Below are 144,179 nucleotides of genomic sequence, written 5' to 3'. Positions count from 1 at the left end.
CATGCCGTTATGGTGTGTATTCTCGGCTCACTCAGATAAAGAAAAATAAAGTCCTTCGCCCCCCCTCCTCTCAACCCCACCCCCACCCTAGTTGTCCTACCAGTTCCACTGTTCACATCCATGTTTCCCTGTCATGAGCACATCTTCCCCAGCCAACGATGGGCCATTATAGACTCCACCCTTCCTGGGGTCATCTGTTTTGCCGGCCCTGTTTTGTTCTGACCTTCTCTACCTTTCAGTCTGAAGAAGGGTTCCGATCCAAAACATCTCTATCCACTTCCTCCGGAGATGCCGCCTGACACATTGAGTTACTCCAGCGTTTTGTGTCCATCTTTGGTGTAAACCAGCATCTGCAGTTCCTTCCTACACAGTAAAAAAGAAGTGGTGGATGTCCAAATCATGCCCCTGAACTTAGCCAAAATTATGCAAGTCCCTTAATATCTTTTCAATAGGTGCTGGTCTGTTATGGAGTTTGTACGTTCTCCACGTGGGTTTTCTCCGAGAGCTTTAGTTTCCACCCATGCTCCAAAGACGTACAGGTTTGTAGGTTAATTGGCTTGTTATAAATGTGAAAATTGGCCCTGGTGTCTATGTGCCACCCATAGTCTGGATCGAACCCGGATCTCTGGCACTGTAAGGCAGTAGATCCATCGCTGCGCCACAGTTCTACACTACTACTTACTCAACATGCACTTTAGCTTTCTGGAACCAAGGATTCCCAGATCTCCCCAACAATTACAGCCGTTACAATTCAAAGATGTACTTTGTTTCCATTCTTCCTATTAAAGTGAACCTTGCTTTTCTTACACCATACACTATTTGCCACCCATGGTCAGAGGGAATCACTACCCTCTGGAAGGCGGCTCCGGACTGTCAAAGCTGCCACAGCCAGACATAAAAACACGAAACAATAAAGTAAACTAAACTGAGCACCATTAAGATTAACGAGATTTTCTAGATTAGAATGGAGAGTTTGTCACTAGGGTCTGGAATTCCTCTTCCTTGGTTCCAGATAAATCTTCAAACGCTACAAGGAAAATAATAAGATGGTTTTAGCTGGAAAACCATCCAAGGGCACACCAGTGTTTTATATCTGTACATCGCAGAGTTGTAGGGTGTTAAATCTGCAATGCCAAATTATGTTTTAATGCGTTAAGCAATAAGACCACTGTCTCCACTTCCTGAGATTTTATTTTATAGTACATTCATTCATTTTGTGTGTGTGTGTGTGAGTGTGCGTTGTGTGTATGTATGCATGACCATCCACATATATATGTGTGCAGGTATGCATGTATGTTCAAGAGTCAAGAGTGTTTTATTGTCATATGTCCCAGATAGGACAATGAAATTCTTACTTGCTGCAGCAGAACAGAATATGTAAACATAGTACATAACGGGAGAAATAAAGTTCAGTGTGTATATATACACATGCACACATACTCAATAAATAACCAAATATAGTGCAATAATAATAATAGTCTGTTGTAGTCCACAGCTTATTTGTTGTCATGTTTAATAGCCTGATGGCTGTAGGGAAGAAGCTGTTCCTGAACCTGCACGTTACAGTTTTCAGGCTCCTGTACCTTCTTCCCGATGGCAGTGGTGAGATGAGCGTGTGTCCAGGATGGTGTGGGTCTCTGATGATGTTGGCTGCCTTTTTGAGGCAGTGACTTTGATAGATCCCTTTGATGGTGGGGAGGTCAGAGCCGGTAATGGTGGGGAGGTTTGCCGCACGCGTATGTATATGTGAGCTTGCACACATGTGTGTATGTCTGTGCATACACGTGTGTTTTGTGTATGTGTGTGTTTGAGAGAGAGAGAGAGAGAGAGAGAGAGAGCGATGAGAGAGACACTGGTGTGTGTGTGTGTGTGTGTGTTTGGGGGCAGTCTTCATATTGACAATACTACCCAGGGTTTCAGGGTTAAAAGAAATTTGGAAAAATAGCTTTCAGGTTTTAGTTATTTCCCATCTGATGAAGAAGGCGTTAAGGGGTTAGACTGTACCACTGAAAAAGAAACCTTTGGCCTTCCCAACACTGTGATTTTATCCCTGTTACAACTCTACTGCAAACAACTTGACATCATCCCTGACCAGAAAGGTTGGGAATTCAAGCAATTGCTCTTAACTGAAGCTTGGGAATTAAAATACTCCCCGCATTTGTTTGTGATGCAGCAGTCTAGTTTTGAGCTAACATCAAAGCTTTTCTGGTGAAAACCAGTTGGAATTGAATTCAAGGCCCAGAAATCCCCACGACTGTTACATAATCTCAAAGAATTATAGTTATTGAGCAAAATAGCACAAACCATATTAATAGTGGTCTAATTTGCCTAATTTGTCAGCTCACAGCAACCAACATGAAAACTAAGCCAGGTCGATATTCCTTTAAACCATTCCTACCCGTGTATCTGTCCGAATGTCTTTTAAGTTAAGTTGAGTTTAGTTTATTGTCACGTGTACAGCTTTTGTCGCATGCTAACCAGTCAGCGGAAAGACAATGCATGATTACAATCAAACCACCCACAGTGTGCAGATACATGATAAAGGGAATAATGTGAATAACGGTTAGTGCAAGATAAAGTCCAATAAATGCCCAACAAAGATTGTCCGAGGGTCTCCAAAGAGGCAGATATTTTTAAGGCGGAGATTGACAGGTTCTGATTAGTATGGGTGTCAGAGGCTATGGGGAGAAGCAGGACAATGGGGTTGAGAGGGAAAGATAGGTCAGCCATTACTGAATTGTGAAGTGGACTTGATGGGCCGAATGGCCTAATTCTGCTGCTATCTTATGACATTATGACCTTTATTGCCATGGATCCTATTGATAGAGTTCAATCCCACTATTAATATGGTTGTGCAATTCATCATCTTTATACTAAACCAGGAGACATATAGGGGTTTGGCAATTCCAATCTCATTCTTGCTATTTATTAAAATTGCTGAAATTAAACTAAGCTTTGCACATGTTCAAACTGCTCCTGCCAGATCCTTCTGGCTCATTCACCCCTTCCACATTTCCATTTATCCACTGTAAAAACTAAGCTAAAAGTACACAAATGAAATCGTCCGACTTGCCGCATCATGTACAGACACTTATATTGTAACTTCCGTGTGACTATTTTAGAGATTTACTTCATTGAAAGAGTATCAGTGACAGGAAATTCAATTCAGAATGATTCGGGCGGGTGTGGTTGGTGTGTGCCACGCCTGCTAGTTGACCTCAGTTAGTTGGATTTTGCAGCGTTTCAGAATTGTTCATGAATTAAAATCAGGACCGAGTTCAGATGAATGAAAACTCTCGAAACTCTCCAGATTAAACCACAAGGATTGGCCAGCCTTGTCCTCATTTTCCCATACTGTACATTTTACACCTGAAACAAGTTATGATTGCTAAGCTTGCAATTATGTTCATAATCAGAGAGCGACATGGTGGCACAGCAGTAGAATTGCTGCTTTACAGCGCTTAAAACGCCAGGGTCCCGGGTTCAATCCCGACTACTGGGGCTGTCTGTACGGAGTTTGCACTATACGCTCTCCCCTTGACCGTGTGGGTTTTCTCCGTGATCTTCGGTTTCCTCCCACGCTCCAAAGACCTGCAGGTTTGTAGGTTAATTGGCTTGGTACAAATGTAAATTTGTCCTTCATGTGTGTAGTACAGTGTCAGTGTGCGGGGATCGCTGGTCGGTGTAGACTAAGGGGCCCGAAGGATCCCTAAACTAAACTAAAACCAATATAAGTTATTACTAAATATAATTATATTTGTAAATGTAAAACTAATATAAATTATTCACCATTGATTCAAAATCTTTCACCTAATGAGACTTAACTATGTTACTAATTTTTACAGCTATTAAGCTTTAATACAATGGATTAATTATAAGATTGGATTAGTTTGAAATTGTAAATTGGTCCTAGAGTGAGTGTAAGATAGGGTTCGAGTGCGGGGATCGCTGGTCGGTGCAGACTCGTTGGGCCAAAGGGCCTTCTTTCGCGCTGTATCTCTAAACTAAATTAATTGATAAGTGTCCTGTGACCATTTAGAATTTAGATTTCCATAAATCCACTAAACGTTCATTCAATAAATTGCCTTTATTCTACAAGATACAAATAATGTTCAGAATCAATGTTTCATATTGATGATTTTTTAAATTTCTATTCTGTTATTGGTTTATGAAACCACTGTTATTTATGTTTTGTTTAGTTTAGTTTAGAGACACAACGCCCACCGAGTCCGCGCAGACCAATGATCACCCCGTACACTAGCACTATCCGAGGGTCAATTTACAATTTTACTGAAGCCAATTGACCTACAAACCTCTATGTCTTTGGAGTGTGGGAGGAAACCGGAAGACAAGGAGAAAACCCACGCGGTCACGGGGAGAACGTGCAAACTCTGTTCAGACAGCACCCATAGTCAGGATCAAACCCGGGTCTCTGGCGCTGTAAGGCAGCAACTCTACCTTCATTTCCACCTTTTCCACTGCCTCATTGTCACAGTACAAAATGGAGACATCGTGTAATACAAGGCTAGAGCCACCAATTAGGTTCTTCATTGTGGTAATACTTCATTCATCCTAGTTCTGTCGAGAGTCAAGAGCGTTTAATTGTCATATATACCGAAACATCAAAACTTTCCCTTGTGAAGAGTAACCTGATGTTGATTTTACTGTATATTCAATGGTTCATCTGTAGAAATGGTATTCGTGTCATTTTACAATTGCAGATCTTACACGTGTTAAAATTCAGAGACACACTACTTATGGGAAGTGTATAAAGGATGTAGAGAGAGCATCCAGAAAAGGTTTATGTGAAGGCTTGGGAGATGGGGGAGAAGACAGTGCTGGCTCTGAAAGGTAGGACAGACTTAGACTGTGTTCCATGGAATGATGAGGCAGAGGGGTGAACTGATAGAAGTCAGTACAACTATGAGAGGCATAGATAGGGTAGACAATCAGAACCTTTTTCCAAGTGTGGCAATGCCAAAGAATAGAGGACACAGCTTTCAGGTGAGAGGGGGACCATTTAAAGGAGATGTGCGGGGCAGGTTTTTTACACAGAGGGTGATGTGGGCCTGGAATGCAATGCACGGTGGTGGAGGCAGATATGATAGTGTTGTTAAAGAGGCATTTGGATAGGCACACCGATAAACATGGAATGGAGCGATATGGATCACGTACAGGCAGAAGAGATTAGTTTATCTTGGCATGATGCTTGGCACAGATATTGTGGGCCAAAGGGCCAGTTCTTGTGCCATACTGTTTTATCTTGGGGGGGGGGGGGGGGGGAGGGAGCTGGATGAGCAAGGGAGTGGCATGGTTGTAAAGGTGGAGGAAACTGGTGAAGTTAAGGGGTAAGCCATTTAGAATGGAGATGAGGAAACACTTTTCACAGAGAGTTATGAGTCTGTGGAATTCGTTGCTTCGGAGGGCGGTGGAGGCCGGTTTTCTGGATACTTTCAAGGGAGAGCTAGATAGGGCTTTTGAAGATAGCGGAGTCAGGAGATATGGGGAGAAATGGGGTACTGATTGGGGATGATCAGCCATGATCGCATTGAATGGTGGTGCTGGCTCGAAGGGCCGAATGGCCTACTCCTGCACCTATTGTCTATTGTCTATTGTCTATCTTCAATGTTCTACTCAGGCAAGAAAGACCTTTCTTGCTTTTAGCAACCTATAATTTGCATTTTGAATAAAGCCTCTTAATAATATAAACACGGTTAAAATGATCACCTGGCATCCAAAGATATAGTTGTCTGGGAGAAGAACAAAAATTAACGTTTTGTTCTGTATTTTCTTCTTCATAAATATTACTTATATCCAACTAACGTAGCATAATTCTTGGCTGGCACAAATGACTTTTTCAACCCTCAATAACAAAAGGAAAAATAAATGTTAGTCGAGGAAAGGACTACATGGGCAGAGGCCTTGCAGAAATGTAAATATAAAGGTACTTAAAATGGAATACTGGAAAAACTGTTGTCAGAGTTAATTACTGCTCTGGCTTCTGTGCATTAAATGGTTCTTAGATGTACTTATTTGTTGACTCATTAAACAAGCCCCATGTGTTAAAAAATTGTAATAGGTTAGATAGCATCTGTAAACAGTGGCAGTGAACATACCTCTGTGTGTTCCTCTGTCTGAAGAAGGGTCTTGACCCGAAAAGTCACCCATTCCTATCCAGAGATGCTGCCTGTCCTGCTGAGTTACTCCAGCATTTGTGTCTATCTTCAGTGTAAACCAGCATCTGCAGTTCCTTCCTACACATACCTTCGGTATGCATTAGCATCCAACATGCCTGCCAGCATTTCTGGATATTGTTACTGATTTATCAAAAAAGATTGTCAGACTTTAGAGATATGGCATGGAAACAGACCCTTCGGTCCACCACATGCGTACCGACCACCAATAACCTCATACACTAGTACTATCCTACACACACCAGGGGCAATTTATAATTATTTTTTACAGAAGCCAATAAACCTACAAACTTGTACGTCTTTGGAGTGTGGGAGGAAACTGCAGCACCTGGAGAAAACCCACATGGTCACAGGGAGAACGTACAAACTCTTTTGTGTGGGGGGTGGGGGGGGGGGGGAAGGGGGAAACTGCCTTTCAGGGTCCCTACCTGGTCGGAGAGGCAGCTTTTCTCCGGGCTGCAGCTTCGACCCGTCCTCGCGCCCTACCAGCGGGCCTGGAGCGGCGTTTCCTGTCGCGGACCGCCCAGAACCTCAGCTTCGGCGGCGGCACAGCGCTGGAGCGCTATCGTGGAGCGGGCGATGCCTTGCCTGGGTCACCGCGCTGGAGCTCCAGTGAGCTGAGACCGCTGGGTAAAACATCGCGGAGCTGCGGGACTGTGGAGCAGCCAGCTGCGGGCGGCGGCGCCGAGCTTTACACCAGGAGCCTGGGATCCCGCGGCGGAGGCGGCCGTTCCAGGGTTCCCATGCCGCTGTGAGGACTTTCCCGGCGCCGGAGCACCACCACCCGGCGAGAACGGCCAGGAACATCGGGCCTCCGTAGAGGCAACTGTGGAGGCCTCAATAGGCCCGACTATGGGTGAACTGGGGTTGGGGACTGGACTTTGTGCCTTCCCTCATGGTGGGAGCCATTGTGGGGGGATGTTCTTTGTGTTTAAGACTCTCATTGGTGTTATGTCTGTATTCTTTCTTTGTGTGCTGCAAAATGGCAAAAAGCATTTCACTTCATTACACCTCGGTGTATGTGAATGTGACCAATAAAATACCTTTGATACCTTTGATACTCTGTACAGACAGCACCCGTCGTCAGAGTCAAACCCGGGTCTCGGGCGCTGTAAGGCAGCAACTCTACCGCTGCGCCACTATGCCGTCCACTGGGGGAATCTTAGTAAGCACCCTTTATATGCCAACTTTGTAAGCACCCTTTATATGCTACCCTTGTAAGCACCCTTTATATGCAACTATTTGCATACCTTGACAAGGTATACAAGCAAAGAATTTCACTGTGACTTGTCACATGTGACAATAAAGTATTCTATTCTATTCTACACTACAAGTTACCTAATGTCTACCAACTGTATAACTGTGGCGTTTTCTCCAATCTTATCTCTAGGCAAAGCCAATGACAAGGATCCTCCTTCCAGCCAATGGTCCTGCTTCCTGTGCCAGAGATGGCAATATCTGTGGACTTCAATGTGGCTTCTCAAAGACTGGAAGGAAAGAATTGCAAGCACAGCCATCTACCTGCCTCAACTACCTCCTCTGGCAGTGTGTTTCCATATATCCACCACCCTCTGTGATTAATATCCAAGAAGGAATTAGTGAAGGGAAGAGTCAGAGATGGATCATGTGGAAGTGAGAGCACGGTGAAAGTAATGCCCCTGTCCCACTTAGGAAACCTGAACGGAAACCTCTGGAGACTCCAGAGGTTTCTTTTCAGGTTTCCTAAGTGGGACAGGGGCATTAGTAACAAATACGATAAAACCTTTACGTTTTTCATTGATATTATTTCCATCCCAATCTCTTCTCTGCATGATCCAACGTGTCTATTTTTACATTTTTCCCATTTCTGAAGAAAGGTCATCTACCCGAAACATGAACTCGTTTTGCTACCCTGCAGGGTTTTTTTCCAACCTCTCCAGTTTTATGCTTTCATTGTAGGTAAAGTAGAATTCAACGACTGAAGAGCTTCTTGCCTCCCAGTGCCTCCCTTGCCCAACAAACTCTCACCCGCACATTTCTAAATTAACCACTTCAAAGAGTCTTGAAGAATGAAAATTTCCACCCCCCCCCCCCCTTGTTCACTGCACATATGCTTTGTGTACCTGCAAACAGATGCAATACAATACAATAATACTTTATAAGCCAAGTATGTTTTGCAACATACGAGGAATTTCATTATTTCATTTGCCAGGTCTGTCGTACAAATAAAAAGCAACGCAACACACAAAATACATTTTAACATAAACATCCACCACAGTGACCCCTCCACATTCCTCACTGTGATGGAAGGTGAAAAAAAAAAGTTAAATCTCTTCCCTTCTCCCGCGGTCAGGGGCCTCGAGCCTTCCGTTGACGGGACAATCTTACTCCCAAAACCGGCGGTCGAACATTGCCCCGCATCGGGGCAATGCAACACAGAAAGGCTCTTGATATTGGAAGAACAATACTTCATATGAAGTATTTCTCATTCCTTCTTGTAAGGCGCCACACCAATAATGTTGGGAGACAAAATCAAGTCGTCTCTTGCACACATCCTTATGTAAACTTGTTATATTTTAAGAATATGGAATACAGCGCAAGAACGGGCCGTTCGGCCCGAGATGTTTTGTGCTGAACATGATGCCCAACTGAACTGATCTCATCTGCCTGTACATGATCCATATACAGCACTCTATTTAATGCACTTCCGTGAGCCTATCTAAATGCCTCTTAAACGACTCCATCGTATCTGCTTCCACCACCACCCCTGGCAGTGCGTTCCAGGCCCCCACCACTCTCTGTGTAAAACACTTTCCCCAGCAAATCTCAATTAAACATTTCCCCCTCTCACTTAATAACTATGCCCTCTAGTGTTGGACATTTCCACCCTGGGAGCAAGGTTCGGACTTTCTACCCTATCTGCACCTCTCATAATGTTGTCGACTTCCCTCTTCAGCCTCCAGAGTTCCAGGGAAAGCAATATTTTACCCCACGTCTCCCTGAGGCTGAAACCTTCTAATCCAGGCAGCATTCTGACAAAGTAGTGTCTCGTCTTCTGTATGAAGAAAAGTCTCGACCCGAAACATCACCTATCCATGTTCTCCAGAGATGATGTCTGACCTGCTGAGTTCCTCCTGCACTTCATGCCCTTTTGAGCATTCTGGTACAATGTCACAATGGTACAGAGGTACGATGGTGCTTTGTTGTCATGTGTGCAGGCACGCAGTGAAATCATTCTCATACAAAACAGTCCAGTAGCGTATTGCCAGACCTAAGCACATTCCCGTGATTAGCCAAGTGTAGAGAAGCGTTCGTCCGCTGAGCCCGCATGCAAGAGACGCCATGTTTTGGTGCCGTTTTCAAAGTCCAGTCCACTGTCTAGTTGTTATGAGCAGTGCCCGATCCAGGCGAGCCCCAGGCTGCTGCACGGCCTCCAGCAGTCTCCATCCTTGAATGGGTGTCCCGCTTCTCGCCCGGCCACCTTTGTGCCTCGGGGGCACCTCCAGCAGCCGACCTTGAGAGCACGGGAGGCCAGAATCCGGTTCCCGTCTCCGAGTGGCCTCCTCTCCTAAATCTCCACATCTTCCCTGCAATGGGGAGACCAGAACTGCACGCCATACTCTGACTGCAACCTAACCAAAGTACCTATTCTTGGGACTTAGACATCGCTGCAAGGTCAGAATTGATCGCCCATTGCTTTTGAAGACGGGTAGAGAGTTGGTGATAGAAACGTAGAAACATAGAAAATAGGTGCAGGAGTAGGCCATTCGGCCCTTCGAGCCTGCACCGCCATTCAATATCATCATGGCTGATCATCCAACTCCGTGATGGTACAGGAGGCGGAGGAAAGAAACAAAAATGGCCAGGAGAGGAAGGGGACGTCGGTTCGTGGGCCGAGCCGGTCGAGGGCGAAGGAGGATGGCCCTGCCAGAGCCTAGGGCTTGCCTGGATCGGGAGGGGCTCCAGTAGACCAAGTGCACAGGCGCACCGGACTTTGGACTTTGAAAATGGCGCCAAAACATGACAAATAAAACATTATTGAATAAAGTCACGGTGGCGCAGCGGTAGAGTTGCTGTCTTACAGCGAATGCAGCGCCGGAAACCCGGGTTCGGTCCCGACTACGGGTGCAGTCTGTATGGAGTTTGTACGTTCCCTCCGGGACCTGCGTGGGTTTTCTCCGAGATCATCGGTTTCCTTCCACATTCCAAAGACGTACAGTTTTGTAGGTTAATTGGCTTGGTAAATTTAAAAATCGTCCCTAGTGGGTGTAGGATAGTGTTAATGTGCGGGGATCGCTGGCTGGTCCTGTTTCCGTGCTGTATCTCTAAACTAAACTAACGCATCATTGAAGATCCAGGATTGAGATGACAAATGAAGGAATGGCATGACACTTCCAAGGCAAGGCCAGCAGCATAATCAAGGACCAGTCGCACCCTGGCTACTCCCTCTTCTCCCCTCTCCCATCGGGCAAAATGTATAGAAGTGTGAAAACACACACCTCCAGATCCAGGAACAGTTTCTTCCCAGCTGTTATCAGGCAACTGAACCATCCTACCAACAACTAGAGAGCAGTCCTGAGCTACTAACTACCTCATTGGAGACCCTCGGACTATCTTTGATCGGACTTTACTGGCTTTATCTTACGCCAAATGTTATTCACGTTATCCCCTTTATCGGGGTGGGAGATTGCAACCTCCACGTGGTCCACCCTGTTTCGACGAATGCAATCAACCTGCCGTGCACAAACAGAAGATCAAACAGAACAAGTTGTCTTACAACTTTAGGCTGTGCACGCCATACGCAAGAAGAAGAAGATCCCCTTCATCATGTATCTGTACACTGTGGACGGGTTAGCACTCAACAAAAGCTTTACACTGTACCTCGCTACACGTGACAATACACTAAACTCAAACTCAAGTCTGGATGGCATGCACTTGAAGGAGAACCTGTAAATCATAAATATTAGAATGAATCAGTATGAATCTAATTCAGAAATTGAAGCATGCTCAAAGGGTATAGGGTTGATCTGCGTGCTACAATAAAAACAGTTTCCAATGCCACTCACAATGTACCTCCTGCAGCAAAATCAACAAGTATCTGCACGTTTTTCAGCTGAAAGGCTTCCCGAGAACTTAAGAGAGCAGCTGCCATTTTCGTGAACTTAGTTCCACATCTCCCAGTGTCGGGGAGAAAGTGAGCCCCTTGACTCCATTTTAGATTTACATAGAAACATAGAAACATAGAAAATAGGTGCAGGAGTAGGCCATTCGGCCCTTCGAGCCTACACCGCCATTCAATATGATCATGGCTGATCATCCAATTCAGTATCCTGTACCTGCCTTCTCTCCATACCCCCTGATACCTTTAGCCACAAGGGCCACATCTAACTCCCTCTTAAATATAGCCAATGAACTGGCCTCAACTACCTTCTGTGGCAGAGAATTCCAGAGATTCACCACTCTCTGTGTGAAAAATGTTTTTCTCATCTCGGTCCTAAAAGATTTCCCCCTTATCATTAAACTGTGACCCCTTGTTCTGGACTTCCCCAACATCGGGAACAATCTTCCTGCATCTAGCCTGTCCAACCCCTTAAGAAGTTTGTAAGTTTCTATAAGATCCCCCCTCAATCTTCTAAATTCTAGCGAGTACAAGCCGAGTCTATCCAGTCTCTAAACAAAAATTAGTTTTAATTTTAGAGATCGCAGCGCGGAAACAGGCCCTTTCACCCACTGAGTCCACGGCAACCAGCGATCAACTGCGCACTAAATCTATCTCACACACATAGGGACAATCTCCAGAAGGCAATTGGCCTGCAAAGCTGCACGACTTTGGAGTGTGGGAGGAAGCCGGAACACCCGGATAAAACCCTCGGGGTCACAGGGAGAACGTGCAAACCCCGTACACTACACAGCACCAGTAGTCAGGATCGAACCCGGGTCTCTGGAGTTGTAAGGCAGCAGCTCTACCGCTGCGCCACTGTGCCACCCTTATTTTGCGATGCTAATACTGACATTTCTTTATCTCCGAAGCGACGGGTAATGAGTGAGTTTGCAGCTTCTGTGGGGAGAGATACGGAGATATAATTTCAAGTCGATGACATTTCCTAAGATGATTGAAACACTTTAATATGATTATCAGTCTTTAATTCCACTGCCTGGGGATGAATACAAATGAATAAAAGTGCAGTTTCTACACAGACCAGGTATAACGAGTGCAGCTTCTGCTGAGGTATTGTAGGAAGTTCATATTTCACTCTGGACAGTACATTCTCCAAAACACAACCATAGCCCGCCCTCCCCCCTCCCTCACCCCCACTATGCTCCTTGCCGCTCTCTGGAAAGGCCAGATCCACATTCGTGTATACAATTTGGAATATTGTGAGTAAATCTGGGCACCATATCTGAGGAAGGAATTGCTGGCTCTGGAGAGGGTCCAGAGGAGGTTTACAAGAATGATCTCAGGAATGAGTAGGTTAGACAATAGACAATAGACAATAGGTGCAGGAGTAGGCCATTTGGCCCTTCGAGCCAGCACCACCATTCAATGTGATCATGGCTGATCATCCCCAATCAGTACCCCGTTCCTGCCTTCTCCCCATATCCCCTGACTCCGCTATTTTTAAGAGCCCTATCTAGCTGTCTCTTGAAAGCATCCAGAGAACCTGCCTCCACCGCCCTCTGAGGCAGAGAATTCCACAGACTAACCACTCTCTGTGAGAAAAAGTGTTTCCTCGTCTCCGTTCTAAATGGCTTACTCCTTATTCTTAAAACTTCTGATGAGCGTTAACCACTGATGAGCGTTTGTTAGCACTGGGCCTGTACTCGCTGGAGTTTAGAAGAATGAGGGGGGACCTCATTGAAACATACAGAATGGTGAAAGGCTTGGTCAGAGTGGATGTGGAGAGGATGTTTCCACTAGTGGGAGAGTCTAGGACTAGAGGTCATAGCCTCAGAAGTAAAGGATTTCGTTGAGGAAGGAGATGAGAAGTAATTTATTTAGTCAGAGGGTGGTGAATCGGTGGAATTCTTTGCCACAGAAGGCTGTGGAGGCCAAGTCAGTGGATATTTTTAAGGCAGAGATAGATAGATTCTTGATTATTACAGGTGTCAGAGTTGAGAGAAGGCAGGAGAATGTGGTTAGGAGGGAGTGATAGATCAGCCACGATTGAATGGAGGAGTAGACTTGTTGTGTCGAATGGCCTAATTCTACTCCTATTCCTTATGACCTTATGACAAGTCCCAACTTACTAACACAGAACAGTGCAGGAAGATGAGGGGTGATCTTGGAGCGCAGGAGGATGAGCGGTGATCTTATAAAGGTGTATAAAATCATGAGAGGAATAGCTCATGTAACTGCACAGAGTCTCTTGCCCAGAGTTGGGGAATCAAGAACCAGAAGACATAGTTTAAGGTGAGGGGGGAAATATTTACCAGGAACCTGAGGGTTAACTCTTTCACACAAAGGTTGGTGGGTGTGTGGAATGAGCTGCTGGAGGAGGGTGCTGAGGCAGGTACTAGTTCAAGTTCAAGTTCAAGTTCAATTGTCATGTGTCCCTGATAGGACAATGAAATTCTTGCTTTGCTTCTGTAAAAGGACTTACTTGACACACAAAGTCTTTTACTACATAACTTTATTATAGGCACTACACACACTATGCCCTAGCTGTCCGTGGTCATCACTGGAGCTAGAGAGCGAGCTGGAGGTGGGGAAGCTACAATTATACAAGAGACAATGGGGAGTGGTTAGTAGTGGCGAGGTCACTATGTTAAAGGAGCATGCACTGATCTACATCCTTCCTCTTGGAAACAAAAGCGACCACGGCTCATACGCTAGAATCAGACCATAAGCAGGGAACAGTTAGAATATATCATGATACAGACTACTCGCACACTCCGTACCGGACAGGCGGCTTGACCAACCGCCCAGAGCGGGTGCGCAACCCGCCTTCCCCTTCAACCGCAGGAGCTGCAGGTACGGGGGCAGGGACAGAGACGGGAGATCCGGGTGACGAGCGCCCAGGGGAAGGAGGAGAACGGGGGGGCGAAACAGGTACACCTGCAGGCGAGGCAGGAGAAGGAGGCTGGCGTGAGCGGGCACAGAGAGCTGAGAGGGCAGTGTCCGGGGCATGCGAGGAGTGACAGGGGCAGGAGGAGTTTCAGGCAGTGGGGAAGGGACAGGCGGCGAAAACGGGTCTGCGGGAGGCGGAGCAGGCTCGTTGACAAGCAGCAGGTGCTGGCGGGACCGACGGTACACGGTGCCCTCGTAGTCAACCAGGTATGACCGGGGAGAGTCAGCATTGCCAACGACAACGGCCAGCCAGTGATGACCGGAGGTGGACTTCATCCGGACAACCTGGCCTGGGAACAGACGGGGAAGGAGACGGGATGATTTGTCAAGGGAGCGCTTCTGGATGACCTGCTTCTCGATGATGCGCTCCTTGACAGCGGCAGGGCTGCGGACCGCGGGCTTTAGGGATTGCTGAGAGACCGGGAGAGGGGGTCGAGTGGTGCGGGACATGAGGCGCTGGGCAGGCGAACCGAGTGCGGGGTCCCGGGAAATGTTGCGGAGGTTGGGGAGGGCAAGGTAGAAGTCCGAATGAGCAAGCCGACAATGTTCCAGCAGCTCCTTGGCGCTGCGGACAGCGCGCTCCGCAAGGCCTCTCGGCCCCTCACTTTTCTCCTGCTGGAATCTGAAAACGTCGCCCTGTTGGGCGCCCGTGCATGCCAGGACTTTGGTTTGGTCTCTTTCCACCGCGACATCCACCTGGTGCAGGCTCCCATAGACCCCCTGAACGAGTATCTCGACCGTTTTGATGACGTTCTGGGCAAACTGCCCTGTGCTTACAAAATCGTTGTTGACCCGGGGGTCAACCCGGTAATTAGACCGGCCCACCGTGTGTCTTTTGCCATGAAGGGCCGCGTGGAGTCCACACTGCGTGACATGGTGGCCACGGGCATCCTCAAGGAGGTGAGCGCTCCCACCCTGTGGGTCTCCACCATGGTCGTCGCTGCCAAGAAGGACGCGAGCGAAATCAGGATCTGCATCAACCCGAAAGACCTGAACCTTGCTATCAAACGCCCGCACTACCCCATGCGGACGGTGGAGGACGTCGCTGCACAGGTCGGTCCGGCCACTGTCTTCTCGGTCCTAGATGCCAAGAGCTCCTTTTGGCAGATCCCTCTGGATGAACGTTCCTCCTTCCTGACTACCTTTAGCACACCTTTCGGCAGGTTCCGTTTTCTCCGCATGCCTTTTGGGATCAACTCAGCAAGCGAGGTTTTCCAGCGCACCATGGAACAGCTGTTTGCCGGGTTGCCGTGCGCTATCATTGTGGATGACATCCTGGTGTACGGGAGGGACGTCGCTGAGCACGACCTGCACCTCCGCCAAGTCCTGGACAGGGCTCGTGAGATCAATCTCAAACTCAACCCGAAGAAGTGTCGGTTCCGCGTTCAGGAAGTCACTTACGTAGGCCACGTTTTCACGGCCGGGGGTCTAAAGCCAGACCCCCAGAAGACGGCAGCGGTCACCGAAATGCCCGCTCCCACCGACGTGCCCGGCCTGCAGCGCTTTCTGGGCATGGTCAACTACCTGGGGAAGTTCATACCCGACCTCAGCGAACTGAGTGCCCCCCTGAGGGAGCTGACCAAGAAGGACAATGCCTGGGTCTGGCTCCCGCACCACCAGTCGGCCTTCGTGGCCCTGAAGTCCAAGCTCGCACGCACCCCAACTCTAAAGTTCTTTGACCTAAACAGGCCAATCGTCCTCACCTGCGATGCATCTCGGTTCGGCCTCGGTGCCGCCTGCCTGCAGCTCTATGACAATCGGCAGCTGCCTGTTTCCTATGCCTCTCGCACCATGACCCCTGCTGAGCAGCGCTACGCTCAGATCGAAAAGGAGCTCCTTGCCGTGGTGTTCGCATGCTCCAAATTCAAGGACTACATTCTGGGCAACTCCTTCACCATTGAAACTGACCACCAGCCGCTGGTCTCTATCTTGAACAAGCCTATCCATGCGGCCTCTTCACGTTTGCAGCGAATGATGCTGCAGCTCCAACTGGAGGCGTGGGTTCAAATCCCACTTCTGACACCATGTAAAAGGTTTACTTGACACACAAAGTCTTTTACTACATAACTTTATTATAGGCACTACACACACTATGCCCTAGCTGTCCGTGGTCATCACTGGAGCTAGAGAGCGAGCTGGAGGTGGGGAAGCTACAATTATACAAGAGACAATGGAGAGTGGTTAGTAGTGGTGAGGTCACTATGTTAAATGAGCATGCACTGATCTACAGCTTCAGCACAACAGAACATAGTAGGCATTGACTACAAAACACATGAATAAATAAACTGATAAAGTGCAAATAACAGATAATGGGTTATTAATGAAGGTCAGAGCCGATGATGGACTGGGCAGTGTTCATTACTTTTTGTAGTCTATTGTACTATTGCAACATTTAAGAAGCATTTAAACAGGTACATGGATAGGACAGGTTTCGATGGATATGGGCTAAACACAGACAGGTGGGACTAGTGTGGATGGGGCATGTTTGGTCGGATTGGGTAAGTTGGGCCGAAGGGCCAGTTTCCACGCTGTAAGACTATGATTCTATGGCTCTATGAATGCCAAAATACCAGAATTTCTTAGCAAATCCCAAAGCAAAGTTCTTTTCCTTTCTCTCTGCTGTGCCTCTGAAAATTGCTGCTTACATTAACCAGATCCCAAGCTCAGAGCTGACAGAATGGACCCACCCATCCAAAGTAAACGTTCAACAGAGGCCCTGGCTGGTGATGTTTGGTCGAGGAATTAAAGAATTAAGAATCAAAGCAATACCACGCACAACTGAAAAATCAATATATCTGTCTCTTTAAACATTTCACTCTTATAAAGTAGAATTATGCTGCTTTCGTAAAATCAGTTTTATTTGTTTTACTTAGAACACAATAAGTGCTGGAGTAACACAGTGGGCCAGGCAGCATTTCTGGAGGATATGGGTAGACGGCCTTTTGCGTTGGGCCCTTACTTAGAGATACCTAGAGATACAGCATGGAAACAGGTCCTTCAGCCCTCCGAGTCCATGCCGGCCATTGATCACCCATTCACACTGGTTCTATGTTATCCCACTTTCTCATCAGCCCCCAACACACCAGAGGAAATTTGTAGCAGCCAATTAGCATAAAAATGGTTGGGATGTGGGAGGAAACCGGAGCACCCGGAGGAAACCCTCGTGGGGAAAGGGACAACATGCAAACTCCACACCGAGACATTACCTGAGGTTCGGATTGAACGTAGGTGTCTGGCACTGTGAGTCAGCAGCTCTTCCACCCGCGCCACCGTGCCACCTTTCTTCAGACCCGATCTGTTACTCCAGCACTTTGTGTTCTACGCAAAATTCCAGCGCCTGCAGTTCCTCGTGTCTTCACACTTTACTGGATTGTCCAACCCTCAACATTATTGAAAACATTCAATTAGATTTTTTTTTAATCAACCTTGACAGAAGGAGTTTCTATAATAGTGTGAAAGTATGTTTGGGAGCGGCATGGAGTTGCTGCCTCACAGCGCCAGTGACACAGGTTCGATCCTGACCATGGATGCTGTCTGTACGGAGTTTGTGCGTTCTTCCTGTGGACCGGGTTGGCTTTCTCCGGGTACGCTGGTTTCCTCCCACACTCCAAAGGCGAACAGGTTCATAGTAAATTGTCCCTAGTGTGTAGGATAGTGCTAGTATACGAGGTGATCGCAGGTCGGTGCTGGTCCATAGGGCCCGTTTCTACGCTGTATTATCCCTTAGTCTCTGAAGTATGGTATTATAATATTGAAAAAATCTTTAAAAAGCTTTAAAAAGAGCGGCGAATCTGTGGAATTCATTGCCACTGAAGGCTGTGGAGGCCATGCCAATGGATATTTTTGAGGCAGAAATTGATAGATTCTTGATTAGTATGGGTGTCAGGGGTTTCTGGGGAGAAGGCAGGAGAATGGGGTTGAGATAGATCCACCATGATTGAATGGTGGAGAAGACATGATGGGCCAAATGGCCTCATTCTGTTCCTATCACACAGGAAATAGGTGCAGGAGGAGGCCATTCGGCCCTTCGAGCCAGCACCGCCATTCATTGTGATCATGGCTGATCGTCCCCTATATAGAAACATAGAAAATAGGTGCAGGAGGCGGCCATTCGGGCCGTTCACTTATGAACATGAAGCTACATCAAAATTAGAACACAGCGCATGAAATAAATGTTTTAAAGTACCGTGTGAAATGAAACAAAGAAGCATAGAAAATAGGTGCAGGGGTAGACCCTTCGAGCAAGCACTCATGGCTGGTCATCGAAAATCATTACCCCTTCTTTCTCCCCATATCCCCTGATTCTGTGAGCCCTCAGAGCTATATCTAATTATTTCTTGAATACATCCAGTGAATTGGCCTCCACTGCCTTCTGCGGCAGAGAATTCCACAGATTCACAACTCCCTGGGTGAAAAATGTCAGTCCTAAATGGCGTACCACTTATTCTTAAACTGCGACCCCTGGTTCTGGATTCCCCCAACATCTGGGTCATTTTTCCTGCACCTAGCCTGTCCAATCCCATAAGAATTGTATATGTTTCTGTAAGATCCGCTGTGCAGTCTATAGTTTTCAACCTAGGTATGGCTTTTCATCATCTTGTTTGGTAACTCTGGCATTTTCGGCTTTGAAAGCACTCAAATGATCGACAGTTGACAAGTCACTTGCACAATAAGTGGTTAGATCATCTATCCCTGGCTATTCAGTCAGTCACGCAGTCAAAGTCAACTTTCCAAAACTGCAATGAACTATATTCTAAGTGATAGTCACTCCTTCCCTGTACAAATGTTTAAATCAGGTGTGGCTCAGTGCAAGGTTGTTATGTGTCAGTATATGTGAATGGAATGTCTATTTACTTGCGGGAAGAATGTTAATGAGACTAAGATGCATTATTTTTAACAAGAAAGGCTGAGAAAACAAAACATTTGAATGCTTTCACGTGATTACCCATGAAAAATGCCTGCAGAAGATAATGTATTACAAGAATATATCAGTGTTAGTCATTGGAGGTTGCTGTTAAATATCTTGTCAAAACAACTTTAAAATGCCATCAATGAGACAAAATGACTCCAGAAGTTTGTAGCCATAGTCCCAGCATGAAGGCCAGCACCTATAACCATTGCACAACTCGCTATAATCCCGCAGCTGAAGGACTAGCTCACGTACTTTTCCTTTAAAACATAAAGTGAAATGCGTCTTTGCCGTGTGAAGAGCCACTCAAAAGCACTAATGCTGAATTTGTCTGTCTTCACTGCCTTGGAGATCGTTCCAGCACAAAGATGGGTTGATGTAAATCAGCAGCATTCATTCAAGAGGGACAAAGGCTTGAAAACACATACCTCAACATTCATGGACAATGTTCCTCCCACCTGTACCCAACTGAACGATCCACTCACTTGCCAGAGTACCTGGTGCCCCAGTTTCCTCCCAAACCCCCAAGACGAGCAGGTTTGTAGCTTCTGTTAAAAACTGTCCTTAGTGTGTACAATCTAGAACTAGTGATCACTAGTCAGCGTGATCCTGGTGGGCCGAAGGGCCTGTTTCTATGCTGTATCTCTAAAGTAAACTTAAACATGCCATTAAATCCCAATCATAGAAACATGGAGACATGGAAAATAGGTGCAGGAGAAGGCCATTTGGCCCTTCGAGCCAGCACCGCCATTCAATATGATCATGGCTGATCATCGTAAATCAGTTCCCCATTCTTGTTTTCTTCCCATATCCCTTAATTCCATTAGCCCTAAGAACTATATCTAACTCTCTCTTGAAAACATCCAGTGAATTGGCCTCCACTGCCTTCTGTGGCAGAGAATTCTGCAGATTCCGGAGGTTGAAGGTGGTTGACGGAGGTTGCAGGTGGTTGCCGGAGATTGCAGGTACCTGCAACCTCCGGCAACCACCTTCAACTAGCATCGCAACCGGCTTCGACTAAACCGGTTTTTAAAAACGGCAACCTATTTTTAGTCGCGTCCGGTTTTGAATGTTTTGAAATAATCGTCGGAACATAGAAGAAGCGGAAACCACTTTCGACCATTAGGGAGACTGACAAAAACCTCCGGGAACCGCACGGAAACCTTGGATGGGGCGCAAAGTCTCCAGAGGATTCCGTTCAGGTTTCCGAAGTGGGACAGGGGCATAACAGTGCTTGCAGCGCCAGAGACCCGGGTTCGATCCTGACTACGGGTGATGTCTGCACAGAGTTTGTACGATCTCCCCGTTACCACGGGGGCGTTCTCAGAGATCTTCAGTTTCCACCCACACTCCAGAGATGTACAAGTTTGCAGGTTAATTGGCTTGGGTTTGTATACTTGGTTTAAGTGTAAATGATCCCTGGTGTGTGTAGGGTAGTGTTGGTGTGCGGGGATCGCTGGTCGTTGTGGACTCAGTGGGCCGAAGGGCCTGTTTCCGCGCTGTATCTCTAAACTAAACTACAAAGTTAATTGGCCTCGGTAAAAATTGTAAATTGTCCCTTGTGTGTTGGATAGTGCTGGCGTACAGGTGATCGTTGGTCAGCGCAGACTCGGTGGGCCGAAGGGCCTGTTTCCGTGCTGTATCTCTAAAACTACTAAATTAAAACTGAAATAATATATAGTGTACATTTAGTCAAAAAGGCAAAATAAAAATAACATCCACAAGACTTAGGAAGCTGAGGTTGATTGGGGCTTCTGAGCAGCATAAATGAGGCAGGAAAGAACTTAAACAAGAAATTACAATGGCTAGCGGAGCTCATGAATTGCCGGTGGCAAATAGAATTAAGAAGAATCCAAAGTCATTTCCTATGTTTATTAAGAGCAAGAAGATGGCTCGGGAAAGAGTAAATTCACTCAGGGACAAACAAGGACATTTTATTCACGGGGCCAGGGATGCTGAATGAGGCCAGTATTATACACAGAGACCAATTCACCGCCAAACCCGCACATCCTTGGTATAAGGCCATAAGGGACAGGTGTAGAATTAGGCCATTCGGCCCATCAAGTCTACTCCGCCATTCAATCATGGCTGATCTATCTCTCCCAACCCCCTTCACCTGCCTTCTCCCCATAACCTCTGACACCCACATGTGGGAGGAAACCGGAGCACCCAGAGAAAACCCACGCGGTCACGGGGAGAGCGTGCAACCTCCACGCAGATAGCACCTGAGATCAGGTGGGACTAGTGTAGTTGGGACATGTTGGCCGGTGTGGGCAAGTTGGGCCGAAGGGCCTATTTCCACACTGTATCACTCCATTACTCTATCCCATTTGAACCCAGCTCCCTGGCGCTGTGAGCAAGCGGCACTACCAGCTGTGCAACTGTGGAGCAAATATGCATGCTGTTTGAAAATCTATTCATTAAAATGTGATAAATCTGCCTCACTGATTATACCTTCAGCATATGCTTCACAGGTATGATTAGGATTATGTTTGCTGGTCTTTGTTAGGGTCTGATTGAGGTATCAGATTAGTTGATTATGATATCTGAGTAACAGATTGGACTCAAAAGTTCCAATATCAGTAACGTTAACCTGTAAACGAATGATAACCTATTTATATTCTTTCCAGGAAACCCAGATAATAGTTAGTCATACGATATATGGGAGTGCAGTGTAGATTTACAAGGTTAATTCCCGGGATGGCGGGACTGTCATATGCTGAGAGAATGGAGCGGCTGGGCTTGTATACTCTGGAGTTTAGAAGGATGAGAGGAGATCTTATTGAAACAGAAAGATTATTAAGGGTTAAAGACATGCTAGAGGCAGGAAACAATTTCCCGATATTGGGAGAGTCCAAAACCAGGGGCCACAGTTTAAGAATAAGGAGGAAGCCATTTAGAACAGAGACCCGAAGAAACACTTTTTCACACAGAGAGCTGTGAGTCTGAGGAATTCTCTGCCTCAGAGGGCGGTGGAGGCCGGTTCTCTGGATACTTTCAAGAGAGAGCTAGATAGGGCTCTTAAAGGGCTTTCTCACGGTGCGACCTGACGCAAGACTTAACAAGAGTTTAACATCGTGGGAACCTCCTGCGATAGCAGTACGGCATTCGTGGACCACCGAGGACCTCCGTGGCGCTAACGGCAGGTAGTCGTGTAACTTTGTAAGGTCGGGAGAAAATTCAAACATTTTTGAATTTCTCCAAGAGTGACTTGAGCACTTTTTGGTGAGCGTTGCAACATTGTATGAACGCAGATGCCAGTGCGATATCCGTGCGATATCCGTAATGACTCTTGCGGGTACCGTGGGAACTCCTGCGAACGGTAAACCCGGAAGCTTGACAGAGGGGACATAAGGTGAGTAAAAAAGGTGGTCTCAATATCGCCAATGGACCATGTGTCCATCGAGGACGTCCCACCTAATTGTCATTGTTTGAGAATCTTTTTCACAGTAAGACTTGCAGAGATGGCTCTCAGAAAAGCGCAAGGAAAGGGGTCAAAGAAAGTCAGAAAGTTTTTAGCCATGCAGGTAAATGAGGAGGAGACTCAGCAAGAGAGACAGGTGGAGAGGCAAGAGGAGATGCCAGAGATACCACTGCCTGTGGGCTCCTTGGAGCAGGGAGAGGGTGATCAAGGTGGATTTGAGATTGCCTCCCCAGTAGCTGTTGCCTCCCCAATAGCCTCAGCAGACGATAACATAAAGGGAAGATGGCAGAAGGTAAGGCCATATAACTTCAACAGGGAACAAGAGGGGGAACTGGTGGAGTGGTACCAATGCAATGAGATTCTCTATGACAAATCCAGAGAGGATTATAGAAATAGGGAGAGAAAGCGCAACCTGCTGGAGACGAAGGCTGCGGAGTATCCCGGGTGCTCATGTGAGTATCTGTAACAATATATTAGTTTATGTACAGGAGAACAATTTAATGTTATCCATGATTTAAAAACATACAATGCTACAGATGTAAAAGTGCTGTTTTTGCAGTTACCTTTAATGCATACAGCGCGTCAATGAAAATAACAACCAGCCTATACTCGAACCAACTTTGTATAGGCATGTCTGCAAATGAGCCAATTCTACGAACAGAGGATATTTATATAGTGTGTGAAAAAAAGTGACATCATTTGTGCCACGTGATTAACTACACTACAGTCCACGATGTTCATTCACGATTAACGGGAAAGTTCGGGAGACGGACAAGTCACTCGCACAAATGACAGAATTGCCGAGTACCGTGAGAACTCTTTATCTACCCCCCGTTATATCATGCAGAACTCGTGCTGGACCACGACCACTTCATTCACACAGAGAGTGGTGAATCTCTGGAACTCCCTGCCACAGAGGGTAGTCGAGGCCAGTTCATTGGCTATATTTAAGAGGGAGTTAGATGTGGCCCTTGTGGCTAAGGGGGTCAGAGGGTATGGAGAGAAGGCAGGTACGGGATACTGAGTTGGATGATCAGCCATGATCATATTGAATGGCGGTGCAGGCTCGAAGGGCCGAATGGCCTACTCCTGCACCTAATTTCTATGTTTCTATGTTTCTATGTTTCTGGTGACATCTTGTGTCAGGTCGCACCATGAGAACCGGCCATTAAAGATAGCGGAGTCAGGGGATATGGGGAGAAGGCAGGAACGGGGTACTGATTGGGGATGATCAGCCATGATCACATTGAATGGCGGTGCTGGCTCGAAGGGACGAATTGCCTACTCCTGCACCTATTGCCTATTGTCTATTGTCTATATGTGTAGGGCAGAATGATCAATACGCAATCTAGAGATGATGACCATTTAAACACATCATACAAGATTAAAAAGAGGATTATTAATATTGATATGGGAGATTTTGTTACTGTGGGCAGGGCTGCCCATTTCTTTGATTGCCTGCAAAAATTATCCGTTGAATGACTGCCCCACTTAAAACATAGAACATAGAAGAATGCAGCACAGCTACAGGCCCTTCATCCCACAATGTCTGTGCCGAACATGATGCCAAGTTAAATTCATCTCCAAGTATCTGGCTGCAACCAACTACATTGCCTGAATTGTTTGTACTATTAACGTGACAAGACTATTAAAAGGTGCAAAGAGTTCCAATGTTTATTTTCAAAAATATGAATTCCAACCTGCCTTCGTTGACAATAGGCATCAGACAATAGGTGCAGGAGTAGGCCATTCGGCCCTTCGAGCCAGCACAACCATTCACTGTGATCATGGCCGATCATCCACAATCAGTACCCCATTCCTGCCTTCTCCCCATATCCCCGACTCCACTATCTTTAAGCGCTCCATCTAACTCCCTCTTGAAAGCATCTAGAGGATTGGCCTCCACTGCCTTCTGAGGCAGAGAATCTCACAGATTCACAACCCTCTGTGTGAAAATTATTTTCCTCATCTCCGTTCTAAATGGCTTACCCCTTATTCTTAAAAGCTGTTCCTTTTCTATTTCCTCCAAGCAGTAATCGCTTCCTGATGCTCTCTTTGTAATTACGTATTTTGAACAAGGAACTGCAGATGCTTGATCCGAATCGTCACCTATCCGTGTTCTCCAGGGATGCTGCCTGACCCACTTAGTTTCTTTTAGACTTTTCAGAGATACAGCATGGAAGTTGGCCCTTTGGCCCACCGGGTCAGCACCGACCAGCGATCACCCCTTAAATTAGCTCTGCCCTACACACCAAAGACAATTTATAATTTCCAGAAGCAAATTAACATAGAAACATAGAAAATAGGTTCAGGAGTAGGCCATTCGGCCCTTCGAGCCAGCACCGCCATTCAATACGATCATGGCTGATCATCCAACTCAAGCCTGCATGTCTTTGGAGTGTGGGAGGAAACTGGAGCACCCGGAGAAATCCCACGTGGTCACAGGGAGAACGTGCAAACTCCGTACAGACAGCACCCATAGTCAGGATCGAACCCGGGTCTCTGGCGCTGTAAGACAGCAACTCTACCACTGCGCCACCGTGCTGCCAGTTAGGAATTGTGTTGGTCTTATTTTAGCACGTTTCCAATTGTACACTAACCCAATGCTATTTTTAAATTAAATGTTCTAACTTCGTATTTAGAACAATGCAGAATGTTGCTTGGCGAACAAATAATATCGAACTTCTAAGTTAAGGCGTTTAAATAAAGCCCGTGCGTAATTTTATAAATAACTTTCACTAGGGACCACCGAAACTGTAACATAATCTATCAATCTCACTGCAGTTGCTCTGACACACAGCCTAACATTTCTTGGACCTCCTTCCAACTGATTGCGTTGCTTTACAAACAGACTTTGAAATCCCTTCAGATAATGCCTTAATATTTCAAAATAAATGGTTGCAGATGTCAATTGATAAGAAATTCCTTCGACACATGGAGTTCCTTTGTTGCCATCTGTTTGATTTTTATCAGTTAAAATGTTCCTCATGATACAGAATCACAACACACATCAACCTATTAAAGTATCAGGGCTGGAACATAAATAATTCAAAGTTCGCTATCTTCAGTGAAGCTCAAACCACAGTAGTCCCTCACAGTAACACACTGATAGATCACAACGTCTCTGATATAGTACATATCACTTAAAAACCCTTATTCCTGGAAAATAAGTATACGCAACATCCTTTCTGTGTCACTCCTGTGAATTGTTACAAGGGTTTAGTGTGAGGAGTTGAGGGAATGAATTAAATCTCTGACATGGGCATCCTTTGATGTCCTTGGGATATCAAAGCAAGCATGTAGACCGATGTAAAAGGATATAAATAAATCCGATGAACTACTTCAGAGAAGATCGATGTATTTACTAATTTACGAGCCAAAGGTGACTCCTTTTCGAATGGTTTAGTGTCCACACTTCCTGGGCAGTGAATGAATATGTTTCTGAAGGCTGGGTACAGGAAGGAACTGCAGATGCTGGTTCGAACCGAAGATAGACACAAAAAGCTGGAGTAACGCAACGGGTCAGACGGTATCTCTGGAGAAAAGGAATCAGTGACGTTTCGGGTCGAGACCCACCTTTTTCATGTTTCTGAAGGGATTCTCCCTTCTTACACATCCCACACTTTTCAAGTGAATGGGTTGGGTGCCTTCAAATACAAAAAATAACTTTTTCTTTCCCCATCAAGAAGAAATTTTAGGCAGCTTTCTGTTACGGCCTAATCTTTTGCACAGTTTCTTAAGCCCAGGGCTCATGTTGATATCAACAGTCTTGTATTGTTCACACAGCTGCCTACAAAGAACGTGTGTACACTAGAAACTGGTTTCATGGAATTGTGCGATTTGCGCCATTATGCACGTGATATCGTGCCTGTGCAGCTGTCAAAACTATTTGCTTTTTTATTTGAGGGCTCTTCTAGTTTCATTCCATACAGAGGATCTAATTTTATATCATCGACTTTAAATAAGTATCATGTTACCAGTGTATAATTACTATATGACATCTAGGATCATTGTGATATGAGATATATCAGAATAAGTGGCATTTCAGCTTTTCAACAGTGTAGGGAACTTGTTTTTCCAGCAAGCTTCTGAAATGTTTCAAAAAGATTTATTAGGTTTGCCCTTAAAACATCATTAACTTGCATATTTTTCTGCAATAATAAAAACATTTTAAAAATTGACTTTCCCCCCAAATATTTTCAGACAAGTTTAATCACTGGAGAACAGATGACGCAGGCAAGGTGGCTCAGCGGTAGAGTCGCTGCCTTACAGCGCTGGAGTCTAATGTGTAGGATTCTAGTGTGTGGGATAATGCAAGTGTATGGGGGTCGCTGGTCGGTGCGGGCTCCTTGGGCCGACAGGCCTGTTTCCACGCTGTATCTCTCAACTAAACCAAACAAAACTACATCTATAATTACTGCAGAGTTGATATTCAGTGCCGTCTTGATGCACTTTCAGTTGGTTACTTTATTAGTTAAAATATATAAAGATTGAGAATATGACTGCATGCAGTCAGAGTCAGAAACATAATAAGACAAGACACAAAGTGCTGGCGTAACTCGGCGGGTCAGGCAGCATCAATATACAATAAACAATAGACAATAGACAATAGGTGCAGGAGTAGGCCATTTGGCCCTTCAATGTGATCATGGCTGATCATCCACAATCAGTACCCCGTTCCTGCCTTCTCCCCATATCCCCTGACTCCGCTATTTTTAAGAGCCCTATCAAGCTCTCTCTTGAAAGCATCCAGAGAACCTGCCTCCACCGCCCTCTGAGGCCGAGAATTCCACAGACTCATCACTCTCTGTGAGAAAAAGTGTTTCCTCGTCTCCGTTCTAAATGGCTTACTCCTTATTCTTAAACTGTGGCCCCTGGTTCTGGACTCCCCCAACATCGGGAACATGTTTCCTGCCTCTAGCATGTCCAAGCCCTTAACAATCTTATATGTTTCAATGAGATACCCTCTCATCCTTCTAAACTCCAGAGTGTACAAGCCTAGCTGCTCCATTCTCTCAGCATATGACAGTCCCGCCACCCCGGGAATTAACCTTGTAAACCTACGCTGCACTCCCTCAATAGCAAGAATGTCCTTCCTCAAATTAGGGGACATCCTTGGAGAACATGGATAGGTGATGTTTTGGGTCGGGACCCTTCTTCAGACAGAAACATGTTTATTCCACCATCTAAAATTGGTAAAAGGGCAACCTTCTGTATGAAGAAGGTGTACAAGATCATGAGAGGAATAGGGGGGTAAGATTTAATAGGTATTTGACGGGTAATTTTTCTACACATAGGTTGGTGGGTAAATGGAACAAGCTGCCGGAGAGGAGGTAGTTGAGGCAGGCACTATCATAACCTTCAAGGGACATTTGGACAGGTGCATGGAAAGGATAGGTTTACAGGGTTAGGGGGTCAAGCACTTAAGCACTTGCAGGTGGGACTAGTGTGGATGGGGCCTGTTGGTCGGGGTGGCCAAATTGGGCTGTAGGGCCTGTTTCCGCATAGTTCACTGTTACCAGAAGACATATTCCGCTTGGGTAGCCTGCAACCCACTTCTATGAACATTGAATCTCCAATTTTAGGTGACAACCCAACCCCCCAACCCCCCCCCCCCCCCCCCCCCCCCCCCCCCTCCTCTGGATGTTCATCCATACCTCCCATTATCCTACCTCCTTTACTGCCCCCGACCCTTCGTCAGACAGCAGATAGTAGTTCAGGACTGCTCTCTAGTTGTGGTAGGAAGGTTCAGTTGCCTGATTTCAGCTGGGAATATAATGGGATCATAAGGAATCGGAGTAGAATTAGGCCATTCGGCCCATCAAGTCTACTCCGCCATTCAATCATGGCTGATCTATGTCTCACTCTTAACCCCATTCTCCTGCCTTCTCCCCATAACCTCTGACACCCGTACTAATCAAGAATCTGTTGCTGAATGTGAGTTTTCATTGTGCCGGGGCTGTGTTGATTGAGTTCCATAATGCGTACTATCGAGCTGCTCGAGTGTTCGGAGCCACAGTTATCCAGGCAGGTGCAGTCCTGGCCCACAGATGGCAAAACTGCAGATGGATCACATTCAGACCAAAGCTCGCCGGGGAGATTTACACGACATCGAAGCTCTGCAGCCCTCAACTTTTCCCACCCTTTCGCCTTGTGGCTGGCAGAGTGAAAATCCATCTTTGGCAGAATTAATAGACCTGGTGTTAGGTTCAGTGATAGAAAAGCTTCAGAGGGATATGCTGGCAGGTGGGACATAGATATAGTCGGGCCATCTTGGTCGGCATGGGCAAGTTGGGCGTGTTTCTGTGCTAATTAATAACCAACTATTAACTAATTAGCTATTAACTAATAACTCCGTTATAAGTTATTGTAACCCATAACATCATCATTTATGATAATAACTCATAATAATGTTATTATGCCTCATAATTCATAAACCTATCCATTTATTATAACATAAATTTATGGCAATAAGTTCAAGCCATAAAGTCTATGACTTTACTGGTGGGAATTGTGTCAATAGGATAGAGGAGAGGCAGGCCACTAAACAGGGAGCCCATACCAAAGTCCCAGTTGTTCCTGATGAAAATTATACCCAACGAGAATGGTAAAGACATAATAATTATTAAGAAGAACTTGTGCACTTTCAGCCACATATCGTTTAAAGCAATTTGTGGATTAATAGAGATTATTACTGTACGGGTCAGATTACATCGTGGAAATCAAGTTGCCCTTCCCAGAAATCCCCAGCATATATAATGGCACTTGCATTATTGCACATTTCATTTTAAGTGGGACTGAAGTATCTGCTCTGGCTGGATCACAAACAGAATTCCAAGAATTCCGGGGTAGAAATAAGCCGAGTTAGTGTGTGTGTCAGTAAAGGCCACCTGCCCATGCAGTTAAAATTACATTTTCACAGAGACTTAAGAGTACAACTTTAAACTAAATCCACAACCAATTATGAAGTTGGGCTGGTGCAAGTTACACTCTGAGTTTAGCACGGTTTAAGTCAGTTCGAACATAAGTACGATTGATCTATGAGCAGTGTAAAGAATACTGTAGAGTAAAATGTTGCATTCAGAATTTTACAGGCTGGCGAAATTCTGTTAGGTTTAGTACTCAGAATGCCTCACATCTTTCTAAGAATCGTAAATTTCTATATATGATATATTATATATGTGTGTGTGTGTATGAAATTGAGTATATATATGTGTGTGTGTGTGTATATATATATACGTATGTGTCTGTGTGTACGTATGTATGAAAGTGTGTGTGTGTATATATATATATATAAATATATATATGTATGTACCATAAGCTTCCATTTCTCAAATGTGACTGCCATAACTCTGAACAAAGACCCGCTCTGAGAGGAACAGTGACAAAGACCAGTTGTCCAGAGCTTTAGAGGCTAACTTTGAAACTTGACACGGCACTTCATGGACTAGGAAGTTCAAAGGCATCGGCAGCCTGAGTGAGAATGGGAACCAAAATGTTATCTCTATGCATACCGAGGGTTTGTCACAGCAGATGGGACCCTCCAGCACCAATTTATGTGTAAGCCGTATGTGATTTCTGCATGGGCCGTATGTATGCTGCGGGTCCTTTTGCCAATATGTCAAAAGTGGGTTAGGAGAAAGCACATCGGGTCCCTCTTGAGATCCACCCACCTCTCAAATCTGCCAGGCCATGTGGGCGATGCAGGAAGGAACTGCAGATGCTGGTTTCCATGAAGATAGACACAAAATGTTGGAGTGAGTCGGCGGGTCAGGCAGCATCTCTGGAGAAAAGGAATAGCTGACGTTTTGGGCCGAGACCCTACTACAGACTCTGAAGTCTAAAGTGTGTAGAAGGGTCTCAAACCGAAAACATCTCTTATTCCTTTTCTCCAGGGATGCTGCCTGACCCGCTGAGTTACTCCAGCATTTTGTGTCTATCTATAAACAGGCTGTTGCTGTAAAATCTGAGGGCTTACTGGGTCTTTCGTGTCAGACCTTGTTATCATTTTTAATATCAAACGAGAGATTACATAGTGTTGCATCATGCTAAGAATTTTTAGGGCAGCACAGCGGCAGAGCTGCTGTTTACATTGCCAGAGACCCAGGTTCGATCCTGACGACGGGTGCTGTCTGTACAGAGACCGCGTGGGTTTTCTCTGGGTGCCCCGGTTTCCGCCCACAATCCAAAGGCGTGCAGATTTGTAGTTTAATCGGCTTCTGTAAAAATTATCCCTAGGGTGTAGGATAGAATTAGTGTACGGGTGATCGTTGGTCAGCATAGAGGTAGACTCGATGGGCCGAAGGGCCTGTTTCCACACTGTATTTCTAAACTGAACTAAACTAAACCAAACACCCTTATCCTCTGAGACCTGGACCACTTCTGCTGAAGGGATATATTTGTCATCTCTCCCCTCAGATGTATAGTAAGATTTGTTTCTGAATTGTATGCAAAATAAACAAATTTAGCTGTATCTGGGTACATGACAATAAAGTACCTTTGAACCATTGATGCTGTGACTGACGTTACAATAGTTTTAACTTCACTTTTGTTAGTTGCTTCAATCGCACTTATTCTCCTCAGGTGGTCAATCACACACTCGCACTAGGACACTACCACACAAACTCACACTCATTCACTCTCACTTATGCACACATACACACACAATCACACACACACTCTCACTCACTCTCACGCACACACTCACACTCTCACACACACATACACACACACACTCCCTCACACCCACACACACATTCATTCACACATGCACACATACTCGCACACACACTCACACACACTCACTCACTCTCGCGCACGCACACATACACACACACTCACTCTCAGCACACACATACACACACGCACACATACACACACACTCACTCTCAGCACACACATACACCACAACACACTCACTCTCAGCACACACATACACACACTCACACACACCCACTCACTCATGCACACATACACACACACTCGCACACATACACACACTCACACACACACTCACTCATGCACACATACACACACACTCGCACATATGCACACATACGCACATTCACACACACACAATCTCAGAGTAAAAAGCTGAGATGAAAGCTGTCAGTTGAATTCCTCTATTTCACTCACTTACTGTTTATTGGACATTTTCCGAGGTTAGCTAGAGTGCAAGAGAATAAAATTAATGTGCGGTGGTCGAACTGGTAAATTTACCCAGATGGTGTCTGATAAGACATCAGTTGCTGGCATTTTCTTTCATTTTTATTGCAGCCTTTGGCCACTCCAGCTTTTATCAGCAGGCCCATGAAAGCAAAACGAGGACAGTTTGGGGAGCTGGATTCTCACTAGAGCTGAAGTGGACAACTTTCTGGGAACAGACCACACTTTATCTCCACATCAAGATAAGGCTTCCATCTCCACGAGTAGCTGCTATCTCGTCCTCTCGTTCTCAGGACAGCAGTGAAGGAATCTGCGTTACACATGCTGTTGTAAATGTCCCTTTTTACAGCCCCGTTAATGCATCACCATATCTCCGTTTTCTCAGCAAAGCATTCCTTTCATAAATGAATGCTGAGCAAACTAATATTCTATTTTGCACGCTGAACTCATTTTTAAAATTTGATCTTGAACCTCTGCCATCAGACCAGGCAAGGTCTTCACCTTTTATAACCTGAGCAACCACATCAATAAATATAATTTTCAGCACTGCGAAATTCTAAACCACACAATCAGAGATGCCAAGCATTACTGAAAATTCCATCTTAACGGAAAAATATTGTCAGGTTACTTTGTCTCGACCCGAAACGTCGCCTATTTTTTTCTCGTCCCCCCCCCACATCAGTCTGAAGAAGGGTCTCGATCCAAATCGTCACCTATTCCTTCACTCCATAGATGCTGCCTCTTTGGTCTTTGGAGTGTAGGAGGAGTGTAGGAGGAAACGTTGCCTATTTCCTTCGCTCCATAGATGCTGCCTCACCCGCTGAGTTTCTCCAGCATTTTGTCTACCCTCCGATTTTCCAGCATCTGCAGTTCCTTCTTTAACAGTGAAACACTATATGTTGTTTCTTCCCCATTCCACTCACAAAAAAGAAGTTTGACAGGAAGAACCTTTGCCTCTGGTTGAAGCATTTATTGACAGAGAGCGATTGAGTAAGTAAGGTAGTAAGCGTCTCTGGAGAACAAGGATAGGAGGCGTTTTGGGTCGGTTCACTTGTTCAGAGCTGAAGCGTTCTACACAAACGCTGCCTGACCTGCTGGGATACTCCAGCACTTTGTATCTTTTTTTGTAAACCAGTATCTGCAGATCCTTGTGTCTCTGTAGCATTTATGGAAGTGTTTTGTCCTGGAAAGATTCTCACAAGTTCTGTTTTATTTTCGCACTGAATTGCCAAATTCTTAAATGTCTATTAACACCATCTTATAACTCATTGCCAAGGAGTGAATAAAAATCATCCATTTCTACCTCACTGCATTCCTGCCCTCCTATCACCGAGCCGAATAAAGCTGACAACACTGTTGATGTTTAATTGATGTAAAGGGGCAGCACGGTGACACAGCGGTAGAGTTGCTGCCTTGCAGCGTCAGAAACCCGGGTTCAATCCCAACTACGGGTGCTGTCCGTACGGAGTTTGTACGTTCTCCCCCCTGACCTGCGTGGGTTTTCTCCCGGATCTCAGGTCTCCGGCCACACTCCAAAGACGTACTGGTTTGTAGGCTAAGTGGCTTGGTATAATTGTAAATTGTCCCTTCTGTGTGTGGGATAGTGTTAATGTGCGGGGAACGCTGGTCGGCGCAGACTTAGTGGGCCGCGCCCTATCTCTAAACTAAACAAAACTAAAATTAGCATGATGTGACTTAGCTGAGAACTACAACCTTCAAAGTATACATTATATTTGTGTGCATGAGTCTGAAGAAAAGTCCCATAATCTGTCCGAAGAGAAACGTAATCTGACCATTCCCTCCGAAGATGCTGCCTGACCCGCTGAGTTCCTCCAGCGCTTTGTGTTTTGATCAAGATTCCAGCATCTGTGGTTTCTTGTGCCTCGTACATTACATTTGTCTGGCATTAGAGGATGTGGGTTTAAGGTGAGGGGAAACGATTTAATAGGAATTAGAGTTGTGATTATATTTTCACACAAAGAGTGGTGGGTGCATGGAATGAACTGACGGAGGAGGTAGTTGAGGCTGGGACTACCACACGTTTAAGAAACATTCAGACAAGTTCATGGATAGGACAGGTTTAGAGGGATATGGGCCAAATGCAGGCAGGTGGGACTAGTGTGCATGGGACAGATTGGCCAGTGTGGGCCAAAGGGCCTATTTCCACGCTGTATGACTATTACGAAGAATGATAAGCATTGCTCCCAGACTGTGCTACCTTCCTGTCAGTTCTGATGATTAAATTCATGTATTTTGTTTACAGTCCAATGTTTTGTGATTTATTTTACTTGACACTGGAACTGGGTCCAGAAACTGATGTCAATTACACAAGACGCGCGTGTGTGCAAGTATTTAAATTAGTCCAACTCTGTGGAGGTGCTTTACATTGATGCTTATTTTACCCATGCATATTCATGCGTAAAGGCCTGTCCCACTTTCACGACCTAATTCACGACCTTTTTCATCAGGCTAGAAAAACGCCCCAACCTACTTGATGCCACGACTACCTACGACTAGCATCACGACCTACCTACGACCTACCTATGACCTCGTGACGACCATGCTGCGAGTATGAGTCAAGAGCAAACACAGTAGAATTAGGTCGTGAATAAGGTCGTGAAAGTGGGCCCTTTAGGGAGAGGCTTCAGAGGGTAACTAGGACAGCACAGAAGATCATTGGTTGCCCTCTCCCCTCCCTGATGGATATTTACACCTCCCGCTGCCTTAGCAGGGCAAAGAATATCATCAAGGACAGCTCCCATCCTGCGTTTGGACTGTTCGACCTGCTGCCCTCTGGAAAGCGCTATAGGTGCATCAAAACTAGGACAAATAGACTCAGGAACAGTTGTTTTCCGAAAGTCATAACTACTCTTAACTCACACATGCACTGACTTCACAGCCCAACACCTGGACTTCCATCTATTCTATCCACGTACTGAAATTTGGAACTGTAATGTGTATTGTAACTGTAATTTTTAATATTTTTTAAATAATTTTTAATATTTTAATATAACTTTTAAACATCTGCCTAAGAATACTACCTATTCATCCTTCACCATTTTGCCTTTATAGATATGTATATAGCGCCGCAGAATTGTGCACCTATCCCCCCCTAAATTATATGTATGCACTGAGTACGAGATGCTTTTAATCTCATTGTACATGTATAGTGACAATAAATGGCATATCTATCTATATCTATCTACTGATTGTGTAGGAAGGAACTGCAGATGCTGGTTTACACCGAAGATAGACACAAAATGCTGGAGTAACTCAGCGGGTGAGGCAGCATCTCCGGAGAAAAGGAATAGGTGACGTTTCGGGTCGAGACTCGTCTGAGGAAGAGTCTCAATCCGAAACGTCACCTACTCCTTTTCTCCAGAGATGACAACGCGCTGAGGTTCTCTAGAATGTTGTGTCTATCTTCCATAATTACCGATTATTGGGTGGGACCTACATAGAACATAGAACAAGAACCCTTCGGCCCACAATGTTTGTGCTGAACATGATGCCAACCTTATAGCTTGTGCTGTGCTGACTGGTGACCCTGACATCTCCCCTCCCACCTCATACCTCCTGATGCAAAATTGATTGATTAAAAGGTACGGCATGGAAACATGTCCTTCGGTTCACCCAGACCACACCAGCCATCGATCACCCGTTCACATTAGTTCTATGCTATCCCACTTTTGCGCCCATTCCCTACACACTAGGGGAAATTTGCAGCGGCCATTTAACCTACAAACCCGCACGTTTTTGGAATGTGGGAGGGAACCGGAGCAGCTGAAGGAATCCCATGCAATCACAGGGAGAACGTGCAAACGCAGCACAGACAGCACCCAAGGTCAGTAAGTAAGTAAGTAAGTTTATTGGCCAAGTATTCACATACAAGGAATTTGCCTTGGTGCTCCGCCCACAAGTAACAACATGACATACAGTGACAGTTACGAATGACTCAGAAAACACTAAACATTAATAATAATAAAACATTAATGATTAAAACACCATTGATCAAGCACGTGGGTACAGATTTTTGGCTGTTGAGTAGAGCAACTACTCGTGGATAAAAACTGTTTTTATGTCTGGCTGTGGCAGCTTTGACAGTCCGGAGTCGCCTTCCAGAGGGAAGTGATTCAAAGAGTTTGTGGCCAAGGTGAGAGGGGTCAGAGATGATCTTGCCCGCTCGCTTCCTGGCCCTTGCAGTGTACAGTTCATCAATGGAGGGAAGGTTGCAGCCAATAATCTTCTCTGCTGATCGGACGATTCGCTGCAGCCTCCAGGTGTCGTGCTTGGTGGTCAGGATCGAACCCGGGTTTCTGCTGCTGTGCCAGACCAAGTCATGCTGTTCTGAAGTGCACTTATCTGTGGATTCATCTCAGTACAATAGCAAATATCAACATCATTCTTTCCTTCGACTCTCTCTGAATCAGATTTTTGTAACAGTTGTCAATTTTAAGCAGAGGTTTTAAAAGGGATGAATTTTAGTTTAGCTTAGTTTAGTGTAGTTTAGTTTACTAAGGTGCAGTAAACACATCTTGTTGCGTGCTATCCAGTCAGCGAAAAGATTATCCTTGATTACAATCAAGCCGTCCACAGTGTACAGATACATGATAAAGCGAATAACATTTAGTGCAAGACAAAGTCCAGTTAAGTCTGATTAAAGATAGTCCGTGGATCTCCATGTAATCATATATAGTCTTTCTGCTGACTGGGTAGCACGTAAAAAAAGCTTTTCACTGTACCTCGGTCCAAGTGACAATAAACTAAACTAAACTAAACTATTATTTTGCAAAATAAACAGCAAACGTATTACCAAGTTGCTGTCAAAACTATTCTGCGACCAAGAAAGTTTACAGGAAGAGCGGCACGGTGGCGCAGCAGTAGAGTTGCTGCCTTACAGTGCTTACAGCGCCGGAGACCCGCGTTCAATCCCGACTACGGGTGATGTCTAAAAAGAGATTTTATGCTCTTCCCGTGACCGCGTGGGTTTTCTCTGAGATCTTCGGTTTCCTCTCACACTGCAAAGACATACAGGTTTGGAGGTTAATTGGCTTTGGTATAAATGTAAATTGCCCCTAGTGTGAGTAGGATAGTGTTAGTGTGCGGGGATCGCTGGTCGGTGCAGACTCGGTGGGCCGAAGTGCCTGTTTCCACGCTGTATCTCTCAACTAAACTAGAAAGTCTGAGATGACTGATTTCTCCCTTCCCCGTGAGAGAGAATCATTTTGCCCCTGTTGAGCAACTGTGTCCAGTGGCCTGGCTAGGATCAACCATTCTCAGGGTAAGCTGCAACAGGCCACAATCTCTGCAGCTGCACAAACCATCATCACAAATGTGAAACCACAGATGACCAACAGTCCATAAGATAAAAGCAGCTGTCCATTAGATCAGTTTAGTCACTGGGCTGCTTCTGGATATCGTAGGACATTAAAACATCTGAAGGTTTCTTCTCTAAAAATCAAATGTTAGTTCCATATCCAGATAAAGGAAATGCTCAGACAGTTAAAATGTAAAGTCACAATTAAGGGGGTGCTTCAGTTTGTATTCAATTGAATATTCACAGTTTAGTTTAGTTTAGTTTTGTCTAGTTTACTTTAGTTTACTGTAGTTTAATTTACATTAGTTTTGTCTAGTTTACTAGTTTAGTTTAGTTTCGTTTTGTGTCATTTCACTTAGCTTAGTTTAGAGATACAGTGCAAAATCAGGTCCTTCTGCCCACCTAGACCACGCTGACCAGCGATCCCTGTACATTAACACTATGCTGCACACTAGGGACAATTTATAATTTTTACCAAAGTCAACGAACCTACAAACCTGCAAGATTTTGGAGTGTGGGAGAAAACCGGAGCACCCGGGGAAAATCCACGCGGTCACAGGGAGAAGGTACAAACTCCGTACAGACAGCACCCAAGGTCAGGATCGAACCTGGGTCTCTGGCGCTGTTAAGGCAGCAACTCCATCACCGTGCCGCCCCTACATATCCTGAAACGTTACCGATCCATATTCCCCATGTTCTCCAGAGATGCTGCCTGACCCGTTGAGTTAGTCCAGCACTTTGTGTCTTACTTCTGAAATGCTTGCTGTTGAGGAATGTAAACAGTTGCATGACTCTGAGAATGCAAAATCACTGCCAATATGAACTCTTGGATGTGAGCTACTCATAATGGTCAGTCCTGTTGCAAATCTCTGACCGACCTTTTAGTTTGCTTTGTGCTACTTTGTCTCAACCACATTGATGTTCTCCACAGGCACAACTACAGTTGCCAGTTCTGTCCTCGTATCTCACCACAGATCCCTGTCGACAGTTTAGTTTAGAGATACATAGTGGAAACAGGCCCTTCTGCCCATCGAATCTGCACCAACCTTTGATCACCCATTTACACTAGTTCTACGTAATCCCACTATCGCATCCGCTTCCTACACACTAGGGGCAATTTACAGAGGCCAATTCACCTATAGACACGCATGTTTTTGGGACGTGGGAGGAAACCAGAGCACCTGGAGGAAACTGGGAGAACATGCAAACTCCGTACAGACAGCAACCGAGGTCAGGATCAAACCCGAGTCTCTGGCGCTGTGAGGCAGCAACTCTACCGCTGCGCCACCGTGTTGGCAATGAATGGCGCCACTGAATTCTCAAATTGCGATTTTCCAATTTTCATCTCAGTCGATGAAAATAAACACAGCAATAAAGAGCAAGGCAGCTCCTCAAGGAAGGACGAGGGTAGCTTACTATCCCCGCTGCACCATGCTGACTGGTATCGGGGGTTTAACAAGTAAAGAGTTGTACATCTCAAGTGCCGCGGAGCAGCCCAAGAGAGGACCTGATGGAGGTGGGTCAAGGACGAGCCACCGAGAGGAAAGAGGGACATGGTGAGAGGGGGGGGGGGGGGCGCCGAGAGAACCAAGAGGGACACGGCGAGAGGGGGGGGGAGATACAGAGGGCGAAGAGTGACCAACGGGTCTATAATAAATGCTTTTATAACTATGTCGGCACCCTGTGTATTGTATGCAAAGAGTTTCATTGTGTCCAGATACTTGTGACAATAAAGTAGCATTCATTCATTCATTCATTCATTCATTCATTCATTCATTCATTCATTCATTCATTCATTCATTCATTCAATGCCTCATTCATTGAATTCACTGAGAAAGTCCTGCATAAATGATGCCATCTGCTGCGCGCTGACCAAATCCCCTTCTCATCACCTCCAACAGCCCAGACGACAGCTGGATCTTTCAGGCCGGAATAAGCAATATCTCAAATTTCTCACAACATGGAACGTGGCCATTGAGCCCATCAAGCCCAGATTCATCGAGTTATAGGGTCCTACAGCATAGAAGCAGGGGGTGGCACAGCGGTAGAGTTGCTGCCTTCCAGTGCCAAAGACCCAGGTTCGATCCTGACTACGGATGCTGTCTGTACAGAGTTTGTACGTTCTCCCTGTGACCGCGTGGGTTTCCTCCGGGTGCTCTGCTTTCCTCCCACTCTCCAAAGACGTACAGGTTTGTAGGTCAACTGGCTTTGTAAAGATGGTAATTTGTCCCTAGTGTGTAGGATAGTGCTAGTGTATGGGGATTGCTGGTCGGCACGGACTCGGTGGGCCAAGGGACCTGTTTCTGTGCTGTATCTCTAAACTAAAATACATGCCCTTCAGCCCATCTTGCCCATGCCAACCTAGATGCCCCATCTACATTAGTCCCACCTGTCCACGCATGGCCCATATCCCTCTAAACCTTTCCATTCCATGCATCTGTCCAAACATATTTTCAATGTTGTTATGGTACCTGCCACAACTATCTCCTCTGGCAGCTCGTTCCATATACCCACCACCCTCTGTGTGGAGAAAGTTGCCCCTCAGGTTCCTATTAAATCTTTCACCTCTCACCTTAAACCTATGTCCACTGGTTCTTGATTCCCCTACCCTGAAGTCAGAGCAAACCACTTCATTCTCAGTTCTCTGATGTGCACATCAATCTTCCTTTTGTTGCCACCATGTTGCCAGGGTTACTTGCTGTGGGCCAATTAGCCTACTGACCAGCACATCTACGGCACATGGGAGGAAACTAGAGCATGCAAGGTAAAACCATCCAAACTCCACACAGGCAGGCAGGATCAAATCCTGGTGACTGGAGCTCTGAGGTGGCAGCATTAACTAACTGCTGAACCACTATGCCACTCATTGCATGCTGACATGATGCTCTTATCAACATCATTAATCAGAATATTCTGTCTGGGTTCACCACCAATTTTCCGGCACACTTGGTTCCAGACCGTTATTGGATTATCCGTTTTGCCAATGCACAGTGAAAAGCTTTAGTTGTGTGCTAACCAGTCAGCGGAAAGACAATGCATGATTACAATCGAGCCATCCAGAGTGTACAGATGCATGATAAAGGGAATAACATGAATAACATTTAGTGCAAGATAAAGTCACAAGGTCATAAGGTCATAAGTGATAGGAGCAGAATTAGGCCATTCGGTCGATCAGGTCTACTCCGCCATAGATCATGGCTGACCTATCTCTCCCTCCTAACCCCATTCTCCTGCCTTCTCCCCACACCCACTGACACTCGCACTAATCAAGAATCTATCTATCTCTGCCTTAAAAATGTCCACTAACTTGGCCTCCACAGCCTTCTGTGGCAAGTCCAGTAAAGTCCAAATAAAGATAGCCCGAGGGTCTCTAATGAGGAACATTTAATGGTTTGGATGAAACGTAGTTTATACATTTGCAGATGACACTAATATACGTGGTGGACTAAACAGCAAGGAAGGCTATCTTGGTTCTCAACAGAATCTAGACCAGTTGGGTAGGTGGACCAAGAAGCACTGTGTGCATGATGGTATTTTTAACTGTATTTAGAAACATAGAAACATAGAAATGGCCTCCAGGAGGAGGCCATTCGGCCCTTCGAGCCAGCACCGCCATTCATTGTGATCATGGCTGATCATCCCCTATCAATAACCCGTGCCTGCCTTCTCCCCATATCCCTTGACTCCACTAGCCCCTAGAGCTCTATCTAACTCTCTCTTAAATCCATCCAGAGACTTGGCCTCCACTGCCCTTTGTGGCAGGGAATTCCATAAATTCACAACTCTCTGGGTGAAAAAGTTTTTTCTCACCTCAGTCTTAAATGACTTCCCCTTTATTCTAAAACTGTGGCCCCTGGTTCTGGACTCACCCAACATTGGGAACATTTTTTCTGCATCTAGCTTGACCAGTCCTTTTTCTCAAAGTGTCTTGCCTTTCACCTTCACGTTAGAAGGCCAAATTACACTGTGCCTGTATGGCTGATAGATTCATGTATGCAAGCAACTAATGTTGATTAAAATTGCCTTTGCAAGAATCTTCCATTAGTTGAGGTAATGATTGAAGACCACAAAACATCATAAATGTATTGGCATCTTGCAAGGGATGTCACCAGCTGGAATGGCTAAACTGTAAAAGAGTTAGAAGAAAAGGGGATTAATGGTAGATCGACTTAAATGGGCAATTGATGGTTGGAGCAGACTTAATGGACTGAAAGGTCTGTTTCTGTGCTCTCTCTGACTCAATGACTCTAACAGGTTTACAATGGATCAAAATAGGCACAAAGTGCTTAAGAGTAATTCAGTGGGTCAGGCAGCATCGCTAGAGAACATGGAAAGGTGACGTTTCAGGGTAAGGCACTTCCCCAGGCTCAGGTGATTTCCATATATCATAAACATATGAATTCAGATTTCCTGATTGCCTTAACTTGTTGGACTTTGAAGCATTAATGTGATAGCAATCACGTTTTAGATATTAGTTTAGTTTAGTATAGTTTAGAGATACAGTGTGCAAACAGGCCCCATCGTCCCACCAACTCCACACCTCCAGTGATCATCCTTGCACTAGTTCTATCCTGCACATCACAGGGCAACTTGCAGAAGCCAATTCACCGACAAACCTGCACGTCTTTGGGATGTGGGATGAAACCGGAGCACCTGGAGTAAACCCACGCGGTCACAGGGAGAACGTACAAAGCCTGCACAGACAGCACCCGTAGTCAGGATCGAACCCGGGTCTCTGGCGGCTGTAAAGCAGCCACTCTACCGCTGCGCCACCGCACCGCCCCATTATATTATTTCATCTTGCCGTATTAGAAATTACTGATTCGAAAATGTTGGAAGAACGTCAAGGGCACAGCAGCATCTAAAATGAAGAAAGACAATCAGAAAATGATCCTTTGAAGGAAGTGAGTGGTAGGGTGAAGAAAGGACAGCCAGCAAAATTAAGAGTCAAGCATGTTGAAAATGAACACATTTCAGTGCAAAACTCACTGAGGTCTCCAAGACTACGAATCTATAAAAATTACTGGACTGAAAATAAAAGTGCTAGTTACGATATTGTTGTCAAGGCAGTTGAGTCGTAAAAAAGGTTTTGGACAGAGAAAAGTTCAATAAAATCCCACTGCTACTAAGCAGGAAAAATACATTGGAACGCGAATGGAGAGAGAGTGCCAGTAATTACGGAATGCACCCAAATCTACGACCATATTTCTATTAAAGTTCAGACAAGACCATTGAAATGAGATGCAGCTTTTATTGGGGGAAGGTATACTTTTAGTCAAGTTGAGGGAGGATTGACATTATCTCTTCCTCAAAACGTGTTAAATAATTGTGGATGGAAGTCAAGATTCGAGATGAGTGAAGTACAACAGCCAAACATACTTAGGGGATTTATTATTCCTGCCAAAACTATCCAAGTTGAAATGTTTGTTACAAGCCGTGGCAAACATTTTGGAATAAATGAAACAGGCACTGACATAGCATTAAGTCAGAAGCCAATGACCTTTATTCCAGCTGTTCTGGTTCAAACAGGGTCACCAAAACAAAGTCGGACTTTGAGTTCTTATGCTTACGTTGAGAACACGGAAACAGGCCCTTTGGTCCACCAAGTCCACGCACCGACCAGCGATCCCAACACACTAATACTATCCTACACACACATGGAACAATTTACAATTTTTTAAATGATATTCAACAACTCGAATGATACTGCTTCAATTTCACACATGCATCACAAAAACATTTCCACACCGAAATGTAATTTTCCACTGTCATTTCAGCAGATCTTCTTATTTTGTAGTTAGACTAGACCAGGTGGGACACGTTGGGCCCTGTCCCCAAACGCGAGGGGATGGGGGGGAGGTGCGCGGCGTCAGTGCTCACCCCGGAGACAAGCGTCCCCCGAAGCCAATCACCCCCATCAACCCCCTCAAAGAAAATTATATAATTTACTGAGGGTTGGGGCCAAGGGTGCAGGGTGCTGGGGTGGGGTGGGCTGGGGCGGGCGGTTGTGAGGAGTCGAGGGGGGAATGGGGGGGTGAGGGGGTGTGGGTGGGAGGCAGAAGGTGGGAGAGACCTGAGAATGGGCATCTTGGCCAGGCCCAGGAGCAAACGGACAGGGAGATCGTTCCCCCCCCCCCCCCCGATCGGCCCTCCCAATTCCCTACCTTGTGTCCAAACAACAGGATCGTGGGGCCCCTTCTTCAGAAGGGTTTGGCACATCCCAGTTTGTTTAGCCTAAAGTCTAAAGATCAGTCCAAAGAGGGGTCCTGACCCGGAACGTCACCTATCCATGTTCTTCAGGGATGCTGCCTGACCTGCTGAGTTACTCCAGCACTTTGTGCCACTTTCTTAATAGTTGGCTTGTTCAGGTGGTGAGGTATGGAAAAGAAAGACGATGAATATGGGAGGGAAGTTGAAGGATACAAATCTAAGAGATGGAAAAGGTGACATGAGAAGCTAGCACTGGGAATAAGTTAGTTATAAGTTGTAGTGTGTGAGAGGTAAGATGACATTAATGTGTGGGGAAAAGGAACTTGTAACTGCACTAACATCTCCCTTCGGAAGGTTTTCAATGTCACTTTGTAAGTCTGATTCAAGGATATGAAAGAGAGGAAATTGTGCTGAAAAAAAAAACACACGTTCACAAGTTGTAGGAGTAGAATTAGGCCATTCGGCCCATCGAGTCTACTCCGCCATTCAACCATGGCTGATCTCTGCCTCCTAATCCCATTTTCCTGCCTTCTCCCCATAATCCTTGACATCTGTTCTAATCAAGAATTTGTCTATCTCTGCCTGAGAAATATCCACTGACTTGTCCTCCACAGCCCTCCATGGCAATGAATTCCACAGATTTACTACCCTGTGACTGAAGAAGTTCCTCCTCACCTCCTTTCTAAAAGAGTTCCCTTTAATTCAGTGGCTATGACCTCTGGTCCTAGACTCTCCCAACACTGGAAACATCCTTTCCTCATCCACTCTATCTACTGTATGCCTTTCATTATTCTGCAAGCTTCAATGAGGTCCCCTCACAACCTTCTAAACTCCAGCGAGTAGAGGCCTAGTCCTGTCAAGCGCTCGTCATATGCTAACCCACTCATTCTTGAGCACAAAGTACTGGAGTAACTCAGCAGATCAGGCAACATCTCTGGAGAAAATGGACAGGTGACATTTCATCTTTCGAAGGGTCCTGATCTGAAATGTCACCCATGTAAGTTCATGTTATAGGAGTAGAATTAGGCCATTTGGCCTATCATGTCTACTCCGCAATTCCATCGTATCTTTTCCTCTGAACCCCATTCTCCTGCCTTCGGAACGCAACGGAATCAAGGGGTATGGGCGAGAAAGCAGGAATGGGGTGCTGATTTTGGATGATCATCCATGATCATATTGAATGGCGGTGCTGGCTCAAAGGGCCGAATGGCCTACTCCTGCACCAATTTTCTATGTTTTTATGTTTATGTTTTTGTTTCTCCCGGTAACCTTTGACCCCCTTACTAATCAAGAATCTGTCAATCTCTGCCTTAAAATGACCTAATGACTTGGCCTCTACAGATGTCTGTGGCAATGAATTCCTCAGATTCACCACCCTCTGTTCTGCTGTCTGACACGTTGAGTTACTTTATGACATTTTTTTGAAAACCACCATCTACATGGTATGTAGAAACAATGAATTGCAGGTGTTGATTAATACACAAAAAGAAACAAAATGCTGGAGTAACTCAAAGGTCAAAGGTCAAAGGTTGATTTATTGTCACATACACCTAGATGTAGTGAAATTCCTTTTGCCAATGCAGCACATAAAAAAGAATACAAACATAACAATAATAAATAGCTTTAACATAAAAACATCCCCCCACAATGGTTCCCATTATGGGGGAAGGCACAAAGTCCAGTCCCATCCCCAATGTCCACCCATAGTCGGGCCTATTGAGGCCTCCACAGTTGCCTCTACGGAGGCCCGATGTTCCAGGCCGTCCTCGCCGGGTGATGATGTTCCGGCGTCGGGAGAGTCCTCTCAGCGGCATGGGAACCCTGGAACGGCCGCCTCCCTACTCGAGACCGTGGCTTCCGGAGCCGACAAGGCCGCGCCGAATGGAGCTCAACTGGCGATATTCAGGTCGGCGCTCAGCACGTCAGGTAGCATCTCTGGAGAACAAGTGTGTTCTCCAGGTCTGAAGAAGGGTCTCGACCCAAAACATCACACATTCCTTCTCTCCAGAGATGCTGCCTGGCCCGCTGAGTTACTCCATCATTTTGTGATCATCTTCGGTTTAATCCAGCATCTGCAGTTCCTTCCAACACATGGATAAGTGGACATTTTGTGTCGAGACCCTTCTTCAGACTCCAGTTACACGAACTACAGTTCGTTACTTCTAAGTTCTTCAGAGTGGTGTATAATAAGATGAAAGATATCATTTGGAGTGTTTTATTCAGGAAGGAATAGAGATGAAAGGCTATACACACCGGATATGCTGTTTTATGAAGTTATTTGATGTCCTCCTTCACAAACCTTGGGGATAGAATGTGCATGGGAAGAAAATCATCAAGAAATTATAGTTCAACCCTGAGTCCTACTGATCGAATGATCTTACTTCCAGAAGGGTAATGTTGAAATCTGGCATCGGGGAACGCAATACTACAAAAAAGGTGTAATCTTACTAATTGACTGGGGATTAGGCTCTTCAACTGGGTGGGCTGCTATTTTTTTCCTGAGCAACTGATGGTGGCAGTTCGCTGCTCATATCAAAATGATACCTGGAAATAAAAATCATACAGGAACGTGTGGGCTTTTAATGCTTGTACTAATCTGACACGCCCCCCCCCCCCCCCCCCCCCCCCCCACCCCCCTTCTGTGTGCAGCCCTTACAAATAAAACTGCGTGAATTACAAACTCTGAACAATATTATTAAAATGTAGAAATCTCCCTTCAGTATAATTAAGCTCAGTAGAATGTGCTTTACCGTTAAAGAGGAATGTGAAAACACCCAGTGGACAGTCTCTCCCTGATGGCAATTAAAGCAGCCAATTCAAGGGTTCAGTGGGCATTTAAGCTGTGAAGTCAGAGGTTCACATCAGCCTAGTATAAACAGCTTTATTCGAATCCCTCACCAGGTTTAGCCTAGGAAAACTGTCAGCACGTATGTCAGGCAAGTATTTTATTACCTTCCAGCGTATGAACTGACTAGGGAGCAATGTTAATAAAAACCATCAGGATTCCTGACCGAAAGTGAAGGCTGGTAATATAAACAGGGGAAAGGTAGAGATGTTATTTCAGCACGGCAACTAATGCGCTATCTATAAAACATGGGGACTGACTAGTCTCGTAACCACCATTAACATTTGCTTCTACCTTTTTAAAGTACGCTTGTGGCTTTTATTAATTCCATTTTTCAACGAGCGATGGGAAATAACAATTCCTGAACTTCGATTTCCTCCGGGTGCTCCGGTTTCCTCCCACATCCCAAAGGCGTGCAGGATTGCAGGGTAATCGGCCTCTGTAAATTGCCCCTGTTGTGCAGGGAGAGGATGGGAAGTGGGACAACAACGAATGGTGTGAACAGGTAATCGCTGGGCAGAATGGACTGGATGGGCCAAAGGGCCTGGTTCCATGCTATATCTCTCAATCATTCAAAAAAAACAATAAAGAACCAAAGACCCAAAGAGCATTAAAACATAGTCCGTGTATCTGTTGGACTGTTCCAAAATTAATCTATGGTCCTGTTTCCTAACCATCGCCCTGCATATACTTCTATTTCAAAATGTTAATTCACCCTTTGATTAAAAAGATACAAGCATGTCATTCTAACTAAATAAGTTATCCAAACAAATATCTGAGTTTCATAATAAGTACACAAATGGTTCATAAGTGGTAGCAGCAGAATGAGGCCATTCGGCCCATTAAGTCTTCTTCGTCATTCAATCATGGCTGATCTACCTCTCCTCCCCATTCTCCTGCATTCTCCTCATGGCCCCCCTCCACCCTTTGAATTATTTTGATTTAAATTTGAATTATTTGGCTGCTTCAGGCGATGAGGTAATAGGAGTAAAGATATTTTGCTCCAATTATAGAGTGTCTTGGATTTACATAGTATCTGGAGTATTGTGTACAATTGTTGTCCTCTTACCAATTTAAGACAGAGAGGCTGGTTTGTGGGATGCTGGCCTTGCCCAGTGAGGTGGAAGTTATTAAATAAACAGACACTTCAGCCCACCAAGTCCACGCCGACACAAAATGCTGGAGTAACTCAGCAGGATCTCTGGTGAGAAGGAATGGGTGACGTTTCGGGTCGAGGCCCGTCTTCAGACTGATGTCAGGGGAGGGCTCGGGACAAAGATAGAATGTAATCAGAGACAGTAAGACTAGTGGGAGAACTGGGAAGGGGGAGGGGATGGAGAGTGAAAACAAGGGCTATCTGAAGTTAATATTCATACCGCTGGAGTGTAAACTACCCGAGCGAAATATGAGGTGCTGTTCCTCCAATTTGCGCTGGGCCTCACTCTGACAATGGAGGTGATTGGGAATGGGAGGGGGAGTTGAAGTGCTGAGATCAGGTAGGTTAAGACGGACTGAGCGGAGGTGTTCAGCGAAACGATTGCTGAGCTTGCTCTTGGTCTTGCCGATGTAGAGAATGTCTTCTGGTACCTGGTCTTTTTGCACACCTTTCATTCCCTTTCCCTATGTGTCTTTTCATATCTCTTGTTTCCCTCTCCCCTGACTCTCAGACCAAAGAAAAATCTTGACCTGAAACATCGCCTATTCCTTTTCTCTAGAGATGCTGCCTCACCCGTTGGGTTCCTCCAGCTTTTGGTGTCTATCTTCAAGAAAGAGAGCTGAGGGCAAAGTGAGGGGAAAAAAGGGGGCTCATTAAATTTTAAGTATTGGCAGGAGGGAAAATAAGCAAATAAAGAAGTAAAAAGGCAGCAGTTAAAATATTTAGGTATTTAATCTTCTGTCCTTGAAATGATCTCCAGTGTTGGACAACATCCCAGAATGGCCTCCAGATAATAAACAAACCTGAGCTCTTACACTTGCCATATTTAATGTTAAAAAGAGCTGGTTTCCGCTATAAACACAAAATTCACTCCAGGCTTAATCGAGAATGTTGATTTGCGGCACAGCGATAGAGTTGCTGCCTCACAGCGCCAGAAACCCGGGTCCGATCCGGGCCACGTGTGCTCGTCTGCCCCGTGACCGCGTGGGTTTTCTCCGGTTTCCTCCCACACTCCAAATATGTACAGGTTTGTAGGTTAATCGGCTTAGTATAATTGTAAATTATTCCTCGTGTGTGTAGGATGGGGATTGCTGGTCGGCATGGACGTGGTGGGCCGAAAGGCCTGTTTCGGTGCTGTATCGCGAAACTAAACTAAACTAAACCAAAAATATCAGTTTTGCTTGAATTTCACACGTTTCATAATTTACAGTGAATTAGTTCTTCTGTGGCTGTTATTGGTCTCTGATACATGTGAGTTGGGCAATAGCTGTGCAATCTCATGTGCCGTGATTATGAGGATACCAAAAGCAAACTGTGCCAAACATTTTTGCACTTAAACTGAAAGGGGTGCAGTGTGACGCACTTTTAAGTTGGGATAGTGGCACAGCTGGTAGAGCCGCTCCCTCACAGCGCTCGAGACCTGGGTTCGATCCTGACCTCGGGTGCTGTGTGTGTGTGTGTGTGGCCATGCAAGTTAACCTCCACGCACCACCAAAGTGTATTGAGTCAGAGGGTAATTAGAGGATTAGGAGATGAGACTTACGTCATTCAAGGCAGCCATGTGCAGCACAGTGTCGCAGCTGGGTGAACTGCTGCCTCACAGCTCCATACAACCACGTTCAATCCTGACCCCCGGCACTGGCTGTGTGGAGTTTGCATGAGCTCCCTATGACCGCGTGCGTTTCCTCCTGGTGCTCCGGTTTAAATGGCATCCGTAAATTACCCCTAGTGTGCAGGGAACGGATGCAAATGTGGGATGACATAGAATTAGAAACATAGAAACATAGAAACATAGAAACATAGAAACATAGAAAATAGGTGCAGGAGTAGGCCATTCGGCCCTTCGAGCCTGCAACGCCATTCAATATGATCATGGCTGATCATCCAACTCAGTATCCCATACCTGCCTTCTCTCCATATCCCCTGATCCCTTTAGCCACAAGGGCCACAACTAACTCCCTCTTAAATATAGCCAATGAACTGGCCTCAACTACCTTCTGTGACAGAGAGTTCCACAGATTCACCACTCTCTGTGTAAATTAGTGCGAACAGCTGATCGATGATCAGCATCGACTCAATGGGCTGAAGAGCCTGTATCCAGGCTGTGTCTCTAAAAATATAATATTCTAAAGAGCTGAACTGGGAAATCAGTGGGCCAGCCAAGGTCTTCAAGCCCCAGACCAAAACGGCATCCTATTCACCATTCATTAAAATAAATGGTTAGTGACTGTTGAAAATAACCCTAACTAAAACATGGAAACATTCTTTGGCTCGCTTTCATACTTATCCTTTGCTACTTCAGCAGACTCTCAGTCAGTGACACCCTGAACACTGGGTTTTCCTAATGCAGGAATATTTTTGTGATAAAGAAAAGTATTTTTTTTCTTTGTATGGCAGCTTTCACCATTGTTTTCATTGCGTCTCGAATTATACTATATCCTTTGAAATATTTTTGACGTGGGGTGAATTACATGATTAAAGAGCAGTTGACAAACAATTTGTGCATAGTTGGTTCTCAGAAGGAAGATAAGATTGTAAGACATAGGATCAGAATTAGGCCATTCGACCCATCACGTCTGCTCCACCATTTAATGATGGTTGATCTATTTTTTCCCTCCCGACCCCATTCACCTGTCTTCTGCCCATAACCTTTGACACCCTTACTAGTCAAGAACCTATCAATCTGTGCTTTAAAGACACCCAATGACTAGGCCTCCACAGCCGTCTGTGGCAATGAATTCCACAAATTCGCCATCCTCGGACTAAATTTAGAAGATTGAGGGGGGATCTTATAGAAACTTACAAAATTCTTAAGGGGGTTGGACAGGCTAGATGCAGGAAGATTGTTCCCGATGTTGGGGAAGTCCAGAACAAGGGGTCACAGTTTAAGGATAAGAGGGAAGTCTTTTAGGACCGAGATGAGAAAATAATTTTTTACACAGAGAGTGGTGAATCTGTGGAATTCTCTGCCACAGTTCATTGGCTATATTTAAGAGGGAGTTAGATGTGGCCCTTATGGAGAGAAGGCAGGTATGGGATACTGAGTTGGATGATCAGCCATGATCATATTGAATGGCAGTGCAGGCTCGAAGGGCCGAATGGCCTACTCCTGCACCTATTTTCTATGTTTCTATGTTTCTATTCTGAGGCTGTGACCTCTAGTCTTAGACTCTCCTAATGTTGGAAATATCCAGGCCTTTCGCTCTTCGGCAAGTTACAATGAGGTCCCCCCTCATCTTTCTAAACTCCATTACTGGAAAGATGCTCTCCACATCCACTCCATCTATCCCTCTGCACATCTACTTGATATAAGCCAAGTGACAAAAACTGTTTCAGGGAGGTTTATTGGCAACAGAGACTTTTGCACTGAAGCAAAATCCAGTGGCCTTTTGAAACAGTGTTGCAGATTTTTTACATATATATTTAACAAAGAGCGGAGTCTGCGCCTGATTTTGACGTCTTATTTAAAAAGGAGCACTTCTCTCAATACCTCACTGTGAGAACAGCATGTATAATCTCTGGAGTGCAACTTGAAGCCGCAGCCTTCTGACGCTGAGGTGAGTGTTACCATAGCCGGCAACGTAAAATTACACTCTTGAATGGGTACTATTTATAACAAAAACATTACTTTACTATTTGGGTGAGAAGAAAATGTTGAATCCAATGTCTCGCCATTCCACATCATAATTACATGGTAATTTGATAATGAAGTTGTGAATGCTACTTACTTGTAAATGCCACCTGATAACTTTAGCACACTCTGAAAATGATCTTCCGGCAAAGACCCAGCATTCGTGGTAAAAGGTTAAGCTCTGTTCTGAGGTGTAAACACGCCGTGGAGATGAAGATCCGATTTTGCCAGCCTGTTAAAGCAACTATTGTTTTTTTACACCAAAACAGATTTTTAGCAATCAACTTCAAGAGAAACCATTTCACTGCAATATTTCCCACAGATTATTAGAAGTTCAAGAACGTAGAAAGTACAAATAGCTAATAATGTGAGAAAGAACCAGGGCACGGCGATAGAGTTGCTTCCTTATGCACCTGTCCCACGTAGGAAACCTGAACGGAAACCTCTGGAGACTTTGCGCCCCACCCAAGGTTTCCGTGCGGTTCCCGGAGGTTGCAGGTGGTTGCTTGAGGTTGCAGGCAGTGGAAGCAGGTAGGGAGACTGACAAAAACCTCCGGGAACCTCCGGGAAACGCACGGAAACCTTGGGTGGGGCGCAAAGTCTCCAGAGGTTTCCGTTCAGGTTTCCTAAGTGGGACAGGGGCATTACACTGCCAGACCTAGACCTTGGCTGTTGTTTGTGTAGAGTTTGCATGTTCGCCCTGTGACCGCGTGGGTTTTCTCCAGGTGCTCTGGTCTCCTCCCACATTCCAAAGACATGCACGTGTGTAGATTAAATGGCTTCCGTAAAATCGACCCGATTTGTGTAGGTTAGAATTAGTGTGCGGGTGATCGCTGGTCGGCGTGAACTGGGTGAAGCGAAGGGCCTGTTTCTACGCTGTATCTCTGAACTAAACTAAACTAAACCGCAATAGATAGAAGAAGATAGAAACGAAGAACTGCATATGCTGGTTTACAGAAAAATACACAAAGAGCTGGAGTAACTCAGCGTGTCAAGCAGCATATCTCCTTTTAACCTTGCCCCTCTCATTTTAAAGCTAGGCCCTGTAGTCTTTGACATTTCCACCCTGGGGAAAAAATGCATGATGACATTTTATTTCCTATTCAATTTTGGTTACAGATTTGACTCATGCAGCACCAATGCTTCTAATGTTCATGGCTGCGCACATTTCCAGCATGGCTCGCAGTACTCTGTACATTGGATACCACAGTACTAGGACGTACACCATGTAACGCACACTCTCAGGCTATGCAGCGGGGGCTAGGAATTTGACTGCATCACACAACGCCGTTGCGATAGTGAAAATCACAACATAACGTCCCAACTCCTCGATTCTATGCGTAGGAAGGAACAGCAGGAAGATGCTGGTTTAAACCAAAGATAGACACAAAATGCTGGAGTAACTCTGCGGGTCAGGCAGCATCTCCGGAGAAAAGGAATAGCTCACAAATTCACAAGTTCACAAGTTATAATAGTAGAATTAGGCCATTCGGCCCATCGAGTCTACTCCGCCATTCAATCATGGCTGATCTCTGCCTCCTAATCCAATTTTCCTGCTTTTTCCCCATAACCTTTGACAACCGTTCTAATCAAGAATTTGTCTATCTCTGCCTGAAAAATATTCACTGGCGGCCTCCACAGCCCTCTGTGGCAATGAATTCTACAGATTAACCACACTCTGACTAAAGAAGTTCCTCCTCACCTCCTTTCTAAAAGAGCGCCCTTTAATTCTGGGGCCATGACCTCTGGTCCTAGACTCTCCCACCAGTGGAATAGGTGACGTTTCGGGTCGGGATCGTTCTTCAGACAGCACCAATCAAACCCGGATCTTTGGCGCTGTAAGGCCGCAGCCCTACCAGCCGCACGCTACTGTGCGGCACTAAATGTCGCTGTCCTACCCAACCTCACCTCCTCCGACAATTTGTCTAGCAAGGGAGAAGGGAAGATAGACACAAAGTGCTGGAGTAACTCAGCGGGTCAGGCAGCCTCTGTGGAGGAATAGGATGGGTGACGTTTCGGGTCTGGACCCTTCTACAGGCTGCAGTCCCAACCCCAAACATCACCTATCCTTTATCTCCACAGATGCTGCTTGCACTGGGACTAATTTAGATGGGGCACCTTGGTCAGCATGGAGGTGCTGGGCTGAAGGGCTTGTTTCCATGCTGTATAGCTCTATGGCTGTGTGTCGTTTAATTTATTGACGTCGATAACTCGATCGTGGGTGGCACAGTGGCGCAGCGGTAGAGATCGTGGAGTACGGGGTGATTGTTGGTCGGCGTGGACTCGGTGGACAGTTTTCCACACTGTATCTCTGAACAAAACTCATTGAACATTGAAAGTTGACCTTCAAATGCCCAGCCACGTGCTTGTTTACTACTCTTCAGCAAGTTTCTATTAAGGGAGGTCACTGAATTGAACTCTTACCCAGATCGGCCACCCCATCTACCAGAAAAGAACTTGTTATTAAGACAGCATCCAAAACCAACAAAGAGACGGATATGATACATGTTAGGTATACATGGCAACAAAACAAACATTGCGTCTATCCTAACAGCAGCACAGGTTTAATTTAGCCTCCATGCATTTAGAAGCCTTCTAATCTGGAAAGAATAACGGGTCGGTTAATCAAAGGCCATGCCAATAAATGATGCCACAAATGGAGACCCCCCCTATGAGACCATTGTTATTCTTAACTGACGTTAAGTGCTAAAGCAAAGAGATAACAACCCTTGATATAATGGACCATATGAGGGTGGGGAATGGTATACGTTATTGTTGATTCTCCGCTATAACCGAGTAAGGGATTCAATCCGTGATACCACAAGTTATTTTCAAATACAAAGTCCTTTTTAACAGCTAAATTGTATTTTTGTTACTGCACGTTAAAAAAATATTAAAGGCTGTTTGTTACATTGTTGAGTAGAGTTAAGTGTTGATCGAAGAGATTGGTTGTCAATATCAATGCCTAGTCAATGTTAATGCCTTGTCAACGTCAATGCCTCGTCAATCTCCATGGCTTGTCAATGTCAATGATATGTCAATGTCACTGACTTGTCAATGTTAATGTCTTGTCAATTTCAATAGTCATAGAGTCATAGAGTCAAACAGCGTGGAAACAGGCCCTACGGTCCAACTTGCCCACACCCACCAACATGTCCCAACTACACTGGTCCCACCTGCCTGCATTTGGCCCATATCTCTCTAAACATGTCCTATACATGTACCTGTCCAAATGTTTCTTAAACGTTGTGATGGTACGGGCCTCAGCTACCTCCTCCGGCAGCTCGTTTCATACATTCACCACCCTTTGTCTAAAAAATTTACCCCTTAGGTTCCTATTATATCTTTCCAACCTCACCTTAAACCTATGTCCTCGGGTTCTCGATTCCCCAACACTGGGCAAAAGACTCTGCGATCTATTCCTCTCGTGATGTCGTAAACTTCTATAAGATCAGCCCTCATCCTCCTGTACTCCAAGGAATAAAGCCCTAGGCTGCTCACCCTCTCCCTATAGCTCAGCCTCTCCCTCGAGTCCTGGTAACATCCTGGTAAATCTTCTCTTAGCGCTTTCAATATTCCACAGTGTAACTAGCAGCCTGTGTCCTTAAAGGGGCAGTCTGCTATAATTGAAATCCATTGTAAAGAGGTCGGTATTAATGAGGCTTTACTGTAGTTACAGGGTTTCATAACTGCTTCATCATCGCAACCCTCACTTGTCTCTGTTCTCTTGCCGAGACCCACTGCTGAGATCTCCAGGGCGGGGAATATCCAGGGATATTCCTTTCTCTATCCTGCATTTTGAGTTCTTGCCGGGATCACGATTTTAAAATTAACATAAGGCTGTGGGAATAGCCATTGGGAATAGTTCAACAAATTAAAGATTTCCGATAACCTACTCAATTAAAACGCTACGCTGAGTATAATTTGGAGATACAGCGCGGAAAAGGACCCTTCGGCCCACCGGGTCGATGCTAACCAGTGATCCCCGCACATTAACACCATCCTACACACCAAGCCAATTAACCTACAAACCTGCACGTCTTTGAAGGATAGGAGGAAACTGTGCACACTGGGAAAACCCACGCAGGTCACGGGGAGGACGTGCAAACTCCATACAGACAGCACCCGTAATCAGGATCGAATCCGGGTCTCTGGGACCTAGGAAAAAATGAGCGTGTCGGGGTCTACACTCCTCCTAATCAAATTGGTATCAAGGCAGCAACTCTACCGCTGTGCCACCGTGCCACCCAACTCTCAACCAAACCCTTCTATTATTGCACTGACTCTCAAACTCTGAGGCAACGTTATTGTAACTCTCTCCTCATTAGCAGGCTCCTACAAGCAGATAGGCTTCCTACATGAACTATCTATGTGAATGTATTACAACCACATACAGTAAATCGTTAAGTCCTGGTCGGATCAGGAAAACCTAATCCGTCTCCCCCTATCAGTCACGATCTCATTAGTTTAAACTCGCACCCTTGCCTCAATGTAGAATTTTGATGCCAATTTGATTTAGGAGGAGCGTATGCTCCTACACGCTCATTATTTCCTGGGTCCCAAAGCCACGTGAACATAAGAACTATCCTTCCAACAGAAAGGATAAAACTATTTGAAAGATGGACATCGGGAGTAAAGACAAAAATGCGAGGAACATTCAGTCTATTGCTGGAAAGACAAACAGTAATAATGTTTTTTTATTTTTTTTTAATATATATTTTATTGGAAGCAAATGTACAAAAAACTTGACAATTTTACAGCTCTGGCACAGCTTCAATTTTAACATTTTTCAAACAGAACATTAAATTAAAAAGAGAAGAAAGAGAAGAAAGAGAAAAAGGAAAGAAAGAAGAAAAGAGAGGAGATATATCCGTTGACCCATCCATGCGCCAGCTCACCCAGCCCTACGATCAGTTTCCAATTTGTGTTCAACCGTTGTATTGCTCAAGAAATTCAATAAAAGGAGACCATATTTTTAAAAATTGTTCAGGTTTATCATTCAAGACAAACCTAATTCTCTCTAGATGTCGTGTATCCGTCATTTCTGTAATCCACATAATCTTTTTAATTTCAGAGATTTATTCAGCTGTTTATGTTTTACACTACTTATCTCACTTTGCATGGTATGATTGTATTTGCAAGAACATTTGCACTTTGCTAATCAATTTTAACAGCTCAGTCCTTTCTGCAGTTTTCCAGTGCAGAGTTCTCATTGATAGCGTTCAATGCCTATTCATTTCTATCCCCCATACCTCTGTCCTGACGGACTATTCTTCTTCTAGTTACAAACAGAATTAATACACAGTTTTGAATTTTCCATACCACTCACAGACATTCCCATCTAATCCATTATATTTTCTACTGCCATCTCATCTTTGAAACATAGAAACATAGAAAATAGGTGCAGGAGGAGGCCATTCGGCCCTTCGAGACAGCACCGCCATTCATTGTGATCATGGCTGATCGGCCCCTATCAATAACCCGTGCCTGCCTTCTCCCCATATCCCTTGACTCCATTAGCCCCTAGAGCTCGATCTAACTCTCTCTTAAATCCATCCAGTGATTTGGCCTCCACTGCCCTCTGTGGCAGGGAATTCCCTAAATTCACAAATTCTATGGGTGAAAAAGTTTTTTCTCACCTCAGTCTTAAATGACCTCCCCTTTATTCTAAGACTGTGGCCCTTGGTTCTGGACTCGCCCAACATTGGGAACATCTTCTGTCTATTGATTACCTGGGGTCCACAAAATAATTACTTTCATTCAGAAATAGCAACTCTCCGACTATCTTAGAAGGGACTTTACTGGTCTTTACCCTGCACTAAACATTATTCAATTTATTCCCTTTATCGTGTATTTGTACACTGTGGGTGCCTCAATTGTAATCATGTTTTGTCTTTCCGCTGACTAGTCAGCACGCAACAAAAGCTTTTCACTGTACACGTGACAATAAACTAAACTCAAACTCAAATTCGATCTCAGTTGGGAAGCAAATGTCACAACCATCTTGTGACAGTATAATTTTTAATTTGGTAACAGTGAAAATAAATGTATTTTCTTCTTACAAGAAGAATTCCTAAAGGGGCTGTCCCACTGTATGAGTTCATTCAAGAGCTCTCCCAAGTTTAAAAAAAAATCAAACTCGTGGTAAGCACATAGAATGTACATAACGGGTACGTCGGAGCTCGGGACGTGTCTTAGCGGCTCGTAACGCTAACAGCAGGTACTCGGAAAACGCGGTAAGCTCGTGAAGACTCGTGAAGACATGGTGAAAAATGTCCACGAGAGCCCCGAGTATCTACGAGCGGCTATTACCGTAATTCTCCGCGTTCGAATCAGGGGAAACTCGGGAGAACTCTTGAATTACCTCGTACAGTGGGACAGCCCCTTTACATGTCTCTCACTTGGCCTTTATTAAGCCAGTAATTGAACTGAGAATATCGAGCAGTACAGCACAAGAACAGGCCGCAATGTCCGTGCCAAACATGATGCCAAACACGATGGCAAACACAATGCCAAGATAAACTATTCTCCGAAGATAGACACAAAAATCTAATCGCCTCTTCCTCCAAATTCCAGGCACCCACCACCGTCTGTTTTTAATAATAATTATTTGTCATTGCTGATAGTCCACTGTAACCGAGTAAGGGATTTACTCCAACCACCTAGCGGGCACTCCATGAAATCAGCAACCAGTCCTTTTTAACATCTAAAAATGTAATGTTGTTACTGCAAGCCTGTCCATTCCCTCCACTGATGCTGCCTGACCTGCTGAGTTGCTCCAGCACTTTGTGTTTTTGCTCAACATCCTGACAGCGTTGTCGAGCTCACTTAGGACCTTATATATTTCATAGAAACATAGAAAAACATAGAAAATAGGTGCAGGAGTAGACCAGTCGGCCCTTCGAGCCTGCTGATCATCCAACTCAGTATCCCATCCCTGCCTTCGCTCCATACCCCCTGATCCCTTTAGCCACAAGGGCCACATCTAACTCCCTCTTAAATATAGCCAATGAACTGGCCTCAACTACCTTCTGTGGCAGAGAATTCCACAGATTCACCACTCTCTGTGTAAAGAATGATTTTCTCATCTCGGTCCTAAAAGACTTCCCTCTTATTCTTAAACTGTGACCCCTAGTTCTGGACTTCCCCAACATCGGGAATAATCTTCCTGCATCTAGCCTGTCCAACCCCTTAAGAATTTTGTATGTTTCTATAAGATCCCCCCTCAATCTTCTAAATTCTAGCGAGTACAAGCCGAGTCTATCCAGTCTTTCTTCATATGAAAGTCCTGACATCCCAGGAATCAGTCTGGTGAACCTATTATCAACAGGTTGCGTATAACCTACTTGAACCCCTCCAATCTGGCTTTCGCCCCCTCCATAGTACAGAAACTGCTCTCCTCAAAGTCCTCAGCGACCTCCTCATCTCTGCTGACACTGGTTCCCTCAACATCCTCATCCTCCTCGACCTGAGCGCAGCCTTCGATACAGTGAACCATAACATCCTGCTCACCAGACTCAAAGACCTCGGCATTGAAGGCTCTGCACTCAGCTGGCTCCGTTCCTACCTTTCCAACAGATCCCACTTCATCTCTCTCCACAACCACACCTCTGCTACAGCCACAGTCACTCAAGGCGTTCCCCAAGGCTCCGTATTCGGCCCCCTCTTCATCATCTACATCCTCCCCCTTGGTCAGATACTCCGCCACTTCAACCTGGACTTCCACTGTTACGCCGATGACACCCAGATCTACCTCGGCACCAAATCCCCCCACAACCCCCTCTCCTATATCAACTCCTGTTTGTCACCTATAAAAACCTGGATGCAACATAACTTCCTCAAACTCAACAGCGATAAGACAGAATTCCTCCTCATAGGCTCCAAAGCCACACTCAGCAAAATCAATAACCCCACTCTCACCATCGACGGCACCACTGTCTCCCCATCTCCCCAGGCCCGCAACCTTGGCATGATCTTTGATTCCACCCTCTCCCTTGAGCCTCACATCCGCCATGTCATTAAAACCTCCTTCTTTCATCTCCGCAACATCGCCAAACTCAGACCCTCTTCTCACACCTCCCGCTGCTGAAAGACTCATCCATGCCTTCATCTCCTCCCCACTGGACTATTGCAACTCACTTCTCCTTGGCATCAGCTCCACCTACATCAACCGACTCCAACTGGTCCAGAACGCAGCCGCCCGACTCATCACCCACACCAAATCCTGGCATCACATCACTCCAGTCCTCAAACAACTTCACTGGCTTCCCATCTCCCACCGGATCACCTACAAAATCCTGATCGTCACCTACAAAGCCCCCCACCATCTGGCCCCCCCATATCTCACTGACCTCCTCTCCCCCTACCAACCCTCACGGTCCCTCAGATCCACATCAGCCGGTCTCCTCTCCATCCACAAGTCCAACCTCCGCAGTTTTGGGGACAGAGCCTTCTGCAGGGCAGCTCCCAGGCTCTGGAACTCCCTCCCCCAACTGATCCGCAATTCCGTGTCCCTCACCATCTTCCATTCCCGCCTCAAGACCCATCTCTTCACCTCTGGCTATCCTAAGCCCCACGTCCCCCTCCCTTTTCATCTGTGCATTAATTGCCTCATATTGTGTTTTGAATTGAATTCTGTCTTTACTTTGTGTACTAGTCATGTCTCTACTATTTATTTCATTCCCCTTACATGTTTTTCCTCTACCTGCTAAATTTTTGTACGGTGTCCTTGAGACTCTTGAAAGGTGCCCATAAATAAAATTTATTATTATTATTATTATTATTACCTCTCATTCTCGTAAACTCCAGCGAATAGAGAGTTAAAATGTTTTTTTTAGCTTCAACAGTGAACTGTTTTATAATAGCCTACACTGAAATATTAATAACTGAAAGATAGAGGCCGCCTCAGCATAGTTACAGCTGATCTCTATTACAACGCTTGCAGATTTTGTTTTGGAAGGAGTTAGCAGCCCAGGTTCTGGCAATATGTTGCTTTAATTATTATTTTTATGTCTTCGACTGAAATCAGAACCTGAGATTACAAGGTGGAAGTGCACAGATATTTTTCTGTTGACTCGATCGTGTTCTTTTTTGTTTTGCCAATCTTATATTTTCAGCCAGCAGTTCAGATCAAGAAATGCAGATGCTCAGTCTTTGTACACAGCCACAGTGAGCCAAAATCCCTCAACTTAACATTGTTCCTTCAGAAGAACGGATTGGCCAAATGTGTATTTGTAGAAAGCAAAGTAAAACGTTAGGCTTTAGAGATCCAGCGCGGATACAGACCTTGTGGCCCACCGAGTCCGCGCCGACCAGCGAACATTATCCTACACACACTGTGTGACATTTAACAATTTTACCAAGCCAATTAACTCACAACCCTGCACGTCTTTGAAATGTGGGAGGAAACCGGAGCACCCAGAGAAAACCCACGCAGGTCACGGGGAGAACGTACAAACTCCATACAAACAACACCCACAGTCAGGATTGAACCTACGGTCTCTGGCGCTGTCAGGCGGCAAGTTTTCAGCTGCGCCACTGTGCTGCCCTAATTGGTGGAAATTTTCAAAAGTTCATTGGAACCAGAAAAGACACGAGGCATTCTTCTTTTTTAAGATATATTTTTACTTTAGTTTAGAACATGCATAGGTATTTACTCTGTGACATGAGCCCTGAGAGGGCATGACCATGTAGCCTGTGCCATTCTGATAAATTAACTTTACATATGTTTCAAATCCTCTTCACCCTGTATACTGCAGACTTCAAATATATGTCTGACACATGCCACATACAGAAATATTCAGATGACACAGCGATTGTTGCATGTGTAAGGAACGGGCATGAGGAGAAATACAGGGACTTGACCAGTGCTTTCTGTGTAGAACAGAGCGGTCCAGGAGATCCTTCACCCCTGCAACCATTAGATTTTATAATACTGGCCGCTAGGCTGTAGGGGGATGCTTTGCATTTTTAATAGTTAATTATTGGGTCTTTTTAAGTATTTATTGCTTTCAGGTATTGTCCATATTGTATTTTATGTATTTTTTGTCTGCTTTCATTCTGAATGTGTGGGTTTGTTGGTTGTTGGCTTCTGGGCATCTGAATTTCCCTGAGGGGGTCAATAATTTATTTTTTATTATTATTATTATTATTATTATTATTATTATTATTATTATTATTATTATTATTATTATTATTATTAGTATTATTAGTATTATTGTTGTTGTTGTTGTTGTTGTTGTTATTATTATTATTATTATTATTATTATTATTATTATTATTATTATATAAATTAATTAAGGGCAGCACAGTGGCGCAATTGGCAGAGCTGCTGCCTCACAGTGCGAGGGTCCCACCCAGGTTCGGATTCTGACCTCGGCTGCTGTCTGTGTGGAGTTTGCTCATTCTCCCTGTGAGGGTAGTTGTTCCAATTTCCTCCCACATCCCAAAGACGTGCGGGTTTGTAGGTTTATCGGCCTCTATAAATTGCCCCTAGTGTGTAAGGAATGGATGCGAAAGTGGGATAGAGCTAGTGTGAACAGGTGATCGATGGTATGCCTAGATTCGGTGGGTCGAAGGGCCTGTTTCCATGTTATATCGTTCATTCTTTCAATCAATCAAAACTTGCAGGACTAAATCACAGCATAAACAGTGATTTTACAGGAGGCGGAAGTGCAGCAAATTTAGATCGAGGTAGAGCAGTAGTTAAAGATGTTAGTCCATACACATGTATCTGAAAAAGGTAGAAATCTAACGGGATGATGTCTGATATGGAGAGAACTGATAGGAACATATCTTGGGGAACGGCTGCTAACCAGCAGCCGTCCGTTTAATTCACTTTTTTTTGTAGTTCTAGTGAGTCCTGTGTTTTGTTTGTGGGAGAAATAGACTTTTTATTGTGGGGGGAAGAGGGTAACTATATTTCTAGGTCCCTACCTGGTCGCTGAGGGAGCTTTTTCTCCGGGCTGCCCCGTCGACCCGTCCTCGTGGCCTACCAGCGGGCGTGGAGCGCTGTTTCCTGGCGGGGACCGCCCAGCACCTCGGCTTCGGTGGTGGCACAGCGCTGGAGCGCTATCGCGGAGCGGAGCGGGCGATGCCTTGCCTGGGTCGCCGCGCTGGATCGACGCGCTGGAGCTCCGGTGAGCTGTGACCACCGAGTTCAACACCTCCGGGATGCGGGTCTGCGGAGCGGTGCGGAGCGGTGCGGGCGGCGCCGACTTCAACATCGGGAGCCTGTGAGCTCCAAACCGGCGCGGCCTTGTCGGCTTCGGAAGCCGCGGTCTCCGGTAAGGAAGCGGCCGTTCCAGGTGGCCCAGCCGCTGAGAGGACTCTCCCGACGCCGGGGCAACAGCACCCGGCGAGAACGGCCAGGAACATCGGGCCTCCGTAGAGGCAATAGCGGAGGCCTCAATAGGCCTGACTTTGGGAGAACTGGGGATGGGGACTGGACATTGTGCCTTCCCCCACAGTGGTATCCATTGTGGGGGGATGTTTTTTTGTGTGTAAGCGATTATTTTAGTTTGTGTCCAAGATGGCTGCCGGGAGGGAGAGTGGACGCTGGCGCGGTTTAGCTGCCGCTGCTCTCTCTTCACATTGTGTTTTTGATTTTTTGTCTTTGTATCGAATTCTGTCTTTAATTTGTGTATTGGTGATGTCTTTATTATTTATTTTACTCCGATTATATGTTTTTTACTCTTGTTAAATTCTGTAAGGTGTCCTTGAGACTTTTGAAAGGTGCCCATAAATAAAATTTATTATTATTATTATTTTACGGTAATATAAAGATATCTAGAGGATGAGAAGATGATTAGTTTAGAAATACACAGATACAGTACGGAAACAGGCCCATCGGTCCACCCAGTCAGCGCCGACCAGCGATCCCCGCACACGAACACTATCCTACACACACTAGGGACAATTTACAATTTTACCGAAGCCAATTGGCCTACAGATCTGTGCGTCTTTGGAATGTGGGAGGAAACCGGAGCACCTTGAGAAAATGCGCACTGGTCATCGGGAGAGCGCACAAATTCCGTACAGACAGCACCCGTAGTCAGGATCGAACCCAGGACTCTAGCGCTGTAAGGCAGCAACTCTACCGCTGCGCCACCGTGCCGCACGACAGCTGTGTTGTGTAAAAGCATATTCTTTCCTTATGTAAGGTAACAATTATTCATATTTCATCCGGGCATTAACATTAAGCGTAGATTCATATGATAAACAGGTAATTGTAAAATGGAAATTTGTATTCACATTTGGGGTGAGGTTGTTGCTGGTAAGGACACTGTGTACTGTGTGTATCTAATACTCTTGAGATAATCCTCTTATTAAACTGTTACACCCATTCTTGTGAAGGTATGCCCACAAGGTGTTCTTTTCAGCACCTTACACCTTGAGTCACCTACACCCCTTTAGTCAGATGATGCTGAATCTGTGGAATTATTTGCCACGGGAGGCTGTGGAAGCCAAGTCAATGGATATTATTAAGGCCTCTTGAATAGTATGGGTGTCAGGGGATATGGGGAGAAGGCAGGAGAATGGGGTTAGGAAGGAGAGATAGATCAGCCATGATTGAATGGCAGAGTAAACTTGATGGGCCGAATGGTCTAATTCTGCTCCTATCACATATGAGCGAATGACTTAAGACATCAGAGGCAGTGAAAAGGCATTGATTTATTTCCAAGCCGTGATGATATTTGACTGTTTTTGGGCTTTTGGATTGGTACATGATACGCACTACACCAATAGGCCACCTCTGGTGGATGTTAAAGGAATATGCGCTACACTGATTATTAATGATAATTCAAGGGAACGTCTTTCTCTTTGATGACGCCAAGCCTACCAGCTTGAAAGCACCCAACACTCAACAACTGCAAGGAACTGCAGATGCCAGAATCTTGTGTGAAACACTATGTGCTGGAGTAACTCAGCAGGCCGGGCAACATCCATGGAAGACATGAATAGGTGACGTTTTAGGTCTGAAGAAGGGTTCCGACCAGAAACGTCACCGATCCCGAAACTCCAGAGATGCTGCCTGAATCGCTGAGTTACTCCAACTCTTTGTGTTTGCCACTTTCACATCAAGATAGTGTCTGTGTTGGTCTCTGCGTAAGTGCTGTTATCCACACGCATGAAGAGGGCACTTCCAATCCGACTTTCATTTCAATGAAATAGTTAGAAACATGGAAAACATGTGACAACTTCAAAGTGTTCTCCGCCATGACTAAGATGCCTTGCAGCATTCGTCGTATGAAAATGGGCTATTGACTGCAGCTATGCCAAGGTGATTCAACTTTGATCAACATGGGAGTGCCCTGATCATCCTCTGCAATATTATTTGAAAGCAGGTTTATCTTTTTAACGTCCTGAAGGGCATCGCTGCCCTTACTTGATTGAAACACCTTAGATCTGAAAGGTTATGGCAGGGTTTCTGCCTGAACCTTTCAAAGAGGTGCATATGCACACCTCGTAATATTTTGTACGTTTCCAAAAGATACAAATGTTGGCATTTCAGAACCTTTAGTGAGTTTAGTTTGGTTTAGTTTAGTTTAGTTTAGTTTTGAGATACAGCTTGAAAACAAGCTATTCGGCCCACCGAGTTCACGTCAACCAACAATCACCCGTACACTAGTTCTATCCAACACACTGGGGATAATTTACAGAAGTCAATTAACCTACAAACCTGCACGCCTTTGGAATGTGGGAGGAAGCTGGAGCACCCGGAGAAAACCCACGGGGGTCACAGGGAGAATGTACAAACTCCGTATAGACAGCATCCGTAGTCAGAATCTAACCCGAGTTTTTGGCGTTGTGAGGCAGCAACTCTACCGCTGTGCCACCGTGATCTTCATTGGTCGGCGCAGATTTGCTGGGTCGAAGGGCTTGTTTCCACGCTGTATCTCTAAACTAAACTAAACTATGTTCTGCACCCAGTGGGGCAGAAGCTACCGAAGGGCCGAAGGGCCGCGGCGTACTGCCCTACCCGGCAGGCAGCAGATCTGGCTCACCTGCCGTAGAATTCCACAGATTCACAACTCTCTAGGTGAAAAAGTTTTTCCTCATCTCAGTCCCAAATGGCCCAGCCATTATTCTTAAACTGTGACCCATGGTTCTGGACTCCCTCAACATCGGGAACATTTTTCCTGCATCTACCATGTCCAATCCCTAAATAATTTGTTTATGTTTCTATAAGATTTTGCACTAAACACTCTATGCCTTGCCCTGTCTCCGTACACTGTGGACGGCGTGATTGTAATCATATATAGGTCCTTTCGCTGACTCGCTAGCATGCAGCAAAAAGCTTTTCACTGTACCTCGGTACATGCGACAATAATAAACTAAACTAAACTAAACATAAAAATGTTTAACACAAAGATTTTGCGATGTCCTTATCGCTTCTGGTCGACTATAACATTTTTACTATGGATCAATAAATTAAATAAAGTTTCCCATTTAGAAAAGAGTGTAGGGAGCAATGATCCATCCAAAGTAATTAACAGGTCAAAAAAACTTGGAATTATATCCAAACACAGATGCATTTAATATTTCACTAAAGAAATGACACGGACATGACCTTGGATATTTTAAGCCACTTAGAGAGCCATCAAGAGCAATAAAAAAATTACAGAACACTTTAAGATTACCCATATATCTGTGCCAAAGAAAATATGATTCATGAGAAGTATTATGAATTTATGAGCAGATGATTGCAGTTTACCGGTTTAATATATTTCTTCAGAGGATGTCCAAAAATGAGAGGACAGGAGGGGCGGTACGGTGGCGCAGCGGTAGAGTTGCTGCCTTACAACGTCAGAGACCCGGGTTCGATCCTGACTAAGGGAGCTGTCTGTATAAAGTTTGTACATTCTCCCCGTGACCTGCGTGGGTTTTCCCCAGGTGCTCCGGTTTCCTCCCACATTCCAAAGATGTACAAGTTTGTCGGTTAATTGGCTTTGGGTGTGGATTGTCCCTAGTGAGTAGGATATTGCATGTGTATCGCGATCACAGGTCGGTGCGGACTCGGTGGGCCGAAGGGCCTGTTTCTGCACTGTATCTCCAGAACTAAACTAAACTAAAATGTGATTGGCATTACATTAATGCTTCAAAATAATGCTTAAGAATAAGGAGTAAGCCATTTAGAACGGAGACGAGGAAACACTTTTTCTCACAGAGAGTGATGAGTCTGTGGAATTCTCTGCCTCAAAGGGTGGTCGGTGGAGGCAGGTTCTCTGGATGCTTTCAAGAGAGAGCTGGATAGGGCTCTTAAAAATAGCGGAGTCAGGGGATATGGGGGGAAGGCAGGAACGGGGTACTGATTGGGGATGATCAGCCATGATCACATTGAATGGTGGCGCTGGTTCGAAGGGCCGAATGGCCTACTGCTGCACCTATTGTCTATTGTCTATTGTCTATTGTCTGTTGTCTATTGTCTAAATCTAACAAGTCAAAGCATTCTTGGTTAGGAAAACAGAATTTTAAAAAAGTGTAATATATGCAAAGGCATCTAACAAAATAGCTCTGAGGTCACAGTGTTAGTGAACAGAAAGGTGATCTAACAGCAAGGAAGCAAATTTATACATGGACATCGACAGAGTTGTAGTGAATCAGTAGGATTCCCCAGATATTGCTCAGAACCTACATAAGTGACCCTGATGGCATCAGAGATTGAACTACAAAAGGTGGGAAGCTGGAAAGGGTGCAGAGAAGTTTTACGAGGATGTTACCAGGACACGAGGGCCTGAGCAATGGGGAGAGGTTGATCAAGCTAGGACTCCATTCTTTGGAGTGCAGGAGGCTGAGGGGGTGATCTTATAGAGGTGTATAAAATCATGAGAGGAATAGATCGGGTAGCCGCACACTTGCCCAGAGTAGGGGAGTCAAGAACCAGTTGGCATGGGTTTAAGGTGAGGGGGGAAAGATTTAATAAGAATCTGAGGGGTAACTTTTTCACACAAAGGGTGGTGGTGGCTGTATGAAATGAGCTGCCGGAGGAGGTAGTTGGGGCAGGGACCAACGCAACGTTTGAGAAACATTTAGACAGGTATATTTCATAGCAAAAGGATTTGAGTATAGAAGCAGGGAGGTTCTACTGCAGTTGTACAGGGTCTTGGTGAGACCACACCTGGAGTATTGCGTACAGTTTTGGTCTCCTAATCTGAGGAAAGACATTCTTGCCATAGAGGGAGTACAGAGAAGGTTCACCAGACTGATTCCTGGGATGTCAGGACTTTCATATGAAGAAAGACTGGATAGACTTGGCTTGTACTTGCTAGAATTTAGAAGATTGAGGGGGGATCTTATAGAAACTTACAAAATTCTTAAGGGGTTGGACAGGCTAGATGCAGGAAGATTGTTCCCGATGTTGGGGAAGTCCAGAACAAGGGGTCACAGTTTAAGGATAAGGGGGAAATCTTTTAGGACCGAAATGAGGAAAACATTTTTCACACAGAGAGTGGTGAATCTCTGGAATTCTCTGCCACAGAAGGTAGTTAAGGCCAGTTCATTGGCTATATTTAAGAGGGAGTTAAATGTGGCCCTTGTGGCTAAAGGGATCAGGGGGTATGGAGAGAAGGCAGGTACGGAATACTGAGTTGGATGATCAGCCATGATCATATTGAATGGCGGTGCAGGCTCGAAGGGCCGAATGGCCTATTCCTGCACCTATTTTCTATGTTTCTATGGATAGGACAGGTTTAGAGAGATATGGGCCAAACACAGGTAGGTGGGATTAGTGTGGATGAGACATGATGGCCGGTGTGGGCAGGTTGGGCCGAAGGGCCTATTTCCACGCTGTAAGACCCTGTGACTGTATGATTCTACAATGATCCCCATTGACAAAAGTATGTGTGGGAGGGGGAAGCATGCAGCAGAAGCAGATATTAGTTCGGCAGTATCTGGAGAGTATCAGCCGTTGTACTAATAAATGGCAACTGGCATTTAAAGAGGGTGTCCAACCATTCAGATGGCTTTTAAAAGGAGGTTACAAAGGAGTGTGATTCATATTAACATCCTTCAGTTTGTTTCTGTCTATTTCTGTTTGTTTCAAAAAAAAATCTGTTTAAGTTGACTACATGGAATTTTGTTAGAGCAAAACCAACTGGAAGCAATTATTCAGTACACCGGTATAAAAATGTTGCATTAACACACACAGATTAAATGGCAAAATAAGTGAAACACCTACAGTTAATGATTGTATCCCTGCTGATATTAATTCTACCCCCTCTAAATACTGATAGATCCTCCAAGCCAAATCCACCAGTAAAGTCTTTACTATTCTGTGCATGAGCAGGAATATTTAACAGAGGTGGGTAGCAAGAAGCAAAAAAAGAAAAGACATAAAATTAATTAGAATTCTCTGTAAATATTGCTAGTTAAAAGGAGTGCTGATGGTATGTGTGCCTCTTTTAAAGGGGTGTCAAGTTGATAGAAAAGTCTCTGGCACTTTGTTTGTTTACATGTGTACAGTGCACTGGTGTAATATGTTGGTGTAAATTTCTCACTGTGAGCCTCAGGTAGTTTCACTCAGATGGAGTTGATTGAGAGTAAGGTACACAAAAATGCTGGAGAAACTCAGCGGGTGCAGCAGCATCTATGGAGCGAAGGAAATAGGCAACGTTTCGGGCCGAAACCCTTCTTCAGACTGATGGGGGGTGGGGGGGGGGGCGGGGAGAAGAAAGGAAAAAGGAGGAGGAGGAGCCTGAGGGCTGAGGGAGAGATAGGAAGGGGAGGAGACAGTAAGGGCTAACAAAATTGGGAGAAATCTATGTTCTTGCCCCCAGGATGCAGACTGACTCCCCAAGCGGAATATGAGGTGCTGTTCCTCCAATTTCTGGTGGTGCTCGCTCTGGCCATGGAGGAGACTCAGGACAGAGAGGTCGGATATGGAATGGGAGGGGGAGTTGAAGTGCTGAGCCACCGGGAGGTCAGGTTGGTTAATGCAGACCGAGCGGAGGTGTTCGGCGAAACGATCGCCAAGCCTCCACTTGGTCTCACCGATGTAGATCAGCTGACATCTAGATTGAGAGTAGTTCTCACAGTTCAATAAATTTAGTTTAGAGATGCAGTGCGGAAACCGGACGTTCGGCCCACCGAGCCCGCACCTACCAGCGATCCCCGCACATCAGCATTATCCTAGTCACACCGAGCCAATTGACCTACAAACCTGTGCGTCTTTGGAGTGGGGGAAGAAACCGGAGCACCCGGAGAAAACCCACGTGGTCACGGGGATACCGTACAAACTCCATACAGACAGCACCCATATTCGCGATCGAACCCGGGTCTCTGACACTTTAAGGTGGCAACTCTAATGCTGCTCCACGTGCCACCAATTAACAAATGACCAGCGCAACACATATTTAGTAAAGTGTGTTTAGCCGATCCATCACTCTCATGATTTTGACCATTTAACCGGGTGCTTCCACATCCCAAAGACGTGTGGGTTTGTAGGTAAAATTGCCCCATATGTGTAGGGAGTGGATGAGAAAATGAGTTACATTGAACTAGTGGGAACGGGTGATTGATGGTTGGCCGGGACTCGGTAAGCTAAAGGGCCTGTTTCCATGCTGTATCTCACTGGACTCTAAACTCTAAACATACAGACACACGCACTGCAGATAGTTTTACAGAGTCGACTGCCCGCCCCTCTAACGTCCTTACGTCCACGCCTTGTGTGTCTCTGGAGAGAGAGCGCGCGGTGACCATAGGGACTTTGGAGGCCTCCCGTGAACGCTAGTCACCGCTGGGTCTCGGCGATATGGATAATAATGATGCTACGTTGATACCTGAAGTTCACAAACTGCAGGGTGGTTCTGATCTAGGCAGCACTTTGCAACTGTGATTATGTAATAAAAGCTCATTGTTAAGGAATTAAAAACTGCAGATACTATCACTCTATATTGGACAACTGCCAGACACAAAACATCTAATTATATAGATCGGATAGTGAATGTAATCTCAATTTCTTTATACATAATCTGTTGATGGATTTTCAATGTTAATCAATTAGTGATCAAACCACTGCAAGAATAAATCCTGCATTTTGTTAATCTGAAATGAAATGTTTATCCAATTAGTTGTGTCACCCATGATTAATTGATACCTGTCACATTTCTTAGTCTGAATTTTACAGTGGGATAAAAAAGCAGAACCACAAAAATTAGACAGGCATTTCAGCAAAGTGAGTGCAGCAAAGTTGGAAATTTAGTTTATTTTAGTTTAGTTTAGAGATACAGAGTGGAAACAGGCCCTTCGGCCCGCCGAGTCCATGCTGACCAGCGATCACCCTTAAGGGCCTGTCCCACTTTCACGACCTAATTCACGACCTTTTTTACTCGTGGACATTTTTCATCAGGCTAGAAAAACGCCCCGACCTACTTGATGCCACGAGTGCCTACGACTAGCATCACGACCTACCTACGACCTACCTACGACCTCCTATGACATCGTGACGACCATGTTGCGAGTATGAGTCAAGGGCAAACTCGGCAGAGGTCGTGAATTAGGTCGTGAAAGTGGGACAGGCCCTTACACTAATTCTATCCTGCGCGCTAGGGACAATTTACAGAAGCCAATTAACCTACAAACCTGTGTGACTTTGCGATGTGGGAGGAAACTGGAGCGCCCGGAGAAAACCCACGCAGGTCGCGGGGAGAATGCGCAACTCCGTACAGACAGTACCCGCAGTCGAACCTAGGTCTCCGGCGCTGTATGGCGGCAACTCTACTGCTGCGCCACCGTGCCACTTCTAGGTGATGCTTTTCAAACGAGAGATTAAAACAAGGATCAAAACTGCATTTAGCAGAGGGAGGGAATCGGTAAACATCATCCCATGGCGCCACTTCAAAGAACATTAGGGGAGTTATTCCTAGAGCAATAACTACTATTTATCCCTCCCTCAACATTACTTTAAAAATAGTCTTTCTTGTCATTATCACGGTGTCATTTGTGGGGAGGTGGAGTCTTCATTACGACAGTAACTACATATCAAAACATACATAATAGACTGTTAACAGCTTTGACATATTTGGAAAGGGATAAGCAATGAAAAAGGTAAGTGCAGCCCCTTATAAAATATTTCGGACATCATTTGGGATGTGGTGCAGCTTGGCAATAAATGGGCTCCTCATTCTGGTTACTTTTATAATTTTCTTATCAATTTAATTAAAAGTCATATAAATGTAAGCTTAGAGGTTTTTTTTTAAGATAAGCCGTTAACATTAATATATTTGATTATAGTGTATTTCTCTGTTAAACTATTGTACAAAACACAGATAAATTTGGCATGTTTATGTATACATTTTAATTTTTATATGTTGTGGCATCATTTTATCTGTAATTATAATGATTGAAGAATAAATGTGCAGAGGCAGCTTTATGATGTATTTAACTTTTATAAAATGTGTTGTGGAAATGTTGCGCTGTAACAGAACTGTGGCTCGCCCCACTTGTATCTAGTTTCATCACAGTTGACCTGGAGAACCTAATCTTGTCACTTGTCAAATATGAAATAAATTAGGATTTTGAAGGTGCTCATTTCTTGCATATATTATAATTCTTGCAAACAAGATCAATTCGTAACCTGGATTCCTTTTTTAGCTTTGGTTCAATATCTTATCAGTTAAGTCACTTGCACGTAGTCAATGATGAAGATCGCAAAAAGTGGTGATCTCTGCCCGGGTACTAGCAGATCACGGGTACCGGCCTCCCCACCATCAAAGAGATCTACAAGAGTCGCTGCCTCAAAAAGGCAGCCAGCATCATCAGAGACCCACACCACCCTGGCCATGCTCTCATTTCACCCCTGCCATTGGGAAGAAGGAACAGGAGCCTGAAAACCATAACGTCCAGGTTCAGGAACAGCTTCTTCCCTACAGCCGTCAGCTATTAAACACCACAACCTCCAAATAGTCTCCAAACAACATAGACTTGGGGACATTATTTTTGCACTATTATTGTCTATTTATTTGTCTGTTTGTTTTATATTATATAATATATATTATATATATATATATATACTGAGCTTTGTTGCTGTTAATTATGGGTTTTCCAAGGTACTTCTTAAGGGGTTGGACAGGCTAGATGCAGGAAGATTATTCCCGATGTTGGGGAAGTCCAGAACAAGGGGTCACAGTTTAAGGATAAAGGGGAAATCTTTTAGGACCGAGATGAGAAAGTCATTTTTTCACAAAGAGTGGTGAATCTGTGGAATTCTCTGCCACAGAAGGTAGTTGAGGCCAGTTCATTGGCTATATTTAAGAGGGAGTTAGATGTGGCCCTTGTGGCTAAAGGGATCAGGGGGTATGGAGAGAAGGCAGGGATGGGATACTGAGTTGGATGATCAGCCATGATCATATTGAATGGCGGTGCAGGCTCCAAGGGCTGAATGGCCTACTCCTGCACCTATTTTCTATGTTTCTATGTTTCTACTACGGTTACACAAGTTCACATATCTGTTGTGCTGCTGCAAGTAAGAATTTCATTGCTCCGTTTCAGGACATGTGACAATAAAACTCTCATGACCCTCCTGACTCTTGGCTTCCACGTTGATATGACAGTGAAGCTCCATCCCTCTTTATTCATTTCAACATGCCTCTTCATTCATTTCAGCCATTGCCCACCTGGGTTAGACTTCCCTAAACTAGTTCCATTCACATCAGTGCCATTAGCCATCTATATGCTCATCACATTCCCACTTTCTTGCGTTTGCACAAATGACAACTGAGTTTTGCCCAAAGATTTATCCTGCACGTCACCAGTCCCTCACCAGCAAACCAAAACTTTTATTTTTCATCAACAATGATCGGTGGCAATGACATTCAAAACCTCTACTGGTTGCAGCACACAGCTCTATGACTACAGTCATCACCTCTTCTAACTCTTCCATGGACTACCATTTGTTGCACTCTTTGCGTAAGGTTTAGGTTTAAGTTTATTATCATCATAGGTACTGAGGTACAATGAAAAGTTTTGCTTTGCATGCTATCCGATCTTTACATATCTCTTGGTCCCCTCTCCCCTGACTCTCAATCTGAAGAAGGGTCTCGACCTGAAACGTCACCCATTTATTTTCTCCAGAGATACTGCCTGACCCTCTGGGTTCTCCAATTATTTGTGTCTATGTTCAATGCAAACCAACATCTGCAATTTGTTCCTACATACCAAACAGTTACACTGTACATAAATACAATCAAGTCAAACTCAAGTGCAATAGATGCAATGGGGAAATTTCCTCTAGGGACATTTCCTCCAAAGTACTTGGGGAAAAAAATAGCAATTGCCTTTGCATCATGCAACTAACTCCATTCCCTACCAATGAATCCATTCCTGTTGAAATTTGCTCCCCATGTCGAAGTGCAGATCGAGTCCGGTTCACTCATTCACAACATGCACATAATCTGAAGATACTGTAGATACTAAATGCTGGAGTAACTCAGCGGGTCAGGCAGCATCTCTGGAGAAAAAGAATGGGTGACGTTTCAGGTCGGAACCCTTCTTCAGACTGAAAGTAGAGGGGGGGGGGAGGGGGGGGGAGGGAGGGGGGGGAGAGGGACTAGAGGTAAGAAATGACCAGAACAAGTAATGACGGAGTTACTCCAGCACTTTGTGTCTATCTTCGGTATAAACCAACATCTGCAGTTCCTTCCTACATAAGCTTCTCTGCTAATGAGTCTGTTTCAAAATGTTCACCCAAATCACTGTGCTCACTATTTCTGATTCTTCCTCCAGGTCAACAATTCTCCAAGATTTCAGAAAAATTCCGATGTTGGCTTTTTGCATATTTTGAGAGAACTAGGGGTACAGGTAAATTAGTTCCCTGATGAGGCATACAGGTATGTTCATAAGTTCATGTCATAGGAGCAGAAGTAGGCCATTCGGCCCATCGAGTCTACTCCACCATTCAAGCATGGCTGATCTATATTACCCTCTCATCCCCATTCTCCTGCCTTCTCCCCATAGCCCTTGACACCACTGCTATCAATCAACTGAACCATGCTACCAAGAACTAGAGAGCAATCCTAAGCTACTATCTACCCCATTGGAGACTCTTGAACTATCTTTGATTGGACTTTGGTGGACTTTATCTTGCAAAAAACTTTATTAGAAACATAGAAACGTAGAAAATAGGTGCAGGAGTAGGCCATTCGGCCCTTCAAACCTGCACCACCATTCAATATGATCATGGCTGATCATCCCACTCAGTATCCTGTACCTGCCTTCTCTCCATACCCCCTGATCCCTTTAGCCACAAGGGCCACATCTAACTCCCTCTTAAATATAGCCAATGAACTGGCCTCAACTACCTTCTGTGGCAGAGAATTCACTCTCTGTGTGAAAAAAAAATGTCTCATCTCGGTCCTAAAAGATTTCCCCTTTATCCTTAAACTGTGACCCCTTGTTCTGGACTTCCCCAACATCGGGAACAATCTTCCTGCATCTAGCCTGTCCAACCCCTTAAGAATTTTGTAAGTTTCTATAAGATCCCCCCTCAATCTTCTAAATTCTAGCGAGTACAAGCCGAGTCTATCCAGTCCTTCTTCATATGAAAGTCCTGACATCCCTGGAATCAGTCTGGTGAACCTTCTCTGTACTCCCTCTATGGCAAGAATGTCTTTCCACGTTATTCCCTTTATCATGTATCTGTGGATGGCTCAATTATAATCATGTATTGTCGTTCCGCTGACTAGTTAGCATGCAACAAAAGCTTTTCACTGCACCTCAGTGCAAGCGACAATAATCTAAACCCAAACCCATACTAATTTTTCCAATCTCCCAATCTACCTCGTTATAGCACTGACACTTTTTTTATCTGCATTTTTTTAACCTGTTTATTTTCTCTTTTGCAGTGCCTGATGTACTGATGTACAGTATGATTTGCCTAGATGCAAAACAAAGTTTTCACAAGGTAGACATGATGGTGAAGAAAGCAAATGCCATGCTTGCTTTCATCGGTCTTGGCATTGAGTACATGAGTCAGGACTTTACGTTTTACATCTGTAGGAAACATTGGTGAGACTGCACCTGGGATATTGTGTGCAGTACCCATACAATAGGAAGGATGTAATTAAGCTGGGAAAAGGTGCAGAAAAGATTCGCAAGGATATTGATGGGACTGTTGGACTTGATTTATGAGGAGAGCTGGGATAGGCAGAGGTGGTTTTCCCTGCAATGGATTAGGCTTAGGGGTGACCTTATTGTATTGTATTGTAATTCATTTATTAGCCAAGCATGTAAAAATATACAAAGTATGGAGGTTTATAAAACGACGAGGGAGGTAGACAGGATAGATAGACACAGTCTTATGTTCTGCCCAAGTTCGGGAGACTGCTGGGGACTTTGCTGGCTTTACCTTGCACTAAACCTTATTCCCTTATCATATACTGTATCTTATATACTGTAAATTGATCGATTGTAATCACGTGTTGTCTTAGCTTTTCAATACACTGTATCTCGCTGCACGCGACAAGAAACTACACTGAACTGAACTGAGTCCAAGTCTAGAGAAGGCATGGGTTTAAAGTGAGAGTGTGGAAGTTTTACCACACATCTTAATCTCTTTGATGTTGAAACCTTGAATTAATAGGAAAAGGAAAGAGATGGGTTTTCATTTCATGAAATGTTTTTCAGTATTTCAGGGAGTCGTCGAGTGCTTTATACCAGTGAGGTACCGCGAAGGTACGGCCATTGCTGTTAAATTGCAAGCAAATTCCGCAGCTAATCCTAATCATCTTCCAGAGCAAGCAGCAAAATAATATTTGAATGGTGTTCTTATTCCAAAGATCGATCATACCATGAAATCTATCCTTATTATGTTTTCAATAGCCCTAGAGTCTCCAATGGATAGATAGTTAGCCATGGAGCCATTTATTTTTTTCCTATTCTCTCAACAAAGCGGACAAGAACGGACTTTAAAGTCTTATTTGAAAAATAACACTTGTGCTTAATCCAGTCCTACCTCTGAACTATACTTAAATCTCAGCCTAGATTATGTACTCTTGTTTCTGACTCAAAGAAGCGAATTAACCCAAGATGCCAACTTAGTTCTATCGTCTATTTCATATTTTTTAAAAGCATAATGGAAATGAACCGGCGCTGTAATGAATTGAAATGTCACCGAGGCTGTTGTTAATTTGCAATCTCAGTTTGAGGATATTTATATGTATAAGGTTCAGCAACAGTAGAAATTAGGCAGCGTGTGAAAAATTACCCTCTGACCGTCTGGAGAGTGTGAAGAAGCTCTATGTGATTTTTCAAAATATGCACAATTTTTCATCTCTTCGCCGGTGCGGTTTTTTTTTCTGTTTGAGAGCTAAAGTAGAAACGTTAACCAATTAAAAAAATAAGAATGTTAAGCATAGCAAGAGTACGGAAGGTCCAGGAAAATCACTGCGGGAGATTTTAAATATACTGGAAATAGCGCTGGAATGTAATTTCATGCACAATGCGTTTGTGGTGGATTTGGGATCTGAGGCTGGATTTATGCAGTCACTTTAACAAGTTAAATCGATGTGCATCCGTCCATCCCGAAGTGGCAATTGAACACACGGGAAACCTATTCAAAGCACAGAGTACTGGAGGAACTCGGCAGTCAGGCAGCATCTGTGGAGGGAAATGGACAGACGACGTTTGAGGTCGGGATCCTTCTTCAGAGTGAGGATGCAGCCTGGCCCGCTGAGTTCCTCCAACACTTTGTGTTTTGCTCAAGATCCCAGCATCTGCAGCGAAGCCCGTTCAGAAGTCAAAGAGATGAGTGGGCAGGAATTGCAGATGCTGGTTTACACCGAAGCTGGAGTTACTCCATGCTGGAGTAACTCAGCGGGACAGGCAGCATCTTTGGTCAGAAGGAATGGGCGACTTCAGGTCGAGACCCTTCTTCAGACAAGTTAATGACATAGGGTATATCGTTAAACAAATTTATTCAGCAAATATATAAAAGACGAAAGCAAAAACACGGCGACTGTAGTAGGAAGGAACTGCAGATGCTGGTTTAAGCAGGACCGGCAGCATCTCTGGAGAGAAGGAACGGGGGACGTTTCGGGTCGAGACCCTTCTTCAGATTGTCGTATATGAGCAAAATAACTCAATCCAGTCTTTATAACATATCAGTCACAACAAGGTACTTTAAGGGATACGACAGTGATTCATTGCAGAACCGAAAGATTGCCCTGGAACTTGCAGGATGAAACTTAATTATAATTTGTCCCTTCCGCCTTTATCCTCATTCCAATCCCACTGTTATAAGGAACTGCAGATGCTGGAAAATCGAAGGTACACAAAAATGCTGGAGAAACTCAGCGGGTGCTGAAGAAGGGTTTCTGCCCGAAACGTTGCCTATCTCCTTCGCTCCATAGATGCTGCTGCACCCACTGAGTTTCTCCAGCATTTTTGTTTACCCACTGTTTTAGCTCAGGTGGAAGGGAGAGAAAATGTACCTCGCTCGCTACCTTGTACCTCCCGGCGGCTCAATCGAATCCATGCGGCGGGTAAAATCTAGGGATAGGGTCAGATCTCTACCTGGTGATGCGTGAAGCGAGAGTGCCCCACTTGAAAGATTATATGTCAAAGATAGACACAAAATGCTGGAGCAACTCAGCGGGACAGCCAGCATCTCTGGAGATAATGTATTTTAAACCAAATGTGGTTCAAACTCGCCCTGCGGAAGCTGGAACTTCACGGAAACCCATCGGATGAGCATATTGTGAACGCATGCAATCAAAATAGCTTTGACCTTTTCACGAAGGTGAAATTACCCATGTTAATGCGTGGATGTGTTCGTTGAGACACAGATGTATAACAAGTGCTCAAGGTAAAACATTTCTGTTTAGATTTAAACAAGGCGAACAAAAACAAATGAAATATTATTTCAACAGGATTAAAGGGAGAGGGAAGAGTGCAAACGGCAATATTAAGGATGTGGGAGGAGTGTGGAAATATTCATTAAAGCTGTTGGGGTTTTTTTTAATGTTCGACCCACGGAGGGTGGTCGGCCCTGTGAAGGCAGGCAGCTCGTGGAGGGTGTTCACCAACTCACGTTCTCTCGGTTATAACACTGCCCCTTGCAAAAACATGGCATCTCGCCTCCGTCGCAGAACCATTGCTGACTGGGAAGCGAGCCACGTCCCGTGGGTGGGGAGGGTTGACGTCAGAGATGGCAGGCAGGGAGACAGCTGGCGGGCCGGAGCTGCTGAACCAACCCTCCGATCGAATCCCGGCTCCGCGCTAACCCCAAACCCTGCGCGCAATAACACGGGGTTTATGTCTTTTCATGTTATTTCAACTAACGTGGAACCAAGGATACCAATACACCACAGACTCAGATGAATGGTGAGTCCGGAGTTTATTCCTAAACATGTACAAAGAGAGGTGAGGTGGGGGTGGGGTGGGGGGTGGGGGTTGAAACACGTGCGTTTGTTCTAGTCATGCAATTTCTGAGATTTAAGATGAATCAGTGCACGAACGCGGCAGGAACAAAAAAATCCCCGCATTTCTGAAGCATGTCATGCAAATATCCAGTGTTTTGGAGAATGTAAATTAAACAAGCATATCGAACTCATTGTTTTAACTTCTCTTCGGGTCTCATTGCAGTTTTTTTTTTAAGATGCCAGTCATTTGCAGAAATATTTTGTTTACTGTCAATTGAAATAGATATTTTGAAGAGATTAGTTTCCAGGCTGTAGTTCTGCGGAGACTCCGGGTAGTTTCTGCATCGGGCAGTATATTCAAAGCATAAATATACCAGGCAGAAATTCTCGAGTTGCCACAAACAGAAAGTCCGATCATAATATTCCCCGAGGGTTAACTAGACTGCGATAAGCAGAGTAGGGGAGCAAATCGTGCCTTGCGTTTGTTTTATCGCCTTTTATTTAAAGAGTTAAAACTCAGTTACTTCCTGCTTTGCGTTATTGGTTACAGAGCAAGTCGTCTAACTGAGGATCAAACGTGACCAAGATAAAGTCAGAATTGTAGAACTGATACCATTCTGCGAGAGAGACAGGGGTTTGACCACCGAAAAAATAACATTGCACGCCAGATAAATCAAATTCCAATCATAGATGCTCGCTGCAGACCTCGACTCAACCAGGGACGCTTGGCACAAATCGCCATGTGGTTGAATTTATAAAGGGGGAAGGAATAAAGCTAAAATAAACTAAGAAATGTGAAATAAAATGCAGAATTCAGGCTTAGAACACCTTAGATTGAAGCAGGGGGGAAAATCAAAACAGTGAATAATTATAATCTGAGTCACATCCAACTAAGAAAGGGTTTTATTTAGGCGACTGGAATTTAGCCCAGTTTCATCCTAGACTGCTTCAAGAGAGGAATGTTGGTCGGTCATAAAGGAAGGCAGGACCTGTTCATTTCTTAAACTAACACAAACAATTCCGCAGTGTTGAGGAATTCGGTTACAAATTTCTCTATCAATATAGCCCGGGTGAATGTGCCGTTCAGATATGTGGTCGATGTCACTTCACCCCAATGCATTTATTTTGCACGTTCTCGGTGCAACACGCATTCGGTGATTTTTATCTCTATTCGGCACGGCTTCAGAAATCAAGTACAACAAGAGTGACTTTATAAAATCGTCATTTCGTTTTCAATACTTTTAATAAAATCATAGCTTATCCGCGATTTGCTGTTATATAGCAAGGCTCTTGAAACACTGAGAATATGTACCTGGCGGTCAAAACGTTAGCGATAATGGTCCATATTCCCCGTAACGTTATTCAAAAAATGTCTCGTGAACCATATAATATACAAATAATAGATTGGTATTATTTTTTATTAATATGTTGTCAGTAGGACTCGTTTAATCCTTAATGTTACAATTCATATGTTTATATTAATCCGAATATTATCAGTAATTTTGTTGTTGTTTTTGTTTTAAAGCAGAACAGGTCTTATTATTCTTCATGTTTTGTCCTTCCGATTAAAGAGAAATCGGTCACAGTATGTTGCAAAAAAAAACCTCTGCTTAATTGTAAATGTACAAAGGATGCCGAGTTAATATGAATTTAAATTTACAAACGAATGACAAGAGAAGACTTTCATTTTGGGAAAAAAACCGTTGTATCTGTACAATGTTTTAAAATAACGACGCACCTAGAGACATTGAACGCATGCATTGTTAAAGTCCAGCAATAAACAACGATGCAATTTGGTTAGAGTTGGTACCGCGCTGATGGGGCACCAAAAAATTGTCAGGCGTATAAGGAGGGTATCGTTGTTCTTTAAGGGATTGCACTAAAATATTTACTGCACAAACAATTACTATCAAACAATAACGCGACCGAGGAGACGTAGTACTTAAATCTGATTAATAGCAGTAAGGAAACGAAATCGTACACCACTTGGACGGAATCAGACACAATTTCATTGATTGCAATATCATTGTGCATTTGTTCGTGGATACAGTCGCTGAATTTACAACATAATATTTTTTTGAGGTTTAGTGTGGAGTTTTTGATTACATTTTTTAAACGATTGGACGTGTTACATGGGTTCTCTGTTGTCAAATGTTCGAGACGTGATCCGATAAAGCAAATCTTCTCAGAAAAGTGTTCTCAAAAATGTGTGTGTGTGTGTGGTTCACGATAAAATATAACATAATGAAATCTGGTGTATGTCAGCTTTCAGGTCAGCGTCCAGGTACAGTTTCTGCCTCGACGCCAATTCTGGAATGAATAACATGTAAAATGATGGGTTAGTTGAACAATATTGGAAGCTGATGGTCCATATTTTACAGGGAGATTTGGTTAGATCGATTTGTATTTAGAGTCAAGGGCAGAGTGTGTGTATTGTGTCGTCTTCCTCGTGTGGCGATACCAAAACAGCTCCAATACAATTGTTGCTCTTTCTGCCATTTCTCCTTGGTGTACAAGGATCTGTGCCGCCAATTAGTGTATGCAACCGTCTGAAGAAAATGAATCGTAGACGGTAAAAATGAGTCTGGGTTATTGCTACCCTGCCGTTCTTATTCAAACTCTCTTCCTTAAATGGGAAACTCGGGGCGAACGAATTGACTGCTCGGTTGTTCCACCCGCAACGATTATGATTTTGTTTTCAGTTTTCGCGACCTTGAATTTTTATCTCGAGAGAAAAAAGCATTCATTTTTGGAGGGGGGCGGGGGGCACAAATACACATGTAAAAAATCGCAATGAAACAAATGGTTGGAGTCTGAATGTAATCTCTTTCGCGATAACGAGGAGCTCGGTTTAAAATTTTCATCTCTATTCCTCAGAGATTTACTTCCACCGAAAATAGCTCGCTTGTCGATGTAATAGAAATATTACCGTCTAGAACTGTCTGCGTCTTACTCAGGGTATGTTAAGAAACAAGGAACTGCAGGTGCTGCTTTACAACAACAACAAAAGACGCAACGTGCTGGAGTTTATTAGTATTTGTTGATCTAAAATAACTGCAGAACGACGTACACGAGAATTTCCTGAATAAATATTAAAATCCTACCTTCGATTTGTAAAAGCAAACATCAATGGCTTAACATCCCAATTGCGAAAACGGGCGGATTGCGAGCAAGATTTGTTGCCACCGGTTATTTCGTGGTAAGACACAGTTATGCTATGATCCTTAGGATGACCAGTTCTTGTTTTTATTGTGCTACCAGAGATCCAAATTCCGGTCGAAACGAAAACATCAGAGGAAGAATAGGGCCTTTTGCGCAAATTCAGGTAAGGACACTTATATTTCTGGGACGTTTAGACGCTGTTAGCGAAGATTCTTTATCTTGTTGCCGTAGATGCAGGTATTATCCGACGAATCCCTTGAAATACTATTCGGGAATTAAGCGAGACGATTAGATATTTTCATAAGCAAAGTCCAGGGGAAAAAAAGAAGATTCATTTGTAGTTTGTACTTTCCAAATCACGGCAGCGGTTCAGGTATAATTTTTTTTTTAAATCGGTATAACTTGTCCATCTTATTTAGTTCAAGTTCCCGGTATATGACTTCGCCCTTTGTGTGCAGTATTTCTTTGGACTATTTAAAATCGTGCCCATAATCAGGCAGGCAGGCAGGCAGGCCGTCCCAATTTAATTTTGCACTGAAAGTTTCACACGTAAAATTCCGGAACCCAATCATTAGTTCTTGCTTTGCCCTCGCCATTTAGTAAGTCATCTTGAAGGCGAACATGGGTTTAATTTTGCCCGCTGAGTTACTCCAGCATTCGGTGTAAACCAGCTCTTTCCTGCATATGCTATTTTTAAAAAGCTTTTCGATATGAAATGATTTTGGGGATATCTATCAGACGCGAGATTAATTGCCATCCTCAATAGGTTGAAAAACGAATACTATATCTGATTATGAACCACTGTTTCGTAATCTCTGCCGATCCTAATATAAAGACCAAATCAGACATCAAATCGCTTGTATAAATCGAATTGTTTTATATCCATGTTAATTCCTACATCAACCCTCAGGTCGTATAATACTGCACAAATATTATTATTATTAATTACTTTAAAAATATATATGACTTCATTTTGATTGAAATAATACAAACCATTAACGCTTCCTCTGTTAAGGTAACATACAGAATGGCGGAGGTAAAATTAGGGGTGTAGACAATCATAAAACGTAGCCTGGAAATTGAAATGGAGGAAAGATGAATGCAGTAATTATATATTTTTTTTTTTAAAGAGAAAATGCACGCTTTATGTTTTCAATTATTGCAGCTATAACTAGTAATGAAGTTTACTTCATATGTGTGGCCTCTGATGGCTTGCATGTTTTAGGGTTTTCGAACGATAAATTGCATTCTTGGGTTCAGTAATAACCACCTTCACCATGCACTTGTCATAATGGTCACAGCTGTAAAAGCCATTGAGGATCAAAGCAGCCAAACCAAACCAAATATCTAGAGGAATCTAGCTTCCAACTCATAAACAAGGAATTTCAATAAAATTTCAATAACCAAAATTAAATTGCTCGCCAGTCAGTTTACATCTCAATTAAAATGTCCGTCATGTGCAATTGACTGAAATCATCAAGCCAGTTTTTAGCTAGAATGACTTATACGTTAGAATAAATACATAGAATTGAAAATTGCCTTAGCAGCTGCAAAATATATTCATAATATTAGCAGATGCCTTGTGTATGTCTTTCCTGCATGGGCAATAAATTACACACATCTTTTCTGTGCAATGTTCTGCTTCTTTTCATTAAATTGCACTTTATTTCAAAGGCCAGAGTATTTCACACATCATAACACAACTTTAATTTGGAGCAGAACAGAAATGGGTACAATAAATCACAATGGTGTTTGTACAAATTCATATCTTGGTTTGTTTTCATTGGCATTTCAGAGAGAATTAAATAAGCAAAGATAATACGCAGAAGAAAATGCTGCCCAATTCAATAGACTGTGCCTGTGAGTTTTGTGTTGCCTTTACTTACTGTTAAAGATGTTTCTGCGTTGCAACCTTTTAGCTGCAACTGCCAACAGCTCACTTCCAATTCACGCACTGCAGAAGTTTTGTGAAATCGGCCTCTCGCTCGTGTCTGTTGATGGAATTGGGAAAACTGTACGGTGTCCTAATCAAACTGGTCTCCCCCGAGATAGAGCCAGGTCATCATTTCTTCTTTCAAAAATGTCAACATCCATTTTGTTTCTCAACTTGTCAACTTGTTTTAATAACTTTACTTAAGATGGAAGGGAGAAAGGGATGGGAGGAGTTATTGGGCTTAGCCGCGCAAGATAGCCGACTGATCATCGGGAGATACTGTTCGCTCATTAACTCAAGAGTGCTTTAGTTATGACATCATTTTACATCCAAACATTAATTTGTCTCCTTCATGCTGCCAGTTGCACGATCTCTTCCAGTGCAATTGACACATGTAATCCCCCTTCTTTATTTTCAGCCAAAATGAGATATCAGTACGCTTATTGATATCTTTCAGTCACCCATGCTAACAAGACTTAATTCTCTTGAAACTGATGGTTTAAGCAGCCTGGAAGCTGACAAGTGAAACCGAACACCATCATTGCGAACCAAACCTGATATTTTACTCTGATAATGAATGAAAACTCTGGAGGGACATTTTGCTTCAAAAAATCGGGGATCAAAAGCTTACAGTGACACTTTTAAGGGACCTTTGCACAAAATTACCCACATATAATAATGGAAGTATGGAGAATGGGATGAATTATATACAGTTAAATTGCCACTTTTTTTACATGACCTTGGGTGGGTGTGGGTGAAAAACAGGAATATAAAAGCATCCTTTTAGTGTTTAGAAGACAACCAAGTCTCATAATGCCCTAAGGTATACAATTATCAACAAGCTATTCTCAAACCATTTGAAACTCCTGAGGAATACAATGTAAATTTGGTCTGAGAGACACCATCACAAATGCTTACATTTAATTGCATTTACATGAGTTATGCTTCTTCACCTTTTTTTAGTACAGTGTGAGAGCATTTTATATGATTTGTCTATCTTTGACTTGCTTGTGTTTTTTACCATATATAAATATGATACAACTCCAGGAATTGGAGCAAGTTATCTAATTGAGATTATGCATAGGTCAGGAAAAACTCATAAATTTGAGATGCTGCATTTTCAATCCCCCTTTCCTACTGCACATGCTAGGAGCAATGAACCCCAGAGCAAGGGAATGACTAAGGAAACAAACAGTCTGACAAAGGGTCTCGACCCGAAACGTCGCCCATTCCTTCTCTCCAGAGATGCTGCCTCACCCGCTGAGTTACTCCAGCATTTTGTGTCTCTCTTCGGAATGACGAAGGAGATCCATTGGCCACCTAATACCAAATATAGATGAGGCAGTTTGATTAATGTTATGATTGGCATGGTCTTGAGGTGCACTGAGTTGGAAAACCACCAGATATAACAAGCTATAGAAGTTTCATGGCAACCTGATAAAGTAAGGGTCACACTATCACAGCTCAATGCAAGATGCAAACTAGATAAAGCCCAGAAGCTCGAACTCGAGGTGTGGAATTAGCATGCAGCACTTTTGCTCTTGAGATCTGCTCCAGCCTGGACAACAGTTTTATATCCATCTGAAATGCTCTGTACATTTCAAGACTGTATGAGTTAGGCCATGATTCAATGCAGCGACTAGCGAATAGAAGTTCACAACACTTGACCACCCACAACTTGGCTGAAATTCCCGTTAAATTAAATTTTTCAATCACAGAGCTGGTTACGCAGAATATAAAAATGTTATACAGGTTCAGCAAAGAACAGCTCTCTTAAAATTGGATTTCGGGCACACCAAATAAATAATTGCTCTAGTTCCTTTATGTTCAAAACTAGTGGAGGCTTTTTCAATGCATTTACTTCATCTGAGTTTACTTAGATCCCCAAGCAAGTGTGTGTATGTCTGTTTATATATATGTGTAAATATATATAAATATTTGTGTGTGTGTGTGTGTGTGTGTGTGTGTGTGTGTGTGTGTGTGTGTGTGTGTGTGTGTGTGTGTGTGTGTGTGTGTGTGTGTGTGTGTGTGTGTGTGTGTGTGTGTGTGTGTGTGTGTGTGTGTGTGTGTGTGTCCAAATATATATGTATGTGTATACATAGGATAGTTATATGAGGTATACAGGCTACAAATTGTATATATATAATGTATGTATGTATGTATGTGTGTGTGTGTGTGTGTGTGTGTGTGTGTTATATATATATATATATATATATACATATTATATATATATATATATATATATATATAATTTGTTAACCTGCATACCTCATGTAACCATCCTTATCATTCTAATTTAGCTTAATTTAGTTCATTGGCACGTGTACCGAGTCATAGAGAGACACAGTGTAGAAACAGGCCCTTCGGCCCAACTTGCCCATACCGGCAACATGCGCCAATATGTCCCAGCTACACTAGTCCCACCTGCCTATGCTTGGTCCATATCCCTCCAAACCTGTCCTATCCATGTACCTGTCTACCTGTTTCTTAAATGTTGGGATAGTCCCAGCCTCAACTAACTCATCTGGCAGCTTGTTCCATACACCCACCACCCTTTGTGTGAAAAAGTTTCCCCTCAGATTCCTATTAAATATTTTCCCCCTCACATAAACTGTGCATCCACCCGATCTATTCCTCTCGTGAGTTTATACACCTCTATAAGATCACCCCACATCCTCCTTACTCAACCTCTCCCTATAGCTCAGACCCTCTAGTCCTGGCAACATCCTTCTCTGTACCCTTTCCAGCTTGACAACATATTTCCTATAACATGGTGCCCAGAACTGGACACAATTCTATAGGAAAGATGTTGTCACCAAGATGAGGTACAGTGAAATTTTTTTTTTGTTGCAAGCTATCCAGTCAACTGAAAGACTATACATGATTACAATCAAGCAGTCCACAGTGTACAGGTACAGGATAAAGGGAATAATGTTTAGTGCAAGAAATAGTCCAGTGAAATCCGATTAAATATGTAGGAAGGAACTGCAGATGCTGATTTATACCAAAGGTAGACACAAAATGCTGGAGTAACTCAGCGGGACAGACAACATCTCTGGAGAGAGGAAATGGAAACAGCAACTGAACCATCCTACCAACGATTAGAGAGCTGTCCTGAACTACCATCTACTCCAATGGAGACCCTCGGACTCTCTTTGATCGGACTTTACTTGCTTTAACTTGCACTAAACTTTATTCATGTTATTCCCTTTATCATGTATCTGTACACTGTGGATGGGCCGATTGTAATCATGTGTTGCCTTTCCATTGACTGGTTATCACACAAGAAAACCTGTTCACTGCACCTCTGTACATATGACAATAAAAGAACCTCATTTATAATGCAATTGTTGCTTGATTCCATTTGGAAAGAATATAAATATTTCCAATGGCCAATATGAATATACTATAATTAATAAAACATTTTATTAATACAATTGAAGCTTTACATGGAATTTCTGATGGGGCATCACTATCATAACAAATAATATCAAAAAATATAAATAATTTTGCAATCAAAATGTCAGCATCTTTCACAATATTATAACTAGCATTCTTGCTATTGTTTAAAGAATATATTGGATTAGAATGAAAGTGCTTCAATATTATCTTCAAATTTGTTTTATTGAAATATTTAAGAAAGAACTGCAGATGCTGGAAAAATCGAAGGTAGACAAAAATGCTGAGAAACTCAGCGGGTGAGGAAGCATCTATGGAGCGAAGGAATAGGTGACATTTCGGATCGAGACCCTTCTTCAGATACTGAAATATAATAATTTCTAGATTGGGAAAATAATTTCACCTTGGAGGGGATGCTACCCTTCCTCCTCTTTGTTCTGGGTAACATTTAGGCAACCTTGGTATTTATTACACATCTTCATGAGCTAAAACATGGCTTGCTCTTTGCATAAGAATTCAGCTGGGCGTACTCCAACATTTCAGTCCAATGTATCATTGTAAATGTTTAGTAGTCCTAAAAATAAAGCTAATCACCTACTCAGTTCATGCATCCTCATTGACAACTTGCTGCTAAGTTCCAGCCTTATTCTCAGTTCTAAGGTCTTGCATGTGTGTGTGCGTGTGTGTGTGTGTGTGTGTGTGTGTGTGTGTGTGTGTGTCTGTGTGTGTGTCTGTGTCTGTGTCTGTGTCTGTGTCTGTGTGTGTGTGTCTGTGTCTGTCTGTCTGTGTCTGTCTCTCTCTGTATATATATAGTGTGCGTGCATACATATACGCACATACACATATTATATGCATATACATTATATATACATGGGTACACTATACATGATATATGTAACATACATATATATACATAGGTATACTGGAACTAGACCTACTAATAAAACTTTGGCAGTTGTCAAACCTTTAAAAAGTTCCTACCACTTTCTTTTGGTTCAAATTCCATCTTTCCCAGCTGTACTTTGAGTGATTCACTTGCGTTCACTACTTCCTACCAGCACCATGACCTCTAATGTCATTTGATCTCTCCAGCTATAACAGACCACCCCTCTCCCTTTCACTGCAACTTAAAACTGGGTTTACTTTTGACTTTTCCCTGCTAATGAAAGGTCACCAATCTGAAACATTAGCTGTTTCTAACACCACAGGTGCTGCCTGGTCCATTGAGCATTTTCCGCTCTTATCTCGGCTTTCCAGTTATCTGTAGTATTTTGCTTTCAGAACAGCTATTAATGTTATCCAGTCAAACATCGCAGAAAATGGGCTCTGCAGCCCAGCATAACCATGCTGAACATCAAGTACCCATCCATACAATCCCATTTACCAGCACTGGGTGTTGAGTAGGATGCATCGAAGTGCTTACATTTGGGACGGCATGTGACGGACAAGTGCTTACATTTGGGACGGCAGATGGCACAATGGGCTAAGTGTTCGGCTGGCGACCGGAAGGTAGCCGGTTCGAATCCCGCTTGGAGTGCATACTGTCGTTGTGTCCTTGGGCAAGACACTTCACCCACCTTTGCCTGTGTGTGAATGTGTGTGAATGTGTGTGAGTGATTGGTGGTGGTCGGAGGGGCCGTAGGCGCAGATTGGCAGCCACGCTTCCGTCAGTCTGCCCCAGGGCAGCTGTGGCTACAGAAGTAGCTTACCACCACCGAGTGTGACTGAGGAGTGAATGAATAATGCGATGTAAAGCGCCTTGAGTATTAGAAAGGCGCTATATAAATCCCATCCATCATTATTATTATTACATCTAGGGAAACCCATACTGAAGTGTACACAAAAATAAATGTCACTGTACCTCGGTACATGTGACAAATAAAGTGCCGTTGAACCACTAATCCCTTACCTTCATAGACCCATATACTTTGCAAATTCGAGTGCTTGTCCAAATGTATTATAAACGCTGTGAAAATTCCTGCTCTCAAGCAGTGTATTCCAAATTACAAACTCCCATTCGGCAAAAAAATAATTTCCTCAGTTCTCCTTTCCCGTTATATTTCTCAACTGCAAGATCTGAATCTGGGTTTAGACGTCAATGCTACGGGTCACTCACGTTGAAATACCATTAACATCAAACCCTCGAAAATGCTTAAGAAGGAGCTGCAGATGCTGGAAAATCGAAGGTACACAAAAATGCTGGAGAAACTCAGCGGGTGCAGCAGCATCTATGGAGCGAAGGAAATAGGCAACGTTTCGGGACGAAACGTTGCCTATTTCCTTCACTCCATAGATGCTGCTGCACCCGCTGAGTTTTTCCAGCATTTTTGTGTACCTCTAAAATGCTTTTCTGTTTAATGGACTTTGACCCCAAGAGATTTTATATAGGTGTATGAACAAGCAGAGAATGGAGGGATATGGATTATAGGGAGGCAGATAAGAGTTGGTCTTGCTACATGTTGGGCACAGACATTGGTGGTGGAGGGCCTGTTCCCGTGTGGTACTGTTCTATGTTCTATGTTTTGTGTTAAGAAAACAAGGGCAGCACATTGGTGCAGCGGCAGATTTGCTGCCTAAAATGCCCCTGTCCCATTTAGGAAACCTGAACGGAAACCTCTGGAGACTTTGCGCCCCACCCAAGGTTTCCGTGCGGTTCCCGGAGGTTGCAGGTGGTTACCGGAGGTTGCAGGTAGTGGAAGCAGGTAGGGAGACTGACAAAAACCGCCTGCAACATCCGGATACCGCACGGAAACCTTGGGTGGGGCGCAAAGCCTCCAGACGTTTCCGTTCAGGTTTTCTAAGTGGGACAGGGGCATTACAGCGCCAGAGACCCAGGTTCAATGCTGACAATGGGTGCTGTCTGCACTGAGTTTGTACGTTCTACCTGAGACTGCTTGGGTTTTCCCCGGGTGCTCCAGTTTCCTCCCACACTCCAAAAGCATACAGGTTTGTAGGTTCATTGCCTTCGGTAAAGGTTGTAAATTGTGTAGAAGAGTTCAGTCTACAGGAATCGCTGGTCAGCTCGGACTCAGTTGGCCAAAGAGCCCGTTTCCGCACAGTATTTCTAAACTGATCTAAACTAAACTAAACAATGATAAACTAACCCATAAAACATATAACAGTACAGCGTAGGAACTAGTCTACAGTCCGCAATGTCAGTGCCAAACCTGGAATCAGGATAAAGTCATGTACATGATCCACATCCATTCATTCCCTGCATATCCGTGTGCCTCCAAAAGCTTCTTAAATATCACTATCACATCTGCCTGCACCACCACCCCTGACAATGCGTTCCAGGCCCCCACCACCCTCTGTAAAAAAACTTTCCCCACACATCTCCTTTCAACATTGTGCCCCTCATCTTATAGCTAATCTCTCTCGTCTTTGACAAACGCACCCTGGGATATGGGTTTTGTCTGTCAAGGGCACTTAAGAAATGTTAAGAACTCTTCAGAGAAGTTTTAAAAATTGGAATAAATTCCACAAATGTAAATCATTGCAAAAACGTATAAATGATCTGAAGCTCATTCCTCTCCATCGTTACGAGTGATAACACTATTGCACCAGGTTGAGCATGGTACGCAATTTCTGAGCAGACTCTCCAATGTAGTTGCAGGGAAAATGCTGCAATTCCGCTCGCCAGTGCCTCAGCACTCCAGCATTAGTGTCCAGTATGGAAATTGTGTGGAAGAGCATGTGTGGGATCACATTTGCATGCACAGTGGTGCAGTAGTAACGCAGGCAGTTGAGCCAGTAGGTTACAGGGAAATAAGTGGGGGATGGGACTGAAATGGCTAGCATCAACATGATAGCACAAATGGCCTTCTTCGATTGTGTGAGGGGCAGCTGTAGAGTTGCTGCCTTACAGCGTCAGAGACCTGGGTTTGATGCTGACTACGGGTGCTGTCTGTACGGAGTTTGTACGGTCTCCCCGTGAAAGGAGTGATATGGAATATGTTAAGTCAGATAAGAGGTTGTCTTGGCATCATGTTTGCACAGGCGTTGTTGGCCTTTTCTTGTGTTGTTGTGTGAGAAATGATAGAAATAAATAGAAATCCAGAACATGGTGACAATTATGTGCTGCCCTGGTCTACGTTTAAAACTAAAGATAAACTAACCCATAGAACATAGAACAGTAGTTTGGTTGTTGAGTTGAGTTGAGTTGAGTTTATTGTCACGTGTATCGAGGTACAGTGAAAAGCTTTTTGTTGCGTGCTAACCAGTCAGTGGAAAGATTACACGTGATCACAATCGAGCTGTCTCCAGTGTACAGATACAGGATAACAGGAATAATGTATAGTGTAGGATAAAGTCCATTAAAATCCGATTAAATATAGTCCGAGGTTCTCCGATCCTGTAGCTCAGGATCACTCTCTAGTCATCGATAGGATGGTTCAGTTGCCTGATAACAGCTGGGAAGAAAGTGTCCCTGAATCTGGAGGTGTGATTTTGCACACTTCTGTACCTCTTCCCTGATGGGAGAGGGGAGAAGAGGGAGTGAGACTTATCCCAACAACAGTAACAGGCCCTTCAGTCTACAATGTGGACAAATGATGGCAGCTTCATGCAGAACTGCAACATTTCTCTTCAAATTGTATTTTAGGTATAGAAAGAAAATATACCAAGCAACAGTGGCAGACGATAACATGGTCATATTTATAACAGTGAGAGCTTGTGGTTTGAACTATGGTTCGTGTCACGAATAGTAGCCTAATAATGGACCTGTCCCATGATGCAAGTTCATTCAAGAGCTCTCCCAAGTATAAAAAAAGATCAAACTCGTGGTAAGGACGGAGAATGAACGTAGCAGGTATGTCGGAGCTCGGGGATGTCTCTTAGCGCTACGCTACCGGCAGGTACTCGGGAAGACTCGCTAACGGCACGTAAACTCGGGAAGACTCGTGAAGATTTTTCAACATGTTGATAAATGTCCACGAGAGCCCCGAGTACCAACGAGCGGCCATTACCGTAAATCTCCGAGTTCGAATCACGGCAAACTCGGGAGAGTTCTTGGAATGAACTCGTACAGTGGGACAGGTCCATTTACTGGCGATAAGATGTCGCAGAGATTAAAAGAAAAATTATAAATCTCCCCAGATTTCTTCTCTTGCATACATCTGCATACAATGTCGAAATGACTGCCAAATACCTGGAAGCAATTGAGCAACAGCCTACCTTCTCAAAGCATAACGTTGGGAGGGATTCAAAAACCAGATTTCACAAATAGACAATGGGTAAATCTGGCAGGCATACAGGGAGATTTGTTCTTTTGAGAAGGTTGTCTGGATGACAAACATGGTGCCTGAAGAACTGGTTCTGGTAAATAGCTAAGAAGTTTCTCAAAGGTGACGAGACAAAGAGATGAGGGAAAAGACAGAATAAAGATCCACAATGAGGCAGCTGGAATGGGCACAAAGTTATGCAATGTATAAGCTTCAACACAGTTGGATAAGATATTAGTCATAGAGTCATACAGCGTGGAAACATGCCCTTAGGCCCAACTTGCCCACACCGACCAACATGTCCCATCTCCACTAATCCCACTTGCCTGCGTTTGGCCCATATCCCTCTAACCCTGTCCTATCCATGTACCTGTCTAATTGTTTATTACGATTTGCAATAGTCCCTGCCTCAACCACCTCCTCTGGCAGCTCGTTCCATACACCAACCACCTTTTGTGTGGAAAAGTTACCCCCTCAAATTTCTATTGAATCTTTCCCCCAACTCTGTGTGTCTACCCGATCTATTCCTCTCATGATTTTATACACCTCTATAAAATCAAAGATTATGTATACAACATAGTTATATTTAACATGTAACTGTGTAAAATATTGGGGAAACATATTGATTACATATATATGTTCAACCTTATTTGAATTATTCAGCTCCCCATTATAAAATGGTCACAGCTCATGCTCAATTAAACTCTGCACTTTACAAAGCGAAAATGTAGCCAATGCACTAATAATCAATGCATTCATGTTCAATGCATTCTCGTTCAATTTGTTCCATATCGTCAGTTACAACTGTTTGAAAGCCATAACAGCTTGTGGGCGGCACAGCGGTAGAGTTGCTGCCTTGCAGCACCAGAGACTTGGGTTCGATCCTGACTACGGGTCCCACTTCCTTGTCTGTACAGAGTTTGTACGTTCTCCCCATAGCCTGCGTGGGTTTTCTCCGGGTGCTCCGGATTCCTCCCGCACTCCAAAGACGTACAGGTTTGTAAGTTTATTGGCTTGGTATTACTGTAAAATGTCCCTGGTGTCTGTAGGATAGTGTTAGTGTACGAGGCTGATCGCTGGTCGGCGCGGACTCGATGGGCCGAAGGGTCTGCGCTGTATCTCTAAACTAAAAAGCCATTTGGGGAATATTTGCTCAACTGTTCAATGCAAGCCGCATAGCAGGGAAAGTAAATGGGCACTGGCGTTGACTGTAGCAGCAGCTGACATCTGAGTGCCCAAGGGACATCCACATGAAAGCAAGCTTGCTATTTCTTTACCGTATAATAACTGCTGCGGCTGGTGGAATCATGTCATTTGACAAACCTTGTAAAGATCAACTGGACAATTATGCTAAAATTAATTAACTGTCAATGTTTCCCCAACATGGTTCAATGGTTCAATGATATTTTACACATGTATGTATTGAGGTATGGTGACAATCATTTTTCTATACAGTTTAGTACAAGTATCACAATACATGAGACTTAAGGGCCTGTCCCACTTTCACGAGTTAGTTATTCACGAATTCTCCCGAGTTTTCCCCTTGATTCAAACTCGCAGAATGTTCGTAACGAGTCCGTAGGAGGTGGTAGGAGTTCACAGATATATCATAGCGGCTCGTTATGCCAGCTGTAGGCACTCGTGGCATCAGGTAAGTCGGGACGTTTTTTCCAGCCCGATAAAAAATGTCCACGAGTAGAAAAATGGTTGGGATGAAAGAAATCGCAACTTTTTACTCATAAGGAGGGCATCGAAATAGTCGTGGCAATTCGTAGACATACTTGTAGGAGTTCGTGAACATAGTCGTGGAAGGTCGTAGAAGTTCGTAGATTACCACAATCTTTCATTTTTTTTTAGGTCCTTTAAATTCGGCAGAGGTTTTGAATTAAGTCCTGAATGTGGGACAGGCCCTTTAGATGCATCTAAGATAAGCATCTCAGATAGAGTCCAAGTGCATAGTAGTACAGTGAGACAGTATACAGTCGCCAGATTTGGCATCATTTTCAACTCCAGTTGTTTATAGGTGTGGAGTTCTTAACCTGACCATGACAACCCGTTGTCCTGGCAACGTGTAGTCCTCAAGAGCCACGACACATATATATATATATATATATATATATATATATGTTACACATCACAATATGTTACTTTATAAAATGCAGATAGATTGTTTTTTTCTGATTGTTATTTCAATAAATATGTTCCACTTTGCTATCAAATATTTGTGAAACTTCAAAAATCATTCTCAAAAGCAGGGCTTTATGTATCTGCTAAGCTTTTATGCAGCTGAAGGACACGTGCTGAAGTAACTCAGCAGTTCAAGCAGCATCTCTGGAGAACATGGAAGGTGACGTTTCAGGTCGAGACCCTTCTTCAGACTGTAAAGCTTTAGTCAGCTACTTTTCAGTGCAACGAAATGGTTTAGCCTGCAGTCATAACATAGAATAAATAACAAAACAAACACTCAACACAGTTTAAAGTCCCAAAGTCATTGTCTCTTCCCTCCTTGCTCTCCCTCTGCGCCGAGGCAATCCAGGCCTCCGATGTTGTGACCCCGCCGGGTGATGGTAGGTAAGTCCCGCGGCTGAATCCGAGCTCCGCAAACGGGCTGGTTCAAACTCCGCGGCCCGGGGCGGTCGAAGCTGCCGAAGCTGCCGTCTTCCAGTCCAGTGGATGCAGCTGTAGTTGCGGGAGCTCCGGAAAACAGAACTCGAGCTCCCGATGATGTCGTCCACTGGCCCGCGGCCGAGCCTCCGAAGCTCCAAAGTCGGGTCGGAAGTTGGGTCGCGCCGCAACCACAGCCCCGAAGTCGGCCAGCCTCGCGTTGGTAAGTCCTGGCTCTGCAGCCTCGAGGTCGGTCGCTGTTGGAGGCCGCCAGTTCCGCGATAGGCCTCAGCGCAGACGGACACGGAGACGGGGGATACGGCAGGAAAGGTCGCATCCCCCCACCCCCGAAGGAAGAGTCAAAAAACATACCACACCCACCCCCCACACATACACAACTAAATAAACTGAAATAAACTGCAACAACGGGACAAAAGAAAAACAAAAAACAGAAAAGACAAACGGACTGCCGGCGAGCCGCAGCTTCCGGATCTGATCTTGCTAATGCAAAAGCTGTGATTACTGATTGCACATTGTTAAATGGGTTTTCTATTAAATGCATTTAGTGATACTAGCGCATGTATAATTGCACATTCTGCATGATTTAAGTATATTTCCAGAGGGGTTCAGCACACAAATTGATGAGATGTGTTTGGGTCCAGTTGTGCTTTCACATTGCTGCTACCAATATGAGGCCATACGGTCATGTGATAGGAACGAATTAGGCCATTCAGCCCATCAAGTCTACACCGTCGATACATAAAAATGCTGGAGAAACTCAGCGCGTGCAGCAGCATCTATGGAGCGAAGGAAATAGGCAAAGTTTCGGCCCGAAACCCTTCTTCAGTCTACTCCGTCATTCAATCATGGCTGATCTATCTCTGACACCCGTACTAATCAAGAATCTACCTGTCCCTGCCTTAAAAATATCCATTGACTTATCCATTGACGGCCTCCACAGCCTTCTGTGGCAAAGAATTCTGCAGATTCACCATCCTCTGACTCAAGACATTTCTACTCATCTCCTTGCTAAAGGAACATCCCCTAATTCTGAGGCTATGACCTCTAGTCCTAGACTCTCCCACTAGTGGAAACATCCTCTCCACATCCACTCTGTCCAAACCTATCACTATCAACATTTCATTGAGCCTCTCCCCCCTCCCATCCTTCTAAATTCCAATGGGTACAGGCCCAGTGCCGTCAAACGCTCATCATATGCTAACTCACTCATTCCTGAGATCATTCTTGTAAACCTCCTCTGGACTCTCTCCAGGGCCAGCACATCCTTCCTCAGATATGGTGCCCAAAATTGCTCACAGTACTCCAAATGTGGCCTGACCAGCGCCTTATAGATCCTCAGCATTACAACCCTGTTTTGTATTCTAGCCCTCTCGAAATAAATGCTAGCATTGCGTTTGCCTTCTTTACTACCGATTCGACTTGCAGATTAACTTTTTGGGAAACATAATTCAGGCCCCTGACTGTGTAACGTTACTCGAAGATTCTTGGCCGAATACCCTTTTGGCTGAAGTCATTGGCTTAGTGTCCACACTCCTGCAAGTATTTAGGAGGTAGTTCACCCAGTTCTTGTACACTGGAATGGAAAAAGTTTCCACTTTGGCTGCAAACGATTAACCGAATGGAAATTGACCTACATTGCACTAGTTCAGGAGTTTTTTTTTTTTCTTGCACACACGCCTTTATTAACTGCTATCTGGCACTGTTTTAGAATAGTACTTAGAGCATGGAACAGAAATGTACAACACACAAATGGATCCTTCGGCCCACCATGTCCATGCCAAATATGATGCCAAGATAAACTAATCTCCTCTGATCCATATCCCACCAGGTGCCTATCCTTAGATGCCACCACCACCACTACCACCACTGTTGGCAGCACGTTCCAGGCCCCCACCATTCTCTCTGTGAAAAGAAGCCTTGTCCAGCACATCTCCTTTAAACTTTGTCCCTCTCACCTTGCCCCTTGCCCATCTGATTGATACATTTAAGAATGAGTCTTGGTGCCCATTTCAGCAATATAACTGAAAATAGAGGGTGGTGAATCTGTGGAATTCTTTGCCACAGAAGGTTGCAGAGGCTGCAGAAGTCATAGAAACATAGAAAATAGGTGCAGGAGTAGGCCATTCGGCCCTTCGAGCCTGCACCGCCAGTCAATATGATCATGGCTGATCATCCAACTCAGTATCCTGTACCTGCCTTCTCTCCATACCCCCTGATACCTTTAGCCACAAGGGCCACATCTAACTACCTCTTAAATATAGCCAATGAACTGGCCTCAACTATCTTCTGTGGCAGAGAATTCCACAGATTCACCACTCCCTGTGTGAAAAATGTTTTTCTCATCTCAGTCCTAAAAGATTTCTCCCTTAACTTAAACTGTGACCCCTTGTTCTGGACTTCCCCAACATCGGGAACAATCTTCCTGCATCTAGCCTGTCCAACCCTTTAAGAATTTTGGAAGTTTCTATGTAAGTCAATGGATATTTTTAAAGCAGATATAGATAGATTTTTGATTAGTACGGGTGACAGGGGTTATGGGAAGAAGGCAGGAGAACGGGTTTAAGAGGGAAAGATAGATCAGCCATGATTGAATGGCAGAGTAGAGTTGATGGGCCGAATGGCCTAATTAGGCTCCTTTCAATTATAAAAACCATGGAAACTCATTTTTTGTTGAGAATTATATTTTGTGTTATTTTCATCATTTCCAGGTATGCTTGCTCATACAAACAGATATTCACACTCCAACGGAATTACACATCATCCAAAAAATCGATGACATTTGATGACAATTTTTTCATTCAAATGACAAATTGTGAAAAATCTTCAAATTCGTTTTTCCTCAACTGTCTCTGCCCGTATTAAACTCTTCTTCAGGGAGTGTGAGTGAGACGGATGTACCCTAGGGACACTTTGTGGTGGCTTTGTGTTGACCATAATATATTTAGGAAATCAATCATGTCACCACAGCTGTTTAGAATGTATCATGGGTGTGGAGATGCGGTTAAACTTGGCCTTTGGACAAGCATTGCCTTGAAGAGTCATGACTGTTGGAGTGTCACAAGTGTTTGTTCCTGGAGTGCAATTTTCATATGAATTAAAAGAACTAAACAAAACTAGGGCAGCACGGTGGCACAGCGGTAGAGCTACTGCCTTACAGCGCCAGAGACCTGGGTTCGATCCTGACTACAGGTAGAATAGAATAGAATAGAATAGTTTCTTTATTGTCATTGTAACATGCTGTCTGTATGGAGTTTGTACGTTCTCCCCGTGACCTGCGTGTGTTTCCTCCGAGATCTTCGGTTTCCTCCCACATTTCAAAATAAGTTTGTAGGTTAATTGGCTTGGTGTAAATATAAATGTTGTCCCTAGTGTGTGTAGGGTAGTGTTAATGTGCAGGGTGGACTCAGTGGCCAAAGGGCCTGTTTCCGCTCTGTATCTCTGAATTAAACTAAATTAAACTAACCTTTTTAGAGGATATAATGCCTGATGATTTGGAAAGCATAGCATGTTAGGCATTTTATTAATGGCCAACCTTATTCATGAACAAGAGAAATGGGGAAAAGTAAGATAATATTGCAAATATCTAGCCAAGTCCAAACTGCTAGCAAAAGCTAATCTTGACCTCAGATGTTTGGTTTAGAGATACAGCGCAGAAACAGGCCCTTTGGCCCACCAAGTCCGCACCAACCAGCGATCCCCATATGCCAGTACAATCGTACACACTAGGGACAATTTACAGAGACCAATTAACCTACAAACCTGTACATTTTTGGAGTGTTGGAGGAAACCGGAGCACAACAGAGAAAACCCACGCGGTCACGGGTAGAATGTACAAACTTCGTAAAGACAGCACCTGAGGTCAGAATTGAACCCAGATCTCTGGCGTTGGAGGGCAGCAACTCTACCACTGTGCCCATGTGCCGCCGATGTTTGATACATTTTTGGATTTAAATATTTGATTAGAATAGCTAATAATAATTTTTTAAAAAGCAGTAAATTCATATCAATTATTCCTTGGAGTACCATAATTGAATGATCAGCCTGAAGAACAGTCCCGACCCAAAATGTCGCCTATCCATGTTCTCCAGGGATGCTGCCTGACCCGCTGAGTTACTCCAGCAATGTTTCTTTTTTTAGGATTATGAATTGGTGGGAATACAGAAATATCACACAGGGAATACAATTGGTCTGGTTCACAAAGTAAAGATTCCATGATGAAAGGAATATCAAGGAGTTTCCCAGAGAATTCCTTGTTCAGAGATCTGGGAAATGTTTCAAGTTCAAAACATTAATGATTTTACTGATTGATCATTCAGATTAATAATGTAGTTTGCTAGATTTATTTTAAGTGTCAGAATCCTATTACTGTAAACAAATCCTTCTCATCTGAAATAATATTAGAATATAGGTCCAAGGGTTCAAAGCTTCAAAGGTCTGTTTATTGTCAGGTGTACCAATTGAGGTACAGTCAAACTCGAATTACAGCACAGTTATAGAACAATAGAGCACAGAAACAAATGTGTAGGAAGGAATTGCAGATGCTGGTTTACACCGAAGATAGACACAAAATGCAGGGGTAACTCGGTGGGACAGGCAGCATCTCTGGAGAGAAGGAATGGGCGACGTTTCAGAAGGGTCCTGACCAGAAACGTCACCCATTCCTTCTATCAAGAGATGCTGCCTGTTCCGCTGGATTACTCCAGCATGTTTTGTCTATCTTCAGTAAAGGATCAAGCCCTTCAGGCTGTTGCAGCTCTCTCAGAAAATCATCTGCAACAGATCCTGACTGCCTTCAACAGGGCATACACGAAACTTGGACTTACCATCAACTCCAAGAAGACTCATGTTATCTACCAATCATCATAGAAACATAGAAAATAGGTGCAGGAGTAGGCCATTCGGCCCTTCGAGCCTGCACCGCTATTCAATATGATCATGGCTGATCATCCAACTCAGTATCCTCTACCTGCCTTCTCTCCATACCCCCTGATCCCTTTAGCCAGAAGGGCCACATCTAACTCCCTCTTAAATATAGCCAATGAACTGGCCTCAACTACCTTCTGTGGCAGAGAATTCCAGAGATTCACCACTCTCAGTGTGAAAAATGTTTTTCTCATCTCGGTCCTAAATTGTGACCCCTTATTCTGGACTTCCCCAACATCGGGAACAATCTTCCTGCATCTAGCCTGTCCAACCCCTTAAGAATTGCGCAGGCTAGAGACAACTGAGACAAATCGGAAAGAACCATCAATTCAACTTGGTGAAACAACCTTGGAAAATGTGGATCACTTTCCGTACCTTGGAAGTCACCTCTCGTCCAATGTCGACCTTGATGACGAGATCCAACATCGTCTTAAGTGTGCTGGAACAGCTTTTGGACGTCTTCAAACGAGAGTCTTTCAAAATCGTGACATCCGAACAGCCACCAAAATGTTAGTGTACAAGGCAGTGGTGATTCCAACGCTCCTGTATGCATCAGAAACCTGGACAACATACCGACACCATCTGAAAATACTTGAAAAGTTCCATCAACGATGTCTTCAAAGCAGCTTAAATATCATTTGGGAAGACAGAAGAACCAACGTCAGCGTGCTGAATGAAGCAAAAACATCCAGCATCGAAGCCTTTGTCACCAAGAACCAAGTAAGATGGGTCGGTCATGTTGTTCGGATAGAAGACGAGCATCTACCAAAGCAAACCTTCTACTCCCAACTTAAAGAAGGCAAATGTAAAAGAGGCGGACAGAAGAAGAGATACAAAGACGCCTTAAAAGCCAGCATGAAGAAATGTGAAATCGACATCGACAATTGGGAAACCAATGCCAAGGGCAGGAAACTCTGGCGAACCATCAACCAAGAAGGAACAGCGACCTTTGAAGCCAAGAGATGCGCAGAATTAGAAGAAAAGAGAAGAAAACTGAAAGAGAGGCAGCAACAACCAAAGCCCGATCTGCCATCTGGAATTACCTGTCCTGAATGCCGAAGAACTTTCAAAGCCAGGATTGGACTCGTAAGCCACCTGAGAGTCCATAAAAACAACAGAACGTAGACCATCATCCTCAACCTCGAGAGATAGCCACGAAGGCCAGTCATGATGCCAAGATAAACTAATCTCATGTGCCTGCACGTAATTCAAATCCCATTTCCATGTGCCTTTCCAAAAGCTTCTTTGTGGTCAGTTGGCCAAGGCAACACGTTTATCTATGGTAGCGGTCTCACGACCCGAAACGTTGCCAATTCCTTCTCTCCATAGATGCTGCCTCACCCGCTGAGTTTCTCCAGCATTTTGTGTCTACCCTCATGTTTATCTATGATTTGGAATAGAAACATAGAAATTAGGTGCAGGAGTAGGCCATTCGGCCCTTCGAGCCTGCACCGCCATTCAATATGATCATGGCTGATCATCCAACTCAGTATCCCGTACCTGCCTTCTCTCCATACCCTCTGATCCCCTTAGCCACAAGGGCCACATCTAACTCCCTCTAAAATATAGCCAATGAACTGGCCTCGACTACCCTCTGTGGCAGGGAGTTCCAGAGATTCACCACTCTCTGTGTGAAAAAAGTTCTTCTCATGTCTTGTTTGGTTCCATACATTCTATACATTCTAAAATGTAATTGGAAAGTTTAGACCAAACGCCCTTTCTTGTCCTGTACTCTTTCATGCTCTTGAATGAAATAATGATAGCAAGAGACATTGCCTGGAATTTGGACCTGGAGCACTCGTGGTGTACAAAGTTGTTGTTACAATTAGCTTCAATGCTAAATTAGATATCACAAAACATAATCATGAAATTCAGATGTCCACACATTAGGAACTCTTTATGGCAATGTGCTGCCCTTTAAAATTGTTTAAAAAAACTAGATGGAAATATGCTGTTTAGTTTAGTTAGGAGATACAGCACGGAAACAGGCCCGTCGGTCCACCGAGTGCGCGCCAACCAGCGATCCCCGCACATTAACACAAGCCTACACACACTAGGGACAATTTACACTTATACCAATAATACAAACCCAAGCCAAGTAGCCTACAAACCTTTGGTCTAACTTTCCAATTACATTTAAGAACTTTGGAGTGCGGGAAGAAACCGTTGATTTCGGAGAAAACCCACGCAGTCACGGGGAGAACGTACAAACTCCGTACGGACAGCCCCCTTAGTCAGGATCGAACCCGGGTCTACCGCTGCGCCACCATGCCGAACCGGCTGCTATGGGGATGAAGTAGAAAGGTGGGTGGGAGGGAAGAGGGTCGGTGGTTACAATGGAAGCAAGAATTGGGGAGGATGAAGGTTCAGTGGTCTCCAGGAACCCCCCCCCCCCTGTCTGTGGAATATGTCAGAAGGTGCTCTATCATTGTGCGTGGCCCAAATCCCAAGTGATCAGCAACTAAAGGGGGTCAAGGAAAGAGCGTTCACGTCGCGGCCCTCTTTCCACTAATCTTTCCACCACCACGCACAAGAAGCACAAGAAACGCAAGACAGACACCATTGTATGCAGATGCCGAGAAGTGTGTTCAGCTCTGGCTGAACAATTTCTAATCTTGTGATGTGGACTCGATAAGAAGCAACTAAAGACCTGTGGACCACCCTGACCAGTCCACAGTCGTCTCAATCCTTACAGAAGCCAACCTGCACTGGTTATTTCCATGTAAACTCTTCCTGGACAGTGTTCTGAACATAAAACTAACATTAGATTAGATTAGATTCCTTTATTGTCATTCAGACCTTTCGGTCTGAACGAAATTATGTTGCCTGCAGTCATACACAGAACCAATAAAAACAAAACATACAATAAACACAAATTAAACATCCACCACAGTGAGTTCACCAAGCACATCCTCACTGTGATGGAGGCAAAGTCTTAGTCTCCGTCTCTTCCCTCCTTGTTCTCCCTCCGCGCTGAGGCGATTGATCCAGGCCGGAGATGCCGCCCTCCAGTCCAGCGGACCTCCATGGTGATGTCGCCGCCGCCGAAAGCCGGAACGCCGTCTCCGCTCCGCGTCGGACCGCCACAGCATTTCGTGAGGGACACATTTTAAAACACAGAAATAAGTTCATAAGTGATAGGATTAGGCCATTTGGCCCATCAAGTCTACTCCGCCATTCAATCATGGCTGATCTATCTTCCCCTCTTAACCCCATTCTCCTGACTTCCCCCACATAGCCCCTGGCACCCGTACCTGTCAAGAATCTATCTCTCTCTGCCTTAAAAATAGCCATTGACTTGGCCTCCACAGCCTTCTGTGGCAATGAATTCCACAGAATCACTACCATTCACATTAAAGAAATTCCTCCTCATCTCCGTCCTAAAAGAACGTCCTTTAATTCTGAGGCTATGACCTCTGGTCCTAGACTCTCCCACTCGTGGAAACATCTTCTCCACGTCCACTCTATCCAGGCCTTTCACTATTCGTTAAGTTTCGATGAGGTGCCCCCTATCTTCCTGCTTCCAGAGAAGTATATATGGTGTTTTGCTGTGAGTTAATTATACAAGGGCAATGGTCAGGAGCCCTTCATCCAATTTCTCTCATTGAATAATCAAAGAAAGCTCACTGGCATAGAAACATAGAAAAATAGAAAAATAGAAAAATAGAAAAATAGGTGCAGGAGTAGGCCATTCAGCCCTACAAGCCAGCACCACCATTCTTGGTTTCTTGGTTTGATGGTCCTTCAAAATATTCCAAATGGAATTTAAACTGGAGGTGGTGAAGGGAGGACTTAAGCCAGAAAAGGTTTTTGGGAAGAAAGAGCTACCTTAAATTTAGTTGCATCTGGTTGGGTAACTATGGTAGGGTGAAGATTATTCCATGCTTTAATTGTGCGGGGGAAGATATGATCATGGCTGATCATCTTAAATTAGTACTCCATTCCAGCTTTTTCCCCATATCCCTTGATTCTTTTGGCCCTCAGAGCTAAATCTAACTCTCTCTTGAAAACATTCAGTGAATTGGTCTCCACTGCCTTCTGTGGCAGAGAATTCCACAGATTCACAACTCTCTGGGTGAAAAAGTGTTTCCTCATCTTAGTCCTAAATGTCCTGCCCCTTATTCTTAAACTGTGAACCCTGGTTTTGAACTCAACCAACATCGGGAACATTTTCCCTGCATCTAGCCCATCCAATCCTTTAAGAATTTTATATGTTTCTGTAAGATACCCTCTCATCCTTCTAAATTCCAGAGAAATTACGGCATCTTCGTGTTGGAGATAAAGGCAGTGAAACGCAACCCGTGCCAGAGAGGGTGTGACCTTGTACCCAGTCCAATATCCTAACATTTGCTCGAGGTAGGTGCAAACATTTGAAGAGCAGGTGAATCATGTTTAGGCAACATGCTGATTGATGTATCTTTAGGTTTCTGTGCCTTAATTCAAAGCAAAACTTTAGAGCCTTTGGAAATGGAATATTTGTTTACCTCCAGCAGAAGTCACACCCATCAGGATACCAGACAGGCATTTCACATCCACCCTACCACAGCAAAAATAGATTTGTGGATAATGAAGTAGATTTTCAAGTCTACAGAGAGATATAGGCCATTTGGAAGAGTGGGCTGAAAGATGGCATATGGAGTTTTTTTTTATTTTTTTTTTTTATTTTTTTTTTATTAGAAGTACGGTAAATTACAATAACACACAACACATATATCTTAATACATTTTTTGTACCGCTTCATTTTTTTTTTTTTTAAAGCTTTAAGAAAAAGATAGAAGTAAGGAAAGTAAAGAAGGTGCGCAAGAGTTGTGAAGTGCAGGAGAGTGTTGGGAAAAGAAAGCCCCTTAGAAAAGAAGTTAGAGAAGGAAGTAAAGTAAGAAAGTAGATGGAGTAGATGGCATATGGAGTTTAATGCTGATAAGTGTGAGGTGCTACATCTTGGCAGGACAATTCAAAATAGGACGTACATGGTAAATGGTAGCGAATTGAGGAATGCAGTTGAACAGAGGGATCTAGGAATAACTGTGCATAGTTACCTGAAGGTGGAATCTCATGTAGATAGGGTGGTAAAGAAAGCTTTTGGTGTGCTGGCCTTTATAAATCAGAGCATTGAGTATAGAAGTTGGCATGTAATGTTAAAATTGTAGAAGGCATTGGTGAGGCCAATTCTGGAGTATGGTGTACAATTTTGGTCGCCTAATTATAGGAAGGATGTCAACAAAATAGAGAGAGTACAGAGGAGATTTACTAGAATGTTGCCTGGGACAGGCATTTCACATCCACCCTACCACAGCAAAAATAGATTTAACCCAACATTCTCTCTTTGGCACACATATATACAATCAAAATATGTATTCGACGCATTTAATATATTCGGTTTTGTACAGCATGTCAGACAATATTCGACCCAATGCATCACCTATTCCGTTTCTCCAGAGATGCTGCCTGACTCGTCGAGTTACTTCAGTATGTCGTGTCTATCTTCGGTGTAAACCAGCATCTGCAGTTCCTTCCTGCACAATAGCATTTTTGCGCCAGATGATCTGAGAGCCTTTAAATACACTGGGTGTTTATTTTTCTAATTATTCTCTTATAAAGATCTGTCTATTACTGCCAGGATCGGAATTTACTGCACATCCCTAATTGCCTTAAAACTGAATGACGATCGTAGCTACGTCAGAACCAACCACAGGGGTTAGCTCAAAGTTACAAGCAACTCAAAGATAGACACAAAATGCTGTCGTAACTCAGCGGGACAGGCAGTATCTCTGGAGAGAAGGAATGGGTGATGTTTTGGGTCGAGACCCTTCTTAAATACAGGGCAGACCAGATAAAGATGGCAGATGCCCTCCCTGATGGTACTAGTGAAGCGGAGATGTTTTACATCAACCTGCTAATGTCATGGTCTTCTTCACTAATGCTATTTGCTTGTAGATTCCTGATTACTAACTGGGTTAAAATTCTACAACAACGATGGTGAGATGTTAAACTCCTGTCTCTTGATTGTTAAGGGCCTGTCCCAGTTGGGCGTCATTTGCGCGTTATTTACGAAACAGGTCAGTAGTGACTGACGCGCGACAGTCGCGCAAAAATCGTCCAGCAGTACAACAGTCACGCGCCAAGTGCTCTTGAGGCCCCTGCTTCATTTGGGAGCCATGTGCGATGTTGTTCGTACTTAGTCCGATCTCCGTAGCAAGGATTTTCCCAGAGAAAAATTTTGAAAACTACGTGCGCTTTATACCTGGTTGATCACGTGGCGCGGCGCTCAAATGACGCGCAAATGGCGTGCCAACGGCATAAGGGCGGCGCACAGTTACAGACATTGCCGCACGGTGATGCATAATAAATTAGCGTAGGAAATGTTTGTGCGTCACCGTGCGTAACCATGCGTCACCACGTGCCACACGTACGCCATCAGTACAACTGCGTACGCCATCAGTACATCAGCGTGCGCAAGGGATAAGTCACGCAGGTGGTGCGTGAGGATTTTGAGCATTCCAAAATCCTGGGGCGCCGCGCGTTACCGCGCGTCACTGCTTACGCCACCACGTCTCACCATGCGCCATGCGTGCGTCATGATGCGCCAAACAATTTTTAGGATGTCGCGCAAATGATGCCCAAGTGGGACAGGCCCTTTAGAAGATAGGTACAAAATGCTGTAGTAACTGAGCGCGATGAGCAGCATCTCTGGAGAGAAGGAATGGGTGACGTTTCAGGTCGAGACTCTTCTTCAAAGCTTCTAGATTATTAAGCCAGCATGCTGACCTCTTAGGGCGGCACGGTGGTGCGGTGGTAGAATTGTGGCCTTGTAGCGCCATAGACCCGGGTTCGATCCTGATGGATCCTACTGTCTGTACGTAGTTTGTAGGTTCTCCCTGTGACTGCGTGGTTTCCTCCCACACTCCAAAGATGTACAGGTTTGTAGATTAATTGGCTTTGGTAAAACTGTAAATTTTCTCTCGAGTGCGTGCAGGATAATGCTAGTGGGCGCGGACTCTGTGGTTCTCCAAACTAACCCACTGCACCACCAACGTTATGTGGCCCATATGTTCACATCTTAATTTAGTCATAATACATTAAAGAAAAAAATGTATTTTTTCAAAAAACTGGCTTGCATGTTCATAATTGCAGCAAAGAAAACACATTATTTTCTTCTTGTAATCATGATTTCAAAACAATGTTGCAGTATTGACTGGATTTTAAATAGGTGGATCCAATATCAGGAGACCAGTTTGATCTTTAATTTCTAATCCTTGCTGTTATTTTCTGGCTGATAATGGCTACATATTTTGAGAGTGAGGTTCTGGGTCTCTGAAGGTAGACAAAAATGCTGGAGAAACTCAATGGGTGAGGCAACATCTATGGAGCGAAGGAATGGGTGACGTTTCGGGTCGAGACCCTTCTTCAGACTGACGAGGGGACGGGGGGGGGGGGGGGTTGGAAAAAGAAAGGAAGAGGCGGAGATAGTGGCTGTGGGAGTGCTGGGAAGGGGAGGGGAAGGAGGGAGAAAGCAAGGACTACCTGAAATTGGAGAAGTCAATGTTCATACCGCTGGGGTGTAAACTACCCAAGTGAAAACTGGGTCTCTGATAAGCTTTTCATTTTTTTATATTAAGCATGTGATTTACCCAAACATGCTGCATTGTTCTTAGAATACACTGTACCCTATATGTGTAGCCAAATGTAATACAATATATATGGAGTTAAAGCCAGATATAGCTATGATAAATGAAAGGACTGTGAAGTAGCATTGTAGATGCTGTGCAAATACCTCTTTATGTTCTTCCTCAATACCTTGGTCAATATAGAATAAGAAGGAACTGCAGATACTGGGTTACACTAACGATAGACTGAAAGTGCTGGAGTAATTCAGCGGGTCAGGCAGTAACTCTGGAGAAAATAGATAGGTGACATTTTAGGGCGGGACTCCTCCATAATTCTTATTCTGAAGAAGACAGAATAAGAAGGGTCCCAACCCAAAATGTCATTTACTCCAGAGATGCTGGTTTACCATAAAAGACACAAAGTGCTGGAGTAACTCAGCAGGTCCGGCAGCATCTCTGGAGAACGTGGATGGGTGACGTTTCAGGTCGGGACCCTTCTTCAGACCAAATATACAGCTGTCAACTTGCGATGCCAACTCAAGAGTCAAGAGTGTTTTATTGTCATATGTCCCGCATGGGACAATGAAATTCTTACTGGCTGCAGCACAACAGAATATGTGAATACGTAAACATAGTTCATAACTCAGAGGCGAATCAAGGACTTGAACCCTGGACTCGCGGGTTAAAAGTCTGATGATCTGCCGACTAAGATACCCAGACTCTGAAGAAGGGTCCTGACCTGAAACGTCCCCTATCTATGTTCACCAGAGGTGCTGACTGACCCGCTGAGTTCCTCCGGCACTTTGCGTCTTTTTTCATGCCAAAAGCCCAAGTTTAGAAATTAAGTTTCAGACCCCCTGTACTTCCCAGTTGCATGGCCTGCAGTCCCCTCCCACCCCACACGTGCGTTAGCTTTATGAAGGAAGTTACCTGGTAACCTGGTGCAAAGACAACAAGCATTTCCTCAATGCCAGCAAGATAAAGCAGATTGAGATTGATTTCAGAAAGCGAGGCGGTACACAAACCTCGGGTATACATTGTTGCCGCCAAAGTAGACATGGTTGAAAGCTTCGTTCTCAGGAATAAATATCAGCAGCAACTTGTCCTGGACTAACCAGATGGAAGCATTGGCCACGAAAGCACACCAACACCTCTATATCCTCAGAAGGCATAGTAAGTTCGGCATGCCTCCAACAAACAGAAATCATTTTATTGGGATGCATCACAGCATGGTTTGGGAACGACTCCATCCAAGACCGCAAGAAATTGCAGAGAATTGTGGACATAGCCCAGTCCATCACGCAATCCAATCTCCCTTCCCAGGATGATCAGCCATGATCATATTGAATGGCGGTGCAGGCTCGAAGGGCCGAATGGCCTACTCCTGCACCTATTTTCTATGTTTCTATGTTTCCATTGACTCCATCTACACTTCACGCTGCCTCGGCATAATCAAGGAGAAGTCGCATCCTGAACACTTCCTCTTCCCTCCTCCCCCATCAGGCAAGAGGCACAGAAGTGTGAAAATGCACACCTCCAGATTCAGGGACAGTTCCTTCTCAGCTCAATAATATCACTCCTCATCTTGTGAACCATTCTCTCACTGACTAGATTGTGGTCCTGGCATCCCATCTACAACATAGGAGACCTTTGAACTACCTTTAATTGGACTTTACTGGACTGCATCCTGCACTAAACATTATACCCCAATCTTGTATCTGTACACCATGGACGGTTTGATTGTAATCGCAATTAGTCTTTTCGCTAACTCGATAGCACGTAACAAAAAATATTTTACTTGGTACAAATGACGATAATAAACTAAACTGAACTAAACTAAACTTGAATGAGCTGAATTGCTCACTTCCCAGGTGCCACTGTGCCACAGTATCTGATTTCCCCCCCGAACCTAGTGTATTAAGTGGAAGCACTGGTCCCCAATGTCTTAATAAGCTAATATAGGCAAAGAATATAATGTTTGATTTTTTTTCATTCCAAGCAAGTTATTTTCTTCCATCCATACTTTGACAACTCAACTAAAACAATGTTGATTAAACTGAACCCAATGGCATGAGGTGAGTAATTGGAAAGGTCGTGACATTGTCAAAGACACAGTGATGGTATCTTCACTGATCTTAAAGTCATCTTCGTCTATCTTTGAAAGCACAGAGAAGATTTACGAGGATGTTGCCAGGACTCGAGGAGCAGAGCCATAGGGAGAGGTTGGGCAGGCTAGGAATGTATTCCTTGGAGCACAGGAGGATGAGGAGTATTATCATTGAGGTGTATAAAGTCGTGAGGGAAATAGATAGGGTGAATGCATAGAGTATTTTACCCAGGGTAGGGGAATCAAAACCAAGACGACATCAGTTTAAGGTGGGAGGGGCAAAATTTAATACAAACCTGAGGGGCAACTTTTTCACACAGAGGTATAATGTTATTGAAACGAGCCACCAGAGGAGGTAGTTGAGGCAGATATTGTTGCAGCATTTAAAAGACCCTCGGAGAGGTAATGGATAGGAAAGATTTGGCCAGATTTCGACCAAATATTGCCAAATAGGACTAGCTTAGATAGGGAACCTTGCCATGGACGAGATGGGCCGAAGAGCCTGTTTCTGTGCTGTATGACTCCATGACTACGACTCTTTTCTCTTGATAATATCTTTGCTAAATAAAAAAAATTTAACAAAAATATCCATAAACCGTTTCAAATTATTTTTTGATTGATTCTTTCTGCTTTTAAGCTCATTTTCCAATGTTATAAACTTCTTTGGTTTATTACTGAAATATAATCTTTACAAGCATTTTTTTTAGAATCTAATGTAAAGTAGATTATAATAAATTGTGCCCCAAAGCTTGAATTGTAACTGTGTTTTGGTTATAAAATAAAAATGCAATTTATGAAAAATGCATTAAATGCTTGCTATCCTTGATGTTATCTCAAACAATAAATGAAAGATCTTATCATTATAAAACATGAATAGGAAGGTTTGGAGGGATATTGACCAAGCGCAGGCAGGTGGGACTAGTGTAGCTGGGACATGTTGGCCGGTGTGGGCAAGTTGGGCCGAAGGGCCTGCATCCACACTGTAACACTCTATGACTCTAAATAAAAAGCATAATTAGACCTCGACATTTTACAGTGCTCTGCCTTTCTACCACGTTTAATTTTGTGAGACGTTTTGTACTATTTCATGACAACACCCCAAAATTGAGGAATAAATTCTGCAAAGATAGACACAAAGTGCTGGAGTAAAGTAAGAGTTAAATGCCCCTGTCCCACTTAGGAAACCTGAACGGAAACCTCTGGAGACTTTGCGCCCCACCCAAGGTTTCCGTGCGGTTCCCGCAGGTTGCAGGTGGTTGCCGGAGGTTGCAGGTAGTGGAAGCAGGTAGGGAGACTGACAAAAACCTCCGGGAACCGCACGGAAACCTTGGGTGTGGCGCAAAGTCGCCAGAGGTTTCCGTTCAGGTTTCCTAAGTGGGACAGGGTCAGGCAGCAACTCTGGAGAAAAACAATGGGTGATGTTTTAGGTTGGGACCCTTCTTCAGACTGAAAGGGATGAGGGGGTGGGGGGGGGGGGGGGGGGGGGAAGGTGAAGAGCTGGAGGCGAGGAAAAAACAGGACCATTCGCCTCCATCTTCACCGATAGCCACCAATTCCATCAGGAAGGCTCCAATTTCTGGACATACACAACAAAATGAGCCCATCGGTGGACCAGTGCCTCGCAAACAAGGGGATTTGGTAACTTTTAATCAGTCTCTGCTTTAAAACTGGGAGAAATGGCACACAATACAGTCAACAGTCTTGTTGGAAAGGTAAGTGCCTGTAAGCTCATTAACTATTTTACTTCATTTTTGCTGTTTTAAGCATTTTACTTTTATTTTACTATTTTTAATTGTGAGTGTTTAAAAGGGGTTTTTTTTCCTTTTTAAAAATATTTAATTTTATTCAAATCTTTTTAAATGCTTGGCTTTGGTTAAAATCTGTTCGAAAGCCAAATACCTAGAACACAGAACAAAGAACTTTTTTTTCTTATTTCATTCTTCCTTTCTTCCTTCTTTCCAGCACAATGTTTGTGTCAAACATAATGCCAAAATAATAGGACACAATGTGCTGGAGTAGCTCAGCAGGTTAGGCAGCACCTCCGGAGAACACGGATCGGTAACGCTTCGGGTTGACGCCCTACCTCAGACCCACGTTCTCCAGAGATGCTGCCTGACCTGCTGAGTTACTCCAGCAACTTGTGTCATTTTGTGTATTATTAACCAGCACCTGTAGTTCCTTGTTGCCACATAATGCCAAGATATACCCAACCACACGTGGTCTGAAGAAGGGTGTCGAACCGAAACCCCACCTGCCCATGTCCTCCAGAGATGCTGCCTGACCCGCTCAGTTACTCCAGTACTTTGTGCCTTTTTTTGTAAACCAGCGTCCGCAGATCATACCTCATGATCCATACGTCTCCATTCTCAACGTATCCATGCTGTGGCAAATGAACTAACTGGATATTCCAGAGGTAGGGCCTTAGGGAATGATGCGTGTGTCTACCATCAAGCCAAACTCAAGTACAATAGATGGTGGTGGCCCGTGGTAGATGACGATTGTTCCCGATATTGGGGAAGTCCAGGACAAGGGGTCACAGTTTAAGGATAAAGGTGAAATCTTTTAGGACTGAGATGAGAAAAACATTTTTCACACAAAGAGTGGTGAATCTGTGGAATTCTCTGCCACAGAATGTAGTTGAGGCCAGTTCATTGGCTATATTTAAGAGGGAGTTAGATGTAGCCCTTGTGGCTAAAGGGATCAGGGGGTATGGAGAGAAGGCAGGTGCAGGATACTGAGTTGGATGATCAGCCATGATCATATTGAGTGGCGGTGCAGGCTCGAAGGGTCGAATGGCCTACTCCTGCACCTATTTTATATGTTTCTATGTTTCTACGATAGCATGGTTGTGCAGTCTCATGGCTTGTGGGATTGAGTGTGACTCACAAGCCACACACACGGGAGCAGTAGGGGGAAGTAAAGGCTGCTGTGGGGGGATTTAGGGCTGCAGCCTTCCTCCTGCCTCTGGCACTAATGAGTCAGCTTCAGCGATTGTCTTCGAAAAGACTCAATAGGTGGAACGCAGAGAAGGAATGGTTCGTTATTATCACGTGTGCCAAGGTTCAGTGAAATGCTTTTACTTGCATACAGATCAGCAAGACTATCACCATATATAATAAGCACCATCCTCCAGTTAGTACAGTTGGTACAGAACAGCCCACTAAGTCTATATGCAAGAGGTGCCATGTTGGTTCAGATCATGCTCAGAGGGGGGACCATGCTAGACACAGGCAAGTGTGGAGAGTCAACACTTTCAGTTCCCCATAGCTGTAAAGGGTGAGAAGGGCAGGGATCGTGAGCAATAGGATACCCCAATGGTCTGGGTTCAGGACATTCCTTCCCAGGTTCTCCATATTTGACCAGTTCCAATTAATATTGGAGTCTGACAAAAGGATCTTGACCCGAAACAACACCCATTCCTTCTCTCCAGTGATGCTGCCTGACCTGCTGAGTTACTCCAGCATTTTTGTGCCTCGGTCCAATTAATATCCATACTAACGCATCCAAAATAATTATCCTCGTTTAAATTGCAATCAACCGAATAATCTGTGTGTAACGTTGTCAACTAATGAGAATGGAACAAGCTGGACATTGCAAATTTATTGAAGTTGATCACTTTTTCATTCGCCTAGTCTTAGTAGATGCCAACATTGACACAATACGTAGATGTCAATACAATGACACAATACGAATCAGTAGAGAATCAGTAGAGAACGAAGAAACTTATAGAAACTTATATCAGAGGGTATGGAGAGAAGGCAGGTACAGGATACTGAGTTGGATGATCAGCCATGATCATATTGAATGGCGGTGCAGGCTGGAAGGGCCAAATGGCCTACTCCTGCACCTATTTACTATATTTCTATGTTTCTATGTAAGATTACAAAAAATGGTGAGCACCGCCCAGTCCATCACGGGTACTGACCTCCCCACCATCGAAGGAATCTACAAGAGTCGCTGCCTCAAAAAGGCAGCCAGCATCAACGGAGAATCACACCACCCTGGCCACGCTCTCATTTCACTACTGCCATCGGGAAGAAGATACAGGAACCTGAAAACTGTACCATCCGGGTTCAGGAGTAGGTTCTTCCCAACAACTATCAGGCTATTAAACACTACAACCTCCAAATAAACTCCAAACTACATAGACTTGGGGCATTGTTTTATTTTTTTTGAGCTTTGCGTTTCAGGACATAAAGCACTGATGACTAGGTGGACAAAAGTGCTGGAGAAACTCAGCGGGTGCAGCAGCATCTACGGAGCGAAGGAAATAGGCAACGTTTCGGGCCGAAACCCTCGGGTTTCGGCCCGAAACGTTGCCTATTTCCTTCCCTCCATAGATGCTGCTGCACCCGCTGAGTTTCTCCAGCACTTTTGTCTACCTTTGATTTTCCAGCATCTGCAGTTCCTTCTTAAGCACTCATAATAATAATAATACATTTTATTTGTATAGCGCTTTTCAAGGACTCAAAGTCATGACTCTTGACTCTTGAGAGTTAAAAGACAATCCAATCTTTGGTACCAGGCATCAGAATGATCAACTACATTTGCTTTGTTTTAAATTAAAAATCCCGGCCAAGATTGCACTTGCAAGAATTAATTGGGTAACTTAATGTGTCCGCTGGTGCCCTGTCCTAAAATAAAAGCATTGTTTTTCTTTTTTCCCAGTTTATTGGAACACATTTTTGCCAAAGTTGCTGAAGTCTACATCAATGTTAATAGAGAACACTTAGTGACTAATTTCCCTGGGTTGTTAATGTTATACGCTGGGAGTGAATGTCTCATATCCAATTAAGAAATCACACTTATTTATATTGACTGTTACTTAAACATTAAAAATTAACAAGCTGGTTTAATGCCAAGCAGCAATTAGACACTAGACACATTTCTCCAAACATCTTACCTCTCTCTGGCTCTCTCACTCACTCCATTTCTGTTCCTCGCTGTCTTCCTCCCTCTATCCCCTCTACATCTCTCTCTCTCGACCTTTCATTCTCTCTCACCCTCTTTCTCTCTCACTCTCTCTCTCTCTCTCTCTCTCACTCCTCTACTCCTTGCTCCTCCCTCCTCCCCCCCCCCCCCCTCCTCTCTCCTCTCTTCTCCTCTCTCCTCCCCTCCTCCTCTCCTTTCTTTCTCTCTCTCTCCCTGTGGTTCTACTATCGATTGATGGCAATAAACCAATTGGTTTAAAATTAAGCCTATAGCCCACTGCATTTTTTCAATTGGGACATCAAAAACAGAGTTCTACTGAGAAGAGATGCCTGCAATCTAGGCCTCCAGCTCTGACTGAATATTGACCTCTTATTTTCAGCAGAATCGCTGCAGGCCATGCTCTGCAAAAACTATCTGAAAGCAGCCAACATAGTATACATGTTCAACACACTCGATTTTATTAACAGGGTGGCGGGGGGTGGGGGGGTGGAGGAACTGGAGACAAATGACTTCTCCTTCTCATCTTCCCAACCTCACACCAATTTTAACAACTTCAAGGAGTGTATCCAAAAATATGTATGTGAAAAAAAAACATGCGTATACAGATATATAATCTGTAACTTTCCTCAATTCTTTTATCAGCCAGTTCCTTTTTTTGGCTATTTTAAACTTTAGACTTTAGAGATACAGCTCTTTGGCCCACCGAGTCCGTGCCGACCAGCAATCACCCCGTTCCTATCCTACACACTAGAGACAGTTTACAATTTTAATGAAACCAATGAACCGACAAACCTGTACGTCTTTGGAATGTGGGAGGAAACTGGAGCACCCGGAGAAAACCCACGTAGTCACAGAGAGAATGTACAAACTCCATATAGACAGCACCTGTAATTAGGATCGGACCTGGGTCTCTGGCGCAGTAAGGCAGCAACTCTACCGCTGCGCCACCATGCCGCCCACAAAGGAACATGTTCCTCAAACATTTTGAGGAGCGTGCTTTCACCCGGGCAAAGAATATTCAAAGTATCGCATTGTAGCATGAACGTGTAGAACAGAAAAATAACTCCACCACCAAGTGCTGCCACTGGGATACCTGTTCACACAACATCTATTCCGGCATATCCTTCATTCTCACCTGGTGAGGGCATGTCCCTAACAACTCTCACCAACTTCTACAGATGCACCGTAGAAAACATATTATTGATAGTTTATCCTATTTTTCTAATTTCTTTCTTTCTTTCTTTCTTTCTTCCTTTTTCCTATCTATAAATATAAATAAATAATTAGAGGCAATGTTAATAGGTAACCGACAAAGGAGGATCCCAGCTACTTTGGTAACTGGGTCCCTGCAAACCTGGATATTTAATATGTAACCGTTAAACAAAGTCTGTACTGGTTTGGACTATGATGTGCAGATGCCTCTAATAAAAATGTATTAAAAAAAAAAAAAAAAGAAAGCATTCTTTCAGGATGCATCACAGCATGGTTCGGGAACAGCACCATCCAAGACCACAAGATATCGCAGCGAATTGCGGGCACAGCCCAGACCATCACGCTAACCGACCTCCTTTCCATTAACTCCATTTACACTTCACGCTGCCTCTGCAAGGCCACCAGCATAATCAAGGTCCAGTCTCACCCTTGGTCACTCCCTCTTCTCCACTCTCCCATCAGGCAAGAGGTACAGAAATGTGAAAACGCACATCTCCAGATTCAGGGAGAGTTTCTTCCCAGCTGTTATCCACCGTTTGCTTCCGAATATCTTTCAGACTGACTACACGCTGTTTTTTTCAGTGCTACAGGCAAAGGATGCCAAAGATACTTGTTTTCAATGAAACTTAAGCATAGAGCACTGATAATAATGGATGTAATAATCCCACCTTTCTGCTTCTGCGGCCTCAGAAACTAACCATTCAGCTGTGCCATGTTTCTCAAATTTGATAGAAAGCATAGTGCGAACATTCTAATTACTGAGCAATGTCTATTTGAAAAACATTTTTAAAAATCTTGCATGCACAATGGATTTGTGTAGTTGTATGCAGTGTCCCAGACATGGAATATTAAAGAAGATATTGTGGGTGGTGTAAAAATACCAGGCACACTAATCAGTTCCTGACTAAATTAAATTAAATAAATTAAATTTCTTTATTTATATAGCACATTTTTAGTCAACTTGCATTGACCCCAAAGTGCTTCACATAACTACATCCACACACACAGGCAAAGGTGGGTGAAGTGTCTTGCCCAAGGACACACACAGGCAAAGGTGGGTGAAGTGTCTTGCCCAAGGACACAACGACAGTATGCACTCCAAGCGGGATTCGAACCAGCTACCTTCCGGTTGCCAGCCGAACACTTAGCCCATTGTGCCATCTGTCGTCCCTTTTAAAGATTAATGAGAAGAAATGTGAGTGGGGTTCCCCTAAAAAAAATGCAGGAAATATAACAACATATTTCTGGGCACCTCAACCTATGTTGCTCTTCTAAGGTTTAGACTTTGTACTTTTGAGATACAGCACGAAAACAGGTCCTTTGGCCCTCTGAGTTCATGCCAACCAGTGATCATCCCTTGCACTAGCACTATCCTACACACTAGGGACAAGTTACAATTTTACCAAAGCCAATTAACCCACAAACGTCTTTGGAGTGTGCAAGGAAACCGGAGCACTCAGAGAAAACCCACACAACCCAGGTCATGGGGAGAACGTGCAAACTCCATACAGACAGCACCCATATCCAGGATCGAACCCGGGTCTCTGACTCTACCGCTGCACCACCATGCCGCTGTTTGTCATTTAGATGATTTATTGCTATATAGCAATTTTCCTGAGAGCCCAGCATAAAGTACAACAATATTATAACCTTATTATTATTAACTATAAAATTTAATCACCAAATCCCGCTTCTTGCCTCTTGCTGACAAAAACAACTGCAGTTATAATAATTACTGAAGTCTTTGGAAAAGTTCCTGCAACATTTACGTCATTAGTTCTCTCGAGAAACAAGAATTAGAATTGGAATTTATAAGGAAGGATGAATTGAAATTGAAAATATGTTTTAAAAGTAACATTTCAAAAATATGAAATTCTTAACATTTGCCTCTTCACAAAATCATGATCTATTTCTTTTTTGAGATACAGGTAATAACAATCATCCCAGGTGTCATTAAATAATATTACGTTATTTAGCATCTTGTGCCGGCCACTGCTCTGTATCTATCGATACTTTTCATTATCGAGTGGCACAGGGCTGCAGCGGGTAGAGCTGTTGCCGCACTGTACAGAGACTCAGGTTCAATCCTGACCTCAGGTGCTGCCTGTGTGGAGTTTGCACATTCTACTTGAGACTGCATGGGTTTCCTCCAGGTGCTCCCATTTTCTCCCACATCCCAAACACACATTGGCCTCTGTATATTACCCTTCATGTGTAAGGAGTGGATACAAAAAAGATAACAGATCTAGGCTGAGAAGGGATGATCAATGGTCTGGGTGCATTCGATGGGCAGAAGGGCCTGTTTCCATACAGTCCTGTGTCTATTGTCTATTGTATACTTCATTTAATCAATAAATTTACAAAAAAATGATTAGTCTCAGAATTAAGATGAAAAATTGACCTGGTGCTAACCATCATTTGAGGCAAAAAGTTTCCAAATATGATGGTCTTCACTCTTAAATGATCAGGTTATAATTTTTAGATTATGCCTACCTGGTGATGGGTTCTTCTGAATCAGAATCTGAATTCATGAATTCACCTGAATCTGAATTAAAGGATTCATCGGAATCAGAATCTGAATTCATGGGATCATATAATCAGCTGATTCGTTCCATCTGTCAGTTTCTTATGCTGTTTCTTATTATCTTCAATTAATTACTTTTAATCTTCAATTCTATTTATGAATCCCAATGGATGTCCCCCTTTTTGTGTAATATCTCCTTGTAATTTATATTCGGGCTCCAGGGATCATTCTGATTAATCTCATCTCTACACCCTTATGCAATTGTATCCTCTCTAAAGTGTCCAATACTATCAATCTTGTAAGCTTGGACTAACCAATGCTTTATACATGTATCTGTAGATGCACAATTTTGTACTCAAGTGATTTGGATTTTTTTTAAACTAACATCCCATTAATGTTAGTCAAGTCAAGTTTTATTCGTCACTTGCACTTTAAGTGCAGTGAAATGAATTTGCCAGCAGCGGTACAATAAAAAAAAGAACCCACAATACACAATCTAAACATTTAACACTAACATCCACCACAGCATTCATCACTGTGGTGGAAGGCACAAAGTTTGGTCATAATTTGTAATTATGTTATCAAATTTGCCATGATATTACAATAGGTTGCCGTGATAGTCATTTTAATACATATAGTCATTTTACTCATTATTATAGTTATCACTGCTATATAGTAATTTTTCACCATTCAGAAATTGCTATTTTCTGTTCTCTTTATTTCACATTTAGTTTATTTTATTTTATAGATACAGCATGGAAACGGGTCCTTCAGCCCACAGAGTCCATGCTGATCACCCCTTCACAGTAGTTCTACTTATCCTACTTTCTCATCTGCACTCTACACACAGTGACAAATTAACCGACAAACCCGCACATCTTTGGGATGTGGGAGGAAACCGGAGCACCTGGAGGAAACCCACGCGGTCACAAGGATAAGATACAAACTCCACAGACAGCACCCGAGGTCAGGATCGAACCTGGGTCTCCGGCGCTGTAAGGCAGCAGCTCCACCTGCTGCGCCACTGTGCTGCCTATACTTACATCCATTTGCTTAACCTGTATACTATTTTAATTCGCAGTCACGCTTAGATCTGCACTAATATGCAAACTAACAAGGGAAAGGTGAAAATGATATTATTGAATACGCTATGTGTAGGAAGGAACTGCAGATGCTGGTTTACACCGAAGAAAGACACAAAGTCTGGAGCAACTCAGCGGGGCAGGCAGCATCGCTGGAGAAAAGGAATAGTGACGTTCCTGAAGAAGGGTCTCGACCCAAAACGTCACCTATTCCTTTTCTCCAGAGATGCTGCCTGTTCCAGCACTCTGTGTCTGTTAGCGATTCACAGCACTGAATCCCCCCAAAACAAACGTTGGTAGAGGTTTCAACTGTGTAAGCGGTGCACCAAAATGAACCCGTTTAAGTGAAATATTTATGCAATAACAAATTTATATTTATATATTGTTTTAACAACGTGATGCCAATGCCCGCCACGGGGGGTGGATGCCGATCAACATTTACAGAGGGGCGCAGAGGAGGTTCTGAATAAATAATCAAAACTTTAGGTAGACACAAAATTCTGGAGTAACTCAGCGGGACAGGCAGCATCTCTGGAGAAAATGAATAGATCGAAAAGTCACCTATTCCTTTTCTCCATAGATGATGCGTGGCCCGCTGAGTTACTCCAGAATTTTGTGTCTAACTTTGGTGTAAACCAGTATTTGCAGTTCTTTCCCACACAATCAAAACTTTAGCAAGTTCTTTTTTTAAAAACAGATTAAGGATAATAGTGAGAGAGAGAGAGAGAATTCAAGAGCTTAGAGTCTGACCAGCTGAATGCACAGAGATGTTAACGGGATGTTAAGTGGAGACCAATTTTTAGGTTGATCAATTGTAATTTTCACAGAATAGAATCGGAGCGTTGGTGCTGGGAATCAATCACTCTTTGGAATGCTACCGGGGTTTTTCCAGTTAGTCAAATTTAATATTCCATAAAACGTCACTTGTTAATTGGAGCCTCCACTGCCCAGAGCAGGGGAATTGAGAACCAGGGGACATAGGTTTAAGGTGAAGGGGGGATAGTTTTATTAGGAATCTGAGGGGTAGCTTTTCACACAAAGGGTGTATGGAACGAGCTGCCGGAGGAGGTGGGCGAGGCAGGGACTATCGCAACGTTTAAGAAGCATTTATACAGGTACACGGATAGGACAGGTTTAGAGGGATATGAGCCAAACGAAGGCAAGAGGGACTAGTGTAGGTAGATGGGACATGTTGGTCGGTGTGGGCAAGTTGGGCCGTAAGGCCTTTTACAACGCTCTATAATTTTGCTCCGATTTCGACATTTCGATGGAAAACTTTCCCAGAGGAGGCTTTTTTTGCACTAATATTGTTTTTATTTTTCATTTATTGAAGTTCTGTTTATTGTGCTATCTGTAAGTAGTGTGTTCACAGGCCACGTGGTTCTGTTTTCGGTACATATAACAATTAAATACTCTTGATTTCCCAACCCGACGTGAAGCCACGAGAAACTGCAGATGCTGGAATCTTGAGCAAAACACAAAATGCTGGAGCAACTCAGCGGGCCAGGCAGCGTCTGTGGTGGGAATGAACAGCGTTTCTAACCAGGACCCTTCAGACTGAACGCCATCTATCCATTCCCGCTACAGATGCTGCCTGGCCCGCTGAGTTCCTCCAGCACTTTGTCTTTTGACCCGGTATGAACATACCTTTCGACCAGTTTGCAAATCGGTTACAAATGAAGGACTTTGTGTTAATCCACATAGCATCAGTACCAGTGCAGCGAGTTAAAATCAGCACAAAAACGAAACTGTTGTTTTTGGCCAGCCCATCGTGATATTACAAAGTAGTATATGGGTGTGTAGGAAGGGACTACAGATGCTGGTTTACACCGAGGATAGACACAGAATACTGGAGTAACTCCGCGGGTCAGGCAGCATCTCTGGAGGAAAGGAATAGGTGGCGTTTAAGGTCTCGGCCCTTCTTCAGACTAATTCTTCACACTCTTCAGAGTGCAGAGTAGTGATAAGTGGATTTGAAACTTAACGTAGATAATAGACAATAGACAATAGACATTAAGTGCAGGAGTCGGCCATTTGGCCCTTCGAGCCAGCACCGCCATTCAATGTGATCATGGCTGATCATCCCCAATCAGTACCCCGTTCCTGCCTTCTCCCCATATCCCCTGATTCCCCTATTTTTAATGCACACATACACGGTGACGTTTCCTCTTTTCTACAGAGCCCTAATCTGTTTTACACCAGGATTTATTGAGGGGGGGGGGGGGGGCGGGGAATAAACCCTAATCGAGATTTATTTTTGCAAAATAGATATATTTCCCAAACGCCAGGCGCCAACACCTTCGCTCCCATCGCCCGTTACCCTTGCAACGCCGCTTGGGCAGCTTACACCCAGTGGTATGAATATTGATTTCTCTAACTTCAAGTAACGCTTGCTTTCCCTCTCTCTCCGTTCCTCCCCCGCCCTAGTTCTCCGACTAGTTTCACTGTCCTCCTGATTACATTTGCTGATTGCATGCTTCCTCGTCACCTTCCCCTCAGCCCACAATAGACCGTTCTACATTTCATTGAATCACAGTCCGCTGTGATCTGTCGTTTCCACACCTAACCTTTCCACATATCTCTCTGTCTCCCTCTCCCCTGATTCTCAGTTTGAAGAAGGGTCTCGACCCGACCCTTCTCTCCAAAGATGCAGCCTGTCCCGCTGAGTTACTCCAGCTTTTTGTGTCTATCTTCGGTTTAAACCAGCATCTGCAGTTCCTTCTTGCATATTTCGTGTGTATGCTGCCCTGTTTATCCGCGACGGAAGAAAGTAAACAGGACAACTATCTTCCCACAACCCTGACAAGAAAATTACTGCACCATTTACTCATTTGTCTATTTCGCCGTTTGAGACCCAATTTAGGGATTTAGACTAATTTGACTCCTTGCTTTTCCAAGCCGAGAGGGTCAAATCTCATCGTAAAAACTATGCGTTTGCAAAATGAGCGTTGTGTTGCTTTGCGTGGAGCCCAACAAATGTATAACGACCATTAATTAAATAAACAGCTTTTATTCTAAACGCAGACAATCGGATATCTATCGCCCCGTTTCAAAACAGATTTTCAATAGACAATAGGTGCAAAGGTAGGTCATTCGCCCCTTCGAGCCAGCACCGCCATTCAATGTGATCATGGCTGATCATCTATTAAAGTCGTCCTTCGTTTTAAAGGCGTGTTGCCTATTTCTCTATTGGACACTCGACCATAGACGTACAGGTGTGTAGGCTTATTGACTTGGGTGAAATTGTAAATTGGCCCTAGTGTGTGTGTAGGATAGAGAGTTAGTGTACAGGGTCCGCCGGTCGGCACGGACTCGGTGGGCCGAAGGGCCGGTTTCTGCGCTGTATCTCTGAACCAAACTAAACTAAACTAAACTGGAGAGAACGAATGGGTGACGTTTCCAGTCGAGACCCTTCTTCAGACTTCAACTCACCAGCTGTGGCAAAGAAATCAACTTTATTGGTAATGTATTTGTTGTGATTTCATCGGCAAATTCGGAGGAGGATTTGCGTGATAATTGCATCTATCCTTCAGAGAAACTAAACACCTCATCGGGAAGAAAAAAATAAATAAGGGTTTGCCCAAACAAAAATCCTCAAGATTCAAGATTCAAGAAGTTTATTGCCATGTCAACAAGTTGATAGGAATGTGTCTTGGTTCGCTCTCAGACAGATACAATACAGTACAATACAACCACCACATACACCACAATAAAGAATACAGACAATACCGTACGAAGGACAATATATACAGGAAGGACGTGATATGGTACGTGAGCCGTGTTTTCTAAATGGAACACACACTGATAAAATAGTCAGCCTCCTGGAATCCATCCCCACTTCCAATCCAGATGTGTGGTGTTGATGAATGACCAATAATGAAATAATCATTGATCATTGCAATCAAATCCCGAAACTTGAAATCTGGGCCGAAGGTTCTCGACCCGAAACGTCAACTATCCGTGTTCTCTGGAGGTGTTTAAGTAGGAACTGCAGATGCTGGAAAATCGAAGGTACACAAAAAATGCTGGAGAAACTCAGCGGGTGCAGCAGCATCTATGGAGCGAAGGAAATAGGCAACGTTTCTAACGTTGCCTATTTCCTTCGCTCCATAGATGCTGCTGCACCCGCTGAGTTTCTCTGGAGGTGTTGCCTGCCTGACCCGCTGAGTTTCTCCAGCACCTTGTGTCCCTTTCAGAATTCTCTATTGTCCGTGTTCTATCTCCAGTGCAGCCTTGGAATTATATTGGGACACACCGGCCAATGTTAACCCCTGCCGTTGGCAAACAATTAGGTTTAGTTAAGATGTCCCGCCCTCCCCCGCAATTGAACGCCTGTGGCGCCAGAATAATTATTCCCTCGTCTTTACAAGTGTCTTTATACCAGAGGGATCCCCGTTTATGCGCCACACTTTCGCCGAAAAGTAATTATTTTGGAGCATTCTGAAATTCCGGTCAAGTCAAAAACAAAATCCAATACAAGGAACGATGCATTAGATACATATTTCCTTAAAGTTTCAGCAAAGAAAAGTGAAACGCTAACCTCGCCGACTTTTCTTTATAAAATGCAGATTTATCTGGAAAAAAATAATAATCGAGAGATCACAAACTATTTTGTCAAAGAGAATCCCTAAAAACTGGAGTAACTCAGCGGGTCAGTCAGCAAAGAGTTGGCTGTTTCTTGTGTACAATATCAACGGGTGTATTGTAATTGTAATTGTAATTAATTTATTAGCCAAGTATGTAAAACCAAACCAGGAATTTGATTTGCCATACAGTCATACCAAATAAGCAACAAGACACCCAACTACATAAGAATGAACATAAGCATCCATAAACGGTGATGGGAGGCATTAACGTATTATAAAAACACGCTCTACATTTCAATAAGAAACGCAACTTTGTACAATTCAGTGCAACTTTGTACAAGTTCCTATTTTAAATATTGTAAGCCATTGCTTTTCAAATGTCAAAATCCAGAGGGTTTTTTAAAAAAATGGTGCAATGCAGTTGAGATGTTTTGGTTCGCGTTGCTTTTTTTTTTGCAAGCAGTTCCAATGGTTGCGTTTTGTTCTTGTTTCTTCGCCATGCACGGCTGTTCTTCCCCCTGCAACCCCCAGACCCAGTTTACAGTGATTTCGATTTGATTAAAAAAAAAGGACTGGCGTTTCGAAACGTCGGAGCGTGGGAGAGAGAAACTCGCACCAGTGAGAGTTTGAGAATAGTCACGTGGACACGAGGCAAGCACCTGGATTCAACGGTTATAGATTTAAAAACCATCTGGATCTGTGGCTGTTTTCATGCCAGATACCGAAATACATCTAAAAGTCAGAACCCTGAATTAATCAAACCCCCATCACAATAAAGGGGGGGAATGCAACCTTTTTATTTCCTATTACAGTCTATTTATCTCCATACAAAGGGTTTATCTGTGTGCTTACAGCATTTATTGGCTGAAATTCCAATACAGAAATTCAAGTTCCTTGAAGCGGTTCTACATATCGAAACAGTAAGGATGAGCTTCCATGAGCATATATCGAAATTAATGGATCATGCCACCAATTCGAAGACCCGCGCCCCAAATACGTACAGGTTTGTCGCTTAATTGGCTTGGGTAAATTTGTGAATTGTCCCCAGTGTGTGTGTGTAGGATAGTGTCAGTGTGCGGGGATCGCTGGTAGGCGCGGACTCGGCGGGCCGAAGGGCCTGTCTCCGCGCTGCATCTCCAAACTAAACTGAAGCTTGCTGTGTTACATGGTCAAATGGTGAGCCGTGGAAATTCAGAAGATTGACATTTTTGGTCTGTCCGAAACTCGATGATCTACCCACCGGGTTAAAGTGTCGGGGTAATGTTGGGTCATGCCCTCGGTGTCTGGGAGAAGGTTTGGTGCCAGTGAAACCTTACAATAGCTTTGAATTAAGGACTAACATCTTTTGCTGTCAGTCCTTTATTTTCAATTGACGTGCTAGTTCTTAATGTAGAGGTAACGGTAGACCCATATTTTTTTTTTAAAAGGCTTATTAGCCTGGGTAGATTAATCGTGGACTATCACCCACTTTAACCCTGGATAAAGAGAGGTGTTAAATAATATTCCTTCGCGCAATGGAATTCCTATATCCCTAGCTATCTTGAATATGGCACGAGTTGTTGGCAAATGGCGGAGAAAAAAATCTTTGCAGGGTGTAAGGATAATTTGGGAACGCTACCGAATATTACACTGATTAATGTATCTGCAGACGCTGAGAATATCGGAAGAGGTTTTGCACTGTTCTTGTTTTGCGTGTATAAATATTTATTGATTATTATGAATAAAGTTTATTTGGGGGGGGGGGGGGGAGTTTTGATGGATAATCCGGATAAATGTTTGAAGCGGAATATTGCAAACTATGGGAAGAATGCAATATTTCACCTCAGTCTGGATTCTTTCATCAAGCAGCCTGCACAGACAAATAGCCTCACCTATGCAGTAAAATGTGTGGTGTTATAATCGTTATTTATTGATCTTTGCCCGGAGGTATACATCTGGAGAGGCATTAATTAAATCATCAGTTAAGTCATTATTGGTGTCTAGGCTCACTTGGGTGAAATACTAGGACAACATTTTTTGCCTTTGAGGCTATACTATAGCATGAGCTGTCACCGTGGTGGAAAATTTGTGGGGAGGTAGTAAATCTATTTAAAATATGTTTCACTCCCTTGATAATGTAATGAATGTAATGATCATTTTAAAGAGTGTGTGTGCTATGTCCTGCTTCCTGCAAAAACTAAACTGAGCACAACCATTCAAAGTAGGATTAATGCAACAGTTATATTATCCATAATAATTATCTTACAGCATTGCATTTTGCATTTTGTTCATCAATGTAGATACAGTTAAGTTTATGTATGAGGGAAAGGGCCAAAAGTGAATTTAGGTGACATTATCACAATTGGATTCATTGTGAGTTTTTTTTTTTAACATTATTGTTCTTCTTCCAGAAGCTACATTTATCCCAAAGTTGTGAAATAATCTCTTGGTTATATGTTTGTGTGCATAAAGAATGACCCGTTGTTTTTCGACACTGCTTAGAAATTGTTTTACTTAAAATTAAACAGCCCACAATTGATCTCCTGTGAGCTATGGCACAATGCTGAATAATTATGGCAAAGCTTCTCAGGGAAGCCTTAAGGCCCAACCATTTTAAAACTAGAAAAGTATTGCTGCACCGAATCGTGTGGGAAAGGAGGTTCAATTATTACATGTATTTTCCAGACTATAAATAGAATTTGACACCAAACCACCTAAAGAGACATTAGTGCAGTTCAGCGAAAGCTTGTGCAAAGGGAAGAGTTGCAGGAGAATCTTCAAAGAGAAAAGAGCAGTAAAAGTATTTCAGAGTTTTGGGCAACTGAATGTGCAACAGTTTGTGTTGTGGTAATTAAATTCAGGATTGAACAATGAGTTACATATTGTGAAGATTATCAAAGGGCTTTGGAATAATTGTCCTTATTGAATTGTTTGTAAATAAAAGTTTTATTTAAAACTCTCATGCTGATAGGATTATGAAAAGGTCTTTATTTTGTTCTGCTGCTACATCATCTTTCACCTTGATGAAGTTCTTTATAAAACATTTCGTGAACCTACCCGTGATTATTCTGACCTCTGCTTAATTTAGCACTGCTCCCATTTTGTTAAATGTCCTTTTTAGCATTTTTGTTCGTATTATGTCCATGGGATGCTGAAAGTGTAAAATAATATCAGGCTCTATCAGGGTTATCAGTAACAATATTTCTTTTTAGAACACTTGATACTTTATATTGCAGAATATAATTTTACAAAATATTATTTTTATTTTTCTTGTAATTAATTATTTTGCACTGGCAATTGGTGCGAATATCTAATGTTTGAATTCTTGCATCAAAAAATAAGTAGATGGAAGCAATTTATGAGATTTAATATAATTAAGGTGAACAGCAGATTATTAAATAATTTTCATGATTTGTGAATGTAATTTTAGTCATGATTAATTACTGTCTCAAAGTCTCACCATGCTATTATTTTTAAAAGGGTTTCCAGTCAATTCATCATGTTGTTATGTTAATAGCCCTTTCTTAAATCAATTTGTCTTAAGCACCATTTATGTAATCCCTTCTGGGTCAAGTGGTATGACATTTGCAAAAATGCATTAACTAATATGTTAACTAATGTTTGTCATGTCCTTAATGCCAATTTATAGAAGAAAGAATTGGTATAGATTTGTGAAAAATGGTACAACCAACCTACTTGAAATATTACAGCCTCAACTAGAATGCTAAACTAAAACTATACGAATATTTAATCATGGTAATCTTAATCATTTACATTACAATGTGTTTCATTCAGCTAAATGAATCTTGTTCACAGTTACAAAGTAATCACTGGAATCTTTGTTAATTCAGTTAATTTCATGCCATCAATACCATATATTTGTGTTATGTATGATATTGATACATAGTTCTGGTTATTATTGTCACATGTTCTAAGGCTCAGTGAAAAGCTTTTCTTTGCATGCTATCCAGCCAGAGAAAAGGCTGGATTATTATAATCCAGTCGTCCACAGTGCACAGATAACAGAAAGAGGGCACAACATTTAGTACACGACAAAGTCAGATAACGTTCTATCAACGAGAGTTCAACACTCTCAAATGAGATAGATGAGATATCCAATATAGGTATTGGATTAATATTTATAAATTTTAATTATTTTGACAATTTTTGTTAATCTTTTCATTAGTTTTTATAGAAATCTATGTGTACATTTACCAACCCATAGAATGCACACTATATGGAGTGACTACAATTTGTTTAAGATCATATGTCACCATTATATGTTCAGTGTGATCCATTTCTACTTTTAAAACAACTTCTAAAAATCATTATTTAATCTGAAAGCTGGTGCTGATTATATTTTACAATTGTGACCACAATCAATCAATCATTCTCATTCCATGCAATGCCAGATGAGACTGCAATAGGATTCATACAGTTAGTTTTTTTTCCTCGCCGTGTTAATGTTTGTAAGATTCGCTTGTACAATTTATAACACTCTGGTACTTCTTTCCAAGCTATCTTTCTACTGCCAATTCAAATCTATTAGAGTATTGCATATGGAATGCTATCAATGTTGATCCCGGCAGATGGCTCCAAGAATTCCAACTTCTTGTGCAGAATTTGTCTTCAACGAGGCTTGTATAAATTTCCTCACATAGCTTTCTTCTTGATGCCTTGATATATCCAAAGAAGTCAATTTTATATCCATAATTACAATGCAATTGTGTCTGTCTGCAAAAATCAACAAATGTCCCTTATCATTAAGCAGTAAAACAGGTGTTAGGGAGCATGGCCACATTATTGAACAGAATTTGAGACCAAACCGTATTGAGGGAGATTTGGTGCAGTTGAATTTAATAAAGAAGTGGATTTTCAGGAGAATCGAAAAGGAGGAAAGAGAAAAAAAGAATTTCAGAGTTTGGAGCTTCGGCAGCTGAAGATACAGCCATCAGTGTTAGAAAAATTACATTCAGGATTAAGCAAGAGGTCAACATTGGAGGAATGCAGTTAATTCAGAGTAGGACTGCTGGCTAAAGTGTTAGTCAGGGCAAAGTACATGGAGCAGTTTTTCAACATGAAGGAAAAGATTAAAACCAAGTTTTGATTTGGAGTCACTGGAAGTCAGCAAACACTTTGGTGATGGGTAAACAGACTGTTGCAAGTTATGATACAGGAAGCATAATTTATAAGCAGTTAACAACCTGAAATTCTCTGCATTTAATTCTGAAGAAGGGTCCGGACCTGAAACGTCACCTACTCGATTTACTCCAGAGATGCTGCCTGACCTGCTGAGTTACTCCAACATTTTGTATATCTATCTTCAGTTTTCCCTTTGCACGTCCTACATCAAAATATAATGTAAATATTCAGAATAGAAGGAGCTTCCGTATAGTTATCAATCTTCACAGCCTGGAGACACATCTGGGATACATCTATTATAAAACAAAAAGTAACATATTGGCTAACTTGCTGTCTGCTGGATCTGGGGGGGGGGGGGGGGGGGGGGGGGGGGTGTAGTTCACCCAGTTAATCGTAGGAAATTCTCAAATCTTTTTCAAGAGGAGTTTGGGGATATTTTGCACCCAAGTGAAAAAGCAAGCAAGACCTTGGTTCAACATTTCATCTGAAGGACATTAACTTCAGCAATCCAAATCAAACCACACTGTCCACCTTAAACTTTGAATTTGAATTCGAATTCTATAGTAGGATTTGACAAAGACTTGAGAAGCCCCCAAACTGAGCCAAACATGCCACAAGCAAATTACCCATTATGTATTTGTTGACAAATTTCATATTAGCAATAATATCTGGACAACAATATTTCTATATGAATTAAGTCATCTGATATTTTTTAATTAATCATATTTTATTTATGGTGTTTATTTGAAAATGCATTTTACAATCTTCCCTATTCATGTGCAAATCAGCAAAATTGCATAATATATGCTAAACATGTCGTTCACTTTGAAGTCAATAAAGCATGTTATATTCATTCACTATATAGACGACCTTGAAATGATGTATCAGTTACAATAGATGATCCTTAAAATGTTCAGTAAGGCCACAGATTACTTTGTCATTTCCAAAGAAAATAACAAAAATAAATTAATAGAAAACTCGCTACAAATACAATGTCCTCGATTCAATGTAATTAAATCCTAATTGTAACTATTTAGAAAAGGGCTACGGCAATATAAAGTTCAGTAAAAATGAAGTTGATTTCAGCAAGAATATTGATCATAACTGCAGAGTTAGACAAGTTCCGTTTACGAAACTGTTGAATTGCCCCCACTCTTTAAATAAATAAAAGCAACTAAGGAAGCGCTCGCAGAATCCGAGTTGCGATGCCAAATATCCAACACCATGACAGATCCTCGTTAGTCTGTTCCTGAATTACCCAGTGAGTAATATTCTGAGCAATGACAGCGATATCGATCGTATCTTGTAAGCCAGGTAGCTGAAATACAATCACTGCCACGGACCCGGCATATATCAGTCAAGCAAAATTCTCCAGAAATTCTAAACATATGCAACTAAATATTCAAGTTTAAATTGTTTTTCTTTTTGTCAGAGTTGACTGAATAAATTGTTTGCACTACGAGGCTGGGTGAATGAGGATATTTAGCAGCGGGGAGGCAGGCCAGTGATTTAGTAGCCCGGTCGGATGTTTCTGCAATGTAACAATGGAATGTACTGACAGCACCCGTTCTGCAATGGACTTTCGGTCATTAGACTGAGCCGAACGCCTTGAAAACGAGTGAAAGAAAACAAAATTAAGCTGTTGCACCAAACGCGTACAGCGCGATTGTGATCATGAAAATTGGGATTGAAACATTCCCGAAAGAGATTGCAAACGGCTCTCACGTCAGATGAATAAATATGTAATGCTTCTGGCTGCAATTCAAGACAAAAAGTTCAAAAATATTTACACTTCGCACTGTAGCATTGTCCGCGTTGCACAGTGCGTCATTTGAGCCATTTGCGAAATATTCACAGTTATCATTTATTCATTAAAGGATTCCAACTCCTCACTGACACGTTTCCAGTCTTCCTCGACCCCCATCTTATTGGAACCCTCTCACAAAGGAACTAACTTGAAAAATAAATACCTTGCATTTTAAGCCTTCCAATTTTAAATGCACTGCATTTATTTCACCACCACTGTAACTGCCTACTTAAATCAAGCTGAATCTAGTACCGGGCATCGTGGTTAAGACACTTCTTTATCCCATATAACAGGCAATAATATAGCCACTGCTAAGAAAAGTAAAACCCCACAATGGAAGCATTTTTAATTTACTTGTTTAATAAACGCAGAGGGGCGAAAAGGATGACAATGAATAGGTTATGCCCTGCCTGGGTTCTTTATGAACCTTCATTACACATGTGGGCCCGAACACTGTCGGAATGTAAATCATATTTTCACACGTATGAAGTCATAAGTATATTCAGCTGCAACTCCGCGATTACTTTCTGCCTTGTTCCTCAGCGACTAGTGTTTGGGGCGCCCTTTCGCAGGCAGATGCTACCGTGTATCCTGCCCTTGTCCAAATTCACCTGACAGTCCCTTCCTTGGTTTATGCTGCCGCCGCCCTGCCTATTTAGACCAGATTTCGGCTTTTATCAGCGCCTCTAAAGAGGAAATTAAACGGAGAGAGAGGAGAGAGAAAGAAAAAATAATAAGAGCGTGGAATTCCATTGCTTTATTATATTGAGCCAGAAATCTTACCACGCTGCCTCTGTGACCGGTTACTGAAATCGAAAGGCCAGTGAACTTAATACCTTCAAAAGCTGTCCGATTCTGGAGCATGTGGGTGTAGAATTCAGGAGGGCAGTCAGGAAGATAGGGCATAACTACATAGAGTGATGAAGTGTACTAATGCCGACGATAATCCCCACCTTCTTCTTAGCGCTGCTATTTTAATTTTGTTTAACGATAGAAAATCTTTTGCAACCGGCCAGCGCATCCTGCGGCCTTTGCATGGTTTAAATCTTGGAACGATATATTTTAATCGTAGTGTCCTAATTCGCACTGCGATAATTTTCAATGCTGTGTGTATCTCATTGCTATTAAAATAAAAAGGAGAGAACATATTTCGTGCCCTGGGTATCCATTGCACGGTCTCTAAAATTAAATTGCAATTTTTGGCAGCGCGGCGCTTCTATGGAACTTCATTTGATTCATCGCTGTTTTGCAGTCGAGATTTTTATTTTATTTTTTTTTTTTTTACTGAACGGGGTCGTTTCGAGATGGACCTTGTGATTTGGTGTGGGCTGCGATCTCCTTTGGCCCGGGTTAGCCCAGTCCGGGTTCTGAAGTTTGTGGGTGGTGACTCATCAGCAAAAACTAGGAGGAATCTTTCGCGGCCGGTGGGAGGAGTTGTATAACAGCTCCGCCACTTTATCCAGGCGAGTCATTACAGCACTCGACACAGTTTACAAATCCATCTGCTGCCTCTCCAACAACCCAACGGGCTGGAAATGTAAGAGTGGGACGTTTAGCCGGACGATTAGAGAGCATCATGTTTCAGTGAATGAAACGTACATTTTTTTCTTTGAACTGAACTGTGGGAACTTATCCCCTTGGATTGAACTTTTTTTCCAATGAAATACTAAAAAGAGCGGTGAACTATTTTGTTTAACAAACAAGGGTACGGTGAATGTGGGTCGACTGGCCGAAAGCGGAAGACCACCACAGGCTCATTGTGATATGGCGGCGTCCAGTTTCCCCTTGCTGAGGTCGGCTGAAAGGAGAGAGCGTTTAGACAACACTGCGAGCGAATCCTCCGACGCCGAGTCTGCAGGTAATGAATCGGCGCCGAACGAGTTACTCCTAACTGGAGACGCCATCTCCAGCGTCGAATCTTCGAATGAGTCAATGTAAAAAAAAAATCAAATCCATATCGAACTGAAACTGTTTTCCCCTCTCCCCCCGTTATGTTCATTTCCTGTTGAAGCGAGGTAAGGACTCAACGAAGGATAAAACTTGTCAACATTAAGACTGAAGATGGGTCTCGACCCGAAACGTCGCCTATTCCTTTTCTACAGAGGTGCTGTCTGACCCGCTGAGTTACTCCAGCTCTTTGTGTCTAAGTCCCAAATAGTTATCTTAAATGTCAATGTTTGACCCAGTTCGATGGCAATTTGACAGCACGACACAGGTTTAGCTGTTGCACATCTGTCTGTCTTTTCCGGGTTGTTTGTACCTGAATTCTTGTTGTTCACGGTGTTTGTCAGTAACAGTGGCATGACACCGTGAAATACAGTAGTGTTTTGTGCTGTAAGCAGCACATAAATTAATATTAACTATTTATAAACAATCGTGTTACATTCCGCCAACAACATAACCCACGTACATTGCACGCGTTAATGCGGTTTTGATAATGTTGACATTTGGCCAATGTAAAATATTTTATTTTACATTTCATCCATTGCTTGCTCTCGAAACAGCCGTGTGCTTTGTTTTGGAGACAAGTATGTGTGTAGCAAGGAACTGCAGATGCTGGCTCACAAAATGCCGGAGTAAGTCAGCGGGACAGGCAGCATTTCTGGATTCATTTTCTGTACCTATTCCCTTTCTCCAGAGACGCTGCCTGTCCCGCTAGAGTTACTCCATGAAACCAGAGTGCATAATTGTCATATGTGCCGACGAAGGAACGATGCTATTCTTACTTGTAGCAACGAAACAGGCCTGTAAACGCCAAACTCGTAAACAACATATCATAAACAAAATATAGAGACAAAAATCTGGAGTAACCCAGCGGGCCAGTCAGCATCTGTGGAAGAAAGGTATAGGTGACGTTTCGGGTCGAGGCGCTTGTTAATAAACGCACAGAAAATCGACCTTGGTTATAATGATATAACATTCTACAGTCGTAAGATGTAAGATCATGCTTCTGGCTGGTTTGGTCTACTGAGGATAAAAATGTTACATGTTATGTTTGCGTTTCGTAGATAAAGATAAGTTGATGCAAAGCAAAACTGAAGACTGTACTGTCGATGACCCGTCCAAGAAAAAACGGCAGCGGCGTCAGAGAACGCACTTCACCAGCCAGCAGCTCCAGGAGCTGGAAGCCACCTTTCAACGCAACCGCTACCCTGACATGTCTATGAGAGAGGAGATCGCCGTCTGGACGAATCTTACCGAGGCCAGGGTTAGGGTGAGTAAACCTCATTTCTTAGCGGTCCCGCTTATTAGTAAGTATTAGACTACAAAGTAATAAAAAATATTAGACAAAAAAGAGAGACTGAAAATTCCACGGGCCAGAGCACTAGACTTTATGGGCGCAGCGGTGGAGTTGCTGCCGCACTGCGCCAGAGACCCGGGTTCGATCCTGACCACGGGTGCTGTCTGTACGGAGTTTGTACGTTCTCCCCGTGACCGAGTGGGTTTCCTCCGGGTGTTCTGGTTTCCTCTCACACTCCAGAGACGAACAACGTGCGCGGTTTGCCCTGGTATCATTAGTAGGATGATTGGCTTCGGTAAAGATTGTAAATTATCCCTAGTGTGTTAATTAATGTATGGGGATCGCTGGTCGGCGCGGACTTGGTGGGCCGAAGGACCTGTTTCTGCGCTGTATCTCTAAAACTAAACTAAACTTCACTAAGACCATCTCACGTAAGTGTCCACATTTATGGAGCAGTTAAATAGTTTAACAAGCTTCTTAATGTGTGGAACTGCGCACAATTGCCTTATTTTTTTAGAACTAGCGCAGTGTATGTAAGTACTTGGTGGGACTTTTGACAGCGTCAGAGACCCGGGTTCGATCCTGACTATGGATGTTGTCTGTCACGGAGTTTGTACATTCCCTTTGTGACCTGCACAGATTTTCTTCGGGATCTCCCGTTTCCTCCCCCCCCCCCCCCCTCCCCCCCCCCCCCCCCCCCCCCACTCCAAAGACGTACAGACGTGTATAGGTTAATTGGCTTCGGTATAATTGTGTAAATTTTGTGTAGTGTGCGGGGATCGCTGGTCGGCGCGGACTCGGTAGGCCGAAAGGCCAGTTTCCGCGCTGTATCTCTAAACTCAATACTCGTCTGGTGTTCCTGACATATTATCAAGGCAGACTGTCTGAACTTTCAAAGATGTCCTTGGGAATGACGATCAATCTTGCATTCCACATAATCCACGCAGAATAATTACACCGTGTACCTCGCCTTGAAAATCAACTTGTGTGCCTTCGCCCATGAGAAAGTCTACGGACTGGTAACCAGACGTAGAGGGGGGGGGGGGAAAGTTTGCCCTGTCAGCTGTACAGATGGAAGCGCCGGCTGTCAGGGAATGTATGTGTGTTCCCTACACTGAACTCTCGGCGGTTTCAGCGATTACCAGAGGGGAAGCAAACTGCAAGTTAGTCGGGCAGTAATGAGCACCTACGCCTTTTCGCAATGTTTTCCCGTGCAAGGCTGACAATCAATCCATTGTCTGGCGATTTTTTTCAGACTGTTAAATTACACACTAGCGCTTTGTAAATTTCCCTAACCCTGTTATTACGGGACATTATGAAATTACCTAAACAAATACTTATCCAGTTAATCTGAAAGTCAACCAGGATAGTGAAACAGCCAAAGAAGGTGGAATGATTAGTTTATTGTCATCATTAGTGCAACTTAATGGAAGAACCAAAGCATTATTCAAGAATATAGTTATATTGCTTTGCCCTTCATTATACAAAAAAAATATGACTGGAATTGGGGAAGAGGGGAATCCCTAACGACCACAGACAATCATGTATAAGAATTAATTTCTTTCATTGAGGAAAATTGATTCTCGTTCAAATTTTCTTTTTTCTTCCTGCAAGTAAAACGTGTCCCGTCGGTTTAGCGACGGACTTGAAGCATAGTCTCTGGCCGGGACGTTATTAACTGGAGACTTTTCAGTATCCGTTCAGATAAATTAAGAAGGTATACAAAAATGCTGGATAAACTCAGCGGGTGCAGCAGCATCTATGGAGCGAAGGAAATAGGCAACGTTTCGGCCTATTTCCTTCGCTCCATAGATGCTGCTGCACCCGCTGAGGGACCTGCAGTCCCTTCTTAAACACAGACAAATTAAGATATGTTTTTTGCATTATGTTCAATGCAGATTCCGGATCAGGACATGGCCTTATCCCCGAAAGGGTTAACCCATTTTCATTGAAACTCCCCCACTTTGTCCCCTTTTTTCGGCTCGTCCACAGCTCAGTGAAACTCAGAATCAATCACTGTGAATCTTTTGCGTTGGTCCTCCCTATAAACGGACATGATCGCGGGCAGAAAATCGAAAATCCGTTTTTTTTTAAATGGAAATACGAAATAAAGAGACAGAAACGTGGTGACATCGAGTTGCAATTTTTTTGAGGGGGGGGGGGTTATTTTGTCGGCTGCGTGAAATGTCGAATTGCTTAAAATGAAACTGCAATTTATCGATGTCCATTCACACTTAAAGCTTTCAAATCAATTGACCTCTGGTGAATGTTTTAATTGTTATATTGGGATTCATGCCCGGATTGCGTGCGGCCTTTTAGCATTAAACATCAAAGAGGGACGGTTCAGTTATTTTTTTCAACTTTTGCTTTGAACGAGCGAGTTTGCTGTCGCGGCAATTGAGATTGGTTAAACAGGCATTGCTTGATACTCCGAGCGCGCAGTGGGTGCGAATGCGCGATGTCCCTCCACAGTTTCACTCTATCTTCTCGCTCTCTTGCCTTCCAGGTTTGGTTCAAGAACCGCCGGGCGAAATGGAGGAAAAGGGAACGGAATCAGCAGGTGGATTTGTGTAAAAATGGATTTATGCCGCAGTTTAATGGGCTGATGCAACCCTACGATGACATGTACACCGGGTACAGCTACAACAACTGGGCCGCGAAGAACTTGGCTCCCGGCCCTCTCTCCTCCAAAGGCTTCCCGTTTCTCAGCTCGATGAACCCGTTGTCTTCTCAGTCCATGTTCTCCGCTCCCAGCACCATCTCGTCCATGACAATGCAATCTACGATGGTGCACTCGGCTGTACCGGGGATGCCAGGCTCCAGCCTGAGTAACATTAATAACCTCAACAGTTCCTCTCTCAACTCGGCCATGTCCTCGGCCGCCTGTCCATACGCACCCCCTACCCCTCCTTACATCTACCGGGACACGTGCAACCCTGGCCTCGCCAGCCTGAGACTGAAACCGAAACAGCACGGCGGCTTCGGATACAGCACTTTGCAAAGCCCAGGTTCCAGCCTCAATGCATGCCAGTATGCTGTGGACAGGCCGGTGTAAGTTGCAAAAAGAACTGGAACTACGATGCAAACGCGCCGCTGTGGGGGGGGGGGGGGGGGGGGGGGGGGGGGGGGGGGAATAGCTTCAGTAAAATAGGATTTTAACGCAAATGGTGTGTGATTCCCCGGATTTCAATCACCATTCTGTTCAATTCCCAGAGAGAGAGAGAGAGAGAGAAAAAAAAAATATTTAATTGTAAGAAATTTACGTGTTTTTAAAAATAATTTGAGTACTGCAGTATGGTATCCGTGGACGTTTTCTAAAGCTTACATTTACTATTAATATTGAACCTTTGAAAGTGGATTTGTGTATATATAGAAATTGACTCTATTATTGTTACATGTTGCAATACATTGATAAATATAATTTTAAAAAATGTTTAAACAAAAAAAAACTGCATGTTTATTGCTGTGATCAAGATGAAGGAATGTTTTTTTTAAATTACTTCCATTCCCAACTCCTCAGCAAATGTAAACCTACCTCTCGTCTGGGACTATCTTTACCCGAACAGACAGTAGCTCCATTTTGTTTTAAAGCATGTTATGAGAATGATTGCGCTTTTGCATATTGCTTTAAACGGAATATGTTTCTAAACAACAAAACGCCCAAAAGTAGAGGATAAATAAATATTATCTAAACATGTTTTTTTTTTAACGCTGGGCTGTATGTCCAATTTCGGTCAACATCAACATCGACCAGGTGGCATTTCGGAAGCAGGGTTGTACAGTGTAGATGGGTGTAATAAAATCTGAAAACATTCAACAGAAAATTATCTGGATTAATTGATTTTTCTTCACCCCCCAAGTTCTTGGAATTAGGGCCCCTCGCAGTGAAATGTATTGCAGTCGCACGTCGAGGTGGGAAAATGCGTTTCATCGCAACAGTGAACAGCTCAGGGCCCTGATTAAGTAGGACCTTTGATACCAACACCGCTGTTCCTACCCCCCCTAACTCTGGCGAACAACGTGCGGGGTTTGCCCTGGTATCATTATATTCCATTTCTACATTTAACGCCCAGTTGGAATTTCGCAGAACATTTCTATTTTGTAACCGGGAGGAGGTTTTGAAATATTTCTTTCACCTCACGCCATGGAAAGTGATATCAATTTGCAGAAGTGTAAAGATATAGCCGTGACCGAGTTCTAGCGAATCCAATCACAAAAATATGTAAAGCTTTGAAAGGTCCACCAGACTTTTAAACACAATGAAAACTATCCAACTTTTATTTTTTTTAGAAGTCCTGGAAAAAACAAAACAGGTATTACATCGACCACTTGTTGTCTTGTTCCAGGGTTTAATAGTTGCAATTGCAATCGGACTGAGGATGAGAAAATAGTGCATGGAGGTGCAGTCGAGTTTCGCTGTTGAAAAAAAAAACGTATTGAATTATTAACACAAGTTTGGAATGCAGTATGTAAAGTACAAATGGCTCACAACCTTGTGACTGTAAATAATAAAGAAACGCCGTATACAATCTAATTTTAACGGCGATCTCTAACAAAAAAAGGTACGGTTTATATGAGTCGTGTTGATGCAGATAAATGATTTGTTCCACCTCATATATCCATGTCAATTTTTTAACGTATAAAGTGTACATTTAAACGCCTCGCACCAACTATTCTCCACCGCCATCCCCGCCACCTATCACCCCAAACACCGTTTCAACCCTCCCTCCCTCCTCCCCTCCCTCTCCCCTCCCCCCACCCCCACCTCTCAATCTCCCCCCCCCCCCCTCCCCAACTGAATTTAATTAATTAGTTTTGGAGCATAGAAAGTAACATGACCACGTTCCTTTTTATTACCAAAGCGCGCAAAGGTCGGGTGTGGAATTGTTTTCCATAGTTCCAAACCATATGTAAAACCGTATTGCCATTACTCAACACAAAATGACCGGTAAAAATGTTCCACTCGCCCGCCTGGTTTCCCTGAGTTCAGGCAAATCTGACCAGAAAATCATAGGTTACAAAGCTGCGAACTGTGAAGGGAAATTTGCAACCAGTGATATGCACAAAATCCCAAGCTCTTAAGCTAAAAGCAATGTTGTTTTGTCTGTTATTTATAATTTTGCCGTTAACTGTACATGTATTAGACTTTTAGAGCCTTTTTTTGCTGTAGCATCCAGGTCTGCGTAAGGACTCGTTAGTGCCCAGAGTTTCGCTGTAACTTTAACCCCTCCTCGCTGTGTTAATTGGTAATGCATTCTGTCTCAGACTGCTATGAGTCCAAACAACAAACAACCTTGGCTTAAAGTGGCATCGCTGAGTTATTCCAGCGCTTAGTGTCTTTTTTTCTGTTGTAAACCAGCATCTGCAGTTCCTTGTTTCTACGTTGTGACTATTATAATTGGGTTATGCCTTATAATGGCAAAACCAACTGGAAAAGTACTGAATTTGAAGAAGGGCAGCGGTAGAGTTGCTGCATTAGGGCACCAGAGACCCGGGTTCGATCCTGACTACGGGTGCTGTCTGTACTGAGATTTTACGTTCTCCCCGTGACCGCGTGGGTTTTCTCCGGGTGCTCCGGTTTCCTCCCACTCTCCAAAGACGTACAGGTTTGTAGATTAATTGGCTTCGGTAAGTTGCAAAATTGTCCCATGTGCGTGTAGGTTATGCCCCTGTCCCACTTAGGAAACCTGAATGGAAACCTCGGCGCGGACTCGGTGTGCCGAAGGGCCCCTTTCCGCGCTGTATCTCTAAAGTCTAAAGGGTCCTGAACCGAAACGTCACCTATCCTTTTTCTCCAGAGACGCTGCCTGACCCGCTGAGTTACTCCAGCACTTTGTCTATTTTTGGTATAAACTAATATCTGCAGTTCTTTGTTTCTACTATAGAAAAAAGTACGATGTGTTTTTATGGCGGGAGATGGGGGGGGGGGGGGGGGGGGTGCGGGTGGATGGGAGGCAAGGGTAGCGACAAGATTCCTGGACCAGACACCTGACTTGTATTTAGAGAGATTGCATTTCCTATTGCAGTATTGAAAGGGAAACGTTTTAAGAAATCAAGTTTAAAGTTGAGGTGGTGGTGGGGAAAGGTTGGGGGGGGCAGCGGGTTAGTCGTCAACGGAGCCCACAAACCAGCTGTGAAGGATTAATGGCTGTCGGCGCCAGTTCGAACTGTTTCTGTTAAAATAGTGTCGGAGAGGCACCGGCCCTCAGAAGCGACAAGGAAAAGAATCTTGACCTCAACTTACACGCAGAGAGGTGAGTGAACTTCTATCCGTTCCCCCATCAACCTTCCCCATCCCACAAGCAAAAGTGAGGCCTGACATTGAGTTTTAAACTCTTAATTCACTTCACGTGTTCGGTATTTGCGCACACGTTGACCGTGTGTTCTCCCTCCTTGTCCTTACTCACTTGTTATTTCATAGCAATGTTTCATAGCAATGTTATTTCAATCAGCAGAGATATCTACGCTCCTCCATGTGCGAGTCGCCTTCTCGGTCTTTCTTAATCGAATCTGACTCTCCTGAGAAGTACTGACACCGAGATGTACTAAATCTCGGTTACAACAAGAGAGAGAGAGAGCGAGAGAGTGTCTGTTCCAACGCGTCAGACTTGCTGCGGTGGAGTTTGGATCGTTCTCAGTTCGCTTTTTGAAGTTGTTTTCAAAAGTAAAAAACAACATTTCAAAACAACCAAAACGCAATTTATATCCCCAGCAGTTTGGTGAAATTCTTTGAATTGTTCACAATAACAGGTTGCCCCCAAACAGCCAAACTTCCAATACGATCCCAACACCCCTCCCTGTGCATTAACAAGACCGAGTGATTCTCCCAAGTGCTCTAGAAATTGTGAATTTATAAAAGTATCGCCGTTTGTTCCTGTTGATTGAGATTAAAACGGTGAAACTCGGCGGTAAAACATGCTTGAGGTGCAACTGCGCCGTAACTTGAGTCCGTACCCGCTGATTTTTATAAATATATATAGATCATTGTGCCCTTATTTTTCGACTGCGTCTTGAGAAAGAGATAGATTTAAGGCACCGCTATCTCAAATTGTTTTATAAGCTTTGAATCAAGCGCGGGGGACGGAATTTTTTAAAGAGACAGAATTTCGGAAGCTGTTTGTCAATATATTCATAATTGTGATTAAGTCCTGATTGCTAAATAGTTCATACCGGATTGCTGTTGATTAAACGTGTCCCTCTGTATTGGGGCAGTCTTCCGAATACATACATTGTCGTTTTAGCTGAGAAGGGAGCAGAATTAGAATCATAATGGGTATTGCTATTGCGCGTTGCTGCTTCTTAATATTTCTACTATTATCACAGGTTTTCTTATATAACTATCGAAATTAAATAATGCATAATACGTTGTGTTGGTTACAGAGAGTAACGCGGGGATGGGGGGTTGGAACGCGGGAAAGGGGAGATTGGATGCAGACGAACAGATCTGCATTGAAGCTGTGTTGACAAAATTTTAAAAAAACCTCTCCCTCTCCCTCTATTAATTATTACCATATTCCCATCTACACTCTGCATTTAGACTGGGTTAAATCCGAAGACTTCGGCAAACCAATTACTGGTTTAAATAAAAAAAACATGCAATTGGAAGTTACTGGAAATAATTACAGACAGTGGCAGAGTGACGGTGTCTTCCGCTCGGTTCACGGTTTCAACGTCGACCTGGGTCACCGACGTCAGATGGAGATAAGTTATTAGGGATATTTTAGCGACGCTCTCCCAAGTTCCGCCTGCACAAAAAAACACACACAAAAAAATCCGCCTAAACACGAGGGGGAGGGTAAGTTAAAAGGTGCAAGTACATTTTAAACGATCGAAATCAAAGTGGCCCCAGAGGACTATCTGCTTGTTTTCAAATTAAGGATATTTATTTTGCTTGTTTTTAAATCCTTTAAATTGTGTCCAGGTACAAACTTAAACCGTGCTCGGATTTCCAAATAGTGAGAATATTTTTGTTTTGAAATAGTCTAATTTATTAGCTGGTATGTGAAAGATTGATTTATGAATGTCGAGCTCTTGATGTTTCTAAGCCGTATTTATTCCGGGTTAGTCAAGATGTGTATATATTGCAACAATATGTGTATATTGTTGCAATTTTTGTCAATTCGCAAGAGCTCTTTTTATTAACTGACTTTGTTTCATGCCAAGAACCGAATTGCCACCAAATGTGAAGGAATTTTTAATCTGACCTAAAACTGGCGTGTTATAGGGCGGTCGGAGGAAGTGCTAAGTCACAGAGTTCCCAACGATAATACATTACTGCCGAAATGGGAGGAATTATTTAGAATCGCAAATAGAGCGAATTAAAGAAAGGGGAATTTTGCAATCTGTTCATAATTTATATAACTATTGACTGAAAGAAAACAGTATTTTTTTTTTTTTTAATTTGGTGCAATTGTTGTATTGAAATCACACTATTATATACTAAACATTGAAATGGCTAACACTTGTAACGGACGAGTCTTCGCATCCCCCCCCCCCTCATGCAAACCGCCAGACATATATAACGGTAGCAATTAGACCGAGAGAGGACGACAGTCGTGCCCGCTTTTGTTAATCAGAGATCATTAAACTTGTATTATTAAGGTTCGAATGTTTTAAAAGTCTTGATCTGAAAGAAAAAAAATTGAAAGGACCACTAATGTTGATTTCGCCAAATGTGTTGCATGTATTTGATTGCATCATTGCAAAAGCTGCATCTGCACCTGCCGAGATCATTTTTATTCCTTAACACGATTTAACACTGCCGCAAAATATTCAGTGACTGTCATAAATTGCGGTCATCAAACAATCCAAAAGAGTTTTAATAGTGCAATTAGAGCTGGAGCTATTTTATATTTGCACATTTCATTCATTAAATGGCCCTTTGATTTAGTTGATTAAATGTCACTTGAATTCCCTTCAAAGTCCGTGTGATCGGGGAGAGTCGGAACTAACGGATCTGTCGTATTTGTTTTAAGAAAACGGTGTGGTTCCTCAAACACACATACACACAAAACAAAAATCTGAAGGAGGGTCTCGGTCCGAAATGTCACCCATTCCTTCTATCCAGAGATGCTGCCTGTCCCGCTGAGTTACTCCGGCATTTAGTGTCTCTCTTCGGTGTAAACATCAGCAGTTGCTTCATACACACAACAAAAATCTTGTCTACTTTGTTACAGAATCTTGACTTTTCCGAGCACGCCGCCTTATATGTGTGATACAAAAAGCTGGAGAAGGATCTCGACCCGAAACATATCACCTATTCCTTTTCTCCAGAGATGCTGTCTGACCCACTGAGTTACTCCAGCTTTATGCGTCTATCTTCGGTTGAAACCAGCATATACCGTTCCTTCCTACACACTATATGTATGGCTGTTTGTACATCTCTCCGTGGCAGGTAATGTGGTGGCGATGGAGGCTGGTAGATTTTATTATCTGGAGTGTTCGTTCAGTCCTCAGTTCTCAATAGTTAAGGACATGGTGTTTCGAATGTATAAAATACTATATATTTTCAACACCATAATGTATGAATCCAAATAATCCAGTCAGAACTACTGAAATATAACATATTCTGTACAATGCATTTGCTATGTAACGAAGCAATCCCGTCTCCTTCAAACGCGAAGCATAACAACACCTTGAATGTATATCATTTATATAGCGGCTTTTAGCAAGCCAAACGCTCAAGGCATCTCAGAGAGATACAATATGGCAAATATTAACTGCAAGTAATAACAATCGGTGGCAGAACGATCACCATTGCCATTTTCTCCTATGAAATAACATGGTTTTTAGATTTGGTGCAGGTGTCAATTTCTATTGCTGGTGAGTATCAAAAAAGTAACAGTTTTCCCCCACCAGTTCTTCTTGAAGTAATCGGATTTTTTGTTTTGAAACAAGCATTCCTTTCACAAGAACTGTGGCAGTACATGTGTATTTTTTGTTGTTGTGGGATCTATAATGTAATCATTTGAAAACTGGAAGACATTTTCAAAATCGCTTGACATTGAAGGTACACAAAAAATGCTGGAGAAACTCAGCGGGCGCAGCAGCATCTATGGAGCGAAGGAGATAGGCAACGTTTCGGGCCGAAACCCCGAAGGGTTTCGGGCCGAAACGTTGCCTATCTCCTTCAAGGGTTTCGGCCCGAAACGTCGTCTATCTCCTTCGCTCCATAGATGCTGCTGCACCCGCTGAGTTTCCCCAGCATTTTTGTGTACCTTCGATTTTCCAGCATCTGCAGTTCCTTCTTAAACACAATCGCTTGACATTCTGCCTTATTGACCGACAGAAAGTGCTTACTAGCAATAATGAAGAGACAAACTCTTGGAAGTATAATGTTTTTTTTCTATTCGAATATTATTCTTTTTTAATTATTGGTTCTAGCGTGGTTAATTAATTAATTAATTGATCGCCTTTTGTTTTTAATACAACTGCCACAGCATTTC

General features: G+C 43.6%; 1 protein-coding gene across 1 annotated transcript; it reads left to right on the top strand.

Annotated features, from left to right (window-relative positions):
• The first annotated feature begins 78,028 nt into the window (after positions 1–78,028).
• On the top strand, positions 78,029–136,837 carry pitx1 (paired like homeodomain 1). Its single transcript, XM_033029326.1, has 5 exons — positions 78,029–78,216; positions 81,516–81,579; positions 132,198–132,351; positions 133,502–133,707; positions 136,241–136,837. The coding sequence occupies exons 3-5, from the start codon at positions 132,258–132,260 to the stop codon at positions 136,787–136,789; spliced, it is 849 nt and encodes a 282-aa protein (XP_032885217.1). The 5' UTR covers positions 78,029–78,216; positions 81,516–81,579; positions 132,198–132,257; the 3' UTR covers positions 136,790–136,837.
• Positions 136,838–144,179: the final 7,342 nt, after the last annotated feature.

The sequence above is a fragment of the Amblyraja radiata genome, chromosome 11 (genome assembly GCF_010909765.2).
Source record: "Amblyraja radiata isolate CabotCenter1 chromosome 11, sAmbRad1.1.pri, whole genome shotgun sequence".
Lineage (NCBI taxonomy): Eukaryota > Metazoa > Chordata > Chondrichthyes > Rajiformes > Rajidae > Amblyraja > Amblyraja radiata.
Note: the sequence above shows the minus strand (reverse complement) of the source record. Positions and strands in the feature narration are given on the sequence as shown.

Coding starts and splice junctions, on each gene's coding strand:
- pitx1 (XM_033029326.1), top strand. CDS start 132,258: ATGGCGGCGTCCAGTTTCCCCTTGCTGAGGTCGGCTGAAAGGAGAGAG. Junction 132,352..133,501: donor CTCCGACGCCGAGTCTGCAG/GTAATGAATCGG, acceptor TGCGTTTCGTAG/ATAAAGATAAGTTGATGCAA. Junction 133,708..136,240: donor TTACCGAGGCCAGGGTTAGG/GTGAGTAAACCT, acceptor CTTGCCTTCCAG/GTTTGGTTCAAGAACCGCCG.